The 122,493-nt window shown below is 36.9% G+C and overlaps 4 protein-coding genes across 5 annotated transcripts; 3 read left to right on the top strand and 1 right to left on the bottom strand.

The window, feature by feature from the left end:
• Positions 1-16,396: 16,396 nt before the first annotated feature.
• LOC102800844 (uncharacterized) lies at positions 16,397-17,479 on the top strand. Its single transcript, XM_006816671.2, has one exon. The coding sequence runs from the start codon at positions 16,397-16,399 to the stop codon at positions 17,477-17,479; it is 1,083 nt and encodes a 360-aa protein (XP_006816734.2).
• Positions 17,480-60,102: 42,623 nt separating this feature from the next.
• Positions 60,103-67,989, top strand: LOC144361519 (uncharacterized). The gene is made up of 3 exons (XM_085505129.1): positions 60,103-60,479; positions 64,586-64,928; positions 66,163-67,989. Exons 1-3 carry the CDS (start codon positions 60,103-60,105, stop codon positions 67,825-67,827), a joined length of 2,385 nt encoding a protein of 794 aa, XP_085361255.1. The 3' UTR covers positions 67,828-67,989.
• Positions 67,990-69,866: 1,877 nt separating this feature from the next.
• Positions 69,867-116,949, bottom strand: LOC102801952 (uncharacterized). 2 transcript variants are annotated; one of them, XM_085492606.1, is made up of 16 exons: positions 116,600-116,949; positions 106,269-106,388; positions 98,672-98,718; positions 92,497-92,661; positions 89,722-89,867; positions 89,246-89,460; positions 88,658-88,869; positions 88,110-88,321; positions 87,744-87,882; positions 83,862-83,969; positions 82,522-82,617; positions 81,860-82,011; positions 81,047-81,223; positions 77,314-78,405; positions 75,679-75,702; positions 69,867-72,081 (listed from the first exon to the last, which is right to left on the bottom strand). In XM_085492606.1, exons 2-16 carry the CDS (start codon positions 106,282-106,284, stop codon positions 71,922-71,924), a joined length of 2,961 nt encoding a protein of 986 aa, XP_085348732.1. In that variant the 5' UTR covers positions 106,285-106,388; positions 116,600-116,949; the 3' UTR covers positions 69,867-71,921. The 2 variants fall into 2 exon arrangements, with proteins under 2 accessions (XP_085348732.1, XP_085348733.1); XM_085492607.1 differs by lacking the exon at positions 81,047-81,223.
• Positions 116,950-117,592: 643 nt separating this feature from the next.
• On the top strand, positions 117,593-121,409 carry LOC146748255 (uncharacterized). The gene is made up of 2 exons (XM_085505120.1): positions 117,593-118,841; positions 119,059-121,409. The coding sequence occupies exons 1-2, from the start codon at positions 117,593-117,595 to the stop codon at positions 121,407-121,409; spliced, it is 3,600 nt and encodes a 1,199-aa protein (XP_085361246.1).
• Positions 121,410-122,493: the final 1,084 nt, after the last annotated feature.

Genomic DNA, 122,493 nt, shown 5'->3' with positions numbered 1-122,493 from the left:
TCTCGTCTCAATTTGAATACATCAAATACTTCATTATCACTTACTGGTAACTGAATCTCATCATTATGATCCTCAACTTTATCTAACTCACCTTGATCATCTATGCTGTCATTAGTATCACCAACATCAACAACACTTTCTGGCAGTTGCTCCATTGGTCTTGCATGAACACCTGTTAATTGTTCATTACACCTTACCTTAGCATTTTTCTCTTTTAATGCTTTACTTTTTCCTCTAGTGACAACATAAGCTGTACTCTTTTGACTATCTTTAGTCATACTTACATATACCTCATTACCCAAGATAACATCTTCAGCTAAGGTATCTAAAACCCCTACATCCAATTTTCCTCTATAAAACTTACAATTCAAATGTACTCTTGCCATGGGTACTTGCCTTGTACTACTATCTGCAAGTCTAACACACACACACTGTCCCAACAAGTATGCACGTTTCGATACAAACTTTGACTTTATCAATGTCTGAGTACAACCTGTATCCTGTAAAACTACCACTTCCTGTCCATTCAGCAGTCCCTTGCACCTATGTATATCCATACAACTACCATATAAACACTTATCTACATTTTTCTTAGATTGACCTGCACAATAAAATACTTTACTACCCTTGCCTGATCCACTATTTGAACTAGGCTTGAGATTCATAGGACATGTTGTAGTAATATGACCAGGTTTACCACACTTGAAACATGTATTAGCTTGACTATTCTTATTAGATTGTTGAACAGAATTAGATTGCCATTTTCTAAATTTTCCATTTGATGCCATTGACTTATCTGTTTTAGGTTTACCATGAGCAGCAATATACTGCTCAGCTAATTTAATGACCTCACCTCTTGATTTAGGTTCTCTTTCACGAATCCATATCTTCAATTCATAAGGTGAATTCTCTATGATTTGCTCCCTCAACAACAGATCTATCATTGTCTCCATACTGTCAACTTCTGCTGCTTCCAACCAATGCTCCAACAAATTCTCCATTCTGGCACCCCATTCGGTAAACGACTCGCATCTCACATCCCACTTTACACTTCTAAAGCTGCTCCAGTATTTCTCTGCAGTCAACTCATATTTCTGCAAGATAGCTGCTTTAACTAAATCATAATCATTAGAGTCCTTATCACTCATATTAGAAAACGCAGCCTGTGCTTTACCTGATAAATGAGCTACCAATTTCAAAGCCCACATGGCTCGCGGCCAATGATGTGCAATTGCAATCTTTTCAAATGTTCTTAGATAAACATTAATATCATCACCTTCCTTAAAATGAGAAATGTTAGGACCCTTGTCTACAATTACAGTACTATTATCTGTACTATGCTCCCTACCTTGCATATGTAACTTCTCCAATTCTAAATCCTGCAACTTCATTTCCACTTCATGTCTTCTCTTTTGCTTCTCAGCAATCCTTACTGCTTCCAATTTTTCCATTTCTAGCTTCTGTTTAAGCATAACCATCTGTAATTCATATTCACGCTCTTCGCGCCTGAGCCTCACTGTATCCTGATGCTTTGGATCCCAATCCTGCAAGCCCTTATTCAAATCCCCTTCCAAATTAGAATGCATGGGAGTCAGTAGTGGTGAACCCCCAGAAGGATCAGCAGCATCCCCTGTATCATTCATACTCACAACTTATTTTTACTCACACACTGACAAGTATAACATGCAGCTACGGTACTTACCTACCAAAGAACAAATTACCCACTGTTTAGTTTAACCACAAGGAAACCAAACAGGATGTTACAAACTAGAAACAAATTATTTATCCAAACACTGCACTTTTTTTTTATACACAGCCTTTTCTGACTTTCTTTTCCTTTGATACTTGATAGGTCAATCTTTGTTATTGTAAACAAACCAAAGCACTGAAGGTTGGCATAACAACCACCAGTTGCTAAGTGAGTAATGTAAAATGTTCTAAAAGTTAGTTAAAATGTTGCAAAAGTAAATCTACAGTCAGTGAAAAAGAGTTCTAGAAGAGCTGAAACAATGTTGCAATCAAATCAAAAATGTTCTATTTCAACGTACACTGCTTCCACGAGCTGTCAATCAATTCAGTTCAAACCGGCTTTTCACACAGCTGGCAAATTCACTTTGTTTACATTCCCCGATCTGTCACTTGGATAAAAATATAGTTGACATTGATAACTTCACAGCATTTCTTGAAGGCAAGTTAGCTATTCAATGTACAGGCAATTCTGATATCACAGGCAGTTTATTTCTTCACAGCTGGTTGAGTTGAGTGTAGAGAAAAAACAACTCACCAAATCCCAGTTCTTCTGTACAGTTAGTACTCAAAGTAGTATTTCATCTTCCTTCAACTTGCGATGCACAAGTCTCTCCCTCTACTGTGTTGTACACAGAAGGTTGTTCTAGATGTTACAGAGCTCAACAGGCCTTTTCCACAGATTCAAGTTCCTCAGTACTTTGCAAAGAATTATTATTTCTTCAGTAGTATTTCTTCCCCCTTTTTCTTTAACCGCTGCCACCATATGTAAACTGAGAACAGACTTCTCAAGGTAGAGTGAACCAAGTGAGTATTGGTCACCAGATCCGGGAGGAGAATAACACACTGGAGAGGAGCACTTGTAGCCAAGGTGTTTATTGCTCAACTGCTAGGCCTGGAACTGAGTCTAAATACTCACGAGATGTTCCATACAATGTATCAATATCATTATGCAAATAACTAAACTAAACGTCATAGCCTCAAATCATTACATAACATATATAATATCAAAAATTCAACTTTGGTAAACTTGAGTTTTAATTAGAAATTACGTACCTCAAGATGTGTAGCTTGTTATTCAGCTGCTCACGTGTCATGTTTTCACCAATCAGCGTCTTCTTCATGGCCATAATTTGTCCGCCCACCTTAGCCACGATCGTAAAAAGTTTTGATGACTGTAAAGAAGTCGGGTTTAATTCTCGGTATATCTGTCACAAAAAAGACAACAACAAATAAATAAATACTTGCCTTCAACAAAAAACTGCTCAACAGACTTTTCTTGAACTATGTCACCGATGACACTGACATTGTCCTCCTCAAATGGGTCATTGAACAAAATGTCAGTGTCATCAGAACGACTGTTGCTTTTCTTTAACTTAAATAGCTTTTTCAATTTTGAAAATGTCCGTTTCATCGGCTTTTTTCGGGGCATCTTTGTTCTTTGCATATGAAAGATATACCCCGGTACATAATTAGCAAAATACATAATGGCAATGTTTTAGATAAATAAGGTTTAACAGATATGTTAATAGAAAATGAAAAATAAAGAAGTAAAGTAATATTCAATTACTTACATTGTCAGCAACCGCACTGTTTAGCGTTTGTCCGTTTCTGATGAAATTGGTTAATATAAGTGTGCTGATTGGTGAAGTGCACACCGCTCACAGCTGAAGGAAGGCTGAGCTACCATCTTGAGTGACCATCGGGTCGTCAGCGAAAATACATAAAAAAACAAGTGTAAGAATAGTTTAAAAGAAAGCAAATATACAATTCAAACTTATTGTATGAAAATATGTTTTCATTTTCACAAAATCTTGAATTTATGAATTTAATTTACTGTAATTACTCACCGTTATGTTATCTGGTTTGATATCATTGTGCACTATGCACAGTTTTTTATAGAGATAAGTGACGGCGCTGACAATCTGAACAGCGTATTTCAGCTTGGTAGTCAGCTGTAACACAAATACAATGTCAATTAGAGTCAATTAAACAACTTTATATCAATAAAACATTGGTAATTATTTGATTAATTACATTTTCAGCACTGTTCAGTGTCTGACAGCTTTCTATAAAATCAGTTAAAATAAGTGCGCTGATTGGTGAAGTACACACTGCTTGCAGGTGAAGGAAGACTCAGCTGCCATCTGCCATCAGTAAACATCATTTACTTGCATTATACTACTGAGCATTATCTTTTGACGTATAATGTTATTGTATGTTTTCTATTAGAAGTGCAGCTCCAATAGAAACATTTATTGTATACTGAAATATGTCTTTTGTCAAGAGTCGTTCACCTCTTATATTTACATATGTGAATGCGCCTCTGAGAATGCAGTGAAGTACCTCAAGATATGTACCTTATTGTTCAGCTGCTCACGTGTCATGTTTTCCCCAATCAGCAACTTCTTGAGAGGCATTATTCTTCTGTTTATCCTAACCATGCACATGCTTGTTTTATATTTGGTCGTAAATTGTTTTCACCACCTTAAACAAATTGGCTTTTATGAATAATTGAAGGGGTTAACTACTAGTATTTGAAATCTTGGGGGGGGGGCTTAAAGAGTCTGACCAGTGGCTTGTCTTAATTTTTTTTTTCTTGATTCTGTCAGCATTTTTTCCCTGCAATTTTTTTTTACTCCCATGTGCGCATTGGCCCAGAGCATCTATGCACCAAGTTTCATCAAAAACCGATGTATGGTTTCTTGAGATAGCAGTGGAACAGTCGGACACACATACACACATACACACACACAGACACACTAACTGCAAAGACTGGGAGTTAGTGTCTTTGCAGTTAGTGTGTCTGTGTGTCCGACTGTTCCACTGCTATCTCAAGAACCATACATCGGTTTTTGATGAAACTTGGTGCATAGATGCTCTGAACATATGCGCAGATTTGATTAGGTTTTGGTAAAAATCCATGCATATTAATTACCTAATTTGCATGTTAATTAGCTAATTTTTAGCTGTTCTATGACTGTTCCACTGATATCTAAAGAACCACTTATTGGATTTTGATGAAACTTGGTACATAGATGCTCTGAACATATGCGCAGATTTGATTAGTTTTTGGTAAAAATCCGTGCATATTAATTACCTAATTTGCATGTTAATTAGCTGATTTTTAGCTGTTCCATGATTGTTCCACTGATATCTAAACAACCACTCATTGGATTTTGATGAAACTTGGTACATAGATGCTCTGAACATATGCGCAGATTTGATTACTTTTTGGTAAAAATCCGTGCATATTAATTACCTAATTTGCATGATAATTAGCTGATTTTTAGCTGTTCCATGATTGTTCCACTGATATCTAAACAACCACTCATTGGATTTTGATGAAATTTTGTACATACATGCCTGAACTAATGCTAGGTTTTGATTAGTTTTTGGTAATAATCCGTGGATACTAATTACCTAATTTGCATAATGATTAATCAATTTTCATTTTTTCCACTGATATCTCAAGTACTAATCATCACATTTCAATGAAACTTGGTACATAGATGTCATATGACACTGCACAGACCTGATAGTTTTTATGGTAATATCAGTACATATTAATCACCTAATTTGCATAATTAATTAATTTTCAGCATTTGATATAAGTAGTGAGCATTACATTTCAATGAAACTTGGTACTTACATACTCAAGGACTATACAGAGACTGATTGTTTTCGATAAATATTTGTGCATATTAATCACCTAATTTGCATAATTAGTTATTTTTCAGCTTTTCCACGGGTATCTCAAGTACTAATCATCGCATTTCAATGAAAATTGGTACATAGATCCTTTAGGACTATGCAGAGACCTGATTAGTTTTAGGGTAAATAATTGTGCATATTAATTACCTAATTTGCATAATTAATTTTTAGCTTTTCTACTGATATCTAAAGTACTAATCATCACATTTCAATGAATCTAGAATTATGCAGACCCAATTAGTTTCCGGTAAATATTTGTGCATATTAATCACCTAATTTGCATAATTAACCAACTTTCATACTGATATCTCAGGTACTATACATCACATATCAATGAATGTACATGGATGCTGTAGGACAATAGACAGACCTGAATAATTGTGGGTTAAAATCTGTACATTTTAATTACCTAATTTGCATAATTAACCAATTTTAAGCTTTCACACTGATATCTAAAGTACTAATTATTCCATTTCAATGAAACTTAGTACAAAGATGCTCTAGGACAATGTACAAACCTAATTAGTTTGGGGTAAAAATCTGTTCATATTAATTCCCTAATAAGCATAATAATTCATAATTTTTTGGTTCTAATCACATTTCAATTAAACTTGGAAACATAGATTTTCTGTTACATTGCGCAGACCTCATTAGTTTTACACTCAAATCTGGTCATATTAATATTCTGATTTGCATAATTAGTTTTCAGCTAAGTAATTTTGAATTATATTTAATGTGTCTCCAATACTCTCAGCACATGGGAGTTCTTTCTAAGCTTTCTTTGATTTTCTCTTGGTGTCAAGCTTCAACTTTCAATCTTTCAGCCACCACCTCGTTGCGTAACACTACCTTTCGCCAACGTTCCAGTGTTGTAGGTTCGTTTTTCGGTCACAAGAATGGTACTTATGATCGCTAGATTGGTGGATAGATGTTTTAGCTGATTGCAATCATGAAAACTGCAGAAAGGTTCTGTGCCATAAATTTGTAGTCGAGTGTCCCCGGGGGTCTATGTGACTTATCAGGACTGTGAGGCCGAATGATCAGCGGAAGACCTACAGGACTGTACTCAGGGCTGTTTTGCGTTCCGTTCGTGAGTCTGCGTGACCCATCTCTCGGTCATCCTAGAACGCTTTGTTTGCTTAATTAAGTAATGCTGTATTAGCGCTAGAATTATGAAATAATTTACCACTGTTATTATGGTTGCCATGATAACATCGGTGATTTACATCTGTTTGATTAGAATTTTACTAACATGGCCACTCATAGCACTAAGGGACTGGTCGTTTCTTTTAGCCGGGTGCTGGGGAATCTGTTTTCGCAAAAGTATGAAGAGACGTTGCCCCTTTCCAAGCAAAAACAAAGCAGGGTGACATGGGTCCTTTGATATCATCCGAAAATACAGCGAATCCCACCAAGAATTTTTGATTTATGTTATCGTAGTTAGTAGTTTTCGCAATGAGTAGCAACTGGTCCGTTCATCAATGTTGGGAATGAATGTTTTATATGTCCTTAACTGGTAATCTGGTAATACCATCTTAGGAGATGCTAATTTGTCTTCACATTTTGTGCAGTTGCTCTGGCAGGAGTTTCTAAATAAGACCCATGCTCTGATATTAGTATCACCTAGTTTCTTACTTTGAGATAAAAGAACATTTATGGAATGGGCGTTGCATCATTCATTCGTGTTATACTGCTTTAGTGACATACTGCAAGTATTGGTGCTCCAGTTTAATTCACTCATGTGTGGGAAATAATAAGGATAATTAAAAAAGACGACAATGGTAAAAAAAAACATTTTTATGCTAATTACTATTTCACCACAAGGTTTCTTTGTGTTAATTAGTGGCGATGGCTACGGAATTGGCGACTAAATCGATATCGGTAAGATTCCAGGGACAGCAGTGATGAACCCCAAAAAGCTAATAAAGCACACGAAACTGTTTCAAACTATAGTACAAAACGCGAATTAGCCATCGTAAACCAACGAGGGAAACTTGAATCACTCGCTTTTGAGGGTGTCATATTAAGCGAGGGTGAAAACCGTGTTTATGTTATCAGAAATTGAAGACTTCGAACATATTTTTGCGCAAAGTAATGTCTTTGATTGCTCAGCGAGATGTCTCAGCAAATGTTTTTTACGCAATCTGGGAAATCCGAATTTACTAAACGAAGCACAGAACAGCAAAACTGAAACATCCATTCTTGAACAAACACATACCAAAAAGTAAATACTTAAAGTATAGTATAACTGGACGAGAAGTGAATATTGTTTACTACTCTAAATATTTAAACATACATGTATTTTTGTATAAGGTGATGATACTGAGTTGGTGAAAGTGTTGGTGTTGTATATAATAGCGGTGATCCATGACAGTGTCAGTCATGGCAGTGGTGATCATGTGATCCATGTTGGTGTTGTCCATGACAGTGGTGATGATGGCATCCATGTTGTTGTTGTTCATGACAGTGGTGATGACACGACAGTGTCAGTAATGGCAGTGGTGATCATGTGATCCATGTTGGTGTTGTCCATGACAGTGGTGATCCATGAAAGTGTTGTTGGTCATGGGAGCAGTGGTGCTATTGAATAGCACTTGTTATTTTGAAATGAACTGTTGTTTTGATATTTTTTATTAATGATAAATATTATTCCAAATACATCATACTCATTTTTTGCTACCTTTTTGCTATTATACATTATGATGAGTTGAGTTATTCAAAGAAGAAAACTATTTGAGTGCATGCATTGGTTGTTTATTAACAATTACGAAATACAATAAACTTTATATTATAAAAATTTGAATTTTGAAAGTGTTGAAAGAAAGGTTGAACTTGAATATTTTTGTGCAGCAAAAAATGTATAATAATCTGTAAAAATATTGTGACTGTTTAAAGTGTCTATGTTTTTTCTGCTCGTAACAAAATTGGTTGCCCCCCCCTCCCCAGGCAATGGGAAAAAAGCATGCCTTCCCTTTATTCAATTTCAAAATAGCGTTGCTTCCTATTTTTCTCTGGTACCGCCAAGCCGGAGAAAATGAATGACCAGTCCCTAACCATGGGGTAGCGAGAGGGTGGCATTAAGAGTCTCTCAATGAAAAAGTATGACATCAGTGTATTGCGCCCTCTACCGAGAACAATATTGATAGTATGTTGCCGATAGTGGACGCTAACAGCGCATCCTATCGTGAATGAAATTTGAAACGTTGGGAACCATTTACATGTTTGACTTTAAAAATTATTTTGACGACTTCATTAAAAACAGAATTTTCCTTGCCACATTAATACATTGAACTATTGATTATTGATTTTGGGGGGAAATACACAATTCAGATGAAACAGTATTTGTATAAATTAATAAATTTTATTTTTTTCTAATAGATAACATTCTTTTATGCTGTCGAGGAGACCAACAGCAGAAACTCTGTCTGAATCAAGGTAGAAACATTGTTTCAGAGTTTTTGCCAAGATAGTTGACTTTGTCAACATCGCAAAACTATGTGGCAAAAACGCCCTTCTACCTTGTTCCAGCATGGGGAGGTACAGCCTTGCCCAGTCATCTGGATTATCACTAACGCCAGGGAATGGGGTAAGCCCTGTTATTAGGCTCAAAATAGTCGCCCCCATTCCCCAGACATCCATTGCTGGGGTTAAGCGTACCTCCCCGTACATGGGCCCGTACATCTTCTCAGGCGCCATGTACTGCAGAGTTCCTGCTGTTGCATTCATTGTCTCGCCTATAAGTCCAGATACATTAAAGTCAATCAGAACAATTTTGTTGTTGCTGTTAATCTGTAATAAAAAAAAACAAGTATAAGAATAGTTTAAAAATACACAAATCAAACGTATTGCATCAAAATAGGTTTTCATTTTCACAAAATCTAGAATTTAATTCACCATAATTACTCACCATTATGTTATCCGGTTTAATATCATTGTGCACTATGCACAGTTTTTTATGAAGGTACGTGACGGCGCTGACAATCTGAACAGCGTATTTTAGCTTGGTAGTCAGCTGTAACACAAACACAATGTTTACATTTATTGTTGGTGCCATAATATGTGTATATATAACCCATGATCACGTGATGATTACAGTAATTGTTGAACGCGTAATACACGTAACGACTTTAAGATATACATAATTAGCAAAATACATAATGGCAATGTTTTAGATAAATAAAGTTTAAAAAATACGTTGATAGAAAATGAAAACTAACGAAGTAAAATTATTATTCAACAATTACTTACATTGTCAGCAACCGCACTATTTAATGTTTGTCCACTGCCCACGAAATCGGTCAATATAAGTGCGCTGATTGGTGAAGTACATACCGCTCGCAGCTGAAGGAAGGCCGAGCTACCATCTTGAGTGACCATGCTGTAGTTACGAAATACACGTAGATTGTTAAGAACGGTGGTTAAGATGTAGTACGCAGAGACCAACGTACATTTACTATACACATACGGCCAATATTTTAGATGAATAACATATATAATAACAAAAATTCAACTTTGGTAAACTTGAATTTTAATTGGAAATTACGTACCTCAAGATGCGTAGCTCGTTATTCAGCTGTTCACGTGTCATGTTTTCACCAATCAGCGACTTCTTCATAGCCATAATTTTCCCATTCATCTTGACCATAGAGACAGTCGTGAAGCCACGATCGTAAAAAGTTTTGACGGTAGAAAAGGAGTCGGGTTTTATTCGCGGTATATCTGTCACAAAAAAAGACAACAACAAATAAATAATTAATTAAATAAATAAATAAATAAATAAATAAATAAATAAATAAATAAATAAATAAATAAATAAATAAATAAATAAATAAATAAATAAATAAATAAATAAATAAATAATTACTTGCCTTCAACAAAAAACTGCTCAACGGACTTTTCTTGAACAATGTCACTGATGACACTGACATTGTCCTCCTCAAATGGGTCATTGAACAAAATGTCAGTGTCATCAGGACGACTGTTTCTTTTATTTAACTTGAATAATTTTTTCAACTTTGAAAAGGTCCGTTTCATCGCCCCAGCCTGAGGCTTTCTTCGGGGTCGTCTTTGTTCTTTGCAAAGGAAATTAACAGTACACTGTTTGAGTGTATGCAACAAAAACAACTATATAATAATACAACTCTAAATAATGTAATTTTGGTGACGTTTCGATTCTCTCCTGGTACTTCTGGATTTAGTAACGCAAAATAACAACAACAATATAGGTAGATTATGTATAAAGCTTTGGCAATTTCATCAAATATTCAACGCGACTGACATGAATTAGAGACACAAATGAAATCACGCGATACCACAACTGATGTTAACTCGTTCAGAACGAAATTTACGCGAGAGTGCCACGCGCGCGTCTGAATCGAACTTGTGCTAACAATATCGACGTTTGTCTTTGGTGCTACAAGTTCTGATACTGTTGACTGATGGCGGGAAATACCTTGGTAGTTTGCAACATACGTTATATGCGAGTGTTATATGATGCGTGTTAAGTGGTAAACAATTCCCGAAAGTTATATGTCATTTTTATAGCATTTGACGAACGTGCCAAAAACATACAATCCGTCACGGCAACAATGGCAAAGTTCGGAAAGTTCTATTTTAAAAAACATAAATAACACAAAAAGAATTGATCGAATATGCGATCAAATAGACGATAACTGACACACAAAATAACATAAAGAGTATTATACTAGTATATATTGTATTGGTATGTAAACCTAAGTACAGTGCGCAAAGTGCGCCAACGTTACGCTGGTAGAGAGCGTGGCGCAGCAAAGTTATACAGAAAGTAGCCGAAATAAACTCACCTACGACAGGGGATTGCTCCATTAGTTTACATACTAAACTACCAAGTAGAAACCCGTGTACAAGAATTGCTGGAGAAAACATGATGATACAGTGTTCAGTCACAAATCGAAGCGAAATGTGTTGTGGAACACAGTTGTCAGGCTATTTATTATGCTTCGCGGATTAATCTTAAAACTGAAATGTCGTTCGCCGTAGCAACGAAGATTTGAAGCATTTGTAAATGCTCGCTTTATCGAAATGTAAACGAAGCAACTGTAAATACAGACACACAGGAATCGGCAAATCGTATTCAGTCCATGAAGACATACAGTAGAGTCATTGTGCAACTTACAAAATTGGAACTTTTTTTTACTAATGTGGCGTCATTATATTGAATGAACTTTCCGCCCAGTCTCTTGTTACGTCATAGTGAACAATAAGATAAGTTTGCACGCATGCGCTAAACCACGAATGCGAAGATAACTCGAATATACTAGTATTGTTGCAACATAGTACATCCAAAGTTATGAACTCGAAGTTATTTTCTTTGTTAATTGTTTTCAAATTCTTACGGGCGCTTGTTTTATATTTCATTAATATGAATATTTAATTTTTTTAACAAGAATGATATTTTGATGATATATCTCTGACTAAATGGTTGAATAAATATGTCACCCAAAAATTCCCGACACATCGTCATTATTATGTTTATCTCTGTCATTCAGTAACTTGAATGTTACTTCAGCCAGCACACAATTATAGTGTTTGTTGATGAAAAATGATTTTTATTGAATGTATCAAAACTCTGTGTACCCGCGACCGCCGCCCACTCGAAAAAATGTTGGGGGCGTCCAAAATCAAGCTGAAAGCCTTTGTGTCATCAACATTTGCCTCTCAAATTGCAGGAAATAGCGTTTCAGAGGGTCTAGACTTCAATTTTTTTAAACGGAGGTTTGTGAGCAAATTTTGCCCCGTGCAAAATTTCGTGCCTCCGCCTCTGTACTTTTATTACCTTTCCAATTGTAGCATCAGGGGTACTATATGTACGTGACAATGCGCGCTTTCTCGTGAGTATTTACGTCACGGATATTAATATATCACGTGGTACGAGAGACCAAGGCGCGTCAGTGGGTGGCTCACTTCAGATAGAAAAATATCGATATTTATCACCGAATAGTTGAGATTTATATGCCAAAAATATCTCAGCATGAAATTTCAAGATTTGAAGATCACTTGGAATGTACGTCTTTGTCAAGAAGATTCGAGGTTATGTAAGAATCGCTTCCTTGAACACAGGACGGATGTTGTAGTCCGCTAACCAGTTCATATGCCAGTGACGTTGTACTTTGACACGAGAATTTACGTTGTCCATTCAACGTGCTCGCTCTCGAACTGAATTTTAAAAAAAGTGAGAAAGTGGCTATCATCAGAAAACGAATGATTTACAGCTACCTACAAGATACGTTGGTGTTATTGGGCTCCAGACTGCAGCCGAATTTTCGATCCCCAAACAACCGGGAAACCTGGCTGTCCGACCTGATTAATTCTGCGGAACCAAGTACAGCAGTGGTAACTTCGTCTTGGAAAAATCAACTTGGACTCTGTATTACTGTTTCATTCAAGCTTATAACTTAGTAACATTTCTTCGTCAAAGTAAGAGTTTCAACTTTTCACTATTGTAAACTGAGAACTGACTTCTCAGAGTAAAGTGAATCATTGATATATCAAATCCGGGAAGAGAACTCCTGAGAACGAACTTGTAGTTGAACTAGTATCTTGAGCTGGAGAATGCATATGTATCTAAAAGGCGAAAGACTTGTTTTATATTCTGCTGAACTGCGCCTCACACAGTCCAAGACAGAAATTGGTTGTCTGAAGGCCTCAAATCAACAAGTCTTAGTTGTACCCAGAAGTACAAAGAAAAGAAGTGCAAATTCATCAACCATCAGCCATCAAAGGTCATTTATATAAAATATACTCAAAACAACAACTTTTTGAGATCCTCTAAGCATCACAAGTATTTATATGTCTATCTGAAACTGTGCTGTCAAAAAATTTAATTACTGTAGAATACTTTATTTTCGCTTGGAATTTATTTTTGCTGAAGGAAAATTCTGTGAAAATAAAGTCCAGCGAATATACTGTTTTCCTATATTTCACATTAAACTCATCAAAAATCAGTGAAAATAAATTCCATCCAAAACGCCCAAAAAGCCTTTTCAGCGAAAATTAATTCCAGCGAAAATAAAGTATTCCACAGTAATTATATACCTATCACACCTTTTGAAAATGACCCAGGTTCTATAAATGGTTCTCCTGCTATGCGATATTACAACAGAATTCGATCAAGCTGCCTCACCGACTTACCTAGATCGGTATCTTATCCAATTGCAACAATGCTCTTTAGCTACACAGAGCGCTGTAAATGCTGTTAAATTAGATACAAATTAACTACAGAATAACTTGCTCTACAACGGAGTCTGTGGCTTTACAAACACACATATTAGAAAACTGTTTTATCTTCTGAAATCTTACTCGTAATAATAATACCGGTATATTATATTAATACAATAAAGTAGCTAAACGTTTTCTGATTGCCAAAGATTAGTTGTTTTTCAACACATCCCAACGTTTTTAAAAGCAATAGTGCAAATTAGACCACGTTTTGATATGTTCTCTAGAAGTAGTTCGTCAAGTTGTCCGACGCCCTCGCACGTCACAAAGATCGCATATTGAAATGTGACGTCCCGATAATGTGAAAAGTATGTTTGTTTCGAAATAAATAAGTCGGAAGATCGCGTATTAAAATATTAGATATTCGTGTCAGATCGATGCTTTCCCTTAACGTACGTAATAATCGGTAGCTGGTAATATTACGTACTTATAAAAATGTTGTATACATGTCTGTGTTGGTTTTCGACCTTCCCGTAACGTATGACAACGTATATATTATTGTAGTACGAGGAGACAAACGTGAGTGGGCAATCAAACATCAGCTGTAAATATGCATCTGGGCGTACACACTAATGCCTATTGACAAATGCGCATACCAAATGAAAACTCGGTAACATTGAATGTTTAAAAACTATATTTAATAAAATAACAAACGATCAGTAATACATTGTTAATGTAATATAACGAATAACTCACTATTTCCTATAGATAAACGTTCGCAACTAGTTTAAACGACTTTAGTTTACTATAGTGTTCAGTGGATGGCACTGGTGGCAACTGGGGTGCAACATTGGGTGTAATTGGTTTGGTCACCGGCTGGGTTTCAGTTGCAAGTGGTGGTGGTGATGCGTGAGCAACTTTGGGCACTGTTGACCCCATCGGGTATGATGTGCCAGGCAACAATGGAAACGGTACTTGTGGATAAGCGAATTGTGATGCGTCAAAAATATTTCCGTATCCTGGTGAATATTGAAAATAGTCCGTGCCAGGTTGATAATAAGGAGCAGTGAGATAACTGTATGGAAAATTTATATGTGAAGGCGCAATGTCAGTCGTACACGTGTTTGGGGAGTCACGGCTCCAAGATACCACAGGTATTGGTAATGTACTACATTCACCGGTGGCCACTGTAGCAGTTGGGTGACGCGCAGCTGTTCTCGCTGGCGTCACATCAACATGTTCGAGTGGGCGAGCGTCTCGGCGTGCGGTTTCAGGAAATACCACATTACGTTGTTTTACCATCTCTCTGACTGGGTTGGGAACTTTTGTACCAGGACGGTATTTGTCAGCTCTGTTGTGTTTACGATTGAAATTGTCTATAATATTCACAAATGTCTTGCTCATGACACTGACATTCTCTATTATTTTACCGTTGTAGTATTTTTCCAAGATCGCTGCACCGGCTTTGATGACTGGCGTACGGGGTACAATACCTGACGCAGTTCGTATTAAGTATTTACTCCGGTTTGCATTCACCAGTGCTGTGTATATCCGTGAGTAGAATGATGTACTCGTGGTTTCATAAGCAGTTTTTTTCACATCCAAACTGCTGTTCTTCTTTTTTATTTCCACAGTAAGTTTACCGACTAATTCACTAGCCGATTGAACTTCTTTTCGTTGCTCCGCATGTTCAGAAACTCGACCGCACTGTTCTGCCGTAACGCACGCTGGAAATGGACAGTTGCGCTTGTCATGACTTCCGTACGTGTGACATCGTGTGCATTTTTTCTCACCAACCTCTCTCCTAGGTTCGTTGCAATAACGCTCCAAGAGATCACCGTGCTTTTGTTTGGCAACAGTTAGTTCCTTCTCCAAAATTTCGATTTCGTTTTCTAAACCTTCAATCGATAATTCGAATGGCGACTGGAAATGATACTGACCCCATTCGACGTCTTCCTCATGCTCGCATGAAAGGCCATCTGTTTCTAGTGCAGCATTTCTCGTGCATCTTTCGCCATGGTCACATGGTGGTTGTTGGGAACGGAAAAGTCTTTTCGCGATGCTACCATTTCGTTGATTGATGGCACTATGACCATCACTGGCGGATGGACTGTCATCAGAATCTAAGTTTTGCAGTCCTAGTTTTGACTGCGGTGTTTGTAATTTGGCGACTGCGTTGATAACCATGCGTCTGTGCACTGAGCTTGTTCTGGTTTCAAATTTGTCGAAATCGCGTGGTTTGAAGAATTTTAGTGACGTCTCTGATGTAAAATCAAGCCTTTCAAAGTCCGCATAATATTTCATGAGAGATGGATCTATCGATCTCAAAAAACATTCCAGCGACTTTCGTTGAGGTGTCCCACTAACGTCCATTTTGACTGAACTGGGAAACACGCGGGGAAACGCCGAGAGATCTGCAAACTTGTGCGTGACGTCACGCGTTGGAGACCGATCTTATATGGGGTACACGCAGGTCCGAGCAGTGTCCAAAAAAAATGGTTATATGCTGCTGCAATGCATTATACTCGTTCTAAACAATGACATTTCTCGGAAAAGACTAAAACAAAAATGCACGAATGCGTTTCACATTCTAGGATTCATAGTTTTGAAATCAGCTGGGCATGGCGCTATATGTGTGAACGTAGGACAATACCGTAGTGGTAAATGCAAATGGAACAATGTTACAGCTTATATGGCGGGAAGAACATGCCACGATATAAATTCCATTTGTATTTGCAAAATGGAAACTAATGCAAAAGGTCGTAGTTTCAGTCGAGGCAAGCCTTTGAGCAAAGATCTCCGTGGTTTAATTGTGACGGAAATGGTGTTTTCGGGAGGAGACGAGCATTCTGGAAATTACCCGGTAGGCATGGTGAAAAAAATATCTGACAAGCTCAGGGTTGACAAATCTACTGTTCGTCGAATCTGGAAAACACATTGTGAAACTGGAGACATTGAAACTATGCCGAAAGGTGGTGACCGAAGAGGGAAATTATCTGACCAAGACGTAGATTTCATAGAGACACTGAAACGAGAACGTCCATCGATGACGTATCAAGAAATCAGAGATAGGTTATTACAGTATTCCCAGTTAGATGACATTCATGTCAGTAGCATCGGACGTGCAGTTCGTGATAAACTTGGCGGAGGGCCGTGGACAAACAAAAAGATGACAATTCCTCATGCAGCAAGATTTAATGATGAAAATATGGAATACACGCAGGCGTTCATAGATTATTTGCATACGAAAAATCCTGCTACATTGAAGTTTATGGATGAGTGTGGAGTGAAAATTAACACGGGACAGTCCGCTTATGGACATTCACAGGGAGGAGTCCGGTGCGTTGAAATCGGTCGTTATATTGCAGGACCGAATCACACTCTTAATTTTATAGTTGGTCTGAATGCCTCTATGTTTGCATCAGTAATTCCGGGTCCATCAAATGCAAACCAATTTGTTATTTTTTTCACTGAAGCAACGGAAGCGTTCACTGTTGACGGCGAACCAGTGTTAACACCAGGTGATACAGTTGTTGTGGACAATGCCCCGATTCATCACCACGAAGCAGAAAGGTTGCTTTTTAATTTACTGGATGATTTTGGCATTGAATTAGTTTATCTCCCAACTTATTCTCCAGATTTCAATCCTGCTGAAAACTGCTTTAACAAATTGAAAATCACACTTAAACGTGACTACTACAGGGAATTATTGCACGATAACTTACCTATTGCTGTATATGACGCACTTTCCGAAATAACACCACATGATACTTGGGAATTCTTTAATGCAACTGGCTACTTAAATATGAATCCCAATCTATAGATTTCCAAATAAATGCACCTTGGCAACTCAAACTAAACAACCTGTTTCAGGTTTATTTAATCTCTTTTTTTATTAGAAGTATGATAATTAGTATGTGTGTATGTGCGAGTTGATAAAAAAGTCTATATGTAAAATGTTTGAAATAATATTACCTTGCATTCGATACAAATTAAAACACGGGAGTGTAATACTTCTATGATTTAATATAAGCTATACATTTTTATGACCAACGAGGCTGTGGACAGCGTGTTCTCTATACATTATTTGTATCGACTTCGATGGCCACTAAGCTTCAATGTAACTAAATTAAGGTTGTTACAATTTAATAACGTAACGTCAAAACTACGTGGGTGAGGCAGCTTGATCGAATTCTGTTGTAATTTCTTCAAAACATTTTTTTGTACATTTGTTTTAAATAGAAAAAAAATGCAACTTTATTTTGTGAATGGTAAAAAAAGGTTACTTTGAAAATCAAAAGGTTCAAACAATTATAAATATTAGTGTATAATTTTGGGTGATTTCATTTTTTATAGATTCTGCTTCATGTATTTGTCAACTGCTTTCTCATATCATAAACATTTCATTTCATTTCAAACCAGTTTTGTCAAGTTATAACTCTACAAATCAGTATCCACTGATGAAGTCTCTAATTGCAGACATATATCTATATTACTAATAATTAGAAAAATTAAAAAAATAAGGTTCAATTTTAGACAAAATTCTACGATAATTCACGAATGATACCAATAATTAATTCACTGTCTTTAATTGTTTACTATTCGCATATGACACAAGCAGGTTGCAGGTGTTAGTATATTAAACTGAACATTAGAAACATTTACAAACTTAATTTTCTAAAGCCGAATAATTTCACATATTACAATTTACTGTCAAATGAAACTATTGGCTTAAAAAAAACCCACAACATTGCACATATTGCAATTATTTGATGAAATTTGCACATTTTTGTCATTGCGGACACTAGAGAATGGGGGAAACAATATTTATATGAATTGATAAAGTTGAGCTCTTTGTTTAACTTTGACGAGTAAATCAACAGCAGAAACTCTTTTTATAAATCAAACATTATTAGTCCCCGTTCGGACGCAGTCCGAAAACGGGGACTTATGTTTTGCCCTGTGTGCGTCCGTGCGTCCGTGATCACCTGTATCTTGAACATGCATGGACCGATTAAGTTCAAACTTCACTCATACATCACACCTTATATGGGACATATGCACATGCATTTTTTTCATGATCCGATTAACGATAGCCGAATAGCGGCCATTTTAAGGCCGAAAATGCATCAAAATCGCACATTTTCACCATTCCGGACCCGGATCTCAGTTATGCATGGACGGATTTTGTTCAAATTTGGTACATACATTAAACATAATAGGACCTTGATGCACGTCATTTTTTTTTTGGGATCGGGTTCGAAATGGCCGACTGGCGGCCATTTTGTTTTAAAGAATTCAGTTCTGGATCCGTATCCGAGACATGTCTGGATTGATCAAGTTCAAACTTCACACACACAAGGTACATCATGTCACAAATATGTATGTGCATTTGTTTCATGATCTCATTAACGATAGCCGAATAGCGGCCATTTTAAGGCCGAAAATGCATCAAAATCGCACATTTTCACCATTCCGGACCCGGATCTCAGTTATGCATGGACGGATTTTGTTCAAATTTGGTACATACATTAAACATAATAGGACCTTGATGCACGTCATTTTTTTTTTTGGATCGGGTTCGAAATGGCCGACTGGCGGCCATTTTGTTTTAAAGAATTCAGTTCTGGATCCGTATCTGAGACATGCTTGGATTGATCGAGTTCAAACTTCACACACACAAGGTACATCATGTCACAAATATGTATGTGCATTTGTTTCATGATCTCATTAACGATAGCCAAATGGCGGTCGCTTTAAGGCCGAAAATGCATTGAAATCGCACATTTTCACCATTCCGGACTCGGATCTCAGTTATGCATGGACGGATTTCATTCAAATTTGGTACATACATTAAACATAATAGGACCTTGATGCACGTCATTTTTTTTTCGGATCAAGTTCGAAATAGCCGACTGGCGGCCATTTTGTTTTAAAGAATTCAGTTCTGGATCCGTATCTGAGACATGCTTGGATTGATCGAGTTCAAACTTCACACACACAAGGTACATCATGTCACAAATATGTATGTGCATTTGTTTCATGATCTCATTAACGATAGCCAAATGGCGGTCGCTTTAAGGCCGAAAATGCATTGAAATCGCACATTTTCACCATTCCGGACCCGGATCTCAGTTATGCATGGACGGATTTCATTCAAATTTGGTACATACATTAAACATAATAGGACCTTGATGCACGTCATTTTTTTTCGGATCAAGTTCGAAATAGCCGACTGGCGGCCATTTTGTTTTAAAGAATTCAGTTCTGGATCCGTATCCGAGACATGTCTGGATTGATCAAGTTCAAACTTCACACACACAAGGTACATCATGTCACAAATATGTATGTGCATTTGTTCCATGATCTCATTAACGATAGCCAAATGGGGGCCGCTTTAAGGCCGAAAATGCATTGAAATCGCACATTTTCACCATTCCGGACCCGTATCTCAGTTATGCATGGATGGATTTTGTTCAAATTTGGTACATACATTAAACATAATAGGACCTTGATGCACGTCTTTTTTTTTTTCGGATCAAATTCGAAATGGCCGACTGGCGGCCATTTTGTTAAAGAATTCAGTTCTGGATCCGTATCCAAGACATGTCTGGATTGATCAAGTTCAAACTTCACACACACATGGTACATCATGTCACAAATAGATATGTGCATTTGTTTCATGATCTGCTTAACAATAGCGGAATGATGGCCATTTTAAGGCCGAAAATGCATCAAAATCACATATTTTCACAATTCCAGAACCGGATCTCAGTCATGCATGGATGGATTTTGTTCAGATTTAGCACAATGTGTTGTACATATGCAGGTGCATTTCGGTCATGATCTGCTTTGAATGTATATGTCACTCAAATATGAACGGAACGGGGACGTGTCATTGACAATGACTTGTTATTAGTGTTTTACCAACTTGAAGATGATAGTAAAACTACTTGGCAAAAATACCTATCTACCTTGTTTCAGCATGGAAAGGTACAGCCTTGTTCAGTCATCTACATATAGATCATCACTGACACCAGGCAATGGGATATCCATTGCTTGGGTTAACCGTACCTCCCCGTACATGTGCCTGTACATCTTCTTGGCACCATGTACCGTAGAGTTCCTGCTGTCACGTTCATTGTCTCGCCAATCATCCCGGACACATTGAAATCAATCAACACAACTTTGTTGTTGCTGTTAATCTGTAATAAAAAAAAAGTATAAGTAAAAGTATAAGAGTAGTTTAAAACAAAGCAAATATAGAAATCAAACGTATTGCATTAAAATAGGTTTTCATTTTCATAAAATCTAGAATTCGTCAGCGAAAATACATTTCACCAATATTTTAGATAAATAACATATATAATATCAAAAATTCAACTTTGGTAAACTTGAGTTTTAATTAGAAATTACGTACCTCAAGATGTGTAGCTCGTTATTCAGCTGCTCACGTGTCATGTTTTCACCAATCAGCGTCTTCTTCATGGCCATAATTTGTCCGCCCACCTTGACCACAGATACAGTCGTATAGCCACGATCGTAAAAAGTTTTGATGACTGTAAAGAAGTCGGGTTTAATTCTCGGTATATCTGTCACAAAAAAGACAACAACAAACAAACAAATAAATAAATAAATAAATACTTGCCTTCAACAAAAAACTGCTCAACAGACTTTTCTTGAACTATGTCACCGATGACACTGACATTGTCCTCCTCAAATGGGTCATTGAACAAAATGTCAGTGTCATCAGAACGACTGTTTCTTTTATTTAACTTAATTAGCTTTTTCAATTTTGAAAATGTCCGTTTCATCGCACCAGGCTTTTTTCGGGGCATCTTTGTTCTTTGCATATGAAAGATATACCCCGGTACATAATTAGCAAAATACATAATGGCAATGTTTTAGATAAATAAGGTTTAACAGATACGTTAATAGAAAATGAAAAATAAAGAAGTAAAGTAATATTCAATTACTTACATTGTCAGCAACCGCACTGTTTAGCGTTTGTCCGTTTCTGATGAAATTGGTTAATATAAGTGTGCTGATTGGTGAAGTGCACACCGCTCACAGCTGAAGGAAGGCTGAGCTACCATCTTGAGTGACCATTGGGTCGTCAGCGAAAATACATAAAAAAACAAGTATAAGAATAGTTTAAAAGAAAGCAAATATACAATTCAAACTTATTGTATGAAAATATGTTTTCATTTTCACAAAATCTTGAATTTATGAATTTAATTTACTGTAATTACTCACCGTTATGTTATCTGGTTTGATATCATTGTGCACTATGCACAGTTTTTTATAGAGATAAGTGACGGCGCTGACAATCTGAACAGCGTATTTCAGCTTGGTATTCAGTTGTAACACAAATACAATGTCAATTAGAGTCAATTAAACAACTTTATATCAATAAAACATTGGTAATTATTTGATTACATTTTCAGCACTGTTCAGTGTATGACAGCTTTCTATAAAATCAGTTAAAATAAGTGTGCTGATTGGTGAAGTACACACTGCTTGCAGGTGAAGGAAGACTCAGCTGCCATCTTTAGTAAACATCATTTACTTGCCTTATACTGAGCGTTATCTTTTGACGTATAATGTTATTGTATGTTTTCTATTAGAAGTGCAGCTCCAATAGAAACACAATTGTAACCAAACAATTGCATTTATTGTATACTGAAATATGTCTATTTTGTCAAAAGTCGTTCACCTCTTATATTTACATATGTGAATGCGCCTCTGAGAATGCAGTGAAGTACCTCAAGATATGTACCTTGTTGTTCAGCTGCTCACATGTCATGTTTTCCCCAATCAGCAACTTCTTGAGAGGCATTATTCTTCTGTTTATCCTAACCATGCACATGCTTGTTTTATCTTTGGTCGTAAAATGTATTTACCACCTTAAACAAATTGGCTTTTATGAATAATTGAAGGGGTTAACTACTAGTATTTGAAATCATGGGGGGGGGGGGGCTTTAAGCGTCTTTTTTTTTAATCTTGGTGTCAAGCTTCAACTTTCAATCTTTAAGCCACCACCATGATATCAATGGTTGACTACTAAATAAATAAATATTTTCATTTTACAAAGAATTGAACTATGTCAGTCACATTTTTCTCACCACATTTGTTATTGGATGAAATGTCCTATAATTTTTTTTTTATCAACTTGACTGCTTTCTTGAAAAAAAACACCTTTTTAATCAGACAAGACTTACTGGGAGATCGGCATTGTTCTTTGCATATAAAAAAAATTAAAACATTAAACAAAAACGCCTCTCGTGCAATGCTACAGTGGTTATACAGTTCTTTTACAACCTTATAAACGAGTCAACCTTTATTCCGAGTATATCTGTAGGCAAATAAGGAGATTAATGCATAGACTCTATGATCACCTACTAGGTGCCTTGTGACAGTGTTTTAGATGAAAAATTATGTATATAATAACTTCTTTCAATAATGTTATCTTTTGAATAAAATATGATATAGTGTTTATACCTATAGTTTTTAGTCGTCAAACATAGATTGACCTCTGTGTGTCTGTGTGCAGACTTGTGTGTTGTCTGTGTTGTATCTGCCATACTGGCAGCAGACATGCTTGGACCAATCAAGTTCAAACTTACATACACCAGACATTTCCGACATATGCATATGTGTTTGTTTCATGATTTGATTCAAGTGGGTGAATGGCAGACAAGGCCAAAATGTATCAAAATTGCCCATTTTCACCATTCCAGAACCAGATCTCACTTGTGCATTGAATGGATTTCATTCATACATTTCATTCATCAGGACGTCTTAAACTTGACACTTTACCTGCAATTACTATATATGGTATTGACATTAACTTTGTTATGAACTTTACTTACCTCGGTCACGTATTGACTACGGATTTAAATGACAATATGGATATTGACAACCAGAGACTGTCGTTCTGCATGAGAGCTAATGACTTGTTACGTAGATTCGCCAAATGCAGTCATCGTGTGAAATGTATTTTATTTAAAACATTTTGTTCCAATTTGTATTGCTGCCAATTGTGATGCATGTACCGTAAATCAAACACGAACACTCTTAAAGTATCTTATATTACAGACTGTTTGGTTATCCAAGTGACTGTAGCGCTAGTAATATGTTAGTTACAAACCGCATTAATTCGTTTTCGTGTATTTATCGTAACCTCATTTTTAAATTTAATGAACGTGGGCAGAGGTCGTCAATTGCTTTTGAGTCTGTATAACTCTGATATACAATGGAAGTCAGCACTATTCCAACACTGGACAAATCAGCTGTACTAACTTTTACAATTTATTTATTTTTTTCTCTTCTGTTCTGCTATGGATCTTATGATTTGAATTAAAGCTATAATTATAGCTGGCAGGCACATTGTTTCTCGCTATACTGTTTGCTATATACCTTCTATGATTCAATAAATTACCAAATTAAAAATCATGACAGAGATTATAAGCTTTATTAGTCCCCGTTCGAAGTCATATTTCAGTTCATTCTTTGGATATGCCTAGTACCTTATGTGGGACATATGCACATGCAGTGGTTTAGTGATTCGATCCAAAATGGCCGACTGGCAGCCATCTAGTTTTTTGAAAATGTTGTATTTTGGACATGCTTTGTCAGTTGTCATTCAAACATGGTACATAGATTATACATGTTAGGATACATGTCCATGATTGGATCAAAGATGGTCGACTGGCAGGCATCTTGTTTTTTTTTTTATGCGGTATCTTGGACGTGCTCTGTCAGTTTTCATTCAAATTTGGCACATGTACTTTATACATGTTAAAATGCATGTCCATGACAATTTGTTTCAAAATCTGGTCAAGGATGACTGATTGACAGCCATCTGACTTTTTGGCCTTACTACTATATTTTCACAATTTATGTACCATTTTCATTCGTATTTGGCACATACATCATACATATCAGTGTGTTTCATAATCAGATCAAAGATGGCCGATAACAACTGTTTTTATTTTTGGCCATATTACTACTACACGGAACACGTGTTTTGATGTAAATAAACAATCTGTTGTATACGCCACTTGGAACTCAAGTTTCAAGAACACGCTCGCGACAACCCCTCCGCTTTAATATGACAAGCACAAAGAGAACTTTCAAAAATTTAACGGGGACTGTGTCATTTTCAATAATTGTAACTTTTAACCTGTAAACATGAATTTTTCTGATGCAGTTACCAACAACTTCATGGAACGTAGTACACCCACATAACTGCTTGTAGCTATATTTTGACACCCAAGGACTATACAGAGACCTGATTACTTTTGGGTGAATATTTGTGCATATTAATCACCTAATTAGTTAATTTTCAGCTTTTCCACTGATATCTCAAATACTAATCATCACATTTCAATAAAACTTGGTACATGGATGCTTTAGGACAATGCACAGACCTGATTATTTTGTGTTAAAGTATTTGCATATTATTTACCTAATTTGCATAATTAACCAATTTTTAGCTTACACGTTAATACATCTATCTCAAATACTAATTATTCCATTTCAATGAATCTTAGTACATAGATGCTCTAGGATAATGTACAGACCTGATTTGTTTGAGGTTAAAATATGTCCTTATTAATTCCTTAATTAGCATAATAACTCATAATTTGTTGGTTCTAATCACATTTCAATGAAACATAGGTACATAGATGGTCTATGACATTTCGCAGACTTTATTAGTTTTACACTCAAATCTATGCATATTAATTACCTGATTTACATAATTTGTCAGTTTTCAGCTTTTCCATCAATATCTCAAGTACAAGTAATTGTGAATTAATTTATTGTGTCTTCAATACTCTCAGCACACGCGTACGGGAATTCTTTCTAAGTTTTCTTTGATTTTTTTAATTTGATTTACCTCACATCAAATATCCGGTTGATAAATCTCTGCACGAGCTTGTTTTTCTGGTGATAATGCAGGTAATTATCAACAGCAGGAGGGAAGTGTGATTATACTAATCCTGTGACGCGACAAATTGTGTGTAATTTCTCAAATATTTCTTCGACAATCACGAATCTCCGTATGAGCAATCAATCGTAAGTTGGAAAGGAGTTTAGTGCAAGACAAAGTCTGGGATTATTTTACCATTAAGTTCACCGTATGCAATTATACAATGACACAATTGAAGTCAGATATCAGGCTCGATAAATATGATATATTAAAGATGGTAGATTGTATTGAACTCCTTAGTAATTATTCAAAATAAGGCTTGTCAGGTAATAATCCTTCACTTCCCTTAGGATACTTGACATTGCCCGAAACGTCTGGTTATTATCATCAACAAAAATGTCTACATATTACATGTTATATAAACTCACCCCCAACAATCCCCTTCCCGTAACGACGGATAGCAATCATACAACTGAACTAATTATAAACAAATATTTATTTAATCGTATTAATAAAGATTTTACAACATCGACAAAGGCGACGCACGTTTCGATTTACATAGATTGAACACAATTTAGGCAATCGCATTTGCGAATCAGAACGGTAGTTCGTCCTTTTGTTTATCGATGTACATTGACAAGATGCTTCAAAGTTACTGTCATCTACACCGCAGTTGAAAAAAAAAATTGTCATAGAATAAAACCTCAGCCTAATACGTGTAAGGAGATTAAATAGACATTTAAATGCTATTCAGTAACCAAGCACAGTGCTTCATGAATTAATGACGACGATGAATCACTACAATTCATGTATTAACCGTATCGGTGTTAGCATACTCTGCTTATACATAACTGGTGATAGATAACGTACATTTTGTGGTGGATTCTTGCAATAGTCGACATCTGAACAATATCCACATAGAAAAAGCACAGGGAGCCCAGGAACTATAATCAACTGTAATACGCAGTCTCTATGAGCCGGGGGGGGGGGTATCGGCTGGTATCTAGTGTAAGAAATTTCTTACACTAGATACCAGCCGATAACCACCCCCCCTGCTCATGGAGACTGCGTATTACAGTTGATTATAGTTCCTGGGCTCCCTGTGAAAAAGTGAGCGATATTTACGGAAGAATAAATTCTAGGATTTAACCCGTTCATGTATATACAGGAAAAAACATCGTGTGAATGAAATGTAAATATTTTAACCGGACGCATTTCAGAGTAAATTTAAGATTAGAATTGTGTTCAATATTGCCGGATAAACAAATTTATTTTGTAAATTGGAACGCCTGGAGTCGACACTTTGAGCAATCCATAATTGTTCTGCGGAATAGGTCCGATGTTTTACGCTATACTCTGGTATCTTTATACCGTTACCATCTACCTGTCATTGATATTTTATTCACATCGTTGAATGCTGTTGTATCATACAATAAACACAACCCGCCTAATTTCAGGTGCGTAACTGAACATATCACTGCAATGGCATCTACGGGCTCATGTTCTACGTGCACGGGATAATCGTTCGGCGAATTGTTATAACACGTGAAACGTATTTAAACTTTCATGAAACACAGAATTCACGAAAAATGACCCATCATGGCCCAATATAGTGCTTCTTAAACATTTGTGATATAAATAACATTACTAGTAAATTTCTCCGTTCTATGTACATCGTGTCTTTGCACCCATACCGAGGCATCTGATCTTAAGTCTGTTATTTGATCCGTAACGCTCGTCGTATACGTGCTTACATCATGATGGATTTGCGTTTCATCTCCCAGCCTGGGAGTTCGTTCGTTTGAAATGTTGCGTACAACGCCATACATTGGCAAGCGCGCTGAGGTAGTATTTCTACTCGGCGACCAGGATGTCTGCGACCGATGTAAGTCAAAATCCTTCGATGCGAGTTTCGGCTCCTCCCCATGGTGATCTAATGTTTGCAACGAATGACGGGATTTCTGATCATCGGGATTATCGCAAATGTTGCCCTGTGAGGGCGGCGACGTTAGCATGTCGTAGAGGTCATCAGAGAATGACCTCGCCGCGCACGTGTTCTCTGATAGAGGGTATTCTGGTCTGTCGTCATCTTCATCACTCCAGTGACAAAGAAGATGTTCTTGGATACCAGAAACGGCTGGATCCTCTGTGTCATCCATTTCCACCGAATTTGGGGCGTTTAATTCACCGTCTACAGATTGTTTTGTAGTCGCTGTGCCATCTTGTACGAGATTCTCGTCGTCACTACGAGAGTTAGTTTCCAAATCTTCAGCTTGGCAGTCGTCCTCGAGGACAGAACATGACCCTTCCAGATTGTTGTCGTTTTGTTCATCAGTTAAAAGGTTCCCACACATGTGTTCATCAGTGTGTTGTTGTTGTTGTTGTTGTTTTTGTTTTTGTTGATGATGATGTCCACTGACACATGCTACAGTATTAATCTCGGAAACGTTTGGTAAATCCGATCGTCTTTGATTGGTACGTCTCACATGCGGTTCAACAAAAACAACAGGACAGAACATTTGCTCTATGGGCTGGTCGAAATGAACAACTGGTACAAACATACGTTTTACGTGGTGTCCCGTATTTCCATGGGGTAGAGTAAGAAAATCGTGATACCCAGCGACAGTGTGTCTAACGGACGATGAACTTGAATTTCTTGAGGGTTTCCTGCTCGCCCCCTCGTGATAACCACATACTAGGGGTGTACTGTATACTTTTCGGAGTCTACAGACACTTGAATCACTTTTCGCATTCACTGAATCACAGCTATGCGTGTGTGGCCTGCTATCGAGGAGGTTTTCGTCCCCAAGGAGCAACCGAGACGATGTTCTTACGTCTGGCCTCTCAATGTCCGTGCTTACACACACAGTATGGTTAACGTCTTTCACCGTAGGACGCTGCCGTACTTGAGACAACGTATTCGTCTCCTTTTTCTTAATCAATCGATCTGTGGTGTCTGCGGAGAACGCCCCCGACGACTCCGGCGGCGTGTTCTCGCCCTTCTCTCCGCTGTGGGACCGTCCAGACGAAAGGAACGTTGCGCGGCGTACCAAGCGGCTGAAGTACGTAGGTGATTTGCGTTTACGGCATGTACAAATGACTATCGCGACGTGCTTGAACCCTTCTCGGAACTTCTCTGACATGATGGCATAAATGAACGGATTAATGCAGGAGTTAGCAAAACCAAACAAATGGTTCAGCGTCAGTGCAAATATGAAGTTTCTGCTTTCCCATACACTCGGTTTGAATATGGTCACCATGCTACACACAAAATATGCCGCCCAGCATATTATAAATGCGAACACCACCACCAATACCATCTTGGCCAGCTGAAAATAAATAAATACATAGACATGAATACCGTAAATATTACATTACATCATCGTATCGCTTATTCAAGTATGATTCGGTATGACACTGGGGGCGCTGTCTCAAATTATGACATGGGTGAGAACATGTTGCACATCCCTAATCATTAGTAAGGGTTTGATCAGTGAATTCATGTGTGTTGACATGTTGTAGGAAGCTATACTAACTCTATACTGGGATTGCGCCGCAAATTTAGCTCTGCTTTCGGTGTCAATTACTGATTTGACTACAGCCCGGGCAACTAATATAACACAATACAAATGTATTTGAAAACTTACACCGGTTCATTAGACCTCGAGGCAGTGATAACCATATCTCCCTTGCGGAATTCATTTGCAAAACACATATTTTATGTTATATTACCGCTCACTGAACTCAGTTCCGCTTGTTCGATGAATTTAAATCACAGCATAAATTAACCAATTTGAATATTTAGGTAAACAAATGACGTAATTATCTTAATTTCTTGATATTTGTGTAGAGGTTGTTCACTGCTCAAAACATCATGTGATAAATCAAATTAGTAATTTAGAAATCAGTTATACTTTGTAGCTCATACCTTATTTGAGTTGATAGGTTACGCTGCTGATGAATGAGAATGTGGCAAAATATATTGTATCGGTCATATTTGGTATATCATTAGCCACATTTGGTCTATGATTGGTCATATTTGGTTCAGGATTGGCCACATTTGGTCTATGATTTGTCATATTGGCTCAGGATTAGCCACATTTGGTCTATGTTTGGTCATATTGGTTCAGGATTGGCCACATTTGGTCTATGATTGGTCATATTTGGTGTATGATTAGCCAAATTTTGTCTATGATTTGTCATTTGGTTCAGGATTAGCCACATTTGGTCTATGATTTGTCATATTGGCTCAGGATTAGCCACATTTGGTCTATGTTTGGTCATATTGGTTCAGGATTGGCCACATTTGGTCTATGATTGGTCATATTTGGTGTATGATTAGCCAAATTTTGTCTATGATTTGTCATTTGGTTCAGGATTAGCCACATTTGGTCTATGATTGGTCATATTGGTTCAGGATTGGCCACATTTGGTCTATGATTGGTCATATTTGGTGTATGATTAGCCAAATTTGGTCTATGATTTGTCATTTGGTTCAGGATTAGCCACATTTGGTCTATGATTGGTCATATTGGTTCAGGAGTGGCCACATTTGGTCTATGTTTGGTCATATTGGTTCAGGATTGGCCACATTTGGTCTATGATTGGTCATATTTGGTGTATGATTAGCCAAATTTGGTCTATGATTTGTCATTTGGTTCAGGATTAGCCACATTTGGTCTATGATTGGTCATATTGGTTCAGGAGTGGCCACATTTGGTCTATGATTGGTCATATTGGTTCAGAATTGGCTACATTTGGTCTATGATTGGTCATATTTGGTATACCATTAGCCACATTTGGTATATGATTGGTCATATTTGGTTCAGGATTGGCCACATTTGGTCTATGATTTGTCATATTGGCTCAGGATTAGCCACATTTGGTCTATGATTTGTCATATTTGGTTCAGGATTGGCCACATTTGGTCTATGATTTGTCATATTGGCTCAGGATTAGCCACATTTGGTCTATGATTTGTCATATTGGCTCAGGATTAGCCACATTTGGTCTATGATTGGTCATATTTGGTTCAGGATTGGCCACATTTGGTCTATGATTGGTCATATTGGTTCAGGATTGTCCACATTTGGTCTATGATTGGTCATATTTGGTATATCATTAGCCACATTTGGTCTATGATTGGTCAGATTGGTTCAGGATTGGCTACATTTGGTCTATGATTGGTCATATTTGATATATCATTAGCCACATTTGGTATATGATTGGTCATATTTGGTTCAGGATTGGCCACATTTGGTCTATGATTTGTCATATTGGCTCAGGATTAGCCACATTTGGTCTATGATTTGTCATATTTGGTTCAGGATTGGCCACATTTGGTATATGATTGGTCATATTTGGTTCAGGATTGGCCACATTTGGTCTATGATTTGTCATATTGGCTCAGGATTAGCCACATTTGGTCTATGATTTGTCATATTTGGTTCAGGATTGGCCACATTTGGTCTATGATTGGTCTTATTGGTTCAGGATTGGCCACATTTAGTCTATGATTGGTCATATTGGTTCAGGATTGGCCATATTTGGTCTATGATTGGTCATATTTGGTATATCATTAGCCACATTTGGTCTATGATTGGTCATATTTGGTTCAGGATTGGCCACATTTGGTCTATGATTTGTCATATTGGCTCAGGATTAGCCACATTTGGTCTATGTTTGGTCATATTGGTTCAGGATTGGCCACATTTGGTCTATGATTGGTCATATTTGGTGTATGATTAGCCAAATTTTGTCTATGATTTGTCATTTGGTTCAGGATTAGCCACATTTGGTCTATGATTGGTCATATTGGTTCAGGATTGGCCACATTTGGTCTATGATTGGTCATATTTGGTGTATGATTAGCCAAATTTGGTCTATGATTTGTCATTTGGTTCAGGATTAGCCACATTTGGTCTATGATTGGTCATATTGGTTCAGGAGTGGCCACATTTGGTCTATGATTGGTCATATTGGTTCAGGATTGGCTACATTTGGTCTATGATTTGTCATATTGGTTCAGGATTAGCCACATTTGGTCTATGATTGTCATATTGGTTCAGGATTGGCCATATTTGGTCTATGATTGGTCATATTGGTCCAGGATTGGCCTCATTTGGTCTATGATTGGTCATATTGGTTCAGGATTGGCCACATTTGGTCTATGATTGGTCATATTTGGTTCAGGATTAGCCACATTTGGTCTTTGATTGGTCATATTGGTTCAGGATTGGCCACATTTGGTCTATGTTTGGTCATATTGGTTCAGGATTGGCCTCATTTGGTCTATGATTAGTCATATTGGTTCAGGATTGGCCGCATTTGGTCTATGATTTGTCATATTGGTTCAGGATTAGCCACATTTGGTCTATGATTAGTCATATTGGTTCAGGATTGGCCACATTTGGTCTATGATTGATCATATTGGTTCAGGATTGGCCACATTTGGTCTAAGATTAGTCATATTGGTTCAGGATTGGCCACATTTGGTCTATGATTTGTCATATTGGTTGAGGATTAGCCACATTTGGTCTATGATTGGTCTTATTGGTTCAGGATTGGTCAATGATTGAACACATTGTTTGTTTATATTTGGTCTATGATTAGTCATATTGGTTCAGGATTGGCCACATTTGGTCTATGATTGGTCATATTGGTTCAGGATTGGCCATATTTGGTCTATGATTGGTCATATTGGTTCAGGATTGGCCACAGTTGGTCTATGATTTTTCATATTGGTTCAGGATTAGCCACATTTGGTCTATGATTGATCATATTGGTTCAGGATTAGCCTCATTTGGTCTATGATTGGTCATGTTCGTTCATGATTGGCCACATTTGGTCTATGATTTGTCATATTGGTTCAGGATTAGCCACATTTGGTCTATGATTGTCATATTGGTTCAGGATTAGCCTCATTTAGTCTATGATTGGTCATATTGGTTCAGGATTGGCCATATTTGGTCTATGATTGGTCATATTGGTTCAGGATTGGCCATATTTGGTCTATGATTGGTCATATTGGTTCAGGATTGGCCACAGTTGGTCTATGATTTGTCATATTTGGTTCAGGATTGGCCACATTTGGTCTATGATTGGTCTTATTGGTTCAGGATTGGCCACATTTAGTCTATGATTGGTCATATTGGTTCAGAATTGGCTACATTTGGTCTATGATTGGTCATATTTGGTATATCATTAGCCACATTTGGTATATGATTGGTCATATTTGGTTCAGGATTGGCCACATTTGGTCTATGATTTGTCATATTGGCTCAGGATTAGCCACATTTGGTCTATGATTTGTCATATTTGGTTCAGGATTGGCCACATTTGGTCTATGATTTGTCATATTGGCTCAGGATTAGCCACATTTGGTCTATGATTTGTCATATTGGCTCAGGATTAGCCACATTTGGTCTATGATTGGTCATATTTGGTTCAGGATTGGCCACATTTGGTCTATGATTGGTCATATTGGTTCAGGATTGGCCACATTTGGTCTATGATTGGTCATATTTGGTATATCATTAGCCACATTTGGTCTATGATTGGTCAGATTGGTTCAGGATTGGCTACATTTGGTCTATGATTGGTCATATTTGATATATCATTAGCCACATTTGGTATATGATTGGTCATATTTGGTTCAGGATTGGCCATATTTGGTCTATGATTGGTCATATTGGTTCAGGATTGGCCACAGTTGGTCTATGATTTGTCATATTTGGTTCAGGATTGGCCACATTTGGTCTATGATTGGTCTTATTGGTTCAGGATTGGCCACATTTAGTCTATGATTGGTCATATTGGTTCAGAATTGGCTACATTTGGTCTATGATTGGTCATATTTGGTATATCATTAGCCACATTTGGTATATGATTGGTCATATTTGGTTCAGGATTGGCCACACTTGGTCTATGATTTGTCATATTGGCTCAGGATTAGCCACATTTGGTCTATGATTTGTCATATTTGGTTCAGGATTGGCCACATTTGGTCTATGATTTGTCATATTGGCTCAGGATTAGCCACATTTGGTCTATGATTTGTCATATTGGCTCAGGATTAGCCACATTTGGTCTATGATTGGTCATATTTGGTTCAGGATTGGCCACATTTGGTCTATGATTGGTCATATTGGTTCAGGATTGGCCACATTTGGTCTATGATTGGTCATATTTGGTATATCATTAGCCACATTTGGTCTATGATTGGTCAGATTGGTTCAGGATTGGCTACATTTGGTCTATGATTGGTCATATTTGATATATCATTAGCCACATTTGGTATATGATTGTTCATATTTGGTTCAGGATTGGCCACATTTGGTCTATGATTTGTCATATTGGCTCAGGATTAGCCACATTTGGTCTATGATTTGTCATATTTGGTTCAGGATTGGCCACATTTGGTATATGATTGGTCATATTTGGTTCAGGATTGGCCACATTTTTCTATGATTTGTCATATTGGCTCAGGATTAGCCACATTTGGTCTATGATTTGTCATATTTGGTTCAGGATTGGCCACATTTGGTCTATGATTGGTCTTATTGGTTCAGGATTGGCCACATTTAGTCTATGATTGGTCATATTGGTTCAGGATTGGCCATATTTGGTCTATGATTGGTCATATTTGGTATATCATTAGCCACATTTGGTCTATGATTGGTCATATTTGGTTCAGGATTGGCCACATTTGGTCTATGATTTGTCATATTGGCTCAGGATTAGCCACATTTGGTCTATGTTTGGTCATATTGGTTCAGGATTGGCCACATTTGGTCTATGATTGGTCATATTTGGTGTATGATTAGCCAAATTTTGTCTATGATTTGTCATTTGGTTCAGGATTAGCCACATTTGGTCTATGATTGGTCATATTGGTTCAGGATTGGCCACATTTGGTCTATGATTGGTCATATTTGGTGTATGATTAGCCAAATTTGGTCTATGATTTGTCATTTGGTTCAGGATTAGCCACATTTGGTCTATGATTGGTCATATTGGTTCAGGAGTGGCCACATTTGGTCTATGATTGGTCATATTGGTTCAGGATTGGCTACATTTGGTCTATGATTTGTCATATTGGTTCAGGATTAGCCACATTTGGTCTATGATTGTCATATTGGTTCAGGATTGGCCATATTTGGTCTATGATTGGTCATATTGGTCCAGGATTGGCCTCATTTGGTCTATGATTGGTCATATTGGTTCAGGATTGGCCACATTTGGTCTATGATTGGTCATATTTGGTTCAGGATTAGCCACATTTGGTCTTTGATTGGTCATATTGGTTCAGGATTGGCCACATTTGGTCTATGTTTGGTCATATTGGTTCAGGATTGGCCTCATTTGGTCTATGATTAGTCATATTGGTTCAGGATTGGCCGCATTTGGTCTATGATTTGTCATATTGGTTCAGGATTAGCCACATTTGGTCTATGATTAGTCATATTGGTTCAGGATTGGCCACATTTGGTCTATGATTGATCATATTGGTTCAGGATTGGCCACATTTGGTCTATGATTAGTCATATTGGTTCAGGATTGGCCACATTTGGTCTATGATTTGTCATATTGGTTGAGGATTAGCCACATTTGGTCTATGATTGGTCTTATTGGTTCAGGATTGGTCAATGATTGAACACATTGTTTGTTTATATTTGGTCTATGATTAGTCATATTGGTTCAGGATTGGCCACATTTGGTCTATGATTGGTCATATTGGTTCAGGATTGGCCATATTTGGTCTATGATTGGTCATATTGGTTCAGGATTGGCCACAGTTGGTCTATGATTTTTCATATTGGTTCAGGATTAGCCACATTTGGTCTATGATTGATCATATTGGTTCAGGATTAGCCTCATTTGGTCTATGATTGGTCATGTTCGTTCATGATTGGCCACATTTGGTCTATGATTTGTCATATTGGTTCAGGATTAGCCACATTTGGTCTATGATTGTCATATTGGTTCAGGATTAGCCTCATTTAGTCTATGATTGGTCATATTGGTTCAGGATTGGCCATATTTGGTCTATGATTGGTCATATTGGTTCAGGATTGGCCACAGTTGGTCTATGATTTTTCATATTGGTTCAGGATTAGCCACATTTGGTCTATGATTGATCATATTGGTTCAGGATTAGCCTCATTTGGTCTATGATTGGTCATGTTCGTTCATGATTGGCCTCATTTGGTCTATGATTGGTCATATTGGTTCAGGATTGGCCACATTTGGTCTATGATTGGTCATATTTGGTTCAGGATTAGCCACATTTGGTCTTTGATTGGTCATATTGGTTCAGGATTGGCCACATTTGGTCTATGTTTGGTCATATTGGTTCAGGATTGGCCTCATTTGGTCTATGATTAGTCATATTGGTTCAGGATTGGCCGCATTTGGTCTATGATTTGTCATATTGGTTCAGGATTAGCCACATTTGGTCTATGATTAGTCATATTGGTTCAGGATTGGCCACATTTGGTCTATGATTGATCATATTGGTTCAGGATTGGCCACATTTGGTCTATGATTAGTCATATTGGTTCAGGATTGGCCACATTTGGTCTATGATTTGTCATATTGGTTGAGGATTAGCCACATTTGGTCTATGATTGGTCTTATTGGTTCAGGATTGGTCAATGATTGAACACATTGTTTGTTTATATTTGGTCTATGATTAGTCATATTGGTTCAGGATTGGCCACATTTGGTCTATGATTGGTCATATTGGTTCAGGATTGGCCACAGTTGGTCTATGATTTTTCATATTGGTTCAGGATTAGCCACATTTGGTCTATGATTGATCATATTGGTTCAGGATTAGCCTCATTTGGTCTATGATTGGTCATGTTCGTTCATGATTGGCCACATTTGGTCTATGATTTGTCATATTGGTTCAGGATTAGCCACATTTGGTCTATGATTGTCATATTGGTTCAGGATTAGCCTCATTTAGTCTATGATTGGTCATATTGGTTCAGGATTGGCCATATTTGGTCTATGATTGGTCATATTGGTTCAGGATTGGCCATATTTGGTCTATGATTGGTCATATTGGTTCAGGATTGGCCACAGTTGGTCTATGATTTTTCATATTGGTTCAGGATTAGCCACATTTGGTCTATGATTGATCATATTGGTTCAGGATTAGCCTCATTTGGTCTATGATTGGTCATGTTCGTTCATGATTGGCCACATTTGGTCTATGATTTGTCATATTGGTTCAGGATTAGCCACATTTGGTCTATGATTGTCATATTGGTTCAGGATTAGCCTCATTTAGTCTATGATTGGTCATATTGGTTCAGGATTAGCCACATTTGGTCTATGATTGATCATATTGGTTCAGGATTAGCCACATTTGGTCTATAATTGGTCATGTTCGTTCATGATTGGCCACATTTGGTCTATGATTTGTCATATTGGTTCAGGATTAGCCACATTTGGTCTATGATTGTCATATTGGTTCAGGATTAGCCTCATTTAGTCTATGATTGGTCATATTGGTTCAGGATTGGCCATATTTGGTCTATGATTGGTCATATTGGTTCAGGATTGGCCTCATTTGGTCTATGATTGGTCATATTGGTTCAGGATTAGCCACATTTGGTCTATGATTAGTCATATTGGTTCAGGATTAGCCACATTTGGTCTATGATTAGTCATATTGGTTCAGGATTGGCCACATTTGGTCTATGATTAGTCATATTGGTTCAGGATTGGCCACATTTGGTCTATGATTGGTCATATTTGGTTCAGGATTGGCCACATTTGGTCTATGATTGGTCATATTGGTTCAGGATTAGCCACATTTGGTCTATGATTAGTCATATTGGTTCAGGATTGGCCACATTTGGTCTATGATTGGTCATATTGGTTCAGGATTGGCCATATTTGGTCTATGATTGGTCTTATTGGTTCAGGATTGGTCAATGATTGAACACATTGTTTGTTTATGTTTGGTCTATGATTGGTCACATTTGAGAAATCATAACTAATATGACATCATCTCACAAAATATTCTACCGATTCATGATTTTATTTCAGAATAGAATTATACATGTACATTAAATGTTTTTCATTTGAGCGATCACATATGATGTTTTTGAAGTCTGAAATTGTATCAAGCGAATAAGACGATTAGGTCACTTTTTTACGATAAATTTTACAAATTTTACAACATCACGACAGAACTGAAAATACCAATATCAAAGAAATAAGGTACTGTAGTGTTAGGGCACTATACTAGTATTGTCATGTTCATTATAGCATAATTGTTTTGCTTCAATATGCAATCATTTCAATTTGTTCATTTCTTCGTTAGAGAACATCAAATGTGACTCCAATTCCAATGTTGCTGGGATGTAGGGGTGTAAGGTATCCCAAAAAGTATTAATCCGAACAATGGTTGTTATTTGGGATTTAGATTCTGCTTTGAAATAGGAGAAATTGCTTACCGAAATACATGTATGCAAGTTAGGTCATATTGGCTGTAATTTACAGTTATCAAACAAGCGGAATTGAGTTCAGTGATCAAATATAATATTAACATAAAATACGGTTCTTGCAAATTAAATTCCTCAATAAAGAGGAGAGTGTCATACTACTGGCTCAATGTTTATACAATATATAAGACTGTGTTGGTGATTTGTCAGTTGTAAGCTAAAACAAAAACGGACGTGGACTACAGCAAATCAATAACTAGGCAAAATTTCGCATTTCTTTAAATTTCATCATTGCATAACTGACGCGATTTCATGTAAACTGGACATTTTAATTTTTATGAAACGCAAACACGTTTTACCAATTATCTTGAAATCACTACGTAAGCTACCCACGTCAGTATTTTATTGGAGTCAACAGGTGTCCGATATCGTTATTGTGTATGCCGCAGACAAACCTTTAAACTTGTTTTTCATTTGGAATGGACATTTTTTTTAAATAAAAGTATGCGCGTTCTATCATTACGACATGCACACTGGTCTATATCGCATTGGTTCAAACATGATAGAAACATGTTAAGTCAGTACGCAGTGTTTGTGAGTCAGTGTACTGTGACAATTAGGTTAAAATGGGACCGCTATTACTCCTCAGAAAACGCTCATAAAAAGTGCGTGCCCCTTAAAAGATAATAAAATGTAACATTCAGGGTGACAGTCTGTCATAAACCCACATATTTTTATATTTGTCTGATACTAGTATTAGGAGGAAATGAACACAAACTAACAATTCTTTCAACATGATATTGCTTACGTGACGTAAATGTATCATCGGGCGTTGTCACGTGACAACTCAGTCAATTGTCCAAACTTCACAGGCTGTTCAACCATAGCCCGGATGCACTTGTCATGGCATGAATTAATAATTTTCACCTATATAATTGCGATCGTCACGCTAACGTAGTTTTCGCATTGTGTGACAGTCTGTAATCACCTATGTGTCATGAATTTGTTTTCGCGTATCTCTTGACCGACTTAATTAGTTGATTATTAGCTGAATTGTTGTGTTATGTCTGTCATCGTCTAGGCATAATTGAAGTTTTGGACGGAACTTGGCTCAGTGGTTTGGAACTAATTACAAGATACCGTCGCTATTCTGACATCCGTAGTTATTAATGTAGTGAACGATTAATCAAAAGATATGACGTATTCAGTACTTAGTGTGATTGGCTTTATGATTGAAGGTTACGCCCTAGAGTCTTTTTACTGCTTTGTAATTGGTTAGAGTTTTGAAAATGAATAAAGAGAGTTTGAGTTGGTCTTGGCGAATACTCCACGACAGACGCAGCCTTGGGCAGTCGAGTCCAGTCGAGAGTCGAGTCTTGGGGCGAGCCTTGACGCAGTCCAGTCTTGGGCAAGTCTTGGGTCAGCCTTGCGAGAGTCTTGGGGATTTTTTCCCCAGGGCGCTGTGTCTTATAGAGTGCTCCAAAGATCGACTAAGACGAGAGCTGAAACGTATTTCGTTGTGTGCCTTATTTGACAGTAAAGTTAAAGTGACTTTCCCGATCCCGTACCTCAAGGGGACGAGATATAGAGACGAGACGAGTTCCCCCTGACAGTGTGGAGAGCCCCCGAGGAAGAGATTTTACCCCTGATATAACTCTGGGGCATATAAACACGAATTTAGGAGGCCACGTATGAAAAGCAATGCCATATTAAAATTGTAAACTTCGTTCTACTTTTTCGCCGCCTTCGAAAATTCACGTTTTCAATAAATGACACAATCTATGGGGGGGGGGGCGTTTCTGTGACGTCAAAATGACGTAGGTGGGAGTAGCAATATCTTTCAAGTAGTCAGCTTTTTTGTGTTGTTCCGTCATTTAAAATATAGCAAATCCCAGAATAAAAGAACAAACAACTATAATTTGGACAGAGAAAAACAATACCGTTTCTGCAAAAGGTGTCAGTTACATCATTGACGCAAGAAGGCCCGGCGAAACTTTATAGAAAGTAATATATTATTAAATTATTATTACTCATGGTGTATTATATTTTGCCCTTCCAACTTAGAGCCCTCCGAATTTGGTAGTAAATATGGTTATAATTATAATTCAATCAGGGACAAGGCCTAAATTGTTTATCTATGTTTAATATCCGCAACTAACACATGATGTCGGCGTCCTGACATTTGGCTAAATAAAAATCTAATCAAAGGCGTCCTTGCACGTAGAAGTGAAATCAACACAAAACATGCGATGCTGTCGGCCACACTTCTCGGGCGTGTATACCAGTCGCAATAGCCCTAGCTTCTCTAGATCATGACGCATCACAAACTCCAGCTATATCTCATTAGACAAAGTAAAATTATATTAATGGGGGACGCATTATTAGCTTTAAAATCTCCAATCATTGTTATCATTATGCTGCCAGTATTTAATCATTGCCGCCAGTCACCGGGAAACGACCTCAACTTGGACTTGATAAATGGATAATGGTCAAACGAGGTGTTCAGTGTTATTTTATGTGGCGCTGATTGAAAACATTGGCCCTGGGTGACGTGATTTCTCGCTTTCCCTTGGGGTCGTTTCTGACGTCAGCTATATATGATCATGGGATGTACCAAAAGGTGATATTTCTAATCGATGTTTGTCGTATCTAATCACGAAGTTGACGATTGTTAGTCCACGCAGTACATGATCAATAATGATAACTGTCCGTTCAAGGCAGAGGTTATCTTCGTGTCCTTGGTTGTAATGTTATTTCTGTTAAGTCATGTCATTGCCATGTACACTGGGTACTTAATAAAGAGTTGCCCTATCGTCGTTATCATGTGACCTAGCGCCCGAGGTCACGGCTACCGATATGATATCACGCCGGGAACGCGTACAGGTGAGAAGACTGATGACGTCAATCGAAGTTGTAAAACAAACTGTCCAGCAACTTCCGTTGACTCTTGAAGATTATTCTTAAAATCTTCAAGAAAACAAACAAACATCTAAGCAAAAAATACGTTTAAATATATATGCGCAATGGGTACACACCATGTGATGCCATTATTGAAGACATCCTGAGCCCAAATTAAAAAGGAATATTCCTCACGCGCACAGTGTTCCATGATGTATTGTTTATTTACGTGAAATTCACACACGCACTGCGTAACAACTGTGGGGACGCTTTAAATTAACGGTGAAATACTACAATCGAGTAATCCAACTACTAGTAAAGCATTTTAATTAAAATGTCTTCGCCAATAACCTGCGGACCAGACTAGATGATCACAATCATCGATGTATTTTCCCAAAAGAAATACAAGTATTTTCAGTTAAAGGGCGGCAGTCGTCACGCCGCGTCCTGTTCGATAAGGGACTCATAGCGACATTTACAACGCGTGTAAAATACATTGTTTATTTACATGAAATTCGAACACGCGCTGCGTGACGACCACCGCGCTTTAATAATCTACCGCCATGGGCCAAACCACACTACCTAATCACAGTACACACAGGCGGCACATTCACCTGTCCAATTACATTTCGGTTGTACTTTTCAAAACACAATAGTATGTCGTTATCCAGGGAACAAGGGGCACGAAATACTGTTACAAAATATTATTATGGCAGACATTCTCCAAACAACTATTGTAGTTGGCCCGACATCGTCAACGTTTGTGACACATCAAATAGTAGATCATCTATCTAACACTTATTTATTTTAAATTGAAGAAGAAGATTTCACAAAATGAGGAAAATGTTGAAGGATGAGAAAATGTTTTAAATTTTGTAGATCAAAGTTCGTTGTTATGACGATGAGCACATTATATTATATTATGATTCATCATGAACTAAAAACGTCGTTATTGCAGCACGCAGTGTGATCGATGAAATTATCTAATGCACATGTGTTCTGATTGTTATGGTAGGGACATTAATAATTACTACGCATGCGCAATCGTGTTTTTCATTTTTCTGTCCATACTATGCAGTGTTCTGCAACTACAACATGTTTAGTTTAAAGCGCTACAGTCGTCGCGCCGCGTCCTGTTCGACGTGGGACCCATAGCGACGTATACAACGCGTGTAAAATGTATTGTTTGTTTACGCGAGATTCTAACACGCGCTGCGTGACGACCATGGCGCTTTGAGATAAATTATAGCGAAATGCGACATATTATAACAAAACTATTAATTAAAATATATAAACCATATTTCGTTATAACGAACATAAGTGAGGCTAAGAATATACTGAAACAAACCTTGCGGCGACTTTTACTCTGCTTAGAACGCTGGAAGTCTTTTGCGTGCACCATCTTGTCATTCTTGGTCATTCTTAGGAGTCTTGCCGCCATGATTCCGTACGTAAGACAAAGAACCGTCAGCGGCACGAAGTACAGAATCAACATCAGGAATATATGCCAGCCCTTGACGAACACAGTACCAAAATCGTGAAACTGAGTTGTGCAGATGATGCGGTATATGGACCCATAGTCACTCTCCAATGTGTAGAAATATAGGCAGGATGGATAGAGAAAGGGCGCCATCAACAGACAGCCAATTGTCCAAATTGCAATTATGATTTTTCGGGCACGTGACTTTGTACCAAATGACCTGGCCTTGAGTGGGTGCATAATCGCGAGATACCTATAAAGCACAAGATTAATGGACGTGAATGAGTACGCGTAACGATACAATTGACGACATTCTTCAAGTCTGGGGCGTTTTGAATAACAATTATAACGCATCCGCAGGGTGCGATGTTTAAGTGTGGTTTATTGGCTTGGGTTCTGGCTATCCCGTCAAACATACGCAATATGTGGAATGAATATTACTGAATATTTATGGCCATTTCGTTGCTTTCCGACGGATTAACGACACGTGACTGCAGGCTAAGGTTTAATGAAGACAACGGTTATTATATAATAACACGATAACAATCACTCAATTTGTTGGTTGTAAATTTCATTACTGTATTCGTGTCATTGTCAGATTCGTTTATCACTTACAATGAACGCTCTCTGCTATTTAGACAGACAGTCTTATATGGCGGAGTGTAAATGAAATGTACACGACACCCCGGTATTTAAAGAGATAATTCTCCTTGTTATCGATGTTATTCCGTCACGATCATGCCATTCAGTTTAATGTGTGCAATAAACAGGCTTTTGGGAGGGTCGGTGTCCAGTTGAAAGTTTATGACAGTTCCGTGTTTCATCAGTTTTGATCCGACCCATCCTTTTTCAATTATGTTATACAATATTATCCGAAGAGCAAAACTTGGTACAGGCGCTGTTTTCACCAAATTTAACCTAATAATTTGCACTAACTGGGACAGACTGTGAATGACGGGACAAAGTAATTGATGTAACCAATACATTGATGCCTTGTAAAATTTGTAGTTGATGTAATTTGATTTATGCAAATGCCGCTGTTATATCCGAGTTATTTTTCATGGGGTGCCACTGAGGGCGGACTAGATTTGTATTGCCTTACCCGCATAAAATATAGTGCTAATAGAATTCCTCAAAAAACGGTTATAACTTCCCCCTTCTCTCCCGTCCACCCCAAAAAACTTAACGTGTTAATTCCTAGCTCAATTTTCTACGAATGTGCCAAATATATCCACCACCGTCAATTGTCGTATCGTTTTTTACACATTCAATTTACTTTTAATATAAGAAATTAATCAAACGATGTTTTAATTAAATTTTTGATCAGCGCGTCATAATTTGGTGGGTTATCGGAATGAAACACCACAACAACCTGTATGGGATATGATTTACAATCAAATTACAGACGTACTCTAGTACTACCTTCTCATTCCTTACGTTTGCTATAAAGCATCGGGCGCCAGCACGACTCCTTCGATACTAGACATCGCGACATCACTTCGCTGTATCATGTTATTGCAACTACGAATCAACGGCCAGGGGGCAAGCATGACTGAATGCTCACGCACTCCAAAGCAAACTACGAAAATTAAATACTGTTTAGCGTTGTAAATGTTGATCCACGCTACGACCTGTCAGATTTGTTAAGGGTAGCACGGAATGATATGGAGGCGGGTATTAGTATTGTATACAAACAGCGTAACGACAGATAATCAAATAAAACGCATATTTGGAGGCTTATATGACCGGTAATGTTTTCGTACCCGAGAAAGGTCACATAAATTCGTTTCATTGAGCCATTTGCGTCGTTATGGCGTGTATAATCACCGCCTACACTCATTGCAATATAAGCGCACTGGTAATGGATAAAAATAGTGTTTACGTCGGATGACGATGGCTAATGTACTCCCGTGTGCGAAGCACACAATGGGAATTCAAGTTTGTGCCTGTGTGTGTGTGTGTATGTGTATGTCTGTTCCACCATCATCTCAAGAATTTCTGGATTTCAATAAAACTTGGTACATGGGTGCTCTCGAACTAGTGCACAGACCTGATTAGTTTTGGTAAAAATCCGTACATATTAATCACATAATTTGCATAATAACTAGTAAATTTTCGGCATTTCCAGTGATATCTCATGAACTAGAGTCATAATATTTCAATGAAATTTGGACAATGCGCTGACCTTAATAGTTTTATGTTAAAATCTGTGCGTATTATTCACCTGATAATAATTAGTTAGTTTTCAGCTTTCCCATCAATATCTCAAGTACTAACTATCTGACTTCAATGAATCTTGGTAAATTAATACTCTAAGACAATGAGACGACTTAATTAGCTTTTGGTTAAAATACATCCATACTAATTATCTACTTTGCATAATAATTAACTTTTCGGCATTCCACCGATTTTTTAAAGAATTAATCATCACATTCTAGTGATACTTAGTACATATGTGTCAAGAACTGTGCATAAACCTGATTAGTTTAAGGTTGAAATTCATGCATAATAACTACCCAAATTGCATAGTAATTAACCAATTTTCCGCCTATATTAAAAAACAAAACAATTATTGCATTTGAATAGGACTTGGTACCCGGGGACAATGCTGAAGACCTGATTAGTTTTGATTTGAAATTCGAACATACTAATTGCCTAATACACATAATCATCATGTCATTGAAATTTGGTACACAGATATTCTGTTAATCATTGGCCAATGTTTGATATCTTAAAAAAAAATCAGATTTAAATTGAACTTGGGAAAGAGGTGCCCTTAAATACATCAGACTTCAATTCGGAACACAGATGTATGTAAAATCCAATTCATTTCCTGTGGGTATTATAAACTCCAGTACAGAAGATCACATAATGTACATCTCAAATAGCTGACAAATATCAATTGCCAAATATTAGTTTTTGTTTGAAAGGCTGATCTTAAATTCTGATTTAATTTTAAATATGTCTTCAATACTCCCCAACACACGGGAGTGTTTTCTAAAATGTCTTATGATTCTTTGTGATAGCCATATGATATTTTTTATAATCCGTAGTTGTGACTTAGTTACACCGATATGTTTGAACCCGGCTGTGCTAGCGTGAATAAAAAACAACGGCTTTCCCGTGATGCAAAAGTGTTTAAATATAGATTTGTTTTCCGACGGATAAAACCTACACCGTGAAACGTCACTGAAGAGAGAGTTAGTGCAAATATAGTATGTATAATTAAGGAAACTGTGCAATTTCTCCTTTCAAGGAGACGTATTTTACAGATTGACTGACAGATTAATGACGTAGTGGCTCTCATATATACGAGCACAGTTGCGAATATAACGCAGCCAGTATGATTTTTATTGATTTGAAAAATAAAAAACGCATTCAGTTACACAAACATCATTCTGATAATATGTTGTAATATTAATGCCAGTTCATACTGCTGACTAAACCTACAATCTATATCTAGCCATAAGACGGTATCCAAACTTCTGTGACTGCGCGTGGAATGTAGAGAAAGCAGATTCCAGGCGACTACCTTTTTTTAATAATATATATTTATAAAGCCCAGAAATTAACTAGCATTACCTACTGGTATGTTTAACATTATTTGTTTTGAGTGCAGTCACCGCCGAACTTGTTAAAGTATTCGAGCCGTACTATTTTGATTGAAGCATCGTCGCAGCTGAAACACTTTTGGGACAGAAATTTCCTGAATCTTTGCTGAATTATTCTTTGGAATTAGCAATTTTGAATTTCGATGAAAGCTAAGAATTAGAATTAAGAATCTAAATTATGTACATTTTGTTCATTTTCACCAAAATTTAACGTTATAGGAAATCACAGTCGCTGTTTCCATGGAAACGAGTTCTGGCGCTCCCGATTTACATTTTCTCTTTCTCATTTATTTATTTATTTATTTGCTCAGAAAACGAACAAACAAGAATTTGTAGTGCTTTTAAAATTTCCACATGGTGTATTAGTTTGCCTCATCCATCTTTACGATAGTATTTCTGTCCCAAAGCAGCGGTGTTTATTCGCAATAAAACTGTAATATATAGTCGAGATCTCGAGACAACGAGATTATATTAATTACCGTGTACAAAACTGCAGTCTCAGGACTATTCTCTTCGCGATAAAAGGAATGGAAATCCCAATCTGTCATAGCTATACAGTAACGTTGGTTGATCTAGTAATTACAGGGTCGGGTGGTTTACGATTCGGTCAAGTAGTGCCTACCATAAAATTAAATGGGAACGTGCGTTTTCATCAACACGGAGCTGCTTGTCAAGTTTACCTTTAACTTAAATAAACTGTCTTTGCAGTCTCAGTGCCTCCCATCTCCCACACGTATTTAGATAAACTATAAACAGTCGTTTTTACGACTGAATTTGACTTTGAAAACATCCGACACGTCGCTGAGTAAATGGCACTGACCTGGATAATGTTAAAGAGGCAATTTAAGAGCAATATGTATGTAACTTATTACACGACAACTACTACCTTGGTTGAAGAGATTTAAACAGGCTTTAATTCGATTGTATATAGATTACATGTAAACTGTCAGGCCAGTGACCGCTTACAATCCACACTCCCACAATAATAATTATTGCCCAAATGTTCTCTTGCGAAACACGGCATGCCCAAATAATGGTTCTCAATCTGTTATTGGAAAAGGGAACCTCAGTACGTGTGTGGCGAAGCTTAATCGAAGGATACCTCAGACGTCGAAATAATGCCAAATTGCTTGAGGTTAGTGAACGTTAGTTGCACGTTTATGACTACCTTCATTTAAGATTGAACATAATATGCACAATGGTTTTAGTAATGTACAACGCAGCTATGGCTGTCACGATGACTAAATATAGATAACTTAACAAATAAATTCAAATATATCACCCTCCCTTATTCTCCCCGCACACTGTGTATTTAAACATTTAAACAACTTGAACTCATCTTCGATGGGCTCTATTTAGCGAGACTTTTATTTGCATACTTGTTTTCATCTTCTAATTGTAAATAGGTGACTTCAAAAATAATACACTTAGGAAAGTATATATTTTTGGAATCGCCAGAAGTTTTTCAAAAGTGTGTTTTTCATGCCAGTATCTGCATTCTACGACGCGTAGACATTGGCATTTCTAACCACAAAATTTACACGGATGCAGAGTGATTGTTTATGGAACGTGACCACAGTTTGCCCACAGTTCAGGTTCGGGTACCTAGCATTCTTCTCTGTGAAAGGAGGGGTACCAATTCCGAATAATAAAGATTCATTTATCAATACGTATTTATAGCCATGGTATACTCACCTATCGATTGACACAGAGACCAGCGTCCAGATACTAGCAAATACAAATATTGGCTGCATATAGGACATGACAGAACACAGGGCGATACTGTTCCTGAACGGTGAAATGCTCGCATCCATGGCACATTCCATGAGTTTGAACGGCAATACAAAGATAGAAACAAAAAAATCGCTAACTGCTAGACTGGTGATATAGTAGTTGGTGGCTGTGTGCATGCTCTTGTGACGCCAAACAGTCCATATCACCATGGAGTTACCGCAGATGGCCAGCACCATCACGATCAAGTAAAGTGCTACGAATACAACATGCACAGCGCGTATTTGGGTCCAATCGACGTAGCCGGGAACATAAAAGTGAGCAATACAGTCATCAGACTCATGGAAACTCTCCGTCCAGTTTAAAGTAATGTTCGTGTTGTTGTGATACTCACTCACATACACGTAATCATACTCGTTTGCTTCACTTGCACTCATGGCTGATTTCTATTTACAGTCTTACATGAGCCATGCGTCTAATTTCTGAAGATGTTGGATTACAAAGTTGTTTATTTCGATTGAAGTAGTGCGTCAGTCAGTACCAGTGATGCAATTACTTGTACAGTTCGGGGACTCCCATCTTGCCTACAGGTGACAAGGAATATTTACAGGTCACGCCACTCGACCGGACCTGTCGACCAAATCAAATCAGAAAAAAATATTTAGAAAACAAACACAACTACTGCCAGACGAGTGGGTTAATATTGACTGTTTTACCTGGGTTTGTATAGGATATCTCATCTCGCACAACTCGAATACAATGACACGAATACGCTAAAACGGCAACAACTTACCCATCACTGTTTTGCTTATTATTGAATATGACCAAGGATCCACACCTCAACACCGCACCTGGTTGTATATCTAGCAGGGCAAGATACGCGATAATTGCTGTTAACCACACAAGACTATCTTAAAAAAGACAAAATACCTGACTCCGCTTCAAGATACCGCACCTAAATTAGTAGTGGGAAGTGTCAGTAATGGAATGAGCGTAGAGATGAACCAAAGGTCGTAGCTGGGGTACTTATACCATGTTTTCTAAGCTTATCGTCGCCACAGAGTATTAAGACTTCACTCTGCATACCCCGCTACTGTCGCCACCCGCCGACCACCGTGACCGCGCACATGTACAATACTAACTTCACATAAACTCCTGCGTTTTATTTTATAATATTGCGTCGGATATAACCCTTGGCCGTCTATACAGCGCCGTCCGAGACGAATCAATGCACAATTCTATGCGACATAAGAATTGCGTGATGAAGATGCATTGGAATCTTGGGGAATTACAACGTCACCTGGGGCCATGAACTTTAATTAATCTTAAAGCGGATGATAAACGAGAAATCCTGGGAACTCCCAGTAGGCCGCGCAATGAATGGGAGTTGACGGTCGGCTCTAATAAACCTGGGACCGGAGCAAGACGCTCCACACTCCATACTCCATATAGTAGGGGTCCATTTCCTGTACAGCTTTCCGGATCGTCTTTCTTTTCGATCCCCAATTAAATGTCAATTGGATACGTATTTGTAATAGTGGAGGTGTTTGCATTCATCGTGACGACATAAAGTCGTGACGTCAGAAGTAATTTGCGGTGTGTAGCTTTGTTCACTGCGTCGTTCAACTCGGCCAATACTATCTGTACTTTCTACCGCGTAAAATTATTGTAACGAGTCAACCGAAGAGAAGATCTCTGTAGTTTTACTTGGTGATGTGTTTGGTCTTATAACTTTACACCCTACTAAATATGCCAAATCGAATCGTATATCACAGTGAACGGAATAAATCATTTGGTGTCTACTTCAATAACCAAGGTGAAATCCCGTCTGAAACCCTAAGTCCAATTACTTTAAAAAACACATTATATTAATATGTAATGCTTAAACTTATGTTTATTAAGTTCCCGTGTCGCTGGCGGCACTGGAGTGCATTGGTATGTTGAGATAGTGCTTCACACGTTATTACAGACAGCTGTGCAATTAGCGCCATGTTCACTCCACGAGGTTACACTTTCAACTTGAAACCACGTATTAGCCAACAATTCAGAGTAAACTTTTTCATAATACTTTAATTTAAATGAAAACTAACATTTCAACAAGATACATATCTTATCTCGAATACATGTTGATACTGAAGATTCAATTTGTGAAATAGTTCCATTAGTATCATCATTTGAATTTAGTCGTACAAATATAGTGGGATTACTGGAGTGATTACTGCCTTGCACAATCATTTAGGTGTAGATTCCATTATGTGCGTTAGATTTTCGTTCAGTGCACCACAAAGTAATTTTTAATTACTATTCGAACATCTATATTTGATATTTTTATGATCAAGCCACAGTGATTCGCCATATCCGTAGAAATATAGTATTGCCTACTTTCATTATCTTAGCTCATTGTCGAACAACTGGATGCTCCTTGTGGTGGTGTCTACAACACCAAACCTTGTAACCGACTGTTCAGAAATAGCTCTTTCTCATCCCAAAATTTACGCGGTTTGGGGCATAACCTGAATCGGGGGAGAGGTGTATCATTGTGATGATGACGTGACAGTGAATCCAACCGCTGCCACCATGTGATGTTTCCCACTGCGATTCAAATGAACACATATCGTCTGGTTTGAAAGAGCAGTGTAAAACAAGATGTATGCATTGTGTCACATAGATATCCAATTCATAACACGACAGAAGCAATAGTCGCTGTCATGTTACCATTATGTTATCGTCTTGTATACAATATGCATATGGAGCACATATGATCCTTACTAAAAACTCATTTGAGTTTTGTCCTTTTTGTAAATACTTCACGTAAGTTATTGAAAAACTGTTTTTTTTTTCGCGTGTGTTGACGTAAACCGTGTGTATACCTGTATTCTGCTACTGTAACAGTCATCATAGCATAGCACTTGTACGTGGTAAAACTAAGAAAATGTTCATTTGGACAGCTTACGTATACCCGCCATTAAAGCAGGGGAGTCGTCACCTGCGCATGCGTCAGATGGCCATAGCATGTCATTAATTACAAACAAGCGTCTACCCATCAACATTTGCGTGTTTAGCGTGTGTCGTTATCATCGATTGAGACTCAATTCCCGCGCGTGCGCAGGTGACGACCCTCCCGCTTTAAATTCGATATGTTTCTCCACACGAGTACCCATTACGCTATATCATATATTATGCAGGCTATCGTTTGACCGACATGATATACACGTTACACACTCGAACAAATAATAAATCCCACTTGCGTGGGAAAAAAACGTAAGAAGAGTTACCGCGTAAAGCGCCGACAGCTTCCAAGACAGTCATGCAATGCGATCTGCTGCTGTCAATAAAAACGTTTGTATACATAGCTGAGACGACCGACTACGATTATTCATACACACAGAGTAGGTGAAAGCGACATGTTTGGATAAGATCCTGACGAATAACGGGGGAAATTATTATTTAATAGTCGTATAATTTATTGTACCTAGTAGGCTAACCATGAATGCTAAGTATGTAATCAGAGGTAATTAAATGGCCCCTGACCCAACACGAACCCGACCAAGATCTAAAACACACAAGGCGGGGCGAGTTTTTGATTTGAATACATCATATTAATTTTGTATATTTCAACACAATTCAATTAGTATTTACACGTATGTTTCCTAATTACAGCTGCAAACGAATTCAACTATAACAGACCCAACCGATATGTCAATGCTGGGAAATTGCGGGAACAGCTGATTTCCATAGGAGTCAAATAACACGGGTGCCCACCTGTTTCTGGAAAAAAAGCTGTTTACGAAAATATCACCAAGATCCGGCCACGTGACAATGAGTTATGGTCTGTTCAAATTTGAATGAACCAATTTACATAATTAGTCCTAATTGTCTATTTCAATTGACCAAACAAACGAGGAAAAGCACATAAAATGAATGATGTGTAAAATAATACGAGCGAAGTACAAAGTGGCGACTATTTGCATTTTCATGATTATTACTGCGCCTGGTAATTGAGTAAAGCACGTGCAAGTCGGCAAATTCAATAATTTACAATTAATTTGTTCTTGTTTACATTTAAATTGAGACACCGAGTATGAAATTCCACAAATTAAACATTTATGTAAAATGTACATTTTCATTCGCACTTTGCCTTACAATTGATTGCAGGAGTTTTACATAGTCTGGGAGAAGTGTATGTTTTACTCAACTAAATTTTTGCAGTAACGCAGCGAGGGGTCGGTGGAAGAAAGTACTAGAAGTTTGATTTAACCCAACAATTGGTAGAGGAAGGTCGATGAACGTATTCCGCAATGAAAATAGACAGTTACCTCAGCAACATTAGGCAGCAGGATTGGTTACGTCACGCTATATCAGGCGAAATGATTTACAGCTTCAACGCGCGGTTTTGTGTTCTATGTTGGTCGGGATCATTAAACGATGGCTCCTAGAACTTGACCCTTCCACATTTTCCACGTATGTTGACCTACTTAATTACCAGGTTAAATTAAAATGGACTCCACAAATAGTCACATACTTATAATAATGCTTTGCTCTCCAGTAAATTGTTGTGTTGTCATCGCACGTAAAACAAGCCATTTGGCAAGTGGGCTTTAAGTTTAACTAATGTTTATTAGGCGTCTGAAACTAAATAGACGAACATCACGATCAAACATGTCTAAGACATAATACTAGTACATGTGTAATTGTTAAATAATGTGATAAATAATTACTGATATCACCACACTAAAACTTACACCGTCAGGCCTTCAATACATTCGATTGTCCAGATTCCTGCTGGTGGCCCCATTCATTCATATAACCCAATCTCACCCATGTAGAACACTGCCTTCGTACCGATCTGTATAAGCCGCCGATGCACTCATATGTTTGGCAATTCTGACCGAATTAAGCGTGACCCCCCCCCCCCCGCGTCGACACTCTTACGTCCAACGTTCGTCGTGTATTTGGCATAATAGATAAAGCAATCACTTTGATTCTTTGTTTGTACGTTCACCTAAACACTACATTCTTCACTTCATTAGACCCCCTCCCGACGGAGCATTATGACGGATATAATACGGAACAGCAAATATTAAATGATACGATCGGTGATGATAGTTCCAATCTATCCCCTCTCCTAACATAACGACCCCCCCTCCCACCCCTCCCACTACCAGAAGATATACATACCTGAGTTCGTAGCATCGAACTGGAATCCACAGAACAGCCTCACAGATGCACGAAATGTAGCGAAGTTGATAGCCCGTGTTCGTCTCACAGACAGCGAAGCTAGTGCGTGCACGCACACTATAGACACGAAGTCGTATAGAGATACAGATTCGTGACGGGTGGAGCTCACAGGTCACTGAGTAGCAACCGTTCCCACTGTCTGCTCCACACTCGCATAGACCATAGAAAGAGTCTTGGTAAATAGACAGTGATTCCCGTCGACAGATCACGTGACATATCATAAACTCAATGACACGTAATTCATTTTGCTTGTAATATTTTGCTGTTGAATAGAATTATGGCGAGTATCAGTGCGTGTCACGCCAGCAGCCTAATACTAATTAATCAATATGCCCAAGACATGGACGCATAGACGAATACGCGTATACAAGGTGACAATTATGATAATTCATAGCGTGATCTGACACTGCAAAGGTGACAAACACTTTAAAACTCAACAGGTAAGAGAGATAATGATCTGCACATCTGATATCGACATCGTCAGGCAAGTGTTCTTTCGTTGGCAGTCACGAAATAAGGTGCGTGGCGCCACCAACGGTCAACTTGTTTTACAAATCTACGGGTCTGCATCACGCGACTCTTTGATTATCTCTTTCGATGATACGCGATATATTGACTTGGTTTGCAAAGTAATATCATGTCAGTAGACTCTCGCATTAATGGAACATTCATTATGATGTCAGTAGACAATTGAGAAGAAAAACTCATTTATTTAATCATGATAGTCCTCCGAAAGTGATTAAGTACACGTAATACGGGGGAGAAGGGCAATTGAAATAAATCTCTGCCACAGAACGTCAGTGAGATTGCGTTGACCGTTCCAATCTAACGCGCCTCAAAACAAAACAAAAAACGTACATGCCAAATAGTTATGATTATCGTTGTATTGATTTGCATTAAAACAAAATAAATAATGAATGTACTGGCCGTGAATAGTAGTCATACAAGTATCTCGTAACTGCCGTGTGTTTGATTAAACAGGTATACACACTGTATAGTAAGATAGTAGACATGAATTACGATCAACTTTGCAAACATATAATATATACATTAGCGTGTATCAACATTGTCCCGCTGAGTAGCGCAATTTTCAATAACCCCGCTCTCTGTGTTGTGTAGTTGTCTGACGTCATTCATATCGTCGAAGATGCCAAAGATTTATCAAAGTGTTGACTATAAGAAATTGACAGGGCCTAATACTTTACAATTTAAACAATGTTGTATTTTACTCGTACTTGTGTCTATTTCAATACAGTTGTTTTCATATCACTGCGCTGTTCGATTTACGTGACGTTTGGCAGAGGAAATGATGAATGGCGCGGAGTTGATGAAGTGGTATTGTAAATAGAATTTCGAACTCATTGGAAAATACTCAAATGCTTACCTAGCTTATGTGCAAACAACGGACGTAATTATTTTCGTAAGGGAGTCTGTGTCGTCTTCAATTTTGCACCACTGAGCATTGTCTGCGCATATGTACAATTAACTGAACCCAATGTTATTTTATATTGTCGTGATTCTAGACACATGGTCACCAACTAATTGTCCCATTTACTGTGTTATGGTAAAATGCCTCATCATATCTCAGAAATGTGTATATTTGAAAAATCACAGTTAGTTTCGCTAAACTATCCTATCAAACAAAATGACAACGAAAATGTTGCCATTGTCCACAAGATTCTGCTTTGTTTAAAATCTTATGACGACTTTATATACGGTTCCATTTTTTCCAAGACCACTCATTGCCCATGGCCTTCCGCTATCATAAAGGTCGTCCGCACATTTTCGGCTTTTTCTTGTGAACCGTGTGCCAGATTACTTTCTGTGTTTCACGACATTCAGCTCCTATATTTTCATTTTTAGTGGATAGGTTTTACTAACTTGCAGTAATAAATGATACTAAATTTCGAATTACAAAAAAACGTAAATCAATTATGGTAATCATTTCAATTCAATTGATTCAATACACGTGAAAACGCCCCACACAGCCGGTTCAACGATTCGGCCATAGCAACCGTTCAGTACACCGTTATGCAAACATATAATACATTGTATTGAAAAAAACAACTACTGAAATTTAGTGTATACAACGTTTTTACCATTTCAGTCTTTCTTTACGTCATTGAAATGTCACCAAAATATTTGTTATTTTGTTTACATTAATAATATGTAAACATATTTTAGGCCACTCTTCTCTCATTTGAGTAAAATGCAATAAACGTATTTATAAACTATCTAATATATAAATGCAAACTTTGAATTTGCAAATTTCATGTTTTCAAATCACGTCGTAAAATATGAAATACTAGTACTGTTAACAAATATATATTAAATAAATAATTATATACAGTGACAGGACCATAGCCAACGGAAAATAAAACTATTGATTTTTTTACAATGTCTCTGATACTTTGATGTCCACTAAAAACAACCGTGAATGGAAATGGTTTTCAGTGTGATGTCTCTCGCGTGTGTGTGTTATCACGGTTTGACGTTATACAGCGGCGTACATTGCCATTGGCGAGGAAAGCATACCTGGCCCGTAATAACATACGGGCGCTGTTGGATGCCAACAAGTAATTTGAAACAGAACGTTATGAAATCAAAGTTAAAATGACCCAACTTTAAATTGAAACCAGTCATCCCATGAAAATAAATATATCAAACATTTGAGAAGTGATAATTTTTTTCAAATCGACCCGGCGTTGTGTTTTTTTTTTCATTCCATGTATGGCTACATGTCTCCATGGAGATTATTTGCCAAGAATGCCGTACACAGTCTGCCAATTCCTGTCAAGGCAGAGCATCAAGGCGTCTCTATCGCCGTATACCTTGTTAATCAAAACCCGTATACTGAACTTTGCCACAGTTATCGCTTTTCCCCAGCTTCCCAGTATAAACAGGAGTCGTGGCGAGTTCATAGAATTTGAAAGAGAGGTGCCGTATGAGAATATGGGCAAAGAAGTATTTTGTATGCCAACGAATATTGCCGCGAATAACTTTTATTTGCTAATTCAACCGAACTGACGCATACAGCAAACATGAAATTATTCCTAGCATTGAAGATTACTGTGCTTGTCATGTCCGTACGTCTGTCTGTCTGTTTGTATGTGTGCATCTCGCTCGGTCTTCCTGCCTGTGTGCCTGTCATTAGTCCCCGGAAATCCGAGTCTGTTATACGTGAAATGTTGTGCCTCGTTCACGATTCACCTTGACATTGACATACACGTTTAATTCTCGTAATTTCCTATTATCGTAACCACGTGTAGTAGTTACATTAAACTAATCAGTGCAAGGGGTGTCACCACACCTGTTTCTCATTCTTCGATATTTATACGCGCAAAACAACGACAAATCCTGAGAGAAATTTATTACGAGTTATAAGCATTAATTTCATTGTATATGTGTTTTTTTTTCAGAGGCGTATCTCAGGAGACAAGGGTATCAGGAACTTTTCATTTTAACGACGTTGACATGGCTGCCAAACACACTTGTTTGCCCACCGGCCATGCGTACGAGACGCGATGACGTCACAAAAGAAGGAAACGACCGCGCAGGGGTCACACAGGGTCGCGCATGAGTTATATATCTCGACGGAGAGGCAGAATTAAAAAAAAAATCACAATTCAAGCAGTAAATTTCCTTTAGTGTTATTGACATAATTGAAAAGCAGTCAGGTGTGGTTGAGATCTTGCGATCGATGGTCGGAACGAAGAAAGTAAACAATTAAACGTAAAAGCATGTCACAAACTGACCCAAAACATTGATTTATTCACAGTTCCGAGGGACTGTGATTTATTATATCCCATGGGTTTGCGGATGTCAGTGTTCGATAGGACAAAGGTCTATAGTTACCTGTTTCACTCTATAATACAGGCACTGTTCTGCGGAGTTCATACAGTGGTATTTCACCAATTATCTCATGATGTAATGCTTGGATTGTATATCTTAGTTGATTGTGAATCGAACTTGGTGAGTTTCTGAGCACATGTGCTCATACATTCTCGTAAAGACGGACAGGTAAACACTTCTATGCAGTTGTTATGAACTTCTGTGCTTGTGTGTGTTGGATAACTCTCCGTGTCATACCATATATTGTTCATTTCGGCGATCCTGACCACGGAAGTGTGTATTTCAATTCCAGGCACGTACGGAAAAAATGGTAAAATTACATGTTTTTTTGGTCAGTTTTAAAGTGACGGATATATTGAGTACAACTTTAATTGACTGGAACCTTGTCGTTTGTTTATTTTGCTGGTTGATAGACCGTTAATAAAGAGGAATACAAAGTCCAAGTTGATCATTCGTGATTATTGTTAAATATATAGTACCGAAAGCTTACACGCCAGTATAGAGAATTTCGAACAATGGACACGACTTTTTTTGTCTTACTGCACATTAAAAGGGGAGTGTTTATGCTGTTGAACCAAGTGATTTTGACGTGTTTTGTCATTTGTTTAAACAACATGCAAGCCGAGTTGTTCTATTTCAGTAAAACACCTACAGCCTTATTACGGGCGACGTCAATTTAATCTCACAACATGACCCGTATCAAATCGAAATTAACCTAATTAGAAAATTGTTTAATGAATGCAATTAAAATATCTAAAGACATGTATATCATTGCCTTATTGTATGATTGTTACTGTATTGTTTGGGAAAACAAACTTTTCTAAGCAAGATTAGTGGAGGTCGTGTTGGCATGTTTGTGTAACTAAGGAGAAGTTGAGGCACTTTATCAACAGTAGCCAGAAGTGCATGATGAATTCTCATTAATCGAGTCCATGATAAGACACTGGCAGGTGGGTTTCAGTGACCACGCCTTCCCTTTGTCACAAAATACAAGGACAGCGGACGCGACGAACAGCACGAGTAACAGGTTTGAACGCGACTTTTTTTTTGTTACGCTGCGTTTTTATAAATAGATTCGAAGGGTGTTCCGATCTTTGTAAATTTAGCCATATACATGTATATTTGACGAGATCTACCCCACTCATTCACATGGGAAGTAGTGAGAATATTCAACAACTACTTGACCCGGGCCTATGTTGCGTTCTTAACACTTATGATAAAACAGAAATGATCACCATTATAAATTTCGAGATTCGAAGCACGTCGCTAAATTCAATTAAAATATTGATTATAAATTGGTTAATACTTTGAATAATCTCAATAATAAATGAAGTGTCATACAGTTTAAAACTAAATATAGCAACATTTATAAAGGTCTAATATATTTCGGGTTAAAGGATGTCGTAGTAAATAATTTGTACGCGTCTCGTCGCACCCTTTCAGCCGAATACCTGAGTTTCGTACTGCACGTGGGAACAACATTTCTAGCTCAACTCTTAATTTCGAAGTTACCACAAAAATAACTTATTTTGTCAATGTCGATCATTGATAACAGCAAAATTACTTTCACAATTTTCCCAGTCATGTATTCAGTAATATGCGAAAATCGTTCAAAACATAATTATATTGTCCCCCCCCCATGTATCGGTGTCTTGACTAGGGTATCTGCAGAAACTACACAGTGGCGGATCCAGCAAAATGTATGGGGGGGGGGAAAGCTTCGCTTAATATTACGGAGCGTAAATCGCAGAGAAACTATGCGTAATCCAGATGACATGAATCGTCATGCGTTTGAGGGGGGGGGGCATGGCCCCCTGGGCCCCCTCTGGATCCGCCACTGAAACTACACAATGTCGTTCTTTAGTTGAAGTTGTCTTCCTCAATGAACTATATGTTATATGGATGGTACAATCTCTAGTATGCAACTGATACTATAAATACATGATATATATATATATATATATATATATATATATATATATAGTATTGCATATTGATGACCAGGCAGGCAGATTCCTTGACATTATAATTATTTTTTTTTCTCACAACATTGATTCAGAAGTGAAATATTACCCTTCATTCATTAGTTAACGTATTAGTGTCTCGGCATTGTTGTATACTATCTTGATGTTACACAAACAATATTTAAAGCGCGGTGGTCGTCGCGCAGCGCGTGTTCGAATTTCATGTAAATAAACAATGTATTTTACACGCGTTGTATACGTCGCTATGAGTCCCATATCGAACAGGACGCGGCACGACGACTGCCGCCCTTTAAATTTTGAAAACAAATCTTCAGATTCTGAAATATAAAATTATTCGAAATAGAAAATCCGAATGTGTTAAGAACTGGACACATCGAATCTTCATTTTTTCCGTCTAGAATCATTAGTTGCACGGACTATTATTTACCTTGTATCTTACGCGTAGTTTAAAGTGTAGATTTCACAACATTACCCTGGCGTAACTACGTAATATTATACATTGTATGACGTATTGTTTATTTATTACACGATACCTTGTCTGAATAATGTTGATTTAACTCTTGTTCCAGTGCTGTGCCATTAAGTACCCAAACTTTGGAGTAGTATATTTCCCTCTAAGTGACTTTTATAAGTACATCGAGCCGGCTTTTATTCTTTTATAAAACATAGACCCTCGGAATTCATAAAAGGACATTGGATGTGATTGTGTGTACATCGACACCAGGTGTGTCATGAATTTATCACACTTACTGTACAGTAACTTTATTTTAGCTGGAATTAATTTTCGCTGAAAAGACATCTAGGCGAAAATAAATTCAAAGTAAAAAATAAAGTTATTTACAGTACTCACTTGTGTGCATGTACTCATACACACGACTAACCGAAAATAACTGCAAAAGTACATTGTTTCATTACATAACGTAGCTGTATGGACGGGATGATTGCACCACGGACTTGCGGGAAACAAGTACTATATTTGACACAACTGTAGCAAGTATTACACATCATTGGCGGCAGTCCGGTGTATCATCACTGTCCATGACGTCACAGATATCCGACGACACGTGTCTACGCGGGTTCATTTAGTATGCGTTCTGGTAATTGGACTTCGGGACGAAATGAGGGAAGAATGACAAAACAGTATCTGGATCACAGGTTAATGAGCTTTTTTTAAGTAATTGACATGTTTATTCTAATCTACAGGTATTACCAAAGCCTACTAACATGGCATGTGATGCGAACTGAGACGGTTACTATGGCAACGGATGCGCCTCTAACAAATTGGACTTATTATGGGCAGTACTCGGATTACACACAAATCGACGCCGTCCGAATCACCTATATCGTGTTGTATACAATTGCCATGGCAACCAATCTAATTGGCAATGTATTCTTCGTTGTTGTGATATTCAGGGTTAAGAAGTGCTGGGAGACGATGGGGTGCTTTTCGATGAATCTAGCGGTCATTCACCTTATATTTTGTGTTTTTGTGATACCACTCACACTGGCAGAGTTTGCAGCCGATCTCAGTTCGTCCATCTATTCTCCAATTCTATGCTCGTTTGTTTCGTATACACAACTGGTGCTGATCTTTGCGAATCTCTCCACTCTGACGTCATGGGCCATGGAACGGTAAGTTTGTGCAACATCGCAAATGCACGTGCGCTTCAAATTACGGGTGCGTATTTAAATCAGAGCACTGTAAACAAATGCACCGATCAGAAACATTTTTGGCAACTTTATCAACAGTTCCTTCTCCCCCATAATTGTTTGTGTATAAGCAGACTTCTGAAATTCGTCTCGGAACGATTGGTATTGGGTTTGGGAAGGTTGCGGGGATTACTTGACTGGTCGCTAGGTAGTGTAGGCGTCGCGGCACTGTCAAAAGTGTGATCCAACTTATTGCCCACATTTATACAGTTTTTTTATTCACGTACCCTAGGTTGTAATAGGCATTGTATACAACGTACAACATTGTATAAAATATGTAACTCAAATATTGTTATCAATCACCAGACTATTGTATAAAAACGTGATATTCCTGGTGGAGGTAGGTCGATGCAACTATTATCGATATTTAAACTTATTTTTAACAATTAAAAGAAATCATAATTATACCTAGCATGCTAAATTATAAATACCTAATTCGAAAGTAGACGTGTATTATTGTGTTTTTGTCCCCCCAAAACAACAACGAATTGTTGGGTTACAATAATTCACTATCGAGCACACGATATTGATCTAATTACAGTGTATCACGTGATTTTAAAAAAATTCACTAAATGTCTTTTATATTGTTTTTGTTATTTTTTTATTGCGTACATCTGATTTTGTGTTTTTGTAAATATCGCCATATGCTTTCAGGCTTAACAATACTGAAAAAATGCTGAACAAAACAGCAACAAAATAGAATAAAATAAAAGATAGTAATAACATATTTATATGTTTAAAAAATCACAACCTAAGATTTTAATCAGACTACCTAAAACATCAACACAAATATGAAAAGAAGTATAAACATTGCATTTATTCTTTAAAATCAAATTATTAGGTTGAAATACAATGTTATGCACTGTTACGAGGCCACGAGTTTGTGTAACGCTGGTCATTCGGTTGTTAGAACGTAATAAACGAGTCTTCTTTACGAGTGTTGATGAACCGCGGCGTTTACGAGCCCCGCGGAAAAAAAAGGTTTGTTTACGGTAACGTGTTGAATAGCAAGCGTCAGGGAATTCTGGAAATGTACTACGCTGTAAAATGTACTTTGATTGAGGACAGACATCGGCAATACATTGTCTGAATTGCTGTGGCTGGTGCGTGACTATTTTGCAGCGTAAAGTGAGATGCTAGAATTCCTCTGGTACCGTTTCTATAAATCGCGCCACCAGGCGACGAAAGGCTTATGTGACATCAAAATATCGTAATGTAGTTGGACGTATTAAAGCAATGTTATTCAACAACTCTCATTGATTGCTAAGTCATTCGCCATTTCAAATTGAACGAATTTCTAAAATAACGAAGAACCATAAATAAAAAAAAAACAATGTCGAAGTAAAGGACGTCCTTGCTCCTATTACGTCACGAAAGTGCTTTGTCGCTGGAGGGCGCGACTAATAGAATAGTTTGAAATGTTACATCGTCTGACTGTATATATTATACAACTTAGCAGAAGACTTGGTGACGAATAAAACGCAATCATAATAATATGGTTTGTCGTTTTTATGTGTTTATCTCACTACTAAAGAAAATGATAAAATTTCATGTGTTTCACTCAATTATACTCGCGTAGAAACGACCGGCAATATAACAGAATACACCGTGTAGCCATCATTATAATGGCTTTGGATTGCGTACGGCCATGAGAAATCTTGAAATCTTATTTATAATCCTCTTTGAATAAAGTGAAGTAGCCTTGAGTGATTACAGCAATGAGAATTATGTTCAATTTGGTGATTAGACACCACAACCTTCAGTGTAGAATAGCTTCTGTACAGTTGTTTGCCTTCAAAATAATTGTATCGAATATGCAAATACTAAGTACTGAGTTACTTTTTTATTGACAGAAATTAAAGAATTTTAAGAAATGTCTGGAATTCGTGTTTAATACTATTAATTCAATCAAATACACATGTTTTCTAGAAACTAGAAACGTATTTTCTAGTGTCTTTGGTACAAATGCATCGTGTGACACGTGGTTTTATGTACATTTAGGATTGGCAGATGGGATAGACTGACCCAGCCGCAGAAATTGTATCGAGTTATATGACGATTGCTTTTAAGTACGAACTAGTAAAATCTCTGGCGATGACACGTGATAATTTCGCGTCGGACCAAGATTTAAAAAGAAAGCAAGAACTAGAAAATTGCAACGGCTGGGTCAGTCTAGGTGGAGTGTATGACAGTTTTTGTGAGAAGGACTCTAAGCATCATTCCAATAATGTTGGTGACCGCCTAGTAAAAATGGTTGGATATACAGTGTTTTAACACGTGACTATCGATACGCTGTATAATGTCAATGACTCCCCATCTCCCGGTCAGTCAGGCAAGCTTGTTGTGTACAAGTGAAAGTATCGCCGTATTCGTGAAAAATTACAGGGTTTAGACGCATAGAAAATCAATTCATTCAATCATTTAAAGCACCCATCGACACTAATAGTCATTTGATTATTGTGTGGGATTTATCACTGTTCAGACAACGATTATTAATAGTGAATGTGACAAACCAAAAATACGTAATTGTACAAGTCTTCACCGCTTGGGAGACTTTGTTGTTTCCTGTCTGTTAACACCGGTTATTAGTTAAAACAATGACGTCATAGGATCGAAGGGGATATCAGACACGTTAGGATCATTTCTCAGCAAGGTCTGTTCAAACCATTTCATTGCCCTGATCGTCAGATAACACGAAAACAAGCTGAACATTTAGTTTTATTGTGATTGACTCTATTCAGCGGGGAATCAAACACTCCGCATTACAATACACGTTCTTGCTAGTGTGTCCACAAGGTCTTTTTTCCAAACACGTTTTAGAGATCAAAACAAAATATATTTGTTTTTACTGCTGGTCGGTGCGTTCTTGATTTGTAAAGTTATTTTGTCCAGTTTTATTTGTGAATTGCAGTTAAGTTAGTAAAATTGACCGCCAGGCCTAATCGCACGCAAGTTAAACATGAGGGGGGTACATAGTACTTGCCTAATGGCAGGGCCTGCCTAATGGGGACGTGCCATTTCTGTCAAAATAGACAAAAAGGGTGTCTTTTCCGGTACTGCCAACGTGACAAGGGTGTTTATTTTTTAAATCAGATTATTGTTTGTTTTTTTTTCATTCAATTCAATGATCGCAAAAACGAGGAAAACATCCGGTCCCCTGGTTAACGACCCTCGATCACGGGCGATCACGGCATATGACCAACCAGTGCTTACACAGAAGGGTTATAAAGCTCAAATATCGCGAGATCGAGCGCGAGTACAAGATGCGTGATTTTTTTAGCTTTCTAACAGTGAAAAGGGTACAAAATTTTGACCTTAAAACGTGTTTAGGGTCATTTTGAAAACCTCTTTCACAGACATGGGTTCCAGGTATTTCCACAAGTCGGACCCCCGGGGGACGTGCCCCTGCAATGGGTCTCGTTTTTTGAATTTTAGGTATAAGTATCGGTCTTATTTCCAGTCAAGATAGATATAAATGTCGGTAATATTCATTAACATTGTGTTAATAATATATAACCTATGTAAGTGACAGAGGTATTTCTATGGTAAAAATACATATTCTAATAAATCAATATACAATGCAACTGTTGGCTTACATGTGCTTCTATTGGAGATGCTCTTCTAATAGAGCAAATACGGTAACTGTTTTATATGGAATAAACAGTGATGACAGAAATGGTACTTTGGTATAAATATGGGTATAGATTTTGCCACCATCTAGGTATAAAAATGTTCACACTTTTGAGCATTCGGGGGCACCTCTCTACCAGCTACGTGTCAACTGCCCCGGGGGTTAAACAAAAGCCTCAAGAACACGTTGGCATTCATAGACGATATGCAGGAAAGAACCATGTGTTGCAGAAACTTCACAGTCTTAGGGGGTATACGTTTTTATTGGCACTTACAACTTTGCGTCATTATCAAGCATACTGCCAGTCCACACGTTTACTATTAAAAATGTTATTAAGTATGTAAATGAAAAAATATTCTAATAATATAGCGTATAAATATGTACATTGTCGTTGCAGGTATTGGATCTTCCGGTACAGTCGACCATTTTCAAAGCGGACTTATATTTGTGCATTACTTTGTATATGGGTAATTCCGTGCCTAGTAATGTTAACAGAGTTCCATCCGTACTCCATGGTGGCGCTACACTTGGAAAGTAGTTACGGTACAATCGAAAGGCTACTATGTAAACAAAACTTCTCAGTAGTTATGGAACAAATATGGACGACGCTTCTGTTCACTGCAATTGTGCTGGTGTTGATGTTTACGTTCGGCGTACTCAGTGTGACGTCGCTAAAACTACGCGACACAGTCAGGAATTCTGTCAATACCACCGTGTCAACTGACATCGACCCGGGACAGGTGAGCAAAGCAACGTCCTCTCTCCCTCTCTCTCGTTTAGTAACCATGGTAATAGTTGGCGTATTATATAGGGAATGAGTGTTGTCGACGACGTTAAATGACGAGAAGACAGTCGTCAAATACGGACGACATGAACAAAAATCAGCCAGGATAAAACCACAGAGAAGAAACAGCAAATGTGTTTTCGTTGTTTTCCAGTATATAGTATGCGTAGTAAAGCGGAGGTGTCGTCACCCGCACACGCACGGGAATTGAGTCCCAAACGACGATAACGACACACGCTAAAACGCAAATGCTCATGGGTAGACCACAGGGAGTTGGACAAACTTATGTATTTTAATAAATTATTAAATAATAAAATGTTATATAACTTTTCTTTTACCCCCCCCCCTCCTGGTCTTTTACCCCCTTTACCCTATTATAGTAAAATATTTTACTATAATAGCGTGCGTCTACATCGCGCGTTAAAATTTGCATATAACATTAGCGCGTAACAAAGTTGTGATGAAGGAAAGAGTGGTATAAACAAGGGGGGTAAAAGACCGGGGGGGGGGGTAAAGAAAAGTTATATAACATTTTATTATTTAATAATTTATTAAAATACATAAGTTTGTCCAACTCCCTGTGGGTAGACGCTTGTTTCAAGTTGTAAGCAATGACACGCTATGGTCCGTCTGTCGCATGCACAGGTGACGACACACCCGCTTTAACATATTAATGACGCATACTGTATTCGTTCGTGGGAGTGTTGTGATTGAGATATTCATTACTGGGGGTATGGCATTTCACCTTTTTTTGGAACGCGGTGTTTTCGCTGTCCCGACCAAATACTCGCCGACCAAATTGTGTACTTACTAGAGCGGCCAAGAGGCTACACATGGCAAGGTTGGGAAGATAAGGAAAAACGAAAATACTTATTTAGAAAATGAGAAATATTTGTGACGTATAAGAGTACAGTGAAAGGCAGAGAGCTGTACTTTATTTTATAAAAACATTTATAACAATTTCTAAATACCGATCATCAGTTCTCATTCAGATTCAAATGTTTAGTAATGACTGGCTCAAGAGGTCCACATTGTCTACGTCCATAAACTCCCATATTTCGCCTGGTCATATCGTTTCTAGGTTGGTATATTTGTTGAATTCTACCAGTCATTTTGATTTATAAAGAAAACGTATTTTTAAAACCCGACTAATTCAACATTAACACACATATTTTTTTTTCTTTTTTCAGGTCCTCAATAAAAGTGAACGAAATAACTTAATGGTTTTGACTGTGGTGGCACTGTTTGCACTGGCGTGGTTGCCCCTGTCATTACTGTGTGTCATTTTAGCCTACGATGAGAACCTATTACGTAACGGAAACGGTATTTTTACAATGATGACCTTACACTTTATCGGGTTTTGTAACTCATTCATCAACCCTATCGTTTATTTCACGGTTCTACCCGACATGAGGAAGAGGGCGCTCCACACAATGCTTCGAAAAGAGATGCATTCCAAAGACGTGAATTATTTTCCGGAAATCAGAAAGAGCTTTAAATACGGTAAGAATGTGACATCACGGGGTACAAGCACTCATACTACACATATAAAAGAAGAACACAAATTAGAGCACAGCGAAAACATTGAATTACGAACAACGACCGTAATTCGTCCCCCTGACCTGTGTCTCCATGGAAACGGGGTGATTAACTATGGCATGAATTTGAATGACGCCACCACGACCGAAACGCCGACTGAAACCGGACATATATATGGAATGGGTCCTAAGATAGATCGCTCTGTCCAGCGAGATAGCTATTACTCAGAGAGCGGTGTCAGAACACAAACATATCGCCACGTGCTCGACACGAGATTTGACATGTGCGAGGAGTACGATTTACACGACTACGACGAACGCAAGAGATTCAGTTTACCAATATTAACGCACGCCAATTACAGACAGTCGTTGTCAAGGAGATTGTCAATGGAAGACAAAGAGGTGGCAGAAATAATGAGCAAAGAAATTTACCGAATGAAACGAAATGAGAGAAATAAACAGGTTGGGGGACTAGCGGCTGAGTATCACCCTAGTATACTCTCCACTATGAGACCGCTAGGGGAGTCTCCTAGCGACTCCATTAAAATGCCTCGTTTCCAATATGGAATGGGCAGTCTTCCAAGAAATTTCAACTATCGGGAGATAAAGTCACCTGTGGACGTAGGAGGGCGTTATGATTTTCGGACACATCATGACCACAGTTATCGTCAGGATCCATCACCTTTTTTTCGGGATCCTCCTCTTCCTCCTACTCCTCCGCGTGAGCGTCATCGCAATCGCTGTCCTCTAGAAACATTGTATCAACTCAGGCGGACTACCCCATCACCGCCGGAAATTAGGGGGAGGCGTTACAAACATGACGTGTTCATGTACGGCGGAAATCGCGTCGTAGGCAGAGCGGAGATGAGGACAGAGCGAGGGCATCATGTACATAAAAAAAGTTCCAAAGCATTGTCTACCATTTCAGGTAGCCTCCCGGACGACTCCGACTATGGATGGAGATCTACGAGAGCGCCATCTTACGACGAACGGCGGGGAATGGAAGTAGAAGAGACAGACGATGGTAGATCATCTTCTTCGTCTTCGTGTTCGTGTTCACAATGCAGTCAGTGTTACGAAAGCGGCGACCGATACGTCTACCGAAGGTCACACATGTGCTCGGAATCGGACGGGCTGGAGTTTTATACCACTGAGGGAGACACAGAGATAGACTATACCGCCGATAGCTATACAGAAGACGATGAAATGGAAAACATTCGACTTCGTCTAGAGACTGTGCACGAAGAACCACACTATTACGTACCGCATCGCAATAAAACCACCTTCTTACATTCAACGGAACCCGTAACCGTGTAAGCACACCGACAGGAAGTATAACTTGTCATTGTCACATGACCAATTTTAATTTGGTTGCTACCACGTGACCCGCGAATATGAGCGATACAGATCGTTCTCATTTGTGTCTGTTATATACATTTAGATTATTTTAACAGAAAGATAATAAATCTATCAAATATAGTGAATGGAACCAAGAGACACTTGGAAATAACATTTTTCCTGGGGGTTTGTGCACATTCTACGGAAGCGTATTAGTGCCATACTCTTAGCAAAATAATATAAAAATCTCGTTATAACGAGAAAAATAAACTAATACGCTTCCGTACATTCAGATACCTGTATATAGTAAAGAGCTCAACAAGCCATAGAGAAATTCCCCAGATTGATTTGTCTTCAGAGTTATGACAATCAAAAGACAGTTTATATTACGAATTTATATTACGAAACGGACAATTCAAACACAGTTTCCACATCTCCTTACATGTGTTGGACTACAGAAGTAAACATTTCATCTTCATTGATGGAATACAGATCAAAACGTTTACGTCATAGACGCGCTTCGTCACTAGGTGGCGCAATTTATAGAAACGATGTATTAAAAAATTAGAACTTTACTACCACATTCACGTACATAACTGAAGAATACATTTTTACAATTATACCATAACTGTATAATTTATCTACCTCGTAACCAGAATGCATTTAAAAGATCTACCTCTATATCTTGTGTCGTATGAATATAACATTCTCGTGCAATATATATCGAAAAGGTAATGTTCCTATTATCTCAGAACACTTCATTAGATATATACAATCAATATACCAACAATATACCAAACACAAATGCAGTTCATGTAATTATTTATGTTCTCTGAGAATCATGTGTAATTTATTTTCATATGATATGACAGCCACAAGTGGCCCAGAGCTCTCTCCTTCACGAAAAAATGCTCTCTGTAGCCTAGAGCTAAACCCCTAGGGAAGAACAGCTCCACGTGGCCCAAAGCTCACCCCTAGACGATGAACAGTTCTCTGTGGCCCAATGTTCACCCCCAGACGATGAACAGTTCTCTGTGGTAATGCTCACCCCTAGACGATGAACAGTTCTCTGTGGCCCAATGCTCACCCCTAGACGATGAACAGTTCTCTGTGGCCTAATGCTCACCCCTAGATGATGAACAGTTCTCTGTGGCCTAATGCTCACCCCTAGACGATGAACAGTTCTCTGTGGCCTAATGCTCACCCCTAGACGATGAACAGTTCTCTGTGGCCTAATGCTCACCCCTAGACGATGAACAGTTCTCTGTGGCCTAATGCTCACCCCTAGACGATGAACAGTTCTCTGTGGCCTAATGCTCACCCCTAGACGATGAACAGTTCTCTGTGGCCCAAAGCTCACCCCTAGACGATGAACAGTTCTCTGTGGCCTAATGCTCACCCCTAGACGATGAACAGTTCTCTGTGGCCTAATGCTTACCCCTAGACGATGAACAGTTCTCTGTGGCCTAATGCTCACCCCTAGACGATGAACAGTTCTCTGTGGCCTAATGCTCACCCCTAGATGATGAACAGTTCTCTGTGACCTAATGCTCACCCCTAGACGATGAACAGTTCTCTGTGGCCCAATGCTCACCCCTAGACGATGAACAGTTCTCTGTGGCCCAATGCTCACCCCTAGACGATGAACAGTTCTCTGTAGCCCAATGCTCACTCCAAAGTAAAGAACAGCTTTCTGTAACCCAAAGCTGACCCTCCCGGAAGCACCACTCCTAGAGCTCTTCTCTTAGTGAAAAAACACTTTGGCCCAGAGCTCTCTCCTTGGCTAAAAACCAGCGACCATGAGCTCTCCCCTCAGTGAAGAACCACTCTCTATTAAGACAATATATATCAGTTACCATAACTACAAATATACTACCGTAGACCAGATGAATATTCATTTGTTAGCTTGAGCTTGTTTCAATAAAGATTCACACAAATCTTCGGCCTAATGGAGTATCAGTGCTATTCATACCACGGTAAAAACAACAGACACTTATACAGCTCAGTATATCACAAAATTGTTTTCAATTTAATTGATGATTTATTAATAAATATTATAACAGACCTTATTGTGTGATATAGCCTATTGAAATCATCACAAGATACAATTATCAGAATCTACATCAACAGGTCACATGACCACACAAGTACATATTCAAGGTTGACTAATTAACAGTACAAATGCAGTTGTTATATTTTATACAACTCTTATACAAAATAAAATTGTGTAAACAGTAAGTCACATGACAAATGTGAGACTGGTGACAATTTCTTGTTGCCAAGCAACGACCTATCCCCAGTGTTTCAAATACACCAGATGATGCAGATTATAATCACATTACACATTTCATTACACTTTGAATCTAACAAATTTGTTTACTTGATTCAATATATTTGTACACAACTATAAAAAGTATATCCCCCAAAATATAACTTTTGAAAGATTTCAAAGATACTTACTAGAAACCGATTCACATAATTTTGTCTATTGTAATATAAGTCGAATGTCTAACTTTAGTTCTTTTTTTTATGTAAAATAAAAAAAATCTATGAATAAGAAAAAAAAATAAAACTCTTGAGCAATAATAATGAAAACAGTACTAGGCAGTGTTTTGCTAACTTAAAGCGCAGTAGTCGACGCGCTGCGCATGTGCCACATTGGTATTGATAAACATTGATTTTCCCACAGTCTAATGCGCTCTTGAAATGGAAATCACAAGTATGAGGTTTGACCTTGGCGCGACTTGTACTGATTACCTCCGGTGACTCCTTCGATGCCTTTTTGATGAAAATTACTTAATTAAAGCTCGGGAACGTTTCAGTTCGTACTGGTTGATCTGCGCAACAATCAAAGGCGCCATCTTTGTTTATATGAGACCCATATATTTCGCACATGCGCAGCGCCACGACTACTGCGCTTTAAAGTGCAGATTAAAGTTACAAGATCACTATAAAGCTATTTTATTACATGAATTCCTGTAGAGGGCACTGTTCATGGTTTCCTCAACACTAGAGGGAGTCCTAAAACCATGTTAAAACCAAAGACATTAGAAAATGTCTTTGTTAAAACCAACAGTGATTCCGTTTCTTCCTTTCATCTCAGGGTACCTGATTTAGATGGGTAGAGCGAGGTGGTTGTATACGGAAAATATAACACCTGGAAAAGTAATGATGTCGACAAGGCTTGAAAAATAAGTGTTTGTAACTTACAAGTTATGTGTCAATATCTCACTAACATCACTCACTGATAAATTGATTTAATATGAGGAAAATGCGTTTGAAATGTGACATTACTTTGTTCACCAGCTCAACAGGAATGAGTTCAAAGCCAATAATGATGTACCCTTTGCAATTTTGATGTCACGGTAACATAATTAAAGATGCAAATGCAACAAATGACAGTAAAATAAGTTTAAAGCTCCACAAGAAAAAAGTACAGATAGAGGACCTTATGAAATGTGATAATCATATTAATTCGCAATATTTATAAAAACAAATTTACCTCATTTTGATCCGACCAAAAATCTATATTCACAAATAAAATCCCACTTTAACTACCACACTTCTATTACAATTTCAGATGGTCACTAAAAATCATGATTTGGTTAATAAATCAGTATCCCAACTGGGGCACATGCTAAGCTGGTATTACATCCATAATGTGAGTAACTGAGTAGTATTTATCTGTTGAAGTTGAGGGCACTCTACTAAGAACCAAACAAAGCATCCCCATACAATCTTTACAACTACTAACAGAATATCAGAAAGAAATGTCACAATTCTTTGGTGAACCCTGTAAATCTAGGCAGTGAGTTCTATTTCTATATTTTCAATTTTTTTCTTATAAAACAGTACAAATATTCGAGTAATTTTATTTGTCTTTCTAAAAAATCATGAATGGAAATGTGTTGCTGATGAAATCATTTTATCCAAGAATCAATTGCAAGAATCAATTCACTAAAAGAGCCCTAATTATGGATAAACTAGTGACATCATAGATGACAATTAAGTACTTTTTTGAGGGAAATTATTCCTTATTTATCATCAGTACATATCGTAAATTTCACATTTATTTACACAGCACTACAAGGGTCACCATTCTCATCCTTGTAGGTCATCGGGATCGGTGTGGAAGTCCGTTGTCTGATTACATCACCGTTGCCTGTGTGATGTCCACTGATGTTGGTTGTCACCGCAGACTCATCAAATTCAACCACACGACTTGACTGTCCCCTGAAATAAAATGAGAAGCAACAATAAAGCAGGTTTCTTGTTTCAGCAGAGTGAGAAAAAGAAGGTTAAAGAACAAATTATCCTATAATCATTATGTTATGACCTTCCAAACCAATATATACTGGATATGTGAGAAACACTCACATTCAATGGCACAATGCCTGTTATGATCATGGACACTAGAATGAACACAGTCATTAACAACCATCTTTTTATGCAGGAACATCATGTCTCATCTTGAACTTGAATATGTTTTATATAAAACACTTTGGATGATAATTTACTTATTATTATTACAATGTAACTAAATACTGTAAAATACTTTATTTCTGCTTGGAATTAATTTTCACTATTTTACCTTTTTTTCCTATATTTTACATTCAACTCACCAAAAATCAGTGAAAATAAATTCCATACAAAACACCCAAAAAGTCTTTTCAGCAAAAATTAATTCCAGCTAAAATAAAGTATTTCACAGTAATACAATAATAAGTAATATAATTTGAAGAAAGTTGAAAAAAAAATTAACTTGACACACTGTGGTGCGGAAGATGACACAACACACTGTTCATTCTAGTGTTCATTGCAGTATGACATCAGTGTTTGAAATTATTAAAAATTGTGTACCAGACACCAGAACAATTTTACCAGCCCTGCAAAACAGTTACCAGCCCTGCCAAACAGTTACTAGCCTTGCCAAACAGTTACCAGCCCTGCCAAACAGTTACCAGCCTTGCCAAACAGTTACCAGACCTGCCAGTTACCAGCCTTGCCAAACAGTTACCAGCCCTGCCAAACAGTTACCGGCCTTGCCAAACAGTTACCAGCCTTGCCAAACAGTTACCAGTCCTGCCAAACAGTTACCAGCCTTGCCAAACAGTTACCAGCCTTGCCAAACAGTTACCAGCCTTGCCAAACAGTTACCAGCCCTGCCAGTTACCAGCCTTGCCAAACAGTTACCAGCCTTGCCAAACAGTTACCAGTCTTGTAAAACAGTTACCAGCCTTGTAAAACAGTTACCAGCCTTGTAAAACAGTTACCAGGCCTGCCAAACAGTTACCAGCCCTGCCAAACAGTTACCAGCCCTGCCAAACAGTTACCAGCCCTGCCAAACAGTTACCAGCCCTGCCAAATAGTTACCAGCCTTGCCAAACAGTTACCAGCCCTGCCAAACAGTTGCCAGCCCTGCCAAACAGTTACCAGCCTTGCCAAACAGTTACCAGCCTTGCCAAACAGTTACCAGCCTTGCCAAACAGTTACCAGCCCTGCCAAACAGTTACCAGCCTTGCCAAACAGTTACCAGCCTTGTAAAACAGTTACCAGCCCTGCCAAACAGTTACCAGCCCTGCCAAACAGTTACCAGCCCTGCCAAACAGTTACCAGCCCTGCCAAATAGTTACCAGCCTTGCCAAACAGTTACCAGCCTTGCAAAACAGTTACCAGCCTTGTAAAACAGTTACCAGCCCTGCCAAACAGTTACCAGCCCTGCCAAACAGTTACCAGCCCTGCCAAACAGTTGCCAGCCCTGCCAAACAGTTGCCAGCCCTGCCAAACAGTTACCAGCCTTGCCAAACAGTTACCAGCCTTGCCAAACAGTTACCAGCCCTGCCAAACAGTTACCAGCCTTGCCAAACAGTTACCAGCCCTGCCAAACAGTTACCAGCCCTGCAAAACAGTTACCAGCCTTGCCAAACAGTTACCAGCCTTGCCAAACATTTACCAGCCCTGCCAAACAGTTACCAGCCTTGCCAAACAGTTACCAGCCTTGCCAAACAGTTACCAGCCCTGCCAAACAGTTACCAGCCTTGCCAAACAGTTACCAGCCTTGCCAAACAGTTACCAGCCTTGCCAAACAGTTACCAGCCTTGCCAAACAGTTACCAGCCTTGCCAAACAGTTACCAGCCCTGCCAAACAGTTACCAGCCTTGCCAAACAGTTACCAGCCCTGCCAAACAGTTACCAGCCCTGCAAAACAGTTACCAGCCTTGCCAAGCAGTTACCAGCCTTGCCAAACAGTTACCAGCCCTGCCAAACAGTTACCAGCCTTGCCAAACAGTTACCAGCCCTGCCAAACAGTTACCAGCCTTGCCAAACAGTTACCAGCCCTGCCAAACAGTTACCAGCCCTGCCAAACAGTTACCAGCCTTGCCAAACAGTTACCAGCCTTGCCAAACAGTTACCAGCCCTGCCAAATAGTTACCAGCCCTGCCAAACAGTTACCAGCCCTGCCAAAAAGTTACCAGCCCTGTATTACAGATTATTTTAAAATAGTTCCATTCACGTAAACACCACAATTTCAACATTCTGCAGAAATACATAATTTCCTATTTTCCAAAAATTGTTGTGTTCTTTGTTTCTTGATCTTGCATCAGCCATTAGAAGAGAATGGCATCACTATACTCAGTAAAATTGCATTGTAAATTTGTATTGAAAGAGACCATGAAAAAATGTCACCAGTTTTATTTTTTACCTGTCGAGAGGGAAGTACTTTCAAACACTGATTGTATGGTGCTTTAAATCTATGTTCACTACTTCTCATTGTTTTGTAATGATTAAGTTGTGCATGCAATACTACCTAAGGAGGAGATTATAGGAACCAGTGTAATGCAATGCAATCAACTGCTTGTTACTACTTTTAATATTTCCAAAAGCACACTCAGAAGTTACAATGAAACAAAACAAATTAACAAAGCACAAGAATGCATTTACTCATTAGATTATCAGCCAACCACTGCACTAGAGCTATAGAGAAAACTTAAATTATGTGAATTTATTATTAGCGCAGATTAATACAATATTAATATGTCAAACATAAAGAAATAAAAACACCATGGATGGGAGGACGGGTGATACAGACAATAGGCCACATACATGCAACTTTAGATGAGGATTTTGGTTCAATCTAGAATCCTTGATTTAGGAGCATACCGATACAAACATGCTAATGACCACTGTTTAAACAAGACATTAATTTTTCTATAAATGACAGCCATGTTAACTGAGGAGTAGTTGGTTTTAGAGAGTACATGTCTACATGTCATTACTGAGATGTGGTTGCTGCACCATGCAAATTTTAGTTTTGTGTATTGGAGAAAAACTGATCCTGGATTTTGTATTTCTATTTAAATAATTTTATTTAAAGAAGTTGTATATATTTTGAAATAATTGTGGGTCAGTTTTCTCCTGATTTTCACGAAAAAGAGTGATACGTTTTTATTTTGACATAAAGACTATGTGACAAAATTATTAACAAAAGTTACATTTTCTCAAATTATAGTTTTTATGGAAGAATGATTTTATGAAATAACAGAGAATTGTACTTTGGTTAAAAAATGAACTTTATATCTATAAATGTAAATGTTGCATGGGACCCATACCAAAAATGTGTGGTCATAGCAATCACTGCAAAAAGATGTGGTGTGTGAGTGTTTAACTTGGCTGTGAATGAATCAGTCCATTACCAAATATAAATAGCAGAAAGACAAACCATGCAATAATTAGCCCCATGTAAAAGCGTAAGTGATTAAAACAATTAGAACCATCATTTCATGCAAATGAAATAATAATGATGTATTCAAACTGATGACTATTACTTACATATCAGTGGCATTCGTAGGCACACTTGAAAAATTAAAAGTTAAAATCAGTTAGAAGTAAACAAACAAACAAACAAATAAACATATGTATGATATACATGTAGATGAATGTGTTAGACATATTGATACAGTGTAACCACATGCAGAGTGGCAGTATTGTATTGGTTATGGATGAAGATTTAAGAGTAAAGTTTAAAGGGGAAGTCAAGCCAAACAAAATAATGCTCGCTAAAGAAAGACCTACACAAATGTAGGAGAATGCAATTTACAGTTTTTTCATATCACTTTTCATTCTCTAGATACTGTGGAATACTTTATTTTCGCTGGAATTAATTTTCGCTGAAAAGGCTTTTTGTGCGTTTTGTATGGAACTTATTTTCACTGATTTTTGATGAATTTAATGTGAAATATAGGAAAAAAAGTATATTCGCTGGATTTTTATTTTCACGGAATCATCCATTCAGCGAAAATAACGAAAATAAATTCCAAGCGAAAATAAAGTATTCTACAGTTACAGTATTCAACTTTTCATCAATATTATGTAGTCCACCATGTTGATTCTACAGAAAAGGATTGTGGGTAAAGTGTGACAGCATATCCACTGTATGAACATGTGGAACATATATAAATATTGTTGCTCAAGATTACCGGAGACTTTAGCTGACTTTCACCAGCTCCTCGACCGGCGTTACACAGTAGCTTATGCATAACCCAGAAAGATGCATTGTACAGTGGTGCATGTCCAATCAATTAATGTAGAATGTTCTGTGATGTAGCTCCGACTCAAGAATAGTACACTGGTACACTGACAAGTGTAGCATAGCTCTATATTACAATACCCTGAACTCACGACTTATACAAAAATATTTTGTTTTGAAAAACATGTCAATGTTCGTGTGAGTTAAATATTTACAGAATTATTTGTGCTATACAATTTAATAAAAAAAAATTAACTGTTTAAATTATTTCCAAAAGTTTTTTTTTTATAACCCAATTTTTTTTTTATTCTGGTGGATCATTTTCAATAACAAAACATATGTTTGTTTTATTTTGCATCAAATTTGTTTTACTAACTTTAACTATTGTATAACAAACATTATATCCATGTATGGGGAAATTACTCACACATAAACATAACAGAAATTATATTCTAACACTAACAGATTCTCTGAAACATTTTTTAACCCATTGTTTGGTTGTTGTGAAGGCAGCAACACTACCGTTAGTTTAATTCTCATGGCAGTTAAAATCCAATGATCTTAATTCTTCTTTTAATTGCACCATGGAAAAATGATTACCGGTATTTGTGAAGAAGGCTGAATTGTTAGAAGAAAAAATAAATTATATTTCATAGGATTTCAAAGATGTTAGTAGAGGTATAAAATGTCAAACAGAGAGTGCTAAATGTTGAACAAAACACAGAAATTCTCAAAGGTGTAACTAGTTTTAGTTCTCATGAATACTAAGAAACATCAAGATGGAGTGACAGAGTTTGTAGTTATTTGTTTCAGGAAGGAAAAAACAAATTATTGTTTTAGCAAAAATCATGTGATCAAACTACCTGGTAATAGACGAAATATGGTACATGATGAGTTGTGCATAAAATATAATTTGAATGATAAAATTTGAAACTTACTTCTTTTTAAAGAACATTGTTCTAAGCGAGTTCTTAAGTGATGGTTTCTTGGCAGACTTCTCTCCAACTTCATAATTCTTCTGCTTTGATCGCTGTATCCTGCTTTTATTTTTTTTGGTATTTTCTACATCATCTTCCCACACACTCGTGATGACTTGCGGTTTGATGAAACCATCAAGAGGAGTTGAGGAACGCTGAAGCAGCGCTGGATCGTAGTTCAATGATGAAGTACTTCCCATCGGTATAGGAGTTCTACAAAGTCTTTGTCTCTCCAAAGCGGCAGCATCCAGAATTGGACTTGACCCATGTCGCGACAACTCAAGCTGTTGGAGCTCCAACTGTTCCTGTTTTTTTCTCTGCGTGAATTGTTCCACTCTTGACGGCATCTGTCCCGCCCTTGTCGGCTCATAACGTGCATGATTCACTGGGTCATTGTTGCCATATATACCAAAGCTTGGTTTTTTAGTTACAATTTTTCTTGGAGTTGTAGAAGGTTTCATTTCTGTCCTGGCTTCGTGCACAGGATCTCCGCCCCCGAAATGATTGTAAGGAATATTCATATGAGGTTCCGCTGTTAAATTATTAGTCATATACTGCGCGTTAGCGTCAATATACTGATACCCAGTATTAGGATCGACTAACAGCGATGGGGTGTACCGACCACCTCCATCATAAGCACTTACATAGGTGCTACCTAACTGTTGTTCGTGATAATTCGGCAACTGTGATATGTACGTATTGTAAGCACTCAAGTCTCGGTTTGGCAGTGAATAATACATACTTTGAGATTGAGGTATGGTAGACTCAACGCCTGAGCTATGGATATTCAGTTGTGTATCTGTTGCTGATCGACTCGGCCTACCTTTGTACAAATGGCTTTCTTCTTTTGGACGAGCTTTGGCATGCGTCTTGTCTTTCCGTCGGCGCCTTGAAACTGGCGGTTCGGGTGTCGTTGAATTCAAGCGATAAGATAAAGTTAAACTGTCATTTCCATCTTCTGAACTATTTGTATATTTGCCTTCAGAGTTCCGGGATAAATCTGTTACTGATTTTCGATATAACTTAGGTCTTCTTAACTTGTCCAGTGACGATCTGCAAAAAGTTGAGTGATTACTTTGATTTTTGAAAGGTTAAGCAATATGATATTACAGGTAATGATTGATAAGATGAGGTTCTACAACTGAGATATCGATGTGCGATGATATGTGATAATCAAAGAAAGCTTAGAAAGAACTCCTGTGTGCTGAGAGTATTGAAGACACATTAAAAATTAATTCAAAATTACTTGTACTTGAGATATTGATGGAAAAGCTGAAAACTAATTATGTAAATCAGGTAACTAATATGAACAGAACAGAACAAAAAAATTATGAATTATTATGCTAACTAGAGAATTAATATGAAAAAATTTTAACCCAAAATTAATCAGGCCTGTCTATTGTCCTAGAGCATTTATGTACCACATTTTATTCAAATGTGATGATCAGTAATTGAGATATCAATGTTAATTAATTATGTTAATTAGGTGATTAATAAGCATAAATATTTACCAAAAACTAATTGGGTCTCTTTAAAAGTTTCGTTAAAATCTTAAGTACCAAGTGTCATTGAAATGTGATGATTTCTACTTGAAATATCAAAAGCTGAAAATTAATTAATTATGCAAATTAGTTAATTAATATGTACTCATATTACCCTAAAAACTATCAGGTCTGTGCAGTGTCCTATGATGTCTATGTACCAAGTTTCATTGAAATGTGATGATTACTACTTGAAATATCAAGAGCTGAAATAAAATTATTATGCAAATTAGGTAATTAATATCTACTGATATTACCCTAAAAACTATCAGGTCTGTGCAGTGTCCTATGATATCTATGTACCAAGTTTCATCGAAATGTGATGATTACTACTTGAAATATGAAAAGCTGAAAATTAATTAATTATGCAAATTAGGTAATTAATATGTACTGATATTACCCTAAAAACTACCAGGTTTGTGCAGTGTCCTATGACATCTATGTACCAAGCTTTATTGAAATGTGATGATTAGTACTTGAGATATCAGTGGAAAAGCCAAAAATTGATTAATCATTATGCAAATTAGGTAATTAATATTGCAGATTTTTACCCAAAACTAATCAAATCTGTGCATTAGTTTGGAGCATCTGTGTGCCAAGTTTCATCATAATCCAATGAGTGGTTCTTTAGATATCAGTGGAACCAAAAATCAGCTAATTATCATGCAAATTAGGTAATGAATATGCATGGATTTTTACCAAAACCTAATCAAATCTGCGCATTGGCCCAGAGCATCTATGCACCAAGTTTCATAAAAAATCAATGTATGGTTCTTGAGATATCAGTGGAACAGACACACACACAGACAGACACACAGACAGACACACTAACTGCAAAGACTCCCTTTTTGTGCACACAGGAGTCAAAAATCCCACTTCGTGCGAGTCCCATGCTTGTGTCAATGTATTTCTAACCAGTGTCATCAAAGAAGGTTGATTGTGTAAATAAAAACAAGTAACGTATTAAAAAGGCAAAAAAAAATTAATAAATGCGTTTTGAATATGCAAGAACACTAGCAAATGAGCTAGACATGAACGCTAATCAGTTCGTTTGACTCAATCATTCGCATTACTGGAACTATTTCTGGTTAAGTGTCTCAAGAAATTTAGGGAATCCTCTATCAATTTGTGTGACTTCATCGCATATCACACAAGTTGACATTAATGGCAGTTATTATCAGGTGAAAATAATTGGCAAATATTATATAAGACTAAATTTAATCTTGAAGTTGTTCAATGTTCCCTTTTTGACAGGGTACATACTCAAGCAAACGTTAGAGGTATGCACCTACTAGAGGTAAATGTGGACGGGTACATTTATATTACAAAGTCATTGTGGACTAGGAAATAATTTCAATTGCAGAAGAAAGCAATGACCAATTGTCAATTGAAGTTGGTGTGGTTAGTATGACAGTAGTTTACATCTGTAAAGTGGTGTTACAGTTCATGCGGGTGAAATGTAAGGCATCAATTTTTATGTATTATGACAATCACATGACAGACATGATAAAAACTGGAGCAAGTTTATTTGTGTTAAATAAGATTGGTCAAATCATGTCAGTGATAAGGCCCTGAAACAGTAATCAATACAAATAAATAGCTACTACTGGTAGTCAGTCATTTTAAATCCCATCTGGGATAAAAAAAAATGATTTTGATGAAATGTTAACACTAAAAGGGCCACCATTCGGCCATCTTGACTTGGATCTTGAAATAAAGGCATGTACCATACACATATGTATGATGTATATGATGTGTGTGTGTGTGAAGTTTGAATGTACGTACTGACACATGGAGTTAAAACTACGAGTCCCTGTTTTTGACTATGAACAGAAAACCTTCAGACTTGGATCTGATAAAGGTAGTAAATTTATGCAAAATTCATGATGAAATTTACTGAAATGTGGAAGCACCCAGAATAGCATGTGAAAATCGATGTAAACAATTTCTAGAAATACTGCTTTCCCAGAGAAAACTAGTGAATTTTACGAGTTTTGAAATGTTCTACAATTTGTATCTTGTAATGGTTGCGACAATGTTTATATTTTCAATATAGTTTAGTGTGAATAAAATAATAATAAGACATCAGGGATTATTAACATAATGGTAATATATATATCTTCCCTGGAGCTTCCTACGGAATATGGGTTTACCTGTCATCATCGGGTAAAAGTTCAAGATCAACCTCAAGATCATCTATAGAAAGCACGGTGGAATGTATTCCGCTGTCTTTGTGCGAGGATGTAGATAGAGCAGTGCTACTATGGCTTAATTTATGCAAATCGATGCTACTATTACTGGAAAACTCATGTGAACCAGAACTTTCAATTCTAGGGAAGGGAATATAATGAAACAAAAAGAAAGAAAAAAACAAAAACAAATAATATTGTGATGTAAATAGAAAACAAATCATGATCAACTGAGGTAAATAATATCAGCATGAACAAATATGTTCAGTTCACAATTAGGAACAAGAACACATTAAAGGGCGGCAGTCGTCACGCCGCGTCCTGTTCGATATGGGACTCATAGCACGTGTATAATAAATTGTTTATTTACATGAAATTCGACCACCGCGCTTTAAATGACAGAATGGATAAAAATCTATTGAGCAAGAAATATTGAGTTCCTCGAGTATAAAATTAAAGTATAAATGGGTGTGTGCTTACGAAGATATTCTTTGATGAAGAAATCAAAGAAGCGAGAGAGAAGAAAAAGACCACATGATATTCTGATTAGTTTGTTATCAATGGAGATACAGTAACATTCAAATGAAATTAAAATGTTTCTTTTTACATAAATGATCAGTTTTAACCATATTTCAGATCACATGACCACATTGGGAACTGGTCATTTCTTACCGGTATATACATTGTGAACAACATGTAGAAGAGATTTTCACAAATTGATTCTTCACAAAAATTAAAACAAAGGATTGTTTTATTGACTGAATATGACGTACGTACTTCTTTGGTGGACTTTGTGTTGAGCTATTAAGTACTTTAAATGCTTCTTGTATGGCTGTGTTCATATTGTTTATAAACTCATTGAGTCCTTGTACAGCAGTTTGCATATAGTAATAATCTGGATTGTCTTCAGTTGTGTATTTCAATAATTGCTGTAAACAAACAACAAACAAACAAACGATTAGATGAAAAACAGATGAAGGATTGTACTGCATCATGATGACATCAATATAAATATCCTATCTGACATGTTTGATCAACGACGTCATGGATCCTGCTACAATGTATAGTAAAACAGCGTGGACGCCTGAAACACAATATAAGGAATGCACAATGCGTATAACAGCAACCGAACTGCGATTCCTCGGACACAACAATTATTTGTGATGTTTACAGATAAATCAAGGTTCTGGCAGTTACTAGTTTGTATTTGGCTCATCAGTTTGATCCAAACCAGTTTGAACCAGTTTGATTTGCCTCATTTTGCAGGATTTATGGTGGTGTTGAGCAGGCAGTTCACTCTGACAATGCCGTGGATCCAAGGCTACATTTATGTTTTCAATAAAACTTGATACACCAAGTTAAAAAACATTATATCTTTGTTTGAACACAAAAAAATTAATTGCATGCTGAAAGAGTATGTGTAAGAAACTCTATCTTACCTTAAGTAGTAAGACATATTTTGGAATCCTTTGCAATGGTGCCAGTAAGTAGGTTGCCAAGCCAACATTGCTGCAGTTCAACTCTGATAACTGTTTCTGATGAACAAAATATAATTACTGTCAATATTGTCACCATACACCCGTGAAATATTTTTTAATCTCTTCAACATTCCCCTTTATACATGGATTTACAAGAAACTACCGCCATGCAATCACAGCCTAACCACTAAAATGTACTAGAGCTTGCTCCCTCATGAACCACCTAGTAACATTAATGCATTGAGGGCCTTGGTGTAGATGAGTGGTGCGGAGCTTACGTGTGGAAAACTGTGCTGGAAAATAATACAATGTTTCAAATCCAAAACCTTGATGAAACTCAACCAAAATACAGACCCCTAACCTACCTCCAACCCCAACCCTAATTTCTACCCTAAAAATGTATTATTGCACTCATGATTTATGTAATTAAAAATGGCGGTTCTATAACAGGACTGTTATGTACCCTTATATTACACTAATGCCTTACTGAATGACATAATACTTGCTCACTCATCACCCACTAACACATTGAGTCACATAGTACTGGCTCACTCACGCACCACCCAGTAACCCACAACCTACCTAGACCCACCCACTAACACATTGAGTCACATAGGACTTGCTCACTCACGCACCACCCAGTAACCCACAACCTACCTAAACCCAACTACTAACACATTGAGTCACATAGGACTTACTCACTCACGCACCACCCAGTAACCCACAACCTACCTAAACCCAACCACTAACACATTGAGTCACATAGGACTTACTCACTCACGCACCACCCAGTAACCCACAACCTACCTAGACCCACCCACTAACACATTGAGTCACATAGTACTTGCTCACTCACGCACCACCCAGTAACCCACAACCTACCTAGACCCACCCACTAACACATTGAGTCACATAGTACTTGCTCACTCACGCACCACCCAGTAACCCACAACCTACCTAGACCCACCCACTAACACATTGAGTCACATAGTACTTGCTCACTCACGCACCACCCAGTAACCCACAACCTACCTAGACCCACCCACTAACACATTGAGTCACATAGTACTTGCTCACTCACGCACCACCCAGTAACCCACAACCTACCTAGACCCACCCACTAACACATTGAGTCACACAGGACTTAATTACTCACTCATGCACCACCCACCCAGCAACCCACAACCTACCTAGACCCACCCACTAACACATTGAGTCACATAGTACTTGCTCACTCATGCTACACCCAGCAACCCACAACCTACCTAGACTCATCCATTACAAAAACAAAATTCACTCACCTTCAGAAACTTTCTGAATTTATGTGACTGTTTGCTCCACTGGTTAATCATCTCAATGGAATGTGGGAAGTCAGTGACATAGTCGCTATAACACTGCAGTAGATCCTTCTGTTAGCAGGCAAGATAGAAGCAATATCAATATAAATACTGGGTAAGGGACGACGTCAAAAGATCGATGTCGGATAAAAAACTTATTTCCTTTAGTTTGGGGGTGGGGGGGTGGGTTTGACCTCAAAAAGTTTCCATCCTACAAAAACGATTTTATTTTTTAATGAAGTCAAAACAATCTTGGAGTATTTGTAGTTCGTTTTTTTCTATCCAATCATGGACAGAAATAACCGAAAAGGGAAAAAAAACAGAAAAATGGTTTGGTTCGAGTGTAAATTTGTGCGTCAAATGAGGTGCATTTGTAAAGTCTTTTTACACCCACCCGACAACCAACTGCTATGCAATACTACTGTTCGATTATCAATTTGTATTTAATGGTGAATGTAGTCTGACGCCATGACCAATATTTATCAATTAAGTTTCAGTGGGGGGTAGGGGGGGTTTGGAAAAAAATTAAAGGAATTAAGTTTTTTATCCGACATCGATCTTTTGACGTCGTCCCTAAATGAATTCTTTCAGAAAATATATATAAGAAGAATGTAGCAGTTCATTTGTCAATGTTTAACCTTTAACCTTTACACCACCAGTTCCCTGTTTACAAAACACATTCACAAAATATGCGTGTTTATATTCTGCACTTTCCTTCAGATTTGGACAAAAATAACTAGATTTTTTGAGTAAAAACTAAAAATTGACTCAAGTTTTGTCAGTTGGCTCTAAAATTAGGGTTAACTTTCAGAAATATTCAAAAAAAATAAGAAATCAAAGAAAGCTTAGAAAGAACTCCCGTGTGCTGAGAGTTTTCGAGACACATTAAAAATTAATTCAAAATTACTTATACTTGAGATATTGATGGAATAGCTGAAAACTAATTATGCAAATAAGGTAACTAATATGAACAGATTTAGGTGTAAAACTAATAAGGTCTGCACAATGTACCAAGTTTCATTGGAATGTGATTAGAACCAAAAAAATATTAATTATTATGCTAATTAGAGAATTAATATGAACAGATTTTAACCCAAAATTAATCAGGCTGTCTATTGTCCTAGAGCATTTATGTACCAAGTTTTATTCAAATGTGATGATCAATACTTGAGATATTAGTATTAATTAATTATGTTAATTAGGTGATTAAGAAGCATAAATATTTACCAAAAACTAATATGGTGCATAGTCTTAGGTTCATTGAAACGTGATGGGTACTATTTAAAAGTTTCATTGAAATCCAATGAGTGGTTTTTAGACATCAGTGCAACAGCCATAGAACAGCAAAAAATTAACTAATTATGCAAATTAGGTAATTAATAGGCACAATTTTTTATCTCAAAATTAATCAGGTCTCTGCATAGTCCTAGAATATCTATGTCGCAAGTCTCATTGAAATGTGATGATTAGTACTTGAGATATCAGGTGAAAAGCTGAAAATTAACTAATTATGCTAATAAGGTGATTAATATGCACAAATATTTACCAAAAAAACTAATTAGGTCTCTGCACAGTCCTCAAGTAACTATGTACCAAGTTTCATTGAAACGTGATCATTACTACTCGAAATATCAAAAGCTAAAGTTAATTAATTGTGCAAATTAGGTAATTAATATGTACTGATATTACCCTAAAAACCATCAGGTCTGTGCAGTGTCATAGGACACCTATGTACCAATTTTTATTGAAATGTTATGATTAGTACTTGAGATATCAGTGGAAAAGCTGAAAATTGATTAATCATTATGTAAATTAGGTAATTAATAATATTAACAGATTTTTACCAAAAACTAATCAAATCTGTGCATTAGTTCAGAGCATCCATGTGCCAAGTTTCATTGAAATCCAATGAGTGGTTCTTCAAAAATCAGTGGAAAAGTCATAGAACAGCTTAAAATCACCTAATTATCATGCAAATTAGGTAATTAATATTCATAGATTTTTACCCAAAACTAATCAAATCTGCGCACTAGTTCAGAGCATCCATGTGCCACATTTCATCAAAATCCAATGAGTGGTTCTTTAGATATCAGTGGAACAGTCTCGGAACAGCTAAAAATCAGCTAAGTATCATGCAAATTAGGTAATTAATATTCATAGATTTTTACCAAAACCTAATCAACTCTGTGCATTATCCCAGAGCATCTATGTACCAAGTTTCACCAAAATTTGATTAGTGGTTCTTGAGATAACGGTGGAACAAAAAAAGTGACATACATACATACATACATACATACATACATACAGACATACAGACAGGGTAACTGCAAAGACTCCCTTTTGTGCTTCGCACACGGGAATCAAAAAGTACAGAATAATTTGGGCGAGAACGTCTGGTGGTGTTGTATGTAACATACATCATAACATATCGGCAGTATAGCCGTATCAGAATCCTACTTGATCCAGATATCTATAAGTTTCATATACATGTATACACTTAGAATTTAATATTCCACTGCCAAGATTATTTCACTGAAAACAATATATGCTTAAATTGCACCCAGTTTTATTTCAGAATGTATTGATTACTTCAGAAAATATCAATTTAAATTAAAACCTAGTGAATTTTACAGAATCTCAAATTTGGTGAAATTAAACCCAATTTCACAGTATGAAGAATATAAGAAATTGTTTATCAGTTTGCAGGAACTTGGGAGAAAACAGGGTGAGGGCAGTAGAAGAAAATCATCACATTCAACCAAAAGTCAGGCTACAATCCACTGTTCATATTTATAACTACTATGCATGAATATATCAGATTTCTACCATTTAATGAGCCTTGAAGATGATGGGAATTTTATATCAGATTACGCATCAATGATTGTAGAGACCCTAGTGTCTATTCACATCAATGGTTCCCCATACAAAGTACCAAACCAAAGAGCCATTGAATGCTATAAAATATATAGCTCATCTCTATGTTTTGTTTTTTTTAATTATTGTTTAGATTTGGAAAATAAAATTTAAAAACAACGTTATATCTTGCATGCAATGTATTAAACCAGAGTTAGATGAAATCTTTTTCAATCACTCAACAATTTTGTTTTGTTCGGTTATAGAAAAATGGTTTGAATTCTCATAGAAAAAGTTCATTTATTGTTTTTTTTTTGTATTAGTTTCTTTTTATCAATCTTATTCTTAGAAACTGTGCTCAGTGACATGTGGTAATTATTTATAAACCCATGATATTTTCTCTTAAGTCGACGTCAGCAAACATGAGTAATTACTGCCAGAATTTTGTATCAATCTGAGCTGCAGGTGGAGTGTTGACAGTGGAACTATTGCTGAAATACCATCAAATACAAATATATCATTTGGGGTGCCTCATATGCTAATATTGTTGTCGCCACCGTGTTCTAGTTCACATGTGCACGCTGTATGGCAATTTTACTCATTCATGATATTTGCTCAAATTCGTTATGATTTTTTAACAATTTCAACCTATAATTTTGAATAATAATTCCAAAAATACAGAAAAAATGACATGTGCTAATTATGAATAATCCCATGACATTTTTTTCAATTTCAACCTATATTTTGAATAATAATTCCAAAAATACACATGTGAGTTTGCCAAAATGAACTATTGTTACTAGAATCTGTATTTATCGGACCGTATATAATCCTAAAACATTCAGGCAGCATGTACAATGAAATAAGTTCAGCAGTATGTGATGTAACACTGTGGTGATTTAGGTTTTTGATCTGCCCTGTCTTACATCACACTGTGGTAATACGCAAGTTATGCACGTGGTGGTGTTATAGATTTACTGAACAGTCACTCACATTACAAGGATCAATTAAACGAGCAAACAAATCTCCCAGCATGCCCTCCCACTTCTTCTTGTAAATTCTTTCCTCCAATTGCTTCAACAGCGCTGTATGTCTTTGGTGGAATACATTGAGATAGGCAGGAAAGATAGCACTGTAAAAAGTGGAAAAAAAAGAATTCAACAAAGTTTGAAATTTCTAATATTTCCATGAATTGGGTACATAAAATGTGAAATAAATATTCAGTTATGTAAACATCTATTTCTTATCACTTGTGTTTTTTGTTTGTTTTTAGTTTATTTAGTCTATGCACAAATATAAAACACTTGTGACACTTTCGGGCAATTGTACGAACAATCATAAAAACAAAGTAATCCTTACTTTACATCTCTAGGAGGCAGTAAACTAGACTGTCTCAATGGCAGAGCAAAGTGCTGTTGAAGAATAGCAAGACAGGCAACATATTTCTTCTCTGTTTCCAATATTTCTTGTGCAGTCTCATGTCTTTTACTCTCAGCCAATAGCTGCTTAGCTGGAGAGGACACCCTACCATCATGAGCACCAAATGAACTATTTCGAGATGCCCCAGAACCCTGTGATTAGAGATAAATATAACATTATTTGGTGTCATAATACTGTTATAACAATCATCAACATATGAATACAATTAAGTATTCCTAAGTTTGTAATCCATTGTCATGGCAACCATATACATGTATCATTATCCAGTGAACATTGGTAATATTTTTTTAATTGACAAACTTTTAAAACAACAAAAAATCAATTTCCATGTCATCATGATTTCAAATTGAGTCATACATTTGTGTACGTAAGAATTTCGAAAATTTGTTATTTCTTACGACCTAATAAAATAAAATTAAAAAGGAATTAAACAAACAAGTCTGGCAACATATCTAAATGTTTTGTACCTCATTCCTGTTTTCTTGGTTATTTTCCGCCTTTCCATGTTGACTTCTCTGACCTGCTGATGTTTCTTTCCTAGCCTCTTCATCCTCGTCAGAGGATACACTGTTTTCAAGGCATCTACTGTGAAGAGTCTTTGTAAGAGATAACGTCAACGTGGCAGCTTGCGTAATGGACGAGTCGGATTCATAGTTCAAATTATCATCAGTCGTGAAGTCTGCACACACAAAAAAACAAGGAAAACAACACAATGGTATAAACGTAAACATTGATATAACTACATGTATGTAGAGATGACAGGCTGCTATTAGGGTTGCTGTAGACATCTGCTTAGAATCTATGTAGTGTTTCACCTCACAAATGTATAGCTACAATGCTAGTAATATCACATTGCAGTCAGATTTTGCCCATATGATTGGTTTAATGAAACTGCTGTCCATACAGGCAATTATTTAAACTGGCCAATATTAACATGAACTATTTTATTTTGTGCGAGACATTTGCATAAAGTGGTATATGGTGAGTAGAATGCTACATAGATTCAGGTTAAGCTATGGCTAATGGAACTGCATACGAACGAATCAAAGACATACCAGCAATCCCATTGTTGTTGGATGGGCATGACGGAGACAGTGGTAGACTGCAGCTGCTTTCTCCATCACCATGACGATTATCATGAAATTTATCGCTGGTATCAATATTATTATCCGTAGTTCTGTCGCTGTCTGGATGCTGTGAGATTTCCTCTGGTTCATTCTCTTCAATGTTTTCTGTACTCGTCGTTAAACTTCTAGCCTGGTGACCTCCCCTGGTGAATGGAAACATTCTTAAGAGTTAAGAGAATTTACTTATTTTTAAGAAGTCATAAACACAGTCTGGGCAGAGCCTTGCTGAGTGAGTCAGGAAACTGTTGTAGCCCCATTTTCAATGTATCCCGACCACACTGAGCAATGATTGTGTAGTTAGGACTACGCACCTACCGACATATGTTCTGAACCGAGGTGTACTGTGAGTTTTCATATTACCGGAATACTGCTAGAGAACACACCTAGCAAAAATGTCTACTAACCTCAGTTTTTCAGAAATAGATCCAGATTTTTCCAGTTCTTCAAGCAGTAGATCCCGCTCATATTGTAGAAAGTCAATCTGTTCCTTCAGATTATTCTGGTTCTCAGTGGTTTCTTGAAGCTGACTCAACACAGTTCTAAAATCAGCCTGTAATGACACAAGAAACTTCAGCATACTCCACAGGCTAAAGTGGTTAACTTTCATATTAATTATCTGGTTTGCATATTAATTATCCTATTTGCATATTTCTTTAGGAAAACTGGCATGTTCAAAAAGCCTCAGGAGTACACTCACACTTTAGTTAGACTTTGAATTTTTTTTCACTTTTGAAAAGCAATACCTTGTCCTAAATGGTTTGCATGATATTTATCACAAATCAAAGAAAATAAATATTTTTTTTTTTTGCCTAGACTGCCCTCAAACCACACATCATGTTTTTTTAATACCAGTAAGACAATATTTTTTTACCACAGAAACAGTGTGTGCAGCTTGTATTATTAGTACCAGCCTGGCACGAGTTCCACAACTTTAAAGCATTTTATATTCAGCACAACACTGCAGCATATACAACACCATGAACTTGGATAAACACAAGTGTAAACGCCTCAAAATGAGGTAAATGTATGCAATCCGTTATTTTATATCTTTTAAAAATTGGGGTCGTCAGCAGTAGAAGAATAATTGCCAAATTGCCATAATATTAGAATGGAATGAACAAAATAAAGATGTGTCCAATTTACAATAGGTGTAATAACACAGAGAAACTATTTTGTACTACATTCAACTGATCAGAAATCAATGAAATTAATTCCATACAAAACACAGAAAAAGTATTTTCAGCAAAAATTAATTTCAGCTAAAATAAAGTATTTTACAGTATTTAGCTGTCTAGATACAGTGATTTTCTGCTAAACTTCAATGATTACTGAACTGTTCCTTTCTTTATTCACTAACTGGAAATAAAAAGTGGAAACAAAAATTGCTGTGATCCATTGCTAAATCAAATTAAAATGCAATCAAGTATGTGACCAACCATAAAACTAACTTGAATGCCTACTCATTGAGTGATCATCAAGTGTGGATAACTGTTCTTTTCAAACTTTATCTATTGTGCACATAAAGGGAGACACAAGTTCAAGTTCAGTATGATTTTAATCATCTCTCAATCCAAGGTGCATGTAGTCAACAATAGGTCATTACCACAGGTGGTAGGACTCCTCAGCACCAGACCACCCTTCACGATTTGTCACAAAACTCAATAGTGGGTTTATGTTATGTATACATGTACTTACCCCGGTAGATAGTTTTCACATTTCAATAATATGTTTTACGGACACTATTTCACTCTTTAGCAATCAAGAACAATGACCTTGAACTTCAACTACTGTGGAATACTTTATTTTCGCTGGAATTAATTTTCGCTGAAAAAGCTTTCGGGGCGTTTTGCTTGGAATTTATTTTCACTGATTTTTAATGAGTTTAATGTGAAATATAGGGAAAAAAGTATATTCACTGGATTTTATTTTCACGGAATCATCCCTTCAGCGAAAATAGCGAAAATAAAGTATTCTACAGTATCCATTGTAGTAATGTGACTATTAGTTTCTGTGGTCTAACTACAATACCCAGTACATTAGTTTTCTTTCCACGCAATGAATATACTCATATTTTAGAAAATCAACAGAACAGAACTAAATAGTCTAAAAAGTCTCTATATTTATAAAACTGTCTATATCCTGACCTCCAGGGCCAAGAAGGAAACCTCTAGCCTTTCTAAGAATCCCAGATCACTTACTGCAATGTTCAGTAATTAATGGATGTTTATGTAGAAACCTCAGTTTAAGATTCAACAATACTAGGCGCAAATACAGCATAAATATTTTGACTCTCAGGAACAAATGTGTGAACAATCTTGTTTCCAAAACTGCAGGATCATTTAAGTCATTCAGTTTCAGGTGATCATCAGCTAAAGCATGTGTACTTGGGAGGTATTATCGCACCACAGGCAAAAATCAACTTGTAAGCTTTCATATGACAAGGTGTATCCAGCCCTGGGGCTGGGATATACAATGAAAAGAATGAAAAGAGCCATCGCTTGCCATCATATCGGATTACAATGCAAAATTTGGCAAAGGATGTAATTTAAGGCACATTCAAAATTGTTGTTGGGAATTAATTAAGATATCCATGGACATGAGACAAACTTGTTCCTAATGAACAATACCAAAACAATCTGTGCAGTGTTTCTTTCATGCAGCATTGATAGGGGACGCTTAGTCCAAAGTGAATATTTAAAGGTAGATTTCTTTTAAATTTTTGGGTATATGAAATTAGGAAAATGATCGACACAAATTTTGGGATCCTAAAACCTTATCTCAGAAATGATAGAATGTATTTATATTTGTTTCAGGATTGTTTGGTTGAAGTATTTCATTGTATCTAGAAAATCTGTTATAATATGGATCATAATATTATACCAAAGTTTATTTTTGTGAGTTTCCATCAAGATGTATTGCCATTATCTCAGTATATGCAAACATTTTGGTTCAATTCCTTTACCTGTAATAAGTATGTGTTCAAATACAGGCACCCCCAGGTATATTCGATTAAAAATACATTTAATTCAGTGATTGGCGATCAATGTTTTTCATAACAATTTATCAATACATCTGTAATAAAACTACTCTAATCAGTTCTAGAACACGCAGATCAAATCAAAGACAATAACAGATGAAAGTGAGAGATCACCATAGCAACTATTGTCATGACTACTTACCTTTAACTCATTGACGACCTTGAGCACTTCACTGATTTGTTCCTGACATTCATTTTTATTTTCTTGTAGTTTTTCTTCTATAACTTTATCATCTTGCTGTATGGACGAGAGCTCTAGCAGTGCTCCAGTAAAACCATCTTTCATTTCCTGCACCAACAGATGCAACTACAACGAAGAACACATAATCAGATAATCAGCTAGTCTTGGCAAATCACTCTTTTTTTAAATTACTAATAGACGTTAACAAAGACTATGTAACAGCACGAAATAAAACACAAATTTCTAGAAATACACACACATGTATCTGCGAAAGATAGAAAGAAACTAATATGGGTTTTCCAAGATTGTTTTTACTAGTACTGCCATTTGTGCCATCTCCATCTTGAAATCAACAAATGGGTGATCTACAATTTCTGTGGTTATGTGCCGTAACCTGGTAAAAGTATGCTATCTAAGCAACGACAACTTCAGAGTATGCGACAAATTTATTACAAATTAAGTTATGTGTATTCAAAACAACAATCCAAATTTTATTAATTATTAACGTCAGTGATTCAAATTAGTTGAATCATGGTCATGTGACGATTATGATATAATGGTGAAACCATCACATGACTACGATTTAGCTATTACTTATTTTTTGCTCTCTTGAAAAGTGTTTTATTAGCAACGATGCGGTTGCATAACATTCACACAGCGTCAATGATATGTCTGTGGCTGCCTGTCAGTAACAAATATTGGGTTCAAGAGATTCTTAATAGAAAGAGTTTTTTGTACGTTTTATAACTTAATTGGATCTTTTTCCACAATAAAATCTTTTCAACCCTTCCAATGAGGCGTTCTGAGTAACATTGAGTGACATGTGTGGGACTCACATGGAAATACAAATTTCATACAAAGTATACAATTTTGGTTACAAGTACCCCATAATGTCAGCTCTAAAATTAGATTGTCTATTTTCATCATTATTGCAGTTACTCCATTGTTCTACAAGAAGTGAATCTCTTATTGAAGCACATGTAAAGTGTGATACTAACTTTATTCACCTATAATTAATTTCACTAAAAAATTCAGCGAAAAAATCTCCTAAAAATATGTTTTAAAATATAATTCAATCTAAAATAAAGTTTTCTATATTCATAAACATAAAATTAATTGTTATAAAAACTGTGATAGTGAATGCTGGATTTGACTTATCAGTTGACGACCACCAAAACTATAAACATTATAAACATGTTGAAAAACTCTGACACAGCATACACGAATAAATTAATATGCTTTAATCCTAACATGTTGTGTATACTATAAATATGCCAGCAGCTCTCCCAACTATGGTTATAGGTATATTGTTTATTAATTCACACTCGATTTCACTTCAATTTCCATACCGTATGGTGTAAGCTGTACAATAGGATTCTGCATATAGGTTATAACCCATTAATAGGAGAAGACCATACCAACCCATCAGTACAATACAACATAAAAATTTGGGAATGGACGAAATTTGTCAAAATTTGTCAGTTGTTTCAATTCACAACACCAGTTGTTTGCAAATCCATTGCATAATTAGAAATTATACTGATTAATATTAACCACCTTTGGACATTGCAGTGACAGTCGGTGTTGATAAGCTCACAATGTGTTTTTTTTTTTAATTAGCATTTTGTGGTGATACATGTAAAAGAAGAATTCAAAACTTGGCATTCTGTATGTAATTTTATTAATATTTATAATCATTAGATTGTTAACAAGTTTTCAAATTTACAATACTGCAGTAAAAAATGTCTCTTAGGTTAATTATTGCAAATTGTAAACACATTCAAAATCGTAAACAACGATCAATGGTGAACAAATAGCAATGTTTTTTGCCACTTTGGTTTGCTACACTAAGTGGTTTGTTTGGATTGACAGAATAACTAAATATAAACGTAGACATCACATGTTGCAATGTCCTCACTGTACTGCTTGTATGCATAATTTGCGGCTATAATCCTTAAAATAACACAATTTATGAATTATGACTAGAAAAAACACATAGCTGATTTGATCAGCGAGCACTTGAGAGGCAGTATTTAATATGCAAATGAAGTTACTGATACTTTATATCAATTAATCTTGCTAGGTTCGTAATAATTAATTTAATTTTTCGAAGTGCGACCCATCCATGTACTAGGTAGACACCAAAAACAATGGAATTAATTTGTACGTAAAACACCATATGAACATGCACAGCGCAAAACGTTTATATTATTACAAGCAGGGAAGTGTAGTTCAATATTAGAGTTATCGCAAGGATACCGCAAATTATGTTCTCAGGCAGTACGGAATTGCATCAACCTTCCTTACACTTCAGTCAATACAATCCCCCATACCTTTGTTCCTTTGTGGTAATCTTGTAATACATGTAATCTCACAGTAACCAGTAAGTAGCCAATTACTGTGAAATACTTTATTTTAGCTGGAATTAATTTTCGCTTAAGGACTTTTCAAGTGTTTTGTATGGAATTCATTTTTAACTGACTTTTGACAAGTTGAATGTAAAATATCGGAAAAAAGGTATATTCGCTGGATTTCATTTTCACTGAATCATTCCTTCAGCAGACATGTAAATAGCGAAAATTAAATCCAAGCGAAAACAAAGTATTTACAGTATGCCATTTTAAAAATAAAATTATGTGTGAAATGTAGATAGTATTTGCTTTAAGAGTAGCGTATGTGCTTATGTATGACAAGGGTGACTCTACGGACAAAAAATTATTTTAATAATCCAGCATATAATTAATTACATTTGTTGCCTATGTGCGCTTCTATTGGAGATGATGGGCTTCTAATAGAGCAAGTATGGTATCCTGTAAATGCATTAATTATTCACTGGGTTTTAATTTTGCTATTTTCATTGATAAGTAAAATCCACTAAATTAAATCTACATGAAATTGTAAAATAACAATAAAACTCATTGTTTCTTTGACAAATTCGTGAAATTAAAACACAGTAAATAGGCTCAAAACATCAAAATAGTGAAATGAAATGTCAGTGAAAATAAATGGTTTTACAGTACATGTATAATATAAAACTTTTATAAAACATTATAATTTATTTCTCACTTAATATGATATGCAAACAATAATTTAATACAGGTCTTCGATGTACAACACTCGCATAAATTATGATACTTTGTGAATAACCTTGTAACATAAATTATTTTTAAGTACAGTATACTCAAGCCATTTAATGTATATTCCTAATTAACCGAGTAGGCATATAAAGTAAAAAAAATGTCCGCATACATTCTATTCTAATTACACAAATTGATGGAAAATTATCCAAATCCCACGGATAGTTTTACCAGAATTCAAAAAGACGTTCCTGCCCAGCGGGTTAAGTGTTAGAGACATTTGCATCACAGTGGTAATTATTGCCACTGAATATGTACAATGTAAGCAGGTGGCTTTATTGTAATCTCTAGCTTCATTTTCAGTATTTTAATTCCTTGCACTGAAGCAAACTTAGCATCGCCTCAGAGCTAAAGTAGGCTTTAGCCTTTTCAACACCAGTTTCCTTTTTTTATTTATCACAAATTCACAAAATAATCCCATTTATAGTCTGTACTTTCCTTCGGAAGATTGGAACAAAAATACTGTAGAATACTTTATTTTAGCTGGAAACAATTTTCGCTGAAAACACTTTTCAAGCATTTTGTATGGAATTTATTTTCACTGATTTTTGACAAGTTGAATGTAAAATATAGGAAAAAATGTATATTTGCTGGATTTTATTTTCACTGAATCATCCCTTCAGCGAAAAATTAATTCTAAGCGAAAATAAAGTATTCTACAGTAGCCAAATTTTTTTTTAGTAAAAATTAAAAATTGACTCAAATTTGGTCGTTGGCTCCAAAATTAGGTTTGAAAATTACTGCAGAAAAAGACGAGTTTGGGTGTGAAAAGGTTATTAGTGCTTAGATGCTACGAGGGAAAGTTCAGTATATTTAATACCCTACAATGGAAGTGGACAGAAGGGTTACAGTACAGATAAGATTGCTTATGTTAACATAGTTACATGTGGCAACTATATTATATCATATTTCAATAACAACATGCTTCCATTGTCAGTGGTGAATACAGTGTATCAAATTTTTTCTTTTTTTTTTACAGGGTTTCTAAAATGTTCTAAAATCATTTTTGAAAATTATGCAATTTGAACAAAAAAATAAAAAAAAGTTTGTCATTTTATTTTTTTTAAATTGATGTGAATGTGAGATTTTTTATTTAGTTTTATTAAAGTTGTCATGGAAATTAATTTTTTTTAATTTTTCCAAAATTTTGGCAAAAAATAAAAAAAATTCACACAATTTGAACTGACATGAGCTGATATTTTTTTTATCTGGGCCTTATACATAGTACTACGATAAACAATTTCAACTACTTTTTAATAATTATAAAAAAATCAATAATTACAAAAACATTTACCCTTTAAAAGTGCTAATCGCCTTTTAAAAAAAAGACATCATGCACGCCAGCGAAATCATCGCCAACAATTTACAATTGCAACTTAAAAAATAATGAATTTCACTTTCGCAATGTGTTATGTAATCGCAAATATTTGTAAACTGTATTTTGATTGGTTAAAAGCATTCTTGACCTGTAAGGTCATAGACGCCACAATAGGTCAACTTGTGAAGAAGAAAACATGGCGAATACGGAATTGACTGAGTAGTCATTTGTTCGCAATAACATGAACTTGAAATTTACATGCATGTAAAATTGTTTGTAAAGAACTTAAAGCGGGGGAGTCGTCACCTACGCATACGTCAGACGGGCCATAGAGTGTCATTGTTTACAAACATGCGTCTACCCATGAGCCTTTGCATTTTTAGCGTGAGTTGTTATCGTCGCTTGGGACTCAATTCCCGCGCGTGCGCAGGTGACGACCCTCCCGCTTTAATAATAACTGATGCAGTTAGAACCTTGGAAAAGTAAGTTATTTTGGTGTGTACAGCTATGATCATTCACCTGTTCTGATTTTTAGAGTAGTCGAGTACCGTATGTGGAAGGTGATATATTGAAGATAATATTTGGTAATCGTAGTCCTAAATAACTATTTTTTGTATGTGGAAGTTGATGTATTACCAGTCTAAGTGATACATGTAACCCAAGATTCAAATCATTGATTATACGCACACCTAGCCGTTCCATCAACACCGTATAATGTCGCTATCTGTTATTAGATTTATACTCGGTGATTCATTTCCTATGATATCAATCATCTGCCCGATCTTAATAGCATATCCGTGTACAAGACGTGGCATAGTGACGACATGAATATTTATGAGGTGACAGAGAAACAGCCAGTACATTTCAAAAGTGTAAACGACAGGTTTAGGAACTTCAAAAGCTATCATTTTGATGAACCATTTTGCCGTTCTCAAATTTACAGACAAGCATTCAAAGCTATAATAATTCAGCATCAAATTTAACCAATTTTCAGTCAAATTAAAGGATGCCAGTCACTCATTATTGTTATTTGGAGCTTATAACCGCATGAATATAATGAATGTCATGGTTTTCCCCGCCAGATTGTAGGTCAACCATTTCACACAGTTTTCGTTAATTTTAGACTAAATGAACACAATTTGGTTCACATCTTATTCAAAATTTTAGAACAAAAATAGACAGAAGTTCATATCGGGAAAACTAGAGATCAACATTCCAAGGGTTAATAAAGGTGTAATTCCAATGGAAGAAATACATAATTTGGTTCATATGGCTTTTTATTAATTATATCAAAAAGTTTTGAAACATTCTGTTGGAAACATCATATACTGTATGATAAACCATATTTGCTCAATTTGAAGCGCATCTCTTAAAGAGGTGCACCTAAGCCAAAAGTGTCATTTACTATATACTGGATAGTTATAATACAAATTATTAATGATAGACACAGCTCTATCATTCAGGTAAGTCCATGCGCTACTAATAGAGCAAATACGGTAGTCACGCTTTCATGGTTTGAGATTATGAATATAAATTTCATATCTTTCTTGTTTTGATCAGTGCAGACGGTACAATGATGTCAATGCACTACAGGTAGTCTGCCTTAAACCAACAAATGTCAATATTCCACAGCAGACGATAAAAATACATAATTTAACACAAATTTTGAGACAAATCTTACCTGACTAATTTGTTCTACAAGTTCCTCTTGGCTAGCTACATCAAGACCTGAAAAATTGAATTAAAGTAAAAAAAAATATTCTATGACATCATAGCATTCAGATGACCGCTTCACATAGCGATGTAAAAATAGAAACAAAAATAATATTATTAAATATTGATGTGAATTATATACGGCTCTGCGCATTAATTTATAAGATGATTGTCAATTAAAATAAGACATCCTTGGACACAACAATTTATTTGTACAATGTTTGTGATGGAAACACACACTGGCAATCAATAGATTACTTCTGCAGTTCATATGAAACAGGATAAGAAGAACACATGGGGTTCTAGCAACTTTAATAAATAAAACCATATGTGCACTTTATTACTTCTATGAGAGCATTAAAAGGCAGTGACCATTGCGCCACACGAGATATGAAACTCATATCAACAAAGATGGCAACCTTGACTGTTGCGCAGACCAACGTGTACAAACTGAGACATTACCAAGTTTTAAAAATGTAATTTCTAATTTCAATGATTGGAAGATATTAAAGGAGGCACTGACAGTAATTAGTCAAACTCGTACTCCCGATTTCCATCACATAGAGCATATTGGATTGTGGGTAAATTAATGTTTACTATTAAACTCCTGCCCCCCTTAAAAAATCATACATGTGAAGCACATTGAGCAAAATACAATACAACAGTTCATGCATGGTGTACGTGTTACATTGACAAATAACAAATACTGAATACTGATAAATTATCAATTCCATGAATTATCTTATGTCATCAATATTCATGTTTGACAACGTGAAGTTTTGCATGTCAGTAGGGAGAGATGCATCATGGGATTTACTACAATTCATACAGGGCTTCATTAATGAAATTCTGTTATTTGAGATCCTGATATAAATGTTTAAATATTCTATCAGAACAAAAGTCAATGACACACAAATTCCACAATGACGTCCCTTTGTCCTAATTTTTTTAGTTTTACCTCGGGAACAATGAATGTTTATCTATTATTACCGGTAGTCTTTGTGACTTTAAGGGTAAATTATTCAAGGTAGTAAAAAGGATCAAGTCAAGAGAAACATAACTTGAAATCAACAATGGAATATTTTATTTAAAATGCATGTAAATAAAAATAAATAATTAATTAGATTGCGAAGGCTGGAATTTCAATCCTGCGCTGGTAGTTATGTTGGAATTTATTTTCCATCACAGACATGTGACAAGTACACTGAAAAGTAAAGAAAATCATTTTCACTCAAACCTTAAAGAAATACTGTTTTCGTCAATGTGTGATTGTGACCAGAATCATGATTTTGAGCACAGAAGTGAGCACAAATCATAAGTCTCAATAAAATATAAAAAAAAAAAAAGATCAATAGAAAACATTTCCTGCACAAGTTGCGTCTGTGAGATAATCATTGTTAAGAGTACAGATGAATACAGACTGTGATTTATAACAATTACGGACAATCTGTAACAGTCTGAACTCTACTGTAAACATTTACAAATATTTGACACATCCGCTGCACTTTACAATGTACGTCTATTATGAGGTAATCACATGAATACCGCAAAGCACACATGAAAATAGTTCAATGATTGAATCTTACAACGGTTAACAGAGGTCAATGCAACTCCATACTGCCTAAATGTAAATTTTGCGGTATTATCTTGCTTATTCCTTCTTCTAGTAATAATTGAGAGAGACATAACGATCAAAAATGTTGGCATAAAACAACAAAACGTCAAATGATCTGTGTGGCTGTTTGTGCTCAGTTTCTGTAGAATACTTTATTTTAGCTGGAATTATTTTTCGCTGAAAACTGTTTTTGGGTGTTTTGTATGGAATTTATTTTCACAATTTTCATTTTTGACGAGGTGAATGTAAAATATAGGAAAAAAGGTATATTCGCTGGATTTTATTTTCACTGAATCATTCCTTCAGTGAAAATATTAAATTAAATCCAAGCGAAAATTAGTATTTTACAGTACTCTATTTCTGTCACATGCAAGAACGTCCCAAAATACAATGTGAACATAGAAGTATATAATTTATAACAGTTAAATGTTTGTGATGTAGTTTAACCCAAAATGCGAGAAATTTCAAACATTAGAATGAGAGCAAATACCATCTGAAATACAGTATTTTCTTTTATAAGTGAAAGTGCATTTTCAATAGAAGCAAATATAAACCAAAATCCGCTTTGGCTGTACATTAAATAATTAAAATATCACTCAACTTGAGCATAAAAAAATCTGTGTAATTTATGTCAGCACATGTGCTACTAATTGTTAGGTCAAATCAACATCAACATTAAAACTAATACTTAAGGACACATTGATATCAATATCAATAAAAGATTCAATTCATTTTAATTGATTTTATCTAGCCATATAAATTGCCGAATGACGAAAAATTATTCCCAAAATTGAGCAAGATTGTACAGTCACTGGTGCGTGTCCAGTGAGTGGGTTAGCGGTAATAAATATAGTCTACGCATTACGACAGGAACAGTAAAAAAAACAAAAAAACAATTACATAGTTTAACAATCTTGCCCTTGTACATAGATACAATATTTTGGAAGAATAAATCTGAAGATGTAGTAGGTAGTGAGGATTTTACATGGTAATAAAAGTTTCCAAACAATCAAATATTTACTATTTAGCAAGAATAAATACTGGCCAAAATATAAGCAAAAAGAATGGTGGAACAATTATTTATAAAACAAAATCAAAATATCAGTTTAATGCACTATCTAAATAACGAAACAACAACAACGAAAATAGCGAAAATTAATTCTAAGCGAAAATAAAGTATTTACCAGTAACATGTATTTCTATGTTAAACCAAAGCAGATTTTTAAGCAATGTTTTCACTCGACCTGTGACCATAATTAAGTTGAACTAGATTTCATTCTCAACCAACTTTGAAAATGCTCATGTGAAATTCCGTTTGTGCGTTTACACAGTCCTAAAGTAAGTCTATATTTATAAAATATTAAAAACTACAGTCATGAGGACTAATGATGCATCCCTACATGCAGTATACATATTAAAATATACCAAATAAACTATTCGTTCTGGGATTAAACCGAGTGTCAATCTTTCTGATCTACTCCAAGCTGCTGTTTTTCATTAAATTAATTACAACCACCAAATATATATATAAATATATAACCAATATGGGAACACACGTAATGCTGCATTCATTGACATGAACTAAACCTCACTACGGTGAATTTCCGTTCAGTACCCAGGAAACTGTTCAATTATTCAGCAATGAATTGTCATATGCAATGAATCACTTAAATCAAGCATAATAAAGTGAATGTCGGCAATTAGAAAGTCCTACTATAGTAACATATTATTCATACTCTAACTACCAACCAAACACCAAACAAGCAGCCACTTGGCTGAAATGGCTCTGTTGTTAGCACTAAGCATTTCAATTAGAGAATTGAAGATATCATCACAAAATGAACAAATCTGAGAGAGGTTCACCAGAGGTGACTGCCCAGTATGTTATGGCAAGAAGTCGAAAATATCACTTTTTACCAAAAATGACAAAAATATTAAAATTTTGAGAATTAATAATATCAAATAATGAACAAATCTGAAAGAGGTTTACCTGTAGTGCCTATATATATATAATATCAAAGCAATCAGACTTGTGTTTTTTAAGAAGTTGAAAATATCACTTTTTACGAAAAATTACAAAAATATTCATTAAAAGTTGAGAATTAAAGATATCATCAAGGAATGAACAAAAGTGAAAGAAGTCTACCCAAGGAACATACTCCATACACCAAAAACATTAAAGCAATCAGACTTGCAGTTTTCAAGAAGAAGTAGAAAAGGTAAAAAGTTGACACAGATGACGACAGACAATTAGTAATAATATGATTAACTTCGCTCGACTAAGTCAACAGCAGAGCTAAAAAAAGAAATAAGTTTTTTGGGACAATTAATCATCCTTCAACAAGATAACTACTGTACAAATATTCCTGTATTATTATGTGACAAACATTGTTTTGCCATTGTTCTTTTTTGCATATAGGATAAATGGCGGATGAATGAGGTGATTGACCGGACATGGGAGCTAACAAGGCTGAATACAGTAGTAATATATTTTATCTGTGGTTTCATCATGATAGCTCCACTTAGACCTCTTAATAAATCATCTGTTACTAGTACATGTACTTGTTAACGCATGATTCATCAAAATAACTTATCTAGTCTAGAGACGAAATAGTGAGTCTAATAGTACTAAGGATGTCTTAAGCTTTTGAGTGCCAAATATGTTTCTCACCTAAGACATGTAGTGTAATTATTTCCACATTTCATAAAATTTTCACTAAATTTTATCATTATTTTGGATCATACAGACAGATATTGTTTTGAGTTTACCGATTTTTATCAACATTTCATTTGGAGAGCAGTGAAATCGTTGAAATCCATGACGATAAACGGAATGTTACTTAGGCTGACATGTGATAATGGAATGTAACCTAGGGTGCCATGTGATAATGGAATGTAACCTAGGGTGCCATGTGATAATGGAATGTAACTTAGGGTGACATGTGATAAGGGAATGCAACTTAGGGTGACATGTAATAAGGAAATGTAACTTAGGGTGACATGTGATAAAGGAATGTAACTTAGGGTGACATGTGATAAGGGAATGCAACTTAGGGTGACATGTGATAAGAGGATACAACTTAGGGTGACATGTGATAAGGGAATGTAACTTAGGGTGACATGATAATGGAATGTAACTTAGGGTGGCATGTGATAAGGGAATGCAACTTAGGGTGGCATGTGATAAGGGAATGCAACTTAGGGTGACATGTGATAATGTAATGTAACTTAGGGTGACATGTGATAATGGAATGTAACTTAGGGTGACATGTGGTAATGGAATGTAACTTAGGGTGCCATGTAATAATGGAATGTAACTTAAGATGACATGTAATAATGGAATGTAACTTAAGATGACATGTGATAAGGGAATGTAACTTAGGGTGACATGTGATAATGGAATGTAACTTAGGGTGACATGTGATAATGGAATATAACTTAGGGTGACTTGTAATAAGGGAATACAACTTAGGGTGACATGTGATAATGGAATATAACTTAGGGTGACATGTGATAATAGAATATAACTTAGGGTGACATGTGATAATGGAATATAACTTAGGGTGACATGTGATAATGGAATGTAACTTAGGGTGATATGTGATAAGGGAATGCAACTTAGGGTGACATGTGATAATGGAATGTAACTTAGGGTGACATGTGATACTAGAATGTAACTTAGGGTGACATGTGTTAAGGGAATGTAACATTAGGGTGACATGTGATAAGAGAATGTAACTTAGGGTGACATGTGATAATGGAATATAACTTAGGGTGACATGTGATAATGGAATGTAACCTAGGGTGCCATGTGATAATGGAATATAACTTAGGGTGACATGTGATAATGGAATGTAACTTAGGGTGATATGTGATTAGGGAATGCAACTTAGGGTGCCATGTGATAATGGAATGTAACCTAGGGTGCCATGTGATAATGGAATATAACTTAGGGTGACATGTGATAATGGAATCTAACTTAGGGTGACATGTGATAATGGAATCTAACTTAAGGTGACATGTGATAATGGAATGTAACTTAGGGTGACATGTGATAAGGGAATACAACTTAGGGTGACATGTGATAATGGAATACAACTTAGGCTGACATGTGATAATGGAATGTAACCTAGGATGCCATGTGATAAGGGAATGTAACTTAGGGTGACATGTGATAAGGGAATACAACTTAGGGTGCTATGTGATGAGGTAATGTAACCTAGGGTGCCATGTGATAATGGAATGTAACCTAGGGTGCCATGTGATGAGGGAATGCAACTTAGGGTGACATGTGATAAGGGAATGTTATTTAGGGTGACGTGTGATAAGGGAATGTAACTTAGGGTTGATATGTGATTATGGAATGTTACTTAGGGTGACATGTAATAAGGGAATGTAACTTAGGGTGACATGTGATAATGGATGGTAACTTAGGGTGACATGTGATAATGGAATGTAACTTAGGGTGATAAAGGTCTTACGGATCTTGAGTTTAGCGCATGTCACCAAGTTGTATAATCTTTTTATATACTTCTGATGAAATAGCTTCCTGCTATTTTAGCAACTCAATGCATGAATTGATAAAATCGTGATTTAGCTAAAGTGCCAACAAACTCATATGATATACTTTATTTGAAATTTAGTGAGATCCTGAATTAGCGAAATTATGGATACGCCAAAATAACGTGCTAGCTAAAAAGACATGTTTTATAGTATACAGTATAATGTAAAAGGAGAAATAGTCACAGGGTTTAATTTTAGTGGATTTAACAGTGCAGGGAATGCACTAGGTTTTACACTTACTAGTTTTGGGGGAAACAATATAATTAATTTGAATATTATAAAATGGGTTTAAAATGATCTCATTTAGCTATCAGTAGAATAAACAAAACAAAATACTATTCCTAAGACCTTTTATGACATAATGTATAGTACATATCATAACAATGATTGAACTTTGACCAGGGTGAAAGGTCAATGTAATCATTAAGTTTTTAGAATCATGAACAATAATACTCATACAGTTACTATTCAGATTGTGGACTCAGAATCTAATAAAAAAAGTTACAGAAAAGTAGACAAACTAGATATAATTATTTTGGTCGTACAGTACCTGATCTGGACCAATTGCACTAATTTAGGGGCACTGGGGTGAAAACTAGGCTTTGAAGCTACTCAACTGTAACCTTTTGAACCCAAAGGAGTATCAGGAAATCTTTTGGAGCGTAAATAATTTTATACACACAGAAAGTTACTATTTTGCGAGATTTAATTAAAAAATTGATGATGAGAAAAACATCCCAGACATATTACCAATATATCAATTCGCTGGCACGAAAGTTCTGCCGAGAGAAGTGAAGGTCGCAACAAGCCAAAACCATCTGTATGCTTTGGTAGTTACGAAAAATCACCAAAATAAACTTCATTATACAATCAGTTATTTTTGGTAAAATATGATTGTTATCACATATAACTGAAAATACTTGTGAATATGAAAGCATTACTGTAAAAATTAATTTTCACTGAAAAAACGTTTTGGGTGTTTTGTATGGAATATATTTTCACTGATTTTTGACGAGTTGAATGTAAAATATAGGAAAAAAAGTATATTCACTGGATTTTATTTTCACTGAATCATACCTTCAGCAAAAATAGCAAAAATAAAGTATTCTACAGTATCGATAATTATTAACTTTGCCGCACACAGAAAAAAATGAGAATCCCCTATAGACGCTTTTATGAACATTTCGGTCGTCAAAAATAGGCGACGACACTCAAAATACTGAATGAATTATTAACTTTGCCGCACTCAGAAAAAAACTGAGAATCACCTATAGGCGCTTTTATGAACATTTCGGTCGTCAAAAATAGGCGACGACACTCGAAATACTGAATGTGAATCAAGTTTATATCGGTATATATTTATATGGGTTAAATATCAGTAACTTACTTTGTGTTAAGGACATATTTAAACAGTTTCAAGGCACTCCAGTACCATCATCATCTTCACTGTCTACCAATATATGCATGCATTGCATAACAGTCTTGACTTCATCACGCCAGTCTTCATCTGAAATAAAGACGAAAACAATTAATACAATATTCATGCACATTTGTATATTCAAACAACTAAATAAGTTTATTTGTATCGTGCCAGGCTATTGGGTGCATATAAAGGAGAAGAATATTAAAGGGGCACTTCCAGTTAAGCCTAATCTCACAACAAATTTACTTTGTAAACAACCTAAACAATAGTGTCCCATGATTCTTTGGTGCAATCCATGGGATTGAGCGGTTCCCCTTTAAGTGTATGCATACAAGTGTATATTGTATATATAAACCTCATCTACATCATCTATATGGAAGTACATGAACTGAGTAGAGGTGTATATCTGCATACAAGTATGGAATAAAAATATGGATAATGTACATTGTGGAGCCCATGATTTGACAAAACAAACGGTATAATTTATCTGTGATTCAAATCATCTAAAGTGGTCAGAAAAACAGTGTATATGGAGTAGTCACAAAGTAAACGAATACACTGCTGTCAATACATAGGGTGGTGAATCTTAATGTAAATATAAACCTATTATGAATACGTATTTGACATTGACACGTATATTACCTGAAGCGTATAGTGTCACTATCACTTACAAATAGATTACAAGTGGATTGTAGGGATAAATACAGAGAAACACATTTGAACAAAACATTATCATTTTTTTTTTTTTTTTGCTAGTTGAACACAAAGCGAGTCTTTCAAGAAGAGATGAGAAAATTGTGTTCATGGAGTCTTGAACAGGTTACAGTGTAAAGTACTTGTTCGATTAGAAGTTAGACAAAAATATGATTTATTTCGGTACAGAAATATCTACCCTAAGTGGTTTCTTGTCATCGTCTGAATTTGTTACATCAACAATTTCTCATCAAAAATAAATATTATTTGTGGTCCAAATGATTGAAATGTATACAAAAAGAAAAACAAAAATGGTGATTTTAGGGGGAAAAAATCAATAATAAATCAATAATGCCATAATTTGTTGACAATTAGGTTAGATAATACTACATGTAGCTCATTTGCATATTAATTTTGTTTTAATAGAAATCATGAAAAACCTCTATTGTTGAAAGTATTTCTGTGAGCAGGAATGGTGTAACCATGGGAATAATGCACTACAAAAAATACAGCAGCACTGGCAAGCAATTTATCATTGCAGGGAAGCAATATTACACAACTCACATGTTGGGAGAATTCTGCAAATTGAAATATACATGTATCCTATTAAAGTAACCATAGCAACTACAATCACACAAATTGGCTTGTGTGGTGGTGAGATCTATGGTCACCTACATGTTTGTCTACACAATAGATCACGCAGGTAACCATGGTTTTAAATTGACATGTACAACACTGCATTTCATAGGTGTCCGTACACGTGTACATACAAACGTGCCATATAATGTAATCCTCAAGATATGGGGAAAAAACTTTGTATATAAGAGAAAACCATTTCAAATGGTAAAAATTGAAATTCAAAATAAATAACAAAATTGCATACTTCTGATTCAGTGTTGTTTTTGCGAACTAAGATAAAATGCTATGAAGCAAACTGTGAATGAATGGAAAGTACTTTTACACTGTACGTATGCCAAGTGAAGACATTTTTTTTAACAATGACAAATGCATCCCAGCAATCCATCTACTTCACGATACAACGTATGAGTACCACCAACAATGCCACGCCCTTCTTGTGTGCGAAGAACAAAAAATCCCCCAGACAACGAGAGACAGCCAGAGGTGATTTCCGAACAATAGAAGACAAATGCCAATTGTTATTTAACAGCCTTGTCGTCTTACAATAACAATGTCGCTATTCCATTAATATTTTACGCTTCAGTGGTCAACCATAATGCATCTCGGGTTCTGACCACACATAGTGAAATTGACATTGTCGTTCTAATCTGGACAACAAATCACAATCAAAAACATGTTATTTTTAACAAATTATGTTTATTTACTAAATAGTTGTGAAGTGGTACATAAATAAAGCGGCTGATCGAGTACCTAGAAAGTCAGTTTGTTGTTGAAGTTTACTTTAACTGTTATTTGATTGGGTGTTATACAAATGTACTTGAACTTCTAAATATACGGACGACATTAAAAACAAACAGGCTATTTCAAATAACAAACACCTCCCTCGCATTATATTATTATAGTCTTGTCAGCTATCATCAACAATCCCATGATGCATCACTGAAACATGAAATTGATTTTTGGTTTACAGAGAGTGAAACTGAAAGTTTAACATCAATAAAACCACAAATTGCAAAGCCAGAAAATAAATAAAAAAGTTTCTGGCCAATATGTTTAATTCTAGAATTGATGAATTGAGTTTTTTTTTCATTTTGAGATTGTCAGAAAATAATTTGATCTTATTCTGATTTTTTATAAAAATTGGATATCGTTTGTTTCAAATAATGCCATCATCGGTACAACATGCAATTAATTATTCATGAAGACGTTTTATTCAGACAGAACAATGAGTGATAGTGACAGATTAATTTACTACTGTTATCATTTCTTAAGTTCAGGCAATCACTTCATTAGACCACACCGACATAAGTTTATGGATGACATCCGCGCGCGCATTAGTTTTCGCCTGTTCAATCTTTGATGACGAGTCTCCACAGATGGGTTTTCTGTCCGTAACTTTCCGACTCATATTGTCGCAAAGCGCCGGCTTGTTGTGAAACTCGTTTTGGACTACCTCAAAACGTCACAATTTTGTCGTAAATGATCTTCTGCACATGCGTATTGTATTGCCGGGAATTCCAACATGGCAACCACGTCACCATAATACGTGAGCATAAAAGTTCAGAGGAAAAACGTAGGAATTGTTTATAAAATTAAATCAGTGTGGCCTTACGATTCAACAAATCACTGAAAAGTCACAGCGCAACACATTTCAGGTTGAAAACATATTTTTATCGTCTGTACACGTTATCCTCATTGAATATCTAGCACACAATGTATCGCATTCTATAATTACAACAGCTCTAATTTTAGTAAGATCTCAGAATCTTAACAAATGTTACTTTTCTTTTGAGAAATGCCTACGAGGCACAATTCATTTCTGGGCTTGATACATGTCTATCACATAGCTAATATGGTATAAACAATTTAAATTTTTCCAACCAAATTCATATTTATATTAATTTTTCTTTAAATGGACACAACATTCCAACATCTTGTGAAAAGTGACATACAATCACACATGTAAAATACATTGTATAATTTGCATAAAATTGCACTGTGTGGTGACTGTGAAGTTTTGAGTGTTCATATTAATCATGAACATTTTCGTGTAGTTTTCAATAATTCACTGTATACCCTCCAAGCTTGAAATTAATCAAGAACACTGTGTGAAGACCAAACTCAGTATTTTACAAATTTGACTGAAAACTGGCACACTTGCCACTGTACTTTTAAATTTCAAATCATGCACACCAGAGGGTAGTGAACAGTGATTACAACAGCCGTGCCTGTGTTTACAGTATCTATAGCTTTGAGTTTCTTGGATGGGCAGTCAACCGTGGTGCACTCACAATATTAAGACACACAGGACTGCTTAGCTAGAGTTACTTTTAATATCGATTTCGTTAAAACAAACAGCGGTAAATTCCTTTCAACGTGACAGCTTTCCTACTATAACATACAAATCAAATGTGTTATATTTCTCACAATTGTATCTAGCGTATACGTCAAATCTACCGTACACTTTCGACAGAAGACAAACCGCTAAACTAGAATGTATCGCACTACATAGATTAGCAGATATAAATGAAGTAAAGGGCAAATAATCATGAAAGGCAGCGCATGTTCGAATTTCATGTAAACAGACAATGTATTTTATACAAGTTGTATATGTCGCTATGGATTCCTATCGAACAGAACGCAGCACGATCACCACAGCCCCCTTTAAATCCAATTTATTGCAATGGCAATGGAGGCTTTTTTTTATTACACATCGTATCATGTAGTAAAACTTTATTTTGCGAAATTATTTCGTCTGTCATAAAATGCAATACAGGTGGAGTGAGATGGAAACGGTTTTACAGTCTCTCTATAAAACTAATACAAAACCCATTCCAATATTATAACCATGGTAACATTATTGATTTGTAATTATATTTCAGTTAACTAGAATATTCTATGTTCTCAAGAAAAACGAAAACATGTTATATTTAAATTTTTTTTTTTTACATAATCAGAATACCCTGGTACTAGTATTATAAAATGTTACAATTACAAATAGATAGTTATAAAAGCACTGCCAGTTATCTGTACAGCGTGATGCTGAAATTAACTTGGATTGTGTATTTGTTGGACAATTCTCTTATTAATAGGCAAGGCCCATGGAATGTGTACACAATTGGCTATGCTGTCACACCAAGCTGTTGCAGTAATCCCCACATGTGTGATTGCGTTAATATATTATGCTGATTTCATATCAAAAGCATGCAGTATGCATTGGTGAAGGCCCAAATATAAGCTGGTAGTTATATTGACAGCGAGTAGTTGCTATGGCAATGGGGAATAAACAAAATAAAACTGGATGTATAGTCAACAGGTGGTTTGTATGTGTGGTAAGTATTGTATGACTTTAGAAAAAGTTCTTTTGGTACCCCAACCCCTGACCCTAACTTTAACCCTACCCCTACCCTCTAGTGCTCCCCAATTTAATTGTATAAGCCTGCCTCTCTTAAGGGTACCATAGTTATCTAAAGGTACCGGTATATACAATTGATTTGGGGGGGCTTGGGTGAGGGTTGGATTTAGGGGTGTAGGGTACAAACAGAACTCTTTCCAAGACTACAAGCCATACAAGGTAAACCGTGCCAGAAGGTATGACCATAGTCATTTGAGGTCAACTGTGTCAGAAGGTACGACCTTAGCTATTTAAGGTCAACTGTGCCAGAAGGTACGACAGCCATTTGAGGTCAACTGTGCCAGAAGGTACGACCTTAGCCATTTGAGGTCAACTGTTTGAGAAGGTATGACCTTAGCCATTTGAGGTCAACTATTTGAGAAGGTATGACCTTAGCCATTTGAGGTCAACTGTTTGAGAAGGTATGACCTTAGCCATTTGAGGTCAACTATTTGAGAAGGTATGACCTTAGCCATTTAAGGTCAACTGTTTGAGAAGGTATGACCTTAGCCATTTAAGGTCAACTGTGCCAGAAGGTACAACCTTAGCTATTTAAGGTCAACTGTGCCAGAAGGTACGACCTTAGCTATTTAAGGTCAACTGTGCCAGAAGGTACAACATTAGCCATTTGAGGTCAACTGTGCCAGAAGGTACGACCTTAGCCATTTGAGGTCAACTGTGCCAGAAGGTACAACCTTAGCTATTTGAGGTCAACTGTGCCAGAAGGTATGACATTAGCCATTTGAGGTCAACTGTGTCAGAAGGTATAACCTTAGCTATTTGAGGTCAACTGTGCCAGAAGGTACGACCTTAGCTATTTGAGGTCAACTGTGCCAGAAGGTATGAACCTTAGCCACTTAAGGTCAACTGTGCCAGAAGGTACGACCTTGGCCATTTGAGGTCAACTGTGCCAGAAGGTATGACATTAGCCATTTGAGGTCAACTGTGTCAGAAGGTATGACCTTAGCTATTTGAGGTCAACTGTGCCAGAAGGTACGACCTTAGCTATTTGAGGTCAACTGTGCCAGAAGGTATGACATTAGCCATTTGAGGTCAACTGTGTCAGAAGGTATGACCTTAGCTATTTGAGGTCAACTGTGCCAGAAGATACGACTTTAGCTATTTGAGGTCAACTGTGCCAGAAGGTATGAACCTTAGCCACTTAAGGTCAACTGTGCCAGAAGGTACGACCTTGGCCATTTGAGGTCAACTGTGCCAGAAGGTATGACATTAGCCATTTGAGGTCAACTGTGTCAGAAGGTATGACCTTAGCTATTTGAGGTCAACTGTGCCAGAAGGTACGACCTTAGCTATTTGAGGTCAACTGTGCCAGAAGGTATGAACCTTAGCCACTTAAGGTCAACTGTGCCAGAAGGTACGACCTTGGCCATTTGAGGTCAACTGTGCCAGAAGGTATGACATTAGCCATTTGAGGTCAACTGTGTCAGAAGGTATGACCTTAGCTATTTGAGGTCAACTGTGCCAGAAGGTACGACCTTAGCTATTGGAGGTCAACTGTGCCAGAAGGTATGACATTAGCCATTTGAGGTCAACTGTGTCAGAAGGTATGACCTTAGCTATTTGAGGTCAACTGTGCCAGAAGGTACGACCTTAGCTATTTGAGGTCAACTGTGCCAGAAGGTATGACATTAGCCATTTGAGGTCAACTGTGTCAGAAGGTATGACCTTAGCTATTTGAGGTCAACTGTGCCAGAAGGTACGACTTTAGCTATTTGAGGTCAACTGTTTACTACAGCTTGACAAGCAAGGAAATAATCCCTATTGTTTAGGAGCGTATTTATAGTATACCTGGGCCTTTAAAAGAGCATTTAAATAGTCAGGAATTGTCTTTGACAATGTTGCATCTTCTGCAATTCATAGCAAATAACGTAATCCCTGCAGAACAGAATGTCTAAAGATCCTAGATATTTCATTGAAATGATTCATAATTTCACCAATCAGCGTACTAGGCATATGTGTGCAATGCATTGTGGGAGTTCACTTCTCCTTAGTAATTGAAAACTATTATGACAAAATTTGTCAAATGTTTTACCAATATTTCCTTATATTGATACGCTGTTTTCGTCCAATGTGATTTAGCCAAATTTCAGAAGAAATTACCCCACTAGACTTGCCCTATAACAGCAGTGACCCAAATCTATTTGGTCTGAATTAATGATGGAATTCCTGGACTTGTCCTAAAACAGCAGTGATCCAAATCTATTTGGTCTGAATCAATGATGGAATTTCTGGACTTGCCCTAAAACAGCAGTGATCCAAACGATATTTGGAATTCACAAAAACCAGCTAGTGTGGTTAATGCAATTCCGCACATATCCATGAATCAGCCATGCACAGAGCACTTCACATCTATCAATCACTGACCCTCCTGGACTCTGAATAAACCTTGAACCAACTCAACTCCCTGGGAAGCGCACAACCATAGACATGTAATTCATCAATAAGTACTTAGAGCTGCCAGGTGCATATCACTCATGTTTACAGTACATGCATAGAGAGAAGCAATTTGAACAACTATATCTCAAAGACACACTTGCCATAAACTGATATATCAACAGGACAAGCAATGATTGCAACTTAAATATGCCCTCAACTACTCATGCTGCACAGATGGCCAATCTAATGCAGTTTTAAAAAAAAGAGCATCAACCACACCTGTGCTGGTAAATTACAATAATAGATTGCCCACCACTGAGAATAATGTGTTATTTATAAACACTACAATGCCAGACAAGGCCATTAACACAATGACATCATGACAATACCCACCAATTTAAATAGACTCCCTAGCAACAAACATTGCAAAGGTTAAACCTTATTTTCTACTTTCTATGACATAATATTCATCTACAATCAAATGCATAAAAAAAAAATTGTTTTCAGAAGCTGAAAAAATTTATGACAAATTTGTTTTTCAATTAAAAATAAATTTGAATTTCTTATGGACAGTGATGACATGTCCATATCGCTTACACGGTTAATATCAGTATGTACTAGTATACAAAATAGATAGCAACACACACCTTAATTGTCTAATTTTTTTAACTCATTGAGTAAAGGACACACGTGTACATTCCAGCAGCCTGCATATGCTCACATGGAATAAATATCTGCCTTGATTGGAAATAAACACAGCATGCAATATTGTCAACACTGTTATATTATTTCTATTTGCTGGTATTGCGTTTGTCCCTGAACAATAAAAGGAACTGAATGCATGAGAGAATAAACAGTAATGGACATGCACTGCATGTGTTATTAGTTTTGGGGAAAGAGGGAAGGGGGGGGGGGGTAAATTACATTCCAGTATACATAGATAGTTTCATTTGGCATTGTCATATTTGTGGTACTGTGGAATACTTTATTTTCGCTGCTGAATTGCTGAAAAGGTATTTTGGGCGTTTTGCTTGGAATTTATTTTCACTGATTTTTGATGAGATTAATGTAAAATATAGGAAAAAATGTATATTCGCTGGATTTTATTTTCACAGAGTCATCCCTTCAGCGAAAATAGCGAAAATAAATTCCAAGCGAAAATAAAGTATTTTACAGTATTCTAATTGCAATGCACATGATACTAATAAATACTGTGTATATTTCAACTGGATTACAACTACCAGTAGCTGCAGAATTCTGGAAATCTAGTAGTTGAATTCAAGTTCAGGTTATCTATATTGACTCTTTTATTTGGAGCTCCATGTTTGAATCAAAAAAGAAAAAAAACACCACCATCTGGGAGTGCTAACACATAATCCCCACTACAGTTGTACAATACCATAGGAAAACTACAAATTAAATGAATTTATAACACATGACGCAAACAAAATAATGAGTTTGGCATTACACAATGTGAATATCTGACCTCAGGTTTTCAAACTCATTCATAGCGTCAGTCTGTTATCATGCTAACAAGGCTTTCAAATAAAAGCTTGCCTTTTAAATCAATATAAATAGAAACACCAAACACTGCGCTCAGCCATAGTAATCAGTATACAATGCTAAACTTACCTTTGTTCATTGGATTGGCAATAATGTCGCAAGAACATAATTACGTCATTTATAAACTAGACAGACAATATTCAAAATTTGTTGAATAAATTAGGTCTGAATTATTTCATATTCTGATTTTGCTAGAATCTTTGGAGACTTTTTTGCATTTCTGGCACCTTGCATTTCACATTCCTTCAGAATTCTAAAACATATACTGTAAAATACTTTTTTCGCTGAAACGACTTTTTGGGTGTTTTGTATGGAATTTATTTCCACTGATTTTTCACGAGTTGAATGTCAAATATAGGGAAAAAGGTATATTAATCATTCCCTCAGCGAAAATAGCGAAAATTAATGCCAGGTGAAAATGAAGTATTTTACAGTACTTTTAGCTGGGAAATGAATCAATGAAATAAAAATCCAGTGGAAATATCTTTCTCCACTACATGTATTTTAAAATATATTCATGTTCAATTTTAACAATTATTTATTGATGTCTTATTAATTCATAGACCCATAGATCCTCTCTTGGAGGACCCTCTATGATATACCTCCGAGTTCTAAGGTCTATGATTAATTTCATTGTTCAGTATTGTATCTAGTATTTACAGTGTCATTTTGCATCTATTGTTATTGATGTCACCCTATCAACACAGAAAGTTGAAAATAAACAGTAACTTGCAAAGAAAACAAAGTTGTCTTTTGTTTTGTGGTTTGTAATTCCATGTACAAAACAGCCAAAATGTCTTCCAGGTAAAATAATAAAGTATTTCGCAATATTCTTGATTTCTCCATTCCCCCTGCTTACTGACTGACTGAGGAACATGAGGTGTGAAGTGTGTATGTGATAGGTAGGGAATGCCCAGGATATATATGAAGACCAAAGTGATTAAGTCATCACATTGAAAAGTGAGTGATTCTTACTGTAAAGAACCATCCATGCATTGGTATTTTCGGCACACTTAGTGAAGCATGCAACGTTCCAACTAAGATGCAACTATGAACTAATTCACGTCCTAACTGACTGCTCCCCCCCCCCCAACGTTATACGAGTAACTGATTCATTTCAGAGAGGTTAAACGCGACGTTATTCAGTAGAGGGTCCCTCCCGCAGTACTACTCGCAAGTATAACGTGACTCAACTCTATTGAGAACACACTTTGCATTGTATAGTTCTACCAAACGCTTTGATAACCGCTTTTTCACCACGGTGCTGAAGCTGTTGACACCATAAGCCGCCGAACCCACGGTCTATTGTATTGGTGCTTTCGAATTAAAAATCCCATGCTGGTACTAAGCAGCACTTTAAATAACTGTCGATCGAAACCACCGGTAACATATATTCGAACTTGCTAGGGCCATGCATGATGCATACATACAGACGTCCTATGGATCCGGGAATCAGGATACATTGATACGGAACATAAGACTGCCGACATGATTGGCGGTCACTACCATTTTTACACTGAAATCGTGTTAACAAATAACATGGTTTCCAATAACGTAACAACCGTATATCAATATTCTACCACGGGACACCGTGAATGTGAGTACTCACCGAGTAGTCGAATACTATATCCACAAAAACATAGTTAGTGAGAATATTACACGAAAACGGCTGTACAATCCTAAAGCATTTTTCAAACGATCCACACGAGTACCTCTTCCGGTCAAACAGTACAGGGTAGATGTCGGAGATTTAAAACCGCTTCGAGCGATGGTGTATTTCCCTCAGTTATTGTTCACGCTGGCTACACTCTACACTGTGACATTAAATGATGTACACATCCTCAAGATCGCTATAATTATCACACAAACCGTCAGGGCAATTCCCGAGACCAAGCCAATTAACGGAGCAGGTCGTTCGTTTGCACAGCTTCTTGTTCATACGTTACGTTGAACTACGCCCTCATGTTTCAAGTTTATGTTTCAACCTACAGGGGGCGCGCTCAAGATTCCTCACGACTAGAGTTCACAACAAACACTCAGTACGAGTAATACAGATACAGTAATACGTTTCGCAAATTTTGTCATCGTATATCTCAATCCATAACACTTTCTAAGTGCTGTTTGCAAATACGTTTAAAAATAGTACTAATGTATGGCAATTCTGTCGGAGATTCATAATATATATTTGTATTCGTTTTCATATTGCTAATATTATTATTACATGTCATTTCGCTATAGTTAATTCGTTTACCTTTCGCATGAAGGATTCCTATGAGTAATTCTCGACCAATTAGAATCATTTAATTTCAGCCAATCATTTTACTCTGTATTGTATCTTTTTCTCCTGCGTACTTCATTTTGTATTCCCCGCTTACGTGTTTTCTCTCACGTTCGATACGCACCTATATAAAGGGCTAGTTTCGGAGTTTCGGGGCTCCTTATTCATGTGTTACATGTTTCTATGCCAGTTTATCCAGCAATAAACCATACCGTGTTTTGCATCCACATTGACTGTTTATTCTGCCATCAAGTTCAACTGAAGCGTATTATTATACCCCACATAATTTTGGTGACCTAGACCAGGATATCTCAGCTCAACACGATGTCAGAACAGCCACCACAGAACGCCGCTGCTGATGCCCAAGCAGTGGAGACGACAAACGCATTGGCAAAACTGAAATTGAAGCGAAGGAGTCAACGAGGGCAGCTCACACGACTTTTCAACAAAGCCGAAACCCAGAAGAAGCAAATCGCCGACGCGGAAGGCCGGGAAAATAAGCTTACAGAGATTGAACAACTCGTCGCGCTCCACTCTCTCCTGACCGACCGCTACGCAACGCTCATCATGCTCGAAGAACAAATTCTCGAACTCACTGAAGAAGCACTCTTTGATTCAGTCAGCGAAGAGAGCTCCGAATATACTGACGACGTATTCTGCAAGAATCACGCTCTGAACGTTTTCATTAACAAGATGAAGACAGAAAACGAACCGCTACTTGACACCGCAAGCATCGCGTCCGCCAACTCATCTAGAGGCACCTCATCGACAGGTACATCGTCTACCTCCTCAACAAAGACCGTCTCGCTACCCAAGATCGTCCTACCACAGTTTGAAGGTGACGTACTGGAATGGGCTAGCTTTTATGACATTTTCAGATCTTCGATTCATTATGACGACTCTCTCAGCAACGTACAAAAGTTCACCTACCTACGCACCATGCTAAAGGGCGAGGCAGCGCGAACTATTGCTGGACTATCTCTCACTGATGGTAACTACCACCACGCTATTGAACTGCTCTTGGAACGATACGGGCGTGATCACCTAGTTACCGAAGCACATATGACTTCGCTCTGGCAACAACCCACCAGCGACATCGAAAGTCTGCGTAGATTCTATGACGCGCTGGAAGGACATATCCGTGGTCTACAAACACTCGGAAAACCGGAAAGTTCTTACGGCGACCTCCTCGTTCCGATCATCCGCGACAAACTACCGGCAACCATTCGAAAGCAAATCGCTCGCGAAATCGGGGGAGAAGCATGGAGTTTACCTAATCTACGTAAAGCACTGCTACGCGAAATAACCGCGATCCAATCCGGGAACCCGCTCGACGAATCGTCAATCAACAATTCACGGTATCAACCGGACATTACTGCTACATTTCTTACAAATGTGCGATCTCCGAAACGCGATCCAAAATTGCGTAACACCAGCGCCAAATGCACCTACTGTAAAGGAACACACTTCACTTCGGCATGTCGCGTAGTAACGGACATAAACAAACGTTGGGAAATAGTCAAACGTGACAAACTTTGTTACAATTGTTTGGGAAGACATCGAGCATCGGAATGTAAATCTAAGTCAACTGTCGTACATGTAAACGAAGACACCACTCAACACTACACCAAGAAAGCCAACCCGCGACGGACGTTGCAACATCTGATACGAATCCAAATTCACCGGTTCATGTGACATTGACAAAACTCAACGACACCACAGGAACTCGCCAAATAATACATGTCTGCGTCCCGTACTTCTCAAGACTGCTATTATTCCGATATCTGTAGGTAATAGCCAGCCACTACAAGCTAACGTACTTTTCGACGAAGGGGCAAGCCGTTCATTTATCTCTCGTAAGTTTGCTAACGATTTAAACTTATCTCCTACACGCACTGAACAAGTATTTCTTTCTACATTTGGCGACAATACTGATCACTCACGAGCGTTAGACTTTGCTAGTGTCACAGCACACGATTTGTCGGGACATACTTCGAATATTGACGTACTGTTCATCTCTGAAATATCGACTAAACTGACAAACCACATCACTGAATCTATTCACCACGTTGATTATTTGCGGGGACTAACATTTGCGCATCCAGTCACAGAAGATAAATCATTCTCTATTGATTTACTTATCGGCGCTGACCAGTATTGGAATTACGTCGGGGATAACGTTATCCGCGGCAATGGTCCTACAGCGGTTTCGTCTAAATTCGGATATTTATTATCAGGGCCAGTTGACAAGGGTCAAAGGTCAACGAACGCAGATGTAAACATACTACACGTGTCTACCGAATCGCAACAACTCGACAGCAAACTCCAGCGTCTCTGGGATTTAGAAAGTATCAGTGTGACCGACGACCCCTCCGCAGAAGTACGTATGGATTTTGAAACTTATCGTGACACTCATTTGCAAATTGAAAACAAAAAATACATTGCGAGATTACCATGGTGTGATAACCACCCACCGTTGCCTACTAATTACGACGTCACAGTTAGTCGAACGCGCGCCATGCTCAGACGTTTGTCTCCTGAGTTACTCGACGCATACAACTCTAGCATCGAACATCAACTTAACAGCGACTTCATCGAAGAAGTCTACAATGATGATAATACTGTCGGACATTATCTACCCCATCGCTCGGTAGCAAAGGACTCTACTACAACCCTGATTCGTATTGTGTACGATTGCTCTTGCCGCCGAAACGCCAATTCCCCGAGTTTGAACGATTGTCTCCAAACCGGGCCTTCTATGATTAATGATTTGCCAGCCATCTTAATGAGGTTCCGTGCTAACAATATTGCGGTCTGTAGTGATATTGAGAAAGCATTCCTTAACGTGAGACTGCATCCCGATGAACGGAAATTTACCAAATTTCTGTGGCTGACAGACGTGAACAATATCGACAGTCCACTCAAAGTGTATCAATTTAAATCTGTGCTGTTTGGTGCTGTGTGCTCACCTTTTATCCTGAATGCTGTGATCAAAACTCATTTGGATAATAACTGTGATATTAATACTGCCAATCAAATGAAAGACAACATCTATGTCGATAATGTCATTGATGGAGTCTATTCGGAAGCAGATGCTGTTAAATACTACAGTGAATCTACGAGCCTCATGAATTCTTGTGGATTTAATTTACGTGCTTGGTCATCGAATTCTCCTGATTTGTGTGAACTTGCTACCCGAGATAACAAATATGAGCCCGCCGACGAAGTTTCTGTGCTTGGTATGCGCTGGAAAATTACACCCGACGTGTTGACACATTCTCGTGTTAACAGTCAACCTCAAGTCGCGTCGTTTATTACAAAACGTGACATTGTAAGTTTCACAGCGAGTGTATACGACCCGCTTGGATTAATTTCACCGGTATTGGTACGCGCCAAACTATTTATTCAACTTTTGTGGAAGTTGAAATTGGAGTGGGATGAACCACTAAGTCCTGAACTTTACGAACAATGGATCTTAATTGATGAGGATTTAACCGCTGCTCGTGATAATCAAATCAACCCGAAATATTTTGACAAGACTTCTCCAGGTGATACCTATCAAATGCACACTTTCGCAGACGCGAGCACTTCCGCGTATGGTGCTGTTGTGTTTCTTCGTCGCCAGCACGAAACGGCTCTTGTCATGTCAAAGACACGAGTCGCCCCTAAATCGGAATTATCTCTGCCGAAATTGGAATTAATGGCTGCACTGATCGCTACGAGACTCGGTAAACTCGTACTGAATGCTCTATCGGACAAATTCAATATAACTGAACATTTCCTGTGGTCCGACAGTCAAGCGACCTTGCATTGGATTAATAGCAGTAAGAAGTTGCCAGTATTTGTTCAAAATAGAGTGCAAGAAATACGCGACTTCACACAAGAATATAAATACTGTCCAACCGTGGACAATCCCGCGGACTTACTAACGAGAGGTATATCAGCTAATGACCTCCGTTCAAACCCCAAATGGAATTATGGGCCGTCATGGTTACCAGATCAACAAATGTGGCCAACATGGGATGTGAACAATGCTACTCAACTACATGTCAACATCACGAAGGAAGATGACGACCTCGTCAACCCGGATACTACTTCGCCAGTCATCAACGCAACCCACTGCCACAGATGGTATCACTAACATGCATGATGAAATCAACATCCCTACCAGTGGAAGTACAGATGATATACCATTGCCACAACGCAGATCACATCGTGACGCCGCAGCTGCCGCCAACGTCAGACTCAAAGATTTAATCTGAACTTTAGTGAAAATCGCACTAGATCGCACTAGATCAAAAGTTTACAAGTTCAATTTGTGTTCCCCTGAACTTGAAAAAAATAACTAGTAATTAGTGAACTCTTTTATCAATCGTTATTCGTTTATTCTCATATATATATATTATTCCTGAATGTGTACTTTTTCTCAAAGTCGGGAGAATGTCGGAGATTCATAATATATATTTGTATTCGTTTTCATATTGCTAATATTATTATTACATGTCATTTCGCTATAGTTAATTCGTTTACCTTTCGCATGAAGGATTCCTCTGAGTAATTCTCGACCAATTAGAATCATTTAATTTCAGCCAATCATTTTACTCTGTATTGTATCTTTTTCTCCCGCGTACTTCATTTTGTATTGCCCGCTTACGTGTTTTCTCTCACGTTCGATACGCACCTATATAAAGGGCTAGTTTCGGAGTTTCGGGGCTCCTTATTCATGTGTTACATGTTTCTATGCCAGTTTATCCAGCAATAAACCATACCGTGTTTTGCATCCACATTGACTGTTTATTCTGCCATCAAGTTCAACTGAAGCGTATTATTATACCCCACAAATTCTGGCTCAACTATATTTTTTTGCTTGGCACTCAACATAGAATCTAAAATTTGAAAAAGCTTCAACGTTCTCATCAGAACGGTGTTTAAGACCGGTAAACAGAACAATAGATAAAATAATAGGTAAAAAACAATACAAAGAAATGTAATTTATCCAAAAACATCAGACGATATCTGGTTTTACAAATTCATCCCAACCTATTTTTTATCTTTGTGAAAAAAAATAGATAATTTTACAATAAATGTTGGCAAATCTTGAACATATCATTTCTTCAGTTTTCATCTAACACACGGTGTTATTTCTTTACTTCTTGTTCTTATTCTCTTTCTGTTCCTGTCCTCAGATCACACATTAGTACCCTTGTCGTCATGGATGCCAGATT

The sequence above is a fragment of the Saccoglossus kowalevskii genome, chromosome 2, assembly GCF_978046115.1.
Source record: "Saccoglossus kowalevskii chromosome 2, keSacKowa6.1, whole genome shotgun sequence".
NCBI lineage: Eukaryota > Metazoa > Hemichordata > Enteropneusta > Harrimaniidae > Saccoglossus > Saccoglossus kowalevskii.
This window is presented reverse-complemented; position numbering and strand designations above follow the sequence as displayed.

What these genes read in the sequence shown, in the direction of transcription:
- LOC102801952 (XM_085492606.1), bottom strand. An exon ending in TCTATTTCTGAAAAACTGAG is followed by an intron (nt 89,461 to 89,721) that starts GTTAGTAGACAT and finishes TCCATTCACCAG; the next exon opens with GGGAGGTCACCAGGCTAGAA. An exon ending in CCTACGAATGCCACTGATAT is followed by an intron (nt 72,082 to 75,678) that starts GTAAGTAATAGT and finishes ATTTTATTTCAG; the next exon opens with GGGACAGTCAAGTCGTGTGG.
- LOC144361519 (XM_085505129.1), top strand. Translation starts at nt 60,103, where the DNA reads ATGGCAACGGATGCGCCTCTAACAAATTGGACTTATTATGGGCAGTAC. An exon ending in ACGTCATGGGCCATGGAACG is followed by an intron (nt 60,480 to 64,585) that starts GTAAGTTTGTGC and finishes TTGTCGTTGCAG; the next exon opens with GTATTGGATCTTCCGGTACA. An exon ending in CTGACATCGACCCGGGACAG is followed by an intron (nt 64,929 to 66,162) that starts GTGAGCAAAGCA and finishes TTCTTTTTTCAG; the next exon opens with GTCCTCAATAAAAGTGAACG.
- LOC146748255 (XM_085505120.1), top strand. Translation starts at nt 117,593, where the DNA reads ATGTCAGAACAGCCACCACAGAACGCCGCTGCTGATGCCCAAGCAGTG. An exon ending in AAGACATCGAGCATCGGAAT is followed by an intron (nt 118,842 to 119,058) that starts GTAAATCTAAGT and finishes CGATATCTGTAG; the next exon opens with GTAATAGCCAGCCACTACAA.
- LOC102800844 (XM_006816671.2), top strand. Translation starts at nt 16,397, where the DNA reads ATGGAAACTAATGCAAAAGGTCGTAGTTTCAGTCGAGGCAAGCCTTTG.